Source organism: Equus asinus, chromosome 1 (genome assembly GCF_041296235.1).
Source record: "Equus asinus isolate D_3611 breed Donkey chromosome 1, EquAss-T2T_v2, whole genome shotgun sequence".
NCBI lineage: Eukaryota > Metazoa > Chordata > Mammalia > Perissodactyla > Equidae > Equus > Equus asinus.
The window spans coordinates 151,867,279-152,011,457 of record NC_091790.1 but is presented as its reverse complement, the minus strand read 5'-3'; the positions used below and the strand labels follow the sequence as shown (position 1 = coordinate 152,011,457).

General features: G+C 36.3%; 1 protein-coding gene and 1 pseudogene across 1 annotated transcript; one reads left to right on the top strand and one right to left on the bottom strand.

The window, feature by feature from the left end:
* Positions 1 to 45,215: 45,215 nt before the first annotated feature.
* On the bottom strand, positions 45,216 to 124,142 carry ITGB8 (integrin subunit beta 8). The gene is made up of 14 exons (XM_014830574.3): positions 122,895 to 124,142; positions 92,914 to 92,999; positions 87,163 to 87,334; positions 79,343 to 79,589; positions 77,788 to 77,953; positions 77,046 to 77,204; positions 66,189 to 66,284; positions 62,699 to 62,788; positions 59,035 to 59,169; positions 55,894 to 56,299; positions 53,316 to 53,541; positions 51,608 to 51,714; positions 48,439 to 48,602; positions 45,216 to 48,343 (listed from the first exon to the last, which is right to left on the bottom strand). The coding sequence occupies exons 1-14, from the start codon at positions 123,019 to 123,021 to the stop codon at positions 48,221 to 48,223; spliced, it is 2,304 nt and encodes a 767-aa protein (XP_014686060.1). The 5' UTR covers positions 123,022 to 124,142; the 3' UTR covers positions 45,216 to 48,220.
* LOC139045337 (large ribosomal subunit protein eL31-like) lies at positions 114,232 to 115,539 on the top strand (annotated as a pseudogene).
* Positions 124,143 to 144,179: the final 20,037 nt, after the last annotated feature.

The following is a 144,179-nucleotide window of genomic DNA, read 5'->3' as shown; positions in this document are numbered from 1 at the left end:
TGCTACATCGGTAATGAAGAATGCTAGTGGGGTAAATCTCTGAATTGTGTCCATAATAAATAATTTAGTCTAAGTGAAGTATTTTTCCAATCCAAGGTCCAAGGATAGAATGCATCAGAAACACCTGGGAACTTAACACACACATACACAAAACACACACACCACATACACACATACACCCCCCCATACACACGCATACAAATCATCCCTTTCCCACCCACACATACATGATAGAGCCATGTATGACAGAGCCATGAAACTGTTGAAATTTCAAAGGAAAGTATTAGGCTTGGGGTGAGGGGTAGGTGGTGGGGGATTTGGAGGCAGGAAATCTGTTATATTAAAAAAGTGACTGGAAATCCTAATTATATACCAGATTTGGACACTAATCCAGTAGAAAGTTCAGTTGATTGCGAATCTGGAGAACTTGGTTAGAGAGATGGTGACCATGTTCTCTGTGGTAATCTACAGGGCATGGGGAACTAATGCCCCCTTGAGATCCCATCTCTCCATAATTGTACTGCTGTCCCCACCCTGACCCATAATTCAGATATGATTACCATTGCTTTCCCAAGTACAGAACCTTGCTTGTCTTCCTCAGAGCATATGCACATGGACCATGGTGGTGGAGGTAAGTGCCCTTTCGTTGAAAGCCCAGAAAAATCTTACATGTAATGCAGCATAGGAATTCTAGAAGTTGTGATTGTATGTAAGTTGTATATTCTTGCATTTGCTAGAATGTAAGCTCTTATAGACCTCTTCAAATCTCCAGTTGATATTTCTTCTCCATCTTTGGGTAAGGCCAGTTCTGGCCATAGGAAGAGAAGTTTCCAAGCCTTGATACTTTCTTCTTTGTCAAGCAAATTCCAAGGCCTGGGGATTTGTCTGGATTCTAATGAGGCTCCCCCCTGCCCAGCCCTAGTCCCAAAATCAGAAGAGAGACTTGGATTCAGACCTGTTCTATTTCCAAAAAGAGCCTAAAAAGCAAGCACACATTGCCAAAACTGGGGCCTTATTTTTTGCCCTGGACACAATATATTAAGAAGGTGCAATCCTGTTGTATACATGTCTTGGATCAAATTCTTGGCCTAAAAATAACGCTGGCATGACTGGATTTTGGAGCATCTGAATTCCTTTTTGGGCCTGGCTTGTTTCAGGAATCACCTCATTAGCTGTGCGTGGCTCTGCCTTAGCCATCCTGATGATGGCACCAGCTGCACTTAAGTTACTTTTTATTTTTCTAATTAAAAATATTTTAATTACAAACTATTTCAACATACAGAGGATAATACAACAGATGGTTATATTTCCATCACCCAGATGTAACAATTCTTGGTTTTCCTTCTTTTTTTAATGAAAAAATTATAGATACAGTTAAAGAAACCTCTATCCCCAACACTTTCCACTCCCTCAGTCCCAGCAAGACTCACTATTCCACATATGATGTGAATACACACTTTATTTATTTTCACGTGTTATGTATTCATAAATACTTGTATTTGTGTTGTCTTAAATTTTAGATGAATAATAATAAACAAGGTTAAATTTAACTAGATCTCCATGAATTATGATTAATACATTTTTAAAACATAATGTTTAATTTAAAAAAATATCTCCTTATTTAAGGAAGCAACAGAAGAATGGTTTTAATTTTTTCCATCACATATATTCAGATAAGTAGCACCAGACTATATTAATGATGCCCATTTTAAAAAACTAAAAGAGATCACACACAATATCATATTTGTATATTTAAAAACAATTAAATGCAAGGGGAAAAACATCTATCCTCAAAAAACAGTAAAGAAAAGAAATACACTTTTCTTTACTACCAAAGAACTGATGACATGGTTAAGACAGGATGACAGCTGTAAACAGTTGGGAAAGTGCTTCATCAGAAAGTGCCTCATAAGTTAGCAAACACAGATTTGAGTTTGGGAAACCCAAAAAGCATATTTGGAAAAACCCATCATCATGAAGCAGTTTACAGTTGCTTCATGATCTTATTAGATTGCAAAACATGAAGAAGAATAGATTAGCACATAAAGTCATCACTTTGACACTGGGAAAATTTTTGTTACTGTTAGACATATGAGCATTTAGTAATATAAAACGTAGATAAAATAATTTGATAAAAATAATGTCCAAATAAAGTAATTTAGAAATCTCGCATGAGGATTAAGAAAGACTTGAGCAAAAAAAAAAAAAAAAAAAAAAAAAAAAAGACTTGACCAATGGTTTGAATTCGTTCTATTTCCTCTTCATTTTTTTTTCTGATTTTAAAAACCTGTGTGTATTTCTCATACAAAGTATAGAAGATATAGAAAATCATGATGGGGAAATAAATTGTTCACTATTCTTTTATCCTGACATAATCACCATTAACATTTTTTTCAATTGACATATTGTGAACATTCACTTTAGTATTATTCTACAACCTCGTTTTCTTTCATAGTTTTAAAATTATAAATTATATGATTATTATAAAAAATTCAAGCAACACACACACATACACGCATTAAAAAGTCTATTCTTGACTACCACTTTCCATGAAAATTTCACTCCATCATTTCAAACACTGTTTAGTATTTATTCTTCCAGATATATTCTATGCAAGTTTTTTTCAAACAATGGTTATCCTGTTATACTCTTCTGCTTTTTCATTTGTTAACTTAATAATTGTGATAGACTGTTATATTGGAGACCCCCCAATAAATCACGTTTCCTGGAATTCACACCCTTAAGTAGTCCTCTCCCACATTGTGTCTAGACATTGGCCGTATGTCTTGCTTTGGCCAATGGGACATTAGTAAACTTGATGCAAGCAGAGGCTTGACAAGAACTTGCACAATTGAGTTTGTTCTCTTGAATCACTCTCTTTTGGAACCTACCTACCATGCTGTAAGGAAGCTGGTCTAGACTTCTGGATGGAGAAAAGCTTCATGGAAGGGAACTGAGGTGTTTCAGGTGACAGCTAGCACCAAATGACAGATGTGTGAATGAAGTCTTTTTGAATGTTCCAGGCTCTGTTCACCTGCCAGCTGAATGCAGCATTCTGAGTGGCCACAGACAACAACAGAAGGAGCAGAAGAACACCTCCAGTCAATGCACGGCATCCTGAGAAATAATAAACAATTGCTTTATATTTTAAATGGTTTATTTATATTTGAATGGTTTATTATGTAGCAGTTGATAACTGAAACAATAAATCAGATCATTTTCACCCACCTCATTCTTTTTAATTTCCACTTGGTGTGCAATTATGTGAATATACAACCATTCATTCAGTTCCCACGTGATATTTTGCTTGTTTGCACCAACAGTATTGCCATGGACATCACATTTAACACTAAGACCATATCTCAATATACAAATTTCCATGTGTATATATGAATATGTCCTTAGAGTAAATTTCTAGATACTTCTGTAGCAAAGACTAGTCAGTGTTTAAGGTTGTTGTTAGATTTTTGCCAAATTGCTCTCAACAAAAGGTGAGAGATCTTTATTTTTCAGAATGAGCACACCAAAGATAAGAAAGGCCACAACTAATAACTGACAATCAGCTTGGACTCTGGCCTAATTACCTTAACTAATTACTTGGCTTGAGGAGATGGAACATAATTGTGGATAAAGAACAAACTTCTTTTAATGTCTGCTGGAATGAGGATCCACCCAGAATCAAGCATTGTTGGAGTTGAAATTTATGTTTGGTAACATCTGTTTAAAATATTGAAAGAAGAGACGGGTTGTGAATTTGACCTCTTTCAAAACAATTTTTCAATATCTAGTTTAGTTGAAGTTGCACATACCTTTTGATCAGAAATTTCACTTCTAAGCATAACCTATGGAAACTCTTATGTGTGAACACAGGTTTAAAAACATTTAGAACAGTATTACTTGTAATGGCAAAGCAGTCCTGTTTGTCAATAGGAAAATGGTTATACATTGATATGATGGAATTATGCAGTGGAAATGTTATTACAGATCCTTCTATATCAGCATGGATGAATCTCACAAAGAAAATGATCATTCTAAAAAAGAAAAGAAAAAAGCAAGTTGCAGAAGTGTTCATACTGTATGAAACCATTTACATTTAGTTTTGGAAACATGAAAAGACTGTGATGTATCTTGTTTAGGAATGCATTCAGATGGAGTAAAAATATAAAAAGTATGGGGCTGGCCCCGTGGCGGAGTGGTTGGGTTCGCGCGCTCCGCTGCAGGCGGCCCAGTGTTTCGTTGGTTTGAATCCTGGGTGCGGACATGGCACTGCTCACCAAGCCACGCTGAGGTGGCGTCCCACATGCCACAACTAGAAGGACCCACAACGAAGAATATACAACTATGTACCAGGGGGCTTTGGGGAGAAAAAGGAAAAAAATAAAATCTTTAAAAAAAAAATATAAAAAGTATATGGAAATAAGCATCAAATTCAGAATACTAGTTATGCTGTGAGGGAGTGAGGGGCATGTGATCAGGAATTAGTTATCAGAGGCTTCCAAAGTTTTGGTCATATGCTATTTCTTTTTTTTTCTTGAATATGATAGTAATTAATATTCTGTAATACAGCATGGCAAATCTAGTTTTTGGGTAAATGCAAATCTTTACACATCTCAATATCTTCAATGTGTTTTATGAAAATAGTTAAGAACAAAAATTCTACTTTCAAATGAAGGAAATTCATGACGTGCATCTTGGGTTTCGGTTTAATCACTGTATACCCAGGAAGGTATCGACAGTTGTCCCGTGGAAGCTATTAAAGTTGCTGTCCAAGGTTAAATGAAATTGCAGTTTATCAGAGCAGCATTGAGAAAATAAGGGAGTCTGTTCATGGCTCCTGATTAATGCCAACCGTGATCAACACAAGGGGGTTCATTAAGCTATACATCATGTGGGTAATTTAACATGTCATTGTGCCTGCTGTCTGCTTTGACGGTAAACAGCCCTGGGTGTCAAGTCATATCTCTGACGCCACTGAGTTCTACACAGAAGCATCCCTCTTACTTATTTTCCTGTACATTTTCTTTATTTTCTTTCTTTTTTTTTTTTTTTGAGGAAGATTAGCCCTGAGCTAACATCTGCTACCAATCCTCCTCTTTTTGCTGAGGAAGACTGGCCATGAGCTAACATCCATGCCAATCTTCCTCTACTTTTATATGTGGGACACCTGCCACAGCATGGCTTGACAAGCAGTGTGTAGGTCCACACCCAGGATCGAAACCAGCAAACCCTGGGCTGCCAAAATGGAACACGCGTACTTAACTGCTGCGCCACCGGGTCGGCCCCATGTACATTTCCTATTATGCCTACTTATTTTTTTAGACATGTTAAGCATTTTATATAAATTATTTAATGCATTTTGGGACAAAAAATATACCTTAGCTTTTTAATGGGTTCCCCAACACTATGTGTAATAAAACTTATTAGGAAACTGTTCTCCTCTTGAATTTTTCTTTTACCCTAATTGTATTTATGTCTTAAAATCTCACTAATATGCTATTTCTTAAGTTGTATGTCTTAAATATTCTATATATACATTTTTTAAAGACTGTGCTTGGGGGGCTAGGTAATGGGGGAGGTGGCAGGTGTCTCTTCTCTGGTGTACTATTTCTTTGTGCTGAGATGGGGAAAATAAAGGTGATGGCTGGGAAATCCTCTGTCATATGTACAATCAATTCTTTGGTGTCTGGTCCCTGCTGACTGGTAGAGGAATCCCCAGTATTTTGGAAATGTTTAGAATATCAAGAAAGTTTTCCAGTGGATAGGGCCTTTTCTCACTTCCTTTAAAGTACTTCCTAATGTCTCTGTATCATGACAATGTATTTTTGGCTCAATTGGGAAAATAATCTGTAGTTCATGTCTTTACCCATTGAAGGGTCAATCCTTCACCTTCATGTATAAGGAAATTAAAAGATAGTATGGTGTAATAGACAGAACATGAACTATGAAGACAGATCATCTTAAAATCAGATCCTGGCTTCTGCCCCTACAAGCTATATTAACTTGGGCAAGGAGGAAATTACTCAATTTTTCTGATTTGTTGTGAGAACCAAATGAGATACCCTTTGTAAACTGCCTGACATGCAGGGGCTCGGTCATATTCTATTTTTTTCTTAAGCTGTGTACAATTTTTGCGTCATTTTAATGATATCTATAATCACAGAATTGAGTGTTTGTGTTAAAAAACTATATTGAAAGCCATACATTGAAACCAGACCAGTGATCCTCGAGGTACTTGTTTTTGCCTTCTAAACATTAAAATAGTATGCTGAAAGAGTCAGTTAGGCTACTCTTTCATCTTACTGTTGAGTGAGCTGTTGTTAATCAAAGCTAATGACTTCCCCCTCATATGCAACTGCACAGTAGAAGGTTCCTTTTTATATTAGAACAGATAAGAGTGCATGTCTTGGTACTTGTACTTTCTATTTGCAAATAGGTTTTATGATATTTTCTTTTAACTAAAAAAAATGTAGCATTTAAATCCATCAGAATTTTAGATTTTAAGTGGTCTTCAGAGAATATTCCAAGTCTATCATTGCTACTGTTTCTTGGCCCCTCTCCATGGTTTGTCAGGACCTACGATGGGGAGGGTGATCCCTAGGGCCTGCTCACAAAAAGACTCCATTGATTCATCCTCAACAGCATCTTTTTCCTTCCTTCCCTCTCCTAACTGTGGGGCCCCTAGTGACTTCATTCTCTAATTATCACACTCTGTCCTTTTCCTCATTTTGCTATGGTTTTAAGACTTTAGGGGAAAAAAAGTTACTCTTCTTTGGGAGGAATTTAGATTTTCCTTACCTCCTCTAAGCCCCCTCAGCTTCTGCATCACTGGTCACTGAGTCTCACCCTTCATAGCTGCTGTTCTGCTTTGATTCCCATTACAAACTTGTTCAATTTTAATTAATTGCCTTTTATAGAGAGAAAAGATAAGTAGAAGTTTAATAGAAGCCAAAGAAGGTTAAGCTTTTTTTGTCTTGACAAATTTGAATGGCAATAAAGTTGAATTAATTGGCTTTTTACATTCACAGGAAACTTATGCCAACAGAACTGGTGCAGCACTAAAGCACTAAAACAAACTGAGATAAGGCAGAAGGGAAAGCACCAAAAAACAAGGCACCAATTAGATAAACAAAATTCCATTATTTTGATTTTCTTTCCAAAAATTCTGGAAGGCCAGCTCAATCATATTTGTCTTTTAAACAAAGGAAATATATGTTAATGTCTCATAGCGTACACTTTTTTCTATTTCTGTATTCTCTGGTTGGAATATCGTTTGCGATCTATGTTTTCATTTTTTCTTGTTATTCTTACATTTTATTTGATTAGCTAATGCTATGTCTTCCATTATGGTAAAAATTCCAGAGAAGGAAACTAGTCATCAGATGAATGAAAGCAAAATGGAAAGAAAGTGTGACATAGGTGGCCCATTCAGCAAAGTAATGACTAAAAGTTCCACGTCTGTAACATCAAAAACATTCAGTTTCACATAAATACATCTTTCAAAAAATTGAAGATAACTGTTTTAAGCACATTAATGGAAATATTTGTTAAATATATCTGGAATAAATGCATCTTTTTCATAGTATAAACTTCAGTGAAATTTTTTATTTTTTTTTCCCTTGGTGAGGAAGATTGGCCCTTAGCTAATATCTTTTGCCAATCTTCCTCTATTTTGTATATGGGATGTTGCCACAACATGGCTTGCATAGTAGTGTGTAGGTCTGCAGCTGGAATCCAAAACCTGCAAAGCCCGAGCCACCAAAGCAGAGCACGCAAACCCAACTACACTATGCCACTGGGCCGGCCTTAGTGAAATATTTTCTTGATAGCCTGAAGGAATGTTTATGAATCTAACTTTCTCTTTAGATGTTCCTGTAGAGTATCCACTATACTAATGGGCTAAGATGGTTATGGTTTTAGAAGTCAGGTCTACTTTTCATAGATCTTCTCTTTCTCCTTAGCTTTCTCTCAAATATTAATAAATGTTCCCCAATTTGCAGAGACTAAAATGAGACATTTAACATGTCTAAAAAATGTGCCTGGTACATTAAAGAATTCAATAAATGTTACTTTCTGAGAAATTGTTTACAATTAGGTGTAGAGTAAAAGTTTGTAGGTTGATCTGGAGGGCTTTTGTATAGGTAAAATATGTAAGCTTTATTCATGGATTTTTTTTGATATCTGTTTTGCTTCTATTTTTATTGATTACTTTTTCAGTAAGTAAATAAGCAAAAGATAAGGGATATAGTTCCACAGGAAATCATAACAAAATTTTCAGAGTAAGTTTTCCTAAATTTTGTAAGCCTTTATGACAACACTAGTACTCTGCCCTGGCTAAAACTCACTGCTACAGTGACTTCCTATTAATGCAAAAAGTGTGTAGTTTAGATGAGGGACCTTGGGATAAGTTAGTTGTTCATGTGGTTCAAGGAAAAAGGACAAACTCAGTGCCAATTAAGGAAAGACTTAGAGTTGAGATTCCAAGAATTAGATTTATGTAACTTTATGTTTTGAGTTGCTTTTAATTGGAATTCCACTTAATCTATATTTGTGGTAGAAGTTACGCATATCACAGAAAATGAGAGACAACCAGAATGTCCAACAGTAAGGGAATGAGTAAATAATTTATGATACTTTCATATGAAGGAATATTATTATAATTAATTAGTTTTAGACTAATATTTACTGAATAGAAAATGCTCATGATGAAATAAAAAGTGGAAAAAAGTACGAGAAAAATGGTGTATGCGCTTGGATATCAAGAAAATAAAAATATGTGTATGCATAGAAAAAAACCAAAATAGTGGATAATACTTGACAGTAATAATGCTGGAGATTTGAATGGTTTCTTTATTTTCATTTCCAAAGTTTTCTAATATATATTGTGTATCTGTTATATCTATCTATCTATCCTAATATATATACAGTATATTAGGTATATGCATATATTATTGGGAAACTACCTTAAAGAAATAGGCAGCTAACATCCACATACTACTACCACTACTACTAGTAATAACTAACAATTATACCTAGTTATTATTATCCTTAGCACCTTGCATGTGTTAACTCACTCAACTCTTCCAACAACCTGTTGGAGATAGTCTAACATGGGTCTCTTGCACTGCCACCCATCTTGCTGGGAATGCCAAGAATGCAAGGCCTTGACAGCTCTTTACTCGGGTCACTTTTCAGGATTGTGTTTGCAACGACAACCTTGGGAGATGAGGTAATATCTCACTCTGGGACAAAGAATAAGATTGCTTACAGACTGCTATAAAGCAGCAACTTCCCTAGGCCCAGTATTCCTCTTCTGTAACACAATACACTGTGTATACAGGCATCCATCTAGGTAAACCACAGTGCCACTAGGAACTTGGGTTCAGGGAACTGACACAGCAATGCTGACATTCTAGCTACTGCTTTTGTAGTAAAGTCTTTTGTCTTTGATCTAGGAGTCTTGTTTCTTCTGTCAGTATTCATGAAATTGTGGCAAGTTAATTTGTTAGCTTGCAAGTAAGGTAAAATCTAAGACTGCTCGCAATTCTTGACAAAATCCCCCTATTATTCCCGTTATATAGTTGAGGAAAGAGAGACAGAGAGAGGTTAAGTAACTGGCTTGAGTTTATATAGCTAGCAAGTAGGGGGAGTAATATGTGAACCTGGCAGACAGGGTTCACTGTTCAGGCTCTTAATTACTACTGTATACTGTCACTTTTAAAGCAGCTGAAACTAGGGCACATGTCTACCAACTGCCCCATGCAGTCCACAATCCTGCAAAACAGGGCTGAGGGGTTCCTAACCGTTACCTTATGATAGTGCAAACATATGAACGTGGCAAATTGTCACTGTGCACACCTGGGAAAGCAAGTCATAGGTCCCTCTGTTTCTATAAGATAAATTAAATGTAAAAACAAGGGAGTGGGATAAAAGCGGAAATGTTCTATCATCTTTATATTTGTCATTATTTTATGTTATTTTATGCTTGCTATTTTGTAATATCTCTATTAGTGACTAGAAGAAGCCCTCCTCAAAGAGAAAGGAAAAGTTATATTTGGACATCATCACTGTCAATTATCTTAGTTATCAAAAATGAAGGTGGGTCTCCTTATCACTTCAAAGCAGTCACTAGGTTCAATTTTCAGAGCTTGACTGTGAATGAATCTCTAATTGTACTTGGATCCAGGGCTGCTGCTTTATACAATTCCTGAGAGCACCATTCACACCTACACAACGTAAATGGTCCCGTCTATAATTTTGTGATATAGGGGTATTATTTAACCTTTGATACAGTTCTCAAAGAGGAACATCACTGACACTGGGCTTAAAAAAGACCAAAACAGTGCAGGTAATATCTAATTTTTAGTTAATGTCATCTTGAGTTTGAAATAAAAGGATTTTGTTGGAAAGCACTTCTGAGTGAGCTGTCTCTCTTAGATTTCTTTCTCCTTTGCCTTTGTTTTTCAGATTAAACCTTTACATATCATACAAACTATTCATATTAAAATATTATAGGCAGATCCTGGTTCCCTGGGTTTGGGGAGTGGGTTGAGATGCTGCCTTTTTAACAAGTTTCCAGGTGATGTCGCTGCCCCTGGTCCATGTAATCCTCACTGAATAGCAAGATAGCATTTCACAAACTTCTCTGATGATGAGAATTACTGGGCAGCTAATGTTTAAAGATGCTCTCAGGCTCCACCCTTAGACATTCTAATTAGGTGGCTCTGGGGTATGGCCTAAGCTTTTCTTAACAAGCAACCTAGGGGAGATATCATCAGGCAAGTTTGGATATGCTGTTCTAGATCAATGATTACCAAATCTGGCTGTGCCTTACTATTGCAGTAGGTCTTGTTAAAAAAACAAAGAGATGCCTATAACCAGTAATGAGGCCCAGGTATCTGTTAGGGGTCTAAGAAATTGTTACCTCTATCAGGGCATGGACAAAAGTTATTTTGTTCAGGGCCGTATCTAAAGGGCTTACCGCAGTGTCTGACAAAGTGAATGCTCATAAAATATTTTCTAATTGCCTTGTTCTAGGCTCCCCACAATCTAGCCCTGGATTAGTCAGCAGTCTTGTGATTTCAAGTGACAAAATCTCATCTTAAACCAGCTTATCCCAAATAAGGGAATTTTGGGGTTAACAAAACAGAACAGTCTAGGGTTGTTCTGATTCCAGGCATAGATGAGTTCACATGTTCAAACAATATGATCAAGTATCAAGTTTTCCTCCTTCCCTCCTTTCTTCCTTTCTTTCTTTCTTTCTCCTGCTCTATTTCTTTCTTTTCCTATTTCAACTCTGATTTCCTCTGTATTTCCAGTGGGAATCTACATGGAAGAAGATGTCCAGGGGTATCTCCATGTCTACATCTACATGGTCCTTAAATCTTAAATATCAATGGAAGAGAGAGTCTCTTTCCATGATAGTGCCAACAAAATTCTAGTGAGGAATTTAAATGGTCTTTTCCTATATGTGTATATATGTTTGGGGGAGGGGATACTTTGATTATTGAAACCTGGGGTTAATTCTGACCAAACCATATGGATTGAGAAAGATTAAATGGGAAAGGTGGGCAAGTCATTCAAAGCTGGGAGGTGGTATTATGCAAATAAACATATGCCCACCATAGGCTCACTCAGTCTACATTTCCAGCCTTTTAGCCTATTACTCAATGGCGTATGACTCACCCTGAACTAGTTGCTGATCTGTGACTATTCTGCATCTTCCCAACTCTATCCCTTCCCCCAAGGTATTCTCTTGTTTTAAGATTCCCTAGAATTGTCCCTCACTCCTGCCAACTTATTGTAGTCATTCATATTATTGTTGAACTCAAATGATCTTTCTCTCTGAAGCCTTCTTTTTTTAAAGTTTTGGTAAAAAACACATGACATGAAACTTATCTTAATCATTTCTAAATGTGCAGTTTAGTAGTGATAAATATATTCACATTGCTGTGAAACATCAATCTCCAGAAATTTTTCATCTTGCAAAACTCTATAGCCATTAGACAATAATTCCCCATTTTCCCCTCCCTCCAGGCCTTGGCAACCACCACATTACTTTCTGTTTCTATGAATTTGGCTACTCTAAATACCTTACATAAGTGGAATCATATACTGTTTATGTTTTTGTGACTGGCTTGTTTTGCTAGGCATAATGTCTTCAAGGTTTATCCATGTTGTAGCATGTAGCAGAACTTCTTTCCTTTTTAAGGCTAAATAATATTCCATTGTATGTATAAACCAAATTTTGTTTCTCCATTCATTTGTCAGTGGACACTTGGGTTGCTTCCACCTCTTGGCTGTTGTGAATAATGCCGCTGCAGCATGGATGTACATGACGCCTTCTTTAATCCCTCCTTCTTCTTCTCTCTCTTCCAAGGAATGAATTTCTCCCATTCTTATGAAAATGCTCGTTCTTCTCATGCCATGATCTCATCTTACCCATGCCACTCTGCACTACATGTACATTGAGAACTTTTAAGGTGAGGCATATATGGGATTTGACCACTATCTGTATTTCTCTTGACATATTTATTGACATTCATTCTTATGGATGGTTAACTAGTTGTAAGATTCCAGAAAAGAACACCATCACAACTATGTAAAAGCCAGTCTCTATTTTTTCCAGCTCATTGTAAATTTAGATACTAATTTTCTTTTGAAAACTAGGAATGAGCAGTTGAAAACTATGAGGTGAATGGTTAAGCCAGATGATCTTATAAGGAAGACAAATGTTTAGGACCATCTGTCACAATTACTTCTCCGTTTTGCATGTTAAAGTAGAACATCCAATGTGTGAGACTGTGTGTGTATGTCTATAAAGCATTTGATTAACAGATTTCATGTTTTTGTTCAGATTAATTGCTATAAATGATTTGCTAAAGAAAACTTGTAGTTTATCCATATTATCTATAGTTAACAAACTAATCCCTGGAAATATATTGCCAAACCCCAAACCCCATGCAGGAAAAGGCATAACCAACTGCATGGGAGTTAATGGTTTTGTATAATTTTATATAATAGTTTTGTATAATTTTATATAATGGTTTTGTATAATTTTAGTCCTAACAACTCTATTTGGGAGTTTTGGCAGCCATCTGAAACTACGCATGGGGTAAATCCTTAAGTTGTAGCAGTTGTCTCTCCAGTCTTTCTTGCTTTCAGAAGCTAATTTCAATTTTGATATTTTTCCATAAATATGTTTTTTTTTTAAAAAAAAAGAGGCAAAAATAATACTACTTGAATTAGAGGTTAGATCTTTTTAATTTATAAAACTTGAATAAATGCAAGGTTGCAACCTTCTGTTAAGAGCATGTTAAGTATTTCTTTTTCTTTCTTTCTTTCTTTTTTTTTTGTGAGGAAGATTGGCCCTGAGCTAACATCTGTTGCCAAATCTTCCTCTTTTTGCTTGAGGAAGATTGTCACTGAGCTAACATCTGTGCCAATTTTCTTCTATTTTATGTGGGGTGCCACTACAGCATGGCTTGACGAGTGGTGCTAGATCCGTGCCTAGGATCCAAACCTGTGAACCCCAGGCTGCCAAAGCAGAGCACACGAACTTAATCACCATGCCACCGGGCTGGCCCCAAGTATTTCTTAATTTGTAACAGGATTGTTTAGTTAAAAGGAAAAGGATTAGTGATATGTACAAAACTAATCCCGTATCTTCTTCAATAGCTAGGGACTAAATCATGCAACATAAAATACAAGCGTTAAATAACCTAGAAAACATTCAGTACTGCAGAAGACCTTCTGTTTAGTGCTATTTCACCTTTTCCAACCAGGTAACTATTTTTAGCCATGGATAATTTTCATTTGCTGTTATACTCAAAATCTATGAGGGGAATTTGTGTATTTCTTATGAAAATCAGACTCTGTATGAAAGTAGATAAGGCCTACAAGATGCAGAATATTTCCTCTAAAATAAAAAGTCTGAGAAGTCTGGTCTAATGTGGAGCCCCTTAGTCTGACTATCAAAAGGCACCTCTTTTCTGCCAAAACCTTCATCTGCCATATGATAATCAGAATTAAGAAGCAAGTTTGTGGCAAATTTCCCTATCTCTCAGAAAGTTGAAGAATTCAACTGGGCAAACTGAGGACAATATTTGCTTACACTGCCTAATTTTCTGTTTTAACATAAAGGTATAAGATCATATCAAAACTGTAATTAAAATTCAGGTAGCCTGTGTCAGCAACCAACAGAGAACACAGGATAAGTCTTTAATCATGTCCTCATCAGAAAGGAGTGTCTATCTAGTGCCCATCAATTGTCTGCCTGAGAAGAAGGATATTTATAGATGATCATTTTTGGCATAAGTGGCTCACTTTGAAGGTAAAGTCCATGAGGGCAGGGGCTTTTATGAATTACTCGGTGCTCTATCCCTGGAAACTAGGACAGGATCTGTTCACAAAGTATCTGAACACAAAGAATATTGAATAAATGCATACATTCAGGTGTGCTGTATTGCTCCTTGGATAGATCTCACTCCCAGGACAACCATGATCTAGTCCTTTCAATTTTGTTTCCTAAGTGACTCTCAGATCTGCCCACAGCTCTCCAGATTGACCATACCAACTCCTGTAGCCTTTCTACTTGCTCTGCTTGCCTCCATTGTGGTCCCCGCTGTGGTAGTCAGACTCCAAAGATGACTATGTCCTAATCTCTGGAACCTGTGACTGTGTTAGATTATAAGGCAAAGGGGAATTAAGGCTGCAGATGGGATGAAGGTTGCTGATTAGCTGACCTTGAGATGGGGGAGATTATCTTGGATGATCTGGGTGGGCCCAGTGTAGTCAGAAGGGTCCTTAAATGTGGAAGAGGGATGTACAAGAGTCAGTAGCAGAGGGATGTGATAAGAAAAAGACTTGATTGACCGTTGCTAGCCTAGAAGATGACAGGGGGCCATGAACTAAGGAATGTGGGCAGCCTCTAAAAGCTGGAAAAGGCAAGGAAATAGATTCTATCCTAGAGCCTCCAGAAGGGAATGCACGATTGTTGGCAACTTGATTTTAGCCCGGGGAGACCCACTATAAACTTCGGGACAATAGAACTTTAAGCTAATAAAGTGCCTTTGTGTAAACACTTGAATGATTTTCCTATTCCTCTTAAAGTGAAGACCACATTCCTTAATGTAACCCATAAAGCTCTGCCTGGTCTGCCTTTTTCTAACTCTATGGTTTCACCTTCTTCCGAGTTCACCCTCAGCATCTGTCTGCAGTCCAGGCACACCAGCCTTCTTAGCTTCCTTTAGTTCTTTCTAACACTGGGTCTGTTGCCTCTTGCTGCTTCATTTGGCTGGTTGCTACTCTTCCTTCAACCCTCAGAAAAATAATCACTTCCTCAAGGAAGCATCTCTGACCTCCATAACCAGGTCCATTTCTACTATTAGAAGCTTCAATAACACTGGAGAGTAAGCGTCTCTTGTGTGCAGTTATCAAAGGTGCAATTTCACGTTTGTTCATGTGATTCTTCGATTAAAGTCTTCAATCTCATTGGGGTCTTTCCCCCCATTTCATAATACTTCTTATGCCCAGCGTAATTCCTGGCACACAGTAAGCACTCAATAAATATTTATTGAATAAAGGAATGAATGAATGAATGAATGAAGCTGGACTACCAGAAGACTGGGTCCCAGGGTTGTTTGTGGTTAGCTGTTACAGAATCACTCTCATGGAGAGGTGTGTTAATGTTATCCTCTTATCAAGGATACAGTAAAAAACAGCCTCATGAAATCTGTTAACTGTGTTTCCTGTAGGGCTGTTGGGGAGAATTTTTTCCATCATATTACTCAGTTTTCTATATACCAAATAAAAAATAATTTATTTTTCATCCTGTTTTGGAATAACTTTGCTTTCCCAGAGAGAGTAATCTATTTTCTTTCTTTTGTAAGTGAACAGTAGGAGTGCAGCCCCAATCCATGACCTTCAGGATTGAAGCACATATAACAAATCTCCTGGGAGAACTAACAGCTGATAACTTGCAACTAAGACCCTTCCCACCCACCCCAATTGCCCGCTGCTGAAAAGAGCCACCTGGCCCAACATTACTCTACTTCTCAGGAGCAGCCTGCATAATGACTGCCCAATCTAGGGGGCGAGGGGTGGAGTGAGAGGTATAAAGCCTTGTGTTATCCAACTGGAACAACTGGCAGAGCCACCCCAGCTTCAGTGCTCTCCTTGGGGAGCTTTTGTTGCTTCACTGCCCAGTTCCTCTCTCTGCCCATTGGACTTTCCTCACTCCTACACAGGTGCTAATCCCAAGAGCCCTCCCCAATAAACTTCCTGAATACAAATCTCTGCTTAGAAGTCTACTTACTAGAGAACCTGACTTGTGACCTTCTCTTTCTCCAGAATGAGAACTGAGTGATTATATGCCCCTTTACTTCACCTGGCAACTCAGAAACCCAACTGAAGAAGCTACAGTGACTTATATGATCTGCATATTAATAAATTTGGGCTAGGTTCTCTATTTATATGCCTGTTCATATTCTCTCTTCTTATTCATATTATATAGTTATTTTTATTGGTCATGCTCTGACTTTAAAGTGTTCTAACAACTTTGGTGTACAAGGCAGATTTCAGTGAGCAAACAAACCAAATAAATTTGGGAGACAAAATGAACACTAAGCACAGAGATTTAGGGTTACCTAAGGCATATTGAGATTTCTTGCACTAAAGGGAGACAGATACCTCCAAATATTGAGCATCTTGATTCTTTTCCCTCCAGGATTCTACCTTTAGGGTACAGTTATGACTGTTGGAAGTAAAAGTTAGCTGGGCAGAAAAAGGAGGTGTGAGTGCATTTGTCTTTTCCTTAAAATTTACCTCCTGCCTAAGAAGCGACCTGGGAGAAAAGAAAAGCTAGCCATGAAATGGGAAAGTCAGGAGGCAGATGGTTCAGTCAACCTTCCACATCCTCCCCCTCTTAGACAGATGTCCTTAAATAACCTTCATCAGGATGTCTTGATTCTGCACTATTTTGAGCCATTTATCTCCTGAGAAATGAAGCAATGTGCAATGTTAAATTGCTCCTATAAAGTGGGTATGACTCTGCTTCTCAGTTCCTCATTTTTTAAACCCTTGTTGTGACCAAAGTTACTAGACACAAAAATAGCTTGAGAGTTAAATAACAGAAACATTTCCTGATACAGTCATTAAGTTCATTTACAAGAGTCTCATAGGTTCAACATTTTTAGCAAGTAGAAAGCAAATCTTTTGACACTGTGTTTTGGCTTGGGTGAGTGAGCTGTGGGCTCACTAACATTCCTGATAGATTGCTTTCGTGCCCACATCAAAGACATTTACATTTTGTTATTCTATTTCCTCATGGTAAGGTTTTCTGATCCTATTTCCTCATCTGAAATTTTGTCTCGAAAAATGAGATCAGAAACACAAACTTCCTCATGTTGGGGGAAATGCCAGGAACTCTTTTTTTCTTGCAATTAAGGTCTTCCTTGAGAACACTACATCTCTTGATAAGGGAACGCTTTACATAACCTAAGGAACATTGAATATAGTGCATTTCCTATCAATGGCAAATTACTTCTTGTGGCCAGGAGTACATATAGGATGTTTAAGGTAGACCTCAGAGACCATTATAACTTGAATACTTACCTTGGTAATATCTGAGTGTCCTAGCAGAGAAAAGGTATGGATTGATTCTAGGGATTCATTAGACTATTTGCTAACTTATTTATTACTCTCTATTATGAATTAATACAAATTAAGATCTGTTTATGGAAATAATAGAAAATATAGTTACCAATTTCTTTTAACTGCCAGGCAGTAGAAGGATTTCTCCTTCAAGATAGAATTGATCTAATAATATAAGTTAGCAAAAGAGTGCTAAGTCATAAGAAAAATATGCTTTTTAAATCAGTTTGTTCTGATAGTCATCCTAAGGAATGTTGCTTCTTTTAGAGATAAAGGATTTTTTTTTTTTAACAAACTTTGGGAGATTAAAATAGTTACTTAGCAAAGTTAAGATGGTGTTCAGAAACATGGCTTGGCGAAAAGAATCCTGATGTAAGAACACTACCCCACCCCCTAGGAAGATAACAGGAAAAAAATGTGACAGTAAAAGTTGTGACATCCTTAACCCAATTACACTTTTAAAAAAACACCATCTCAGTCTCACAATTTGGCAATAAAATTACTAAGTGGACTTACTAATAGAGGATGGAAAGGAAAAAAGAAAAGACTTAGAAGAATTTAAAAGAAAGTCATTAGAATGTAAGATGATTTCAATTAAAAAAGAACTGCAAGGGATCCTGACACTAACTAGGCCTGACTTCACAGATTAGGAGCACAGTCCTCTATAAGACTGCCTTCATTTTGGCCACCAGCTGCAAGGAGACCCCAGGCTACCCTTACTTCTGACCAGCTAGCTACAAGTTTAGGCGTTGCCACTACCCCTTCAGGTGTGATAATTTGCTCGAATGACTCACAGAACTCAGAAAAGTGCTACACTTATGGTTGTAGTTTTATTATAGTGAAGAATATAAATCACATCCTGCCAAAGGGAGAGATGCATAGGGTGAGATCTGGGAGGGTTTCAAACACAAAACTTTAGTTGTCCTCTCTCTGTGGAGTCAGGACATGTTACTTTTCTAGCACATCTAGTATATGACAGTATATGTATTGCCAACCAGGGAAGCTGACCCCAACTTTGGTGTCCAGAGTTTTGACTGGTGTTTCATTGTATAGGTGTGATTTAACTCCTTCTCCAGTCCCTCTCTCCTCAGAGGTTGAGCTGATATCACCTGGCTCAAAGCCCAAACCTTCTAATCACATGGTTGGTCTTTCTGGCATGGCTAGCCCCCATTCTGAGTCATCTTATCAGCATAAACTATCCAAGGGCCTACCATGAGTCACCTAATTAGCATAAACACAAGTGTGGTTCCAAAGGTCCACCATGAATAGCAGAGCTACTTCTGTAACTCTGGAAAGTCCACGGGTGTAGAGGATACCTCCCAGTAAGCAGGGACAAAGACCAGCTAAATTCATTATTAAATAAAAGGGAACCAAGATATTATAGGAGAGTGACCTTATAAAGAAAAGAAGATAAAAATGTGACATCACGCTTGAATTTTTAGATTATTTGTGTAATTACAATTATATAAGTTACTCTAGGGCACAGATGGTGTTTGTGCTTAATGAGTCCAACTACAAGGTGAAAGTATTGCTAGGCATTTATTGCACTGACTGGTAGTAAAATGCATTTTTAAGGGCTCTTTTATTTTGGAGAGTTTCAAGTAACCAACATCCATTTTCATTGTACAAAGAGTGACTTAAATTACCAGGACAGCACAAAATACTGAAGGTGTTAGATGACTTTCTGTGATAAAGAGTATGGCAATTTTTTTGTAAAATATAAAAAAAGCTTTCATTTTGATACAAAGTCTGCCTCATTGTGTAAATTAATCTGATTTTTTAAAACCAAGTCAATATTAAAATTCTGACCTATTTTGTGTTAATCAACATTTTGCACAGGAACTATGGTTTATTGAAAATTACTCAAAAACTAATATATTCCAACTTACGATTAAAACAATGATGTTTATCCACTGAGTTTTGTATTTAAATGTTTATAATTAAATAATTTGTGTAATGCTAACTGATTTCATTTTTTCTAATAATCCATTGTATAATATATGAGATTTTAAAGGTTTGACTTTGCTAGATAAGAAAATAACAGATGGTGTTCACTTGGTTCCAATTAAGAAATATGTGCTTCTAGCTTTGCATTTTAGGATTTTTCATTTTCTACCTAATGATTTCCAAAACATTAGACTGTGCTAATCTTATTTTATTTACCAAAAAGATAACAATGAAAGCTATTCCCAATTAATTTTGTAAAACTTAGCTAATTGGGTTTCAAAACAAGTTTTGAACTTCAGTCATTTCACATCCAAAGGCTTTTCTAGTTTTCAGAAAGTTACTTCCATCTGGAGAACCCCCAAAATAATTTTTCCTCAAAGATATTTAGGAAGATGACTTGCAGGAAGGCATATTGATTAAAGAAAAATAAAGCAAAATAGAGAAATGAGAATTAGATCTGATTCTTACATTGGAAAAATCCCTTGAATTACTAGCTATATGAGTTTCTTCCACTTTTTTTCTTCCCTTCTCCTTCGCTCCATTCCTCCCTGTCTCCCTCCTTCCTTTTCTTCCTTATTTTCAACAACATGGTGCTTGGTGAGAGGGAAGTTTCAAATTTGCAGATATTGACAGCTTTCTTCCTTCTAGTCATTTATAGTTATTTAAAATGCTACTAAATATTCTACCTAAAGTTGTCTCCTTGTAATGTTAAATTTCAGCACTTTTGAAAAAATTACTCACTGTCTTAGGATTCTAGAGTAAAAAGTAGTGAAGCTCTTTATTTTTGTGTGTGCTAACATACTTCCAGAAACTAAGCAAAATGCTTCATCATCATAATACAGCTGTATAATAATCAAGTCCAGAATTTTCTACTATTCATATCCCGAGCATGCAGCTCTAGGCAATTCAGAAAATGTGTGTGTATTGAGCCAAGTTCCTTGTGAAAGCATTTCTCACTCTGTTCTTTCTTGTTGTCAAATCAAGTGGAAGCAGTAGCTAGATGGAGAGCTGGAAAAGAGCCAGGTTGATAAGTGGAAAGGCCACTGGAGATCAGAACCTTCCCTAATCAACATTGCAGAAGAGAGGATGGTCTTTGGTATTTCCCCAGCAGAGATTAATAGCTTTGTTCATATCTTACCTCCACAAGCCTAGAAACAACCCTCAGCCTTTTCTCTACCAGTACACTTTGTCCTTTTCCTGTTAATACCTTATCTCAATTAATAACCTCCTAGAAAGGATCTGATTAGTGAATTCACACTAATAAGTTAATAATGACTGATAAGAACCAAATATGTTCCTTCTCTCCAGAAGGATAGTGTACCTTAGACACGATGTTTTGATTCAAAGGAACAAATGTTTAATGATAAAATTTTATGAAAGCAGAAGAAATGATCAGTTTTGCAAATAATTTGGTGATAACCTAGCTAGCACAAGAAAATAATAAAAAATGCTAAGAATTAAAAAAATAGATTAAATATAATAAAAGAAACAAAAAAATCAGTAAGTTTCTTGTATGCAATTAATATCTAGCTAAAAAATATAATGAAGAAAGAGAATGGGATATTCCTTATTGAATAGCAAAAAAGAAAGCCTTGTAATATATCCAGGAATAATCCTCCAAAACATTTGTGTGGCCTATGAATAAAGCTACAACGATGTATTGAAAAGTATAAAAGAAGAGTTGAATTTGCAGATTTATACAGAAAGACTGCTTTTGTTTCTAAAGAGGTCAATTCTTACTAAATTAATTTTTGAAACCCTAATAGAATTACTTACTAATAGAATTTCTTTCTTGGATGGATGTAGGACTTGATGCAGAATTCTGAATTTCTTTTGAAAGAATGAGATTAGCTAAAAATAGTCTGGATAAAAATATAAAAAGGAGGTATTTTCCCTAAAATACATGAGTATCATGATTAAAATATTGCAGTAGTGCAAGAGTAGATTGACAGACTAACAGATCAGAGTACATAATTACCCTAAAATAGATAGAATAGTTGGATAGATCATCCTAGTGAGTATTCACACTTTATTCACAGCAATCACAAGGGACTTATTCCTGAAGATTTCCTGTAATTCAGCAACTCATTCAAGATGAATCCTGACTAATGGCATTTCCGTTTACCAACTGAAGCAGAAGCCTTCAGTCCCCAACCCAGACCCCTGGGCCTCACTATTACAGTACTGAAGCCAGGTCTGCCTCCAGAGGTGGCTGGAAGTGCTGGAGAATTAGCACCGTGGCCAGTAGCTTTCAAATATAGACTGATGCGAGTTGCTGCATAACATCTCCAGCTCCTTCATCCCTAGGGTGGACAACTCCGAGCAAGGAGGTCTACACTGACTCTGACTTACAATTCCAGTTGCCCACAGAGGTAAAGAGTCTGATCTATTCTTGAAAGATTTTTAATTTAGAGTGCAGGTATTAAATTTTCTGCACAAAATGATGCTTTACTAACATTTTCATAGTAGAGTACGTTTTAACATTTTCTTATTTCAAACTTAAAAGCAAGAATACAACTTCAATTTGTGTAGTTACAGTGATTTCACATATTAGTAAAAGAAAGAATTACACAATAAATGGTGCTGGGACAATTAGTTAATTATTTTGGGGGAAAATCAAGTTATCCCTAACCTCATATTTAAAGCAAAAATGAATACCAAGTTGATCAATGAATTAAATGTAAATAGAAGAAAAAATACTCTTAAGTATCTAGAAAATATTGCAGAATATGTTATTTTGGGGTGGGAAATGACTTTGAAAGAAACTACAAGACATTATTAGATATTACTGCATAAAAATGAAACATTTCTGTGTCATAATTAATATAAACAAAGTTAAAAGGCAAATTACAGAGTGGGGAAATATTTTAAGAAGTTTTGACAAAAGGCACTAAAACACAATATTAACATTATGGACTTTAGAGATATAAATGGATAAATTTGTTGGTTTAATATTTGACTGTATTTTCTAGCTGTGTGACCTTGGGAAAACTAATTAATCATGATAAGTCTCCATTTTCTTATCTTTAAAGGGAGATAACATATCTATTCATAAGGTTGTTTTGAGTATTAAATGAGATTATCTAGATAAAGTATTTTGCAGAATGACTGGAACATGGCAAGAGTTCCATGAAGTTTAATTGTAAGTATTATTATCTTTACAACTGGTTTACATCTTTTATAAATAGCAAATGCTTACAATCTTATTATTTTTTTTTAATATGAACATGTCATAGAGAAATCAAAAAAGGACATGAACAGTTTATGAAAGAAGAGATTCAAATGATTAAGTGCTAGGCATTTATTCTAAGTACTTTACAGGCATTTGTTATTTAAATACTTAGAACAATCTTATAAGATAGGCACTATTTTTATTCTCATTTTTATGGATGAGGAAACTGAGGCACAGAGGGGTTAAGGATCTTACCTGTGATCATACATCTAGTAGTATTATAGTTATTTCTTAAGAAGTTTCAGTGATTATCAAAAAATATAATTTGAAAATTCCTTTACATAATGCAAAGCACCAAAAGATTTTAACTATTTTATAATCAATTTATTATTAATAATAAAAATGTTAAAAGTATTTTTTGATGGAAATAGGTAAAATTCTTTCCTTGGGAATAGCCTAAAAATTAAATTTGATTGAGTGACTTGAGTCATTCTACTTTATCCACTTTCTTCTCAAAAAACTGAAAATATTTGGTGTTTGTGGAGAAAGAAGCTGGGTGACTAGGGAGAGGAGGGGGAGGAAGACTCAATAATAATAAAAATTTTTCCAATAATGTCTAAAATAGAAAAAGTATTGATGATCAAACTAATAAAATGGGCAACTGGAAATCTAAAGGTCAGAAAAAAATAAGAGATTATATAAGGAAAACTAATTTACTCATATAAAAATGTCTCAAGTATAGGGAGGTACTTCATTGTTTAGGTGTAGTGACAGCAAGAGGTTCTAAGTCTGGGGAGCTGAACAGCATAATCTAGAGCCATCTGGAATCCTTAAATACCTGTCATTATTCTATACCAACCAGGACAGCAAGTCTAAGAGTCAACACTGGAGGTAGTGGGGATGGGGAGTATATGGGAATTTACCTTGTTGCAATGGAAGCCTGCAAGCATACAACCAGAGAAGCTTTCCCAGAGGTCACGGAATAGAAAGACTCAGAGATTAAACTAAAATCATCAAAGTTGACGGTTTATTGACTCCATATAAAAAAAAGAGTGAGAAGCAAGAGAAAAGAGATGAATAAATTAACACACTTAGGAAGGGGTAGAGGGATGGAATGACCGCACTATGTGAATTCTATGTTACACAATGTTTCTATGACTTATCTCTCTTTCCACTTATCAGCCATCCCCACTGTCAGTGTGATTACAAGGATCAGAATTGGAAGTGAGCAAGGAACTCAGCCGATGGAAGGTACCTAGAGTCAACAAATGCTTGTGCTATAGGAGGGACACAGGGGCAAGTAAGCCTGGCTGTAGCTTGCCCATTAGCTTGCTGAGCAGTTGTAGATTTTATCTGCATGTCTTAGGCAGAGGACATGTGAGCCAGAATGCGTGTCACCAGTAGGTGGGGGGCAATTTAAAGTCTAATGAGTATTGAGTATCTCATGAATATTTGGTATCTCTTTTGTCTCATAAATATTTGGTAGAACATGAAGTTTTGGTGTCTCATGTGCCATATGAATATTTGGTGCCTTTGGTCTTTCCATCTCCATCTTTGTTTATTATTTTTGTTCTTCTTACTTTATCTACGTCTAATGTATCTCACAGGTTACTAACTTAATGTCTATATTTACATATTATGAGTTTCTTGTGGGTCTCACAAGCTACTTTTATACTTACTCTTTATATTTAAGGTGTCTTATGAGTCTCATTGATTACATTTGCTTTTCTTGTTGGGTGAAGAGGGACAAAGATGGATCAGGGGTTACACGGAGGGAAGACTTCTGTGTGTTTATGGATTAGTTCCTCAGTGTGGTATGGCTCTGCAGGAGCTGACAAAGGGTGAATGAGGTACTCCTCTTCCCTCTGGGTACTTCCTACATTCCCTCTTAGCTCAAATATCCTTGACTGTCTATACTAGTTTTCATGGATGATTTATAGACAGGCTATGAAGGAGACTTTTCACATAGCTGTAGACTTTAAAAACATTTCTTTTATATACTGTTTTATTCTGTTTATTCTTCTACCATTACATCTTTACTGGAAATAATAAATTATTTACTTTAGGTTGACAAGGCTTAACTAGAAAACATACCAAAAATCAGAGTATCAGAAGCTAGAAGAAAGGGGAAAACAGAGACTTTCTCAGGCAGATAGCTCCCAAATTATTAAGGTAGAATTAAGACTTGCACACAGAATTTGATTGTGGGAAGCACATAAAACTGGGATTTATGAAGTATTGTAGTCTATAATTCCTATGGCAATTGACTTGTATTTGTAATTCAAGTCATACATTTGATGTTGACCATTGAGTGCTGTAAATTCCAGCTGAACTTTAATTAGCTGAGTTCTAATATAAGAGAGAAAAATCCCCACTATCATTTACAGGATAAGACTTTCTTCTTTGTTTTTCATCTTGGATCGTGGAAATCACCAAAGTTTTACTGTTGTGTCTTAAGATTCTGATCTGAGGGGGGGTAGTGCTAATCCAACATTTGGCAATTTCTGTTTTCCCAGGCAGTTACTATGTACTATGTCTGCCACACTAAGACAAATAAATTTGAAAAAGAATATTTACAGTTTTCAGTTCCTTGCCCTGGTAATTTAATAATCATCTGGACACTGTTATTAAGGCCAAAACTGAAAATATCGAAAAGCATAGGTGGCAAAATACTTCCATGAAAACAGGTGCCAGTTTCATCACAGGAAATTCCAACAGCGCCAAAAGCTGCACTGTTCAGAGCTCCCATACGGTTTTAATTTTAAAAGCTGGCTTTAACCAAGGTGCTTTTCATTTTTAATTTTTAATGAAAACCAGTTTGCTATATTTTAAATGGGTTTTCTATTCAAAGATTATGAGAAAATATTCAACATAATTTTTACAAATTAAGAATTATATTTCACAATTGTTTGATAATGAAACTGGTTCTGTAAAATTATACAAAATAGTGCTAACTTGATGTTAATAATGTGTTTATATGCCATATATTTTAGTATTTGTATATTGCATAACACTTTTTAATGGGTGGAAGGAAGCTGAGTGTGTGTGTCTGGGGTGAGAAACTACAAAGGAATAAAGATTTCAACACAAGAAAAAATAAGTGTATACAGAACATTATGTGTAATTTTAATTCAGGGATATCAAATAGTTTTTATTTTTGTATACCCTACAAAGCTCAACACAGTGTTAATTACAAGGTACTGCTGAGCATTTATTGAATACATAAATATAACATTGTATCTTATATCCATATTTTTACAAAAGATTTTCAGAGAAACAGGAGGCTTTTTTTATCTTTGCAGTTCCATCAAAAAGAATAAGCATAGTCTTCCAGAATTGTTCCAAGAGCAGTCAGGGTGGGAGGAGGATTATCTATGAGCATAACATTACTGGAATCTCCCCAGAACCAGAACAAGAAATTCCCTGTATTATTGTACTAGGAGAAAAACACCAATAGTGATACTCAAATATTATGCTACCCTGCCTCCTCAGTACTATCCTCCACTGATTCTTATCTCAACCCCCTGACGCCAGCAATTTCTCCCTCTTCAGGCCTTGTTATTAAAAAATATATTGAAAGAGTGCTCATGTTCAGATGATTGGCCCATGGAGAGAGAATTTGGATAACTGGAGAAAAGTTAATGGAGGAGTTGGAATTAAACTAGACCTTAAAGGGAAACAGAGATCCAGATGGGTGGAGGGAAAAGAGCGTTGTGGGTCAAAGGATGAGCATCAGTCAAGGAGGATAATGAGGTATCACAGCTTAGAGTTTGTGATTGCACCTTGTGCAAAATATGGCTGAATATGTAGAGCGCTGTTATACTGTGGGAGGTCTTTAAAAACAGCTAGGTTAGTTCAACATTCAAAATAAAATCAATAAATGTAAATCACAATATCAACAAGCTAAAAAATAAAAAAAATATAATCATGACAACAGATACAGTAAGACATTAGAAAAAATTCAACATCCATCATGAAAGAACTCTCAGCAAACGAGGAACGGAAGGGAATTTCCTCAGCTTGATAAAGGGTATAAATATAAAAGCCTATAGCTAACAACTTGCTTAATGGTGAAAAACTGAATGCCTTTGCGCAAGAGTTGGAAACAGTGTAAATTGTCTGCTCTCTTCATTCCTATTCAACATTGTAGTGGAGGTCTTACCCAGTGCAATAGGGTAAGGTAAAGATATAAAAGCCAGAGAATTTATCATCGTGGCAGCATGGAAAAATCTCTTTGTTTCTCTCCTTCAATCTACATCCAGAACCCAACAAAGGCTACATTGCCCAGCAGACCAGGACACTGGAGAGATCTACATACTGGTACATACAACAGTGGGTGGATTGGAGCACATGGAGGAGATTAAATGAAGGAACAGCAGAGGTAGATCCCAGGACCCTAGATCCTGGGCTGCAACAGCTGAGCCAGCTGCCCTCAGCCCCAAAAAACTTAGTGGGTGGCAGCAAAGGCATGTGTACAGCTCTGGCTGGCACCTGTGGCTATGGAAAGCAGAGGCAGCAGTAGAGACAGAGCCTTGTGATCCTGAACCCTCAGCTGTGGCTTGAAGCCTGGTAGCAGTGGAAGTGGTATGCACAGGATTCTGACATCCCAACTATAGTGGTGCCTGTGGCCATAAGGTAACAGGAACAGCTGAGGCAGTACCCTGTGAACCCAGCTCCCTCCTTACCTTCCTCCTCCCCCTCCATGACAGTGGAGCTTCCAAACCAGGTGATCCACTGTGGAAGTTAGCCATACCCGTGCCCCTGGTGGTGAAGCCAGTGACTGCAGTGATACCAGCAACAGCAAGGTGTCAGTGACCTGTAAAGGTGCAGGGGGTGAGGACAAGATACTGGTGACACCCCAAATAGAGGTGGTGGAGCATGGAACATGCAGATCCTCAAATATAATGAGAGGCAGCTCAGGAAAGAGAAATGAAAAGCTAGCGTTATAGCACCACATTCTGAAAAACAAAAGAAAGGCTTTGAATCTCCAAGTGGTCAAAAAGTTTGAATCAAACAAACAAATCTGTACCTAAATAAGAAATGTATTTGCTCCAACAAATGTGCCAGCAGAAGAATAACTCGACAAGCTCCCAAAAAAGCCACAGTAACATGGCATTACAAAAATAAAATGACAGTTCTCTGGAAACAAACATAAAATCATGGAATATAGTGATCTAACTGATAAAGAATCCAAAACAGCTATCATGAAGAAACTCAGTGAGCTCTCAGAAAGGCAATTCAATGAGCTTAGGAATAAAATCAATGAACAGACCGAATACATTATCAGAGATTGAAACTCTAAAAAAGAACCAAGCAGAAATTCTGGAATTCTGGAGCTGAAGAAGTTAATAAATAAGATGAAGAATGTATTAGAAGGCACTGGAAATGGAACAGGTCATACAGAAGAGAGAGAGCTGAAAGATAGAAACCTAGAAATGACACATGTAGAAGAGAAAGAACTAAGACTTTAAAAAATGTAGAAAATCTGTGGGAATTATTTGACTCCATTAAAAAGGGCAACATAATGATAATTGGTATCCTAGAAGGAGGAGAGAGAGAGTGGAGCAGAGAGCTTTTAAAGAAATAATAGCTAAGAACTTCCCAAACCTAGAGAAGGAACTGGATATACAAATCCAAGAAGCTAGTAGAACACCCAATTACCTCAATGCAAAAAGACCTTCTCCAAGACACATGATAATAAAACTGTTAAAAACCAATGACAAAGAGAGAATATTAAAGGCAGCCAGGGGGAACAAAATCAGTCACCCACAATGGAATCCCTATTAGGCTATTAGCAGATTTCTCAGAAGAACTGTACAGGCCAGGTGAAAATAGAATGACATGTTTAAAATATTAACAGGTAAACCCGTAAGCCAAGAATACTCTATCCAGCAAAGGAAGGAGAAATAAAGGCTTTTTCAGACAAGCAAAAGCTGAGGAAGTTCATTGTCACTAGATCTGTCTTAACAAGAAAAGTTGAAAAGCACTCTCCTAAATGAAATAAAAAGACAAAGGTATACAAAGCTTTGAGCAGGGTGGTAAATGGACAAACAGAATCAGAAAATTGCAACTCTGTATCAGAATAGATTAGTAAACACTTAATTATAACAAAAATGTTAAAGGGGAAGGAAGCATTAAAAATAACTATAACCACTTGAATTCGGTAATTAATTCACAACAGAAAAATGGATAATTTGTGATAACAAAAACAAGCAGAGGAAGCGGAAAAGGACAGAACCTGCATAAGAAAATTAAGATAAGACACCATAGGCAGAAAAAGGACTATCTTATTTATGAGACCTTTTATGCAAACCTCATGGTAACCACAAAATAGAAATTTAGAACGGAGTCACAAAACATAAAAAAAGAAGAAACTGAGAATCACATCACAGAAAACCACCCAACTGAAATGGCAGACAGAAACACAAGGAAAAAGAAACAATAGAAATATAGAGCAACCAGAACACAAAAGATAGCATGGTAGAATTAAGTCCTCATATGTTAATAATCACCTTAAATATAAATGGATTGAATTCACCAATCAAAAGACACAGAGTGCCTGGATACATTAAAAAAAAAAAAAAGACTCAACAATATGCTGCCTGCAGGAGATTCATCTCAGCTCTGAATACAAACATAGGCTCAAAGTGAAAGAAGGGAAGATGATACTTCAAGAAAATGGCAACCAAAAGAAAGTGGGTGTAGCCATACTCATATAAGACAAAATAGACTTCAAGCCAAAAAAAGTAACAAGAGACAAAGATGGACATTATATAATAAGGGGGATGATCCATCAAGAAGACATAACATTTATTAATAATGTATGCACCTAACATAGGAGCACCAAAATATATAAAACAATTATTAACAGACCTAAAGGGAGAAATTGACAGCAACACAATAATAGTAGGGGACTTTAACACCCCATGTACATCAATGGATAAATCATCCAGGCAGAAAATCAACTAGGAAACTTCAAACTTAAGTGAAACATTAAACCAGATGGACTTAAGAGATATATACAGAATGTTCCATCCAAAGCAGCAGAATACACATTCTTCTCAAGTGCACCTGGAACATTCTCAAAGAAAGACCATATTTTGGGACACAAAATAAGTCTCAATAAATTTAAGAAGATTTAAATCATATCAAGCATCTTTTCTGACCACAATGCTGTGAAACTGGAAATCAACTACAAGATGAAATCTGGAAAAGTCACAAATACGTGGAAACTAAACAATGTGCTACTGAACAACTATTGGATTGGTGAAGAAATCAAAGGAGAAATAAAAAATACCTGGAGACAAATGAAAAGGAAAACACAATATACCAAAATATATGGGATGCAGCAAAAGCAGTAATAAGAAGGAAGTTTATACCAATACTGCCTACCTCAAGAAACAAGAAAAATTTCAAAAAAACAATCTAATATTACACCTAAAATAATGGGAAACAAAAAAGAACAAATGAAGCCCACAGTCAGTACAAGGAAAGAAATAATAAAAATCAGAGTGGAAGTAAATGAAATAGAGATTATAATAACAATAGAAAAGATCAATGAAACTAAGAGCTGGTTCTTTGAAAAGATAATCAGAATTGACAAACCTTTGGCTAGACTCACTGAGAAAAAAGAGAGAAGGCTCAAATAAATAAAATCAGAAACAAAAGAGGAGAAATTAGAATGGATACCACTGAAATACAAAGGATTATAAGAGAATACTATGAAAAGCTATATGCCAACTAATTGGATAACCTAGAAGAAATGGATACATTATTAGAATCTTGCAACTTTTCAAAATTAAATCAAGAAGGGGCCAGCCTGGTGGCTCAGTGGTTAAGTTTGCACATTCTGCTTTGGTAGCCTGGGGTTCGCCGATTTTGATCCCAGGTGTGGACATATGCACTGCTTATCAAGCCATGCTATGGCAGGCATCCCACATGTAAAACAGAGAAAGACGGGTATGGATGTTAGCTCAGGGCCAATCTTCCTCAGCAGAAAAGAGGAGTATTGGTGGCAGATATTAGCTCAAGGCTAATCTTCTCAAAAAAACCCCACTGAATCAAGAAATTGAATATCTGAATAGACTGATCACTATTCAATCACAAGGAGATTGAAACAGTAATCAAAAACCTCCCAAAAAACAATTCAGGACCAGGTTGGTTCTCTGGTGAATTCTGCCAAATATTCAAAGAAGATTTAATACCTATCCTTCTCGAACTCTTCCAAAATATTGAAGAGGAGTGGATGCTTCCTAATTCATTTTATAAGGCCAGTATTACCCTGCTACCAAAACCAGACAAGCGCAACACAAAAAGGGAAAATTACAGGCCAATTTGTTGATGAAAATACATGCAAAATTCTTCAGCAAATTATTAGTAAATCAAATACAACAATTCATTAAAAAGATCATACATCATGATCTAGTAAGATTTATTCCAGGGATGTAAGGATGTTTCAACATCTGCAAATAGATAATGTGATACACCACATTAACAAAATGAAAACTAAAAATCACATGATCATCTCAATATATGCAGAGAAAACACTCGACAAGATTCAGCATCCCTTTAGGATAAAAACTCTCAAAAAATGAGTGTAGAAGGAAAATTTCTTAACATAATATGGCCATATATGACAAACCCACAGCTAATATACGCAGTGGTGAAAAGCTGAAAGCTGTCCCTTTAGCAACAAGACAAGGATGTCCACTCTCACCACTCTTATTCAACCTAGTATTGAAAGTCCTAGCCAGAGCAATTAGGCAAGAAAAAGAAAGAAAAGGGATCCAAATTGGAAAGGAAGAAGTAAAACTTTCACTATTTGTAGATGACTTGATTTTATATATAGAAAACCCCAAAGAATCTACCAAAATTATTAGAAGTAATAAATGAATATAGTAAAGTTGCAGGGTACAAACTCAACATACAAAAATCAGTTGTGTTTCTACACACTAATAGTGAACTAGCAGAAAAAGAAATCAAGAATACAATCCCATTTACAATCATAACAAATGAATAAAATACCTAGGAATAAACTTAACCAATGAGGTAAAAGACCTATACACTGAAAACTATAAGACATTGTTGAAGGAAACAGAAGATAGAAAAAAATGGAAAGATATTCCATGCTCATAGATTGGAAGAATTAACATAGTTTAAATGTCCATATTACCAAAAGTAATCTATAGATTCAATACAATCTCTACCAAAATCCCAATGATTTCTTTTGTGGAAATAGAACAAAGAATTCTAAAATGTATATGGAACAAGAAAAGACCCCAAATAGCCAAAGCAATTATGAGAAAAAAGAACAAAGCTGGAGGTATTACACTCCCTGATTTCAAAGTATACTACAAAGCTATAGTAATCAAAACAGCATGGTACTGGCATAAAAACAGACATGAAGATCAATGGAACAGAGTTGAAAGCCCAGAAATAAACCAACACATTTATGGACAGCTAATTTTCTACAAAGCAGCTAAGAAGATACAGTGGAGAAAGCAAAGTCTCTTCAATAAATGGTGCTGGGAAAACTGGACAGCCACATGCAAAAGAATGAAAGTAGACCATTGTCTTACACCATACTCAAAATTAACTGAAAATGAATAAAGCACTCGAATGTAAGACTTGAACCCATAAAACTCTTAGAAGAAAATATAGGTAGTAAGCTTTTTGACACTGGTCTTAGCAATATCTTTTTGGATATGTCTCCTCAGGCAAGGGAAACAAAAGCAAAAATAAACAAATGGGACTACATCAAACTAAAAAGCTTCTGCATGGCAAAAGAAACCATCAACAAAACAAAAAGACAACCTACAAATTGGGAAAAGATATTTGCAAATCACATATCTGATAAAGGGTTAATATCTATAATATATGAAGAACTCATACATCTCAACGATAAAAACCTAAACAACCCGATTAAAAAATGGGCAGAGGATATTAACAGACATTTTTCCGAAGAAGATATACAGATGGCCAACAGGCACATGAAAAAGTGTTCAACATCACTAATTATTAGGGAAATGCAAAGCAAAACCACAATGAGATATCACCTCATGTCCCTCAGAATGGCTATTTGTAAAGGACAAGAAGAGAGGATGGAGAAAAGGGGACCTTTGTATACTGCTGATGGGTATGTAAATTGGTGCAGCCACTATGGAAAACAGTATGGAGATTCTTTAATGATTTCATTCATATGTCGACTATAAAAAAACCAATAACAAACAAACACAGAGATACAGTGAACAGATTGGTACTTACCAGAGGGGGAGAGGAGTGAGGAAAGGGCAAAACCTTAAAGGGGGACATTTGTACCGTGACAAATGGAAACTAGACTTTTGGTGGTGAACACAAGGTAGGCTATTCAGAAGTTGAAATATAATGATGTATGCCTGAAATTTATATAATGTTATAAACCAATATTACCTCAATTAAAAAAATCAAGGTAAAAAAAGAAAACTGTACAGATTGGAAAAGAACGAATATTATCTTTATTTACAGGTGACATGATTATCTAAATCAAAAATCCAAAAAAGTCTACAAAAAATCTACTGAAACTAATAGGTGAGTTTAGCAAGGCCACTGGATAAAAGGTCAATACACAAATTCAATTGTATTTCTCTATGCTGACAATGGAAAATTAAAAATTGAAATTAATAAAACAGTACCATTAAAATTGCGTTAAAATATAAAATACCTAGGGATAAATCAAACAAAATATGTGTAAGATTTGTATGTTGAAAGCTATAAATCATTAATGAGAGAAATCAAAGAACATCTAAATAAGTGGAGAGATATGTCTTCTTCATGGACCAGAGGAGTCAAGGTTGTTAAGATGCCAATTCTCCCCAAATTGATCTATATATTCAATAGAATCCTAATCAAAACCTCAGCAGGCTTTTTTATAGAAACAGAAAAAACGTATTTTAAAATGTATGTAGTAAAGCAAAGTACTTAGAATAGCCAAAAAAATTTTGACAAGGAAAGACAAAGTTGGAGAATCCATCTAACCTGATTTCAAGATTTATGTTCTAAAGCTAGACTAATAAAGCCAATGCAACATTGATATGAGGATAGACCAATAAATCAATGAAATAGAATAGAGCCTAGAAATAGAACCATACACATGTAGTCAATTGATTTTTTTTCAAAAGTGCCGAGTTTATTTAATGGAGAAAGAATAGTCTTTCGTAAGATATGATGCTGGAGCAATCAGACTTTCAAAAAATAAACTCACACCATATTTTAAAAAACTCAAAAATGGGTCATATATCTAAAAGTAAAACCTAAATTTATAAAATTTCTAGAAGAAAACATAGGGAAAAAATCTTTCAACTTTTCATTAAGGCAAGAGTTCTTAGATATGACATTAAAAGCATGAACCACAAAAGAAAAAATAGACAAATTGTACTTCATCAAAAGATAAAATTTCTTCTCTTGAAAGATTCTGTTAAGAAAATGAAAAAGCAAGCCAAAAGCTGGGAGAAAATATTTGAAGAACACCTATTTTATAAAGAACTTATACCCAAAGTTTACAAAGAACTCTTTTAACTTGATAATGAGAAGACAAATAACACATTTTTAAAAACAGACTGAAAGTTTGAACAAACATTGTACCAAAGAAAAGATATGAATGGTGTGTTAGTTATCTATTATTGCTTAACAATTTACTAACTAATTTGATGGCTTAAAATAATGACAAACATTTATTTCATAGTTTTTGTAGGTCAGGTAATCAGGAGCAGCTTAACTGGGATTGTTCTGACTTTCTTTGAAGTTGTAGCCAAGACGTTGGCTGGGTCTGCAATCATCTGAAGTCTTAACTGGGGCTTGAGTATCTGCCTTCAAAATGGCTCACTCACAAGACTGGTAAGTTGGTGCTAGCTATTGTCAGGAGGCCTGAGTTCTTCACCACATGGTTCTCTCTCTAGAGTTTTTCCAATGTCCTCATTACATGTCAGCTGGCTTACTTCAAAGTGAGTGAGCCAAGAGAGAGCAAGGCGGAACTAGCAATAGCTTTTATGATTTAGCCTAGGAAGTCACATACCATCATTTCCTCAATATCCTACTTTTTACAAAGCCCTATTAAATTTAGAAGGGAGCTACATAGAGGTGTGAATACCAGTATGTAGGGATCATTCTGGAGACATCTTGGATGCTGGCCACAAATAGCAAAGAAGCACATGAAAAGAAGCTCCACATCTTTAGTCATTAGAGAAGTACAAATTAAAACCACAAAGATAGAGCAATACACACCTACTAAATGGCTTTTAAAAACCTGACACTACAAAGTCTTAACAAGAATGCAGAGCAGCTGGAACACTCATATATTGCAGCTGGGAATATAAAATGGTACAGCCAACTTTGCAAAATAGTTTGGTAGTTTCTAATAAAGTTAGCCATACACTTACCTTTTGAACTAAGAATTCTGCTCCTAGGTATTTAAATAAGAGAAATAAAAAAAAAATTTCTGCATTAAGGCCTTTATGAGAATGCTGGTATCAATTTTACTCATAACCACAAAAACTAGAAATAGTCCAAATGCCCTTTCAACCAGTGAGTGGATCATCAAATTGTGGTACATCCATACAGTAGAATCTTACAATTCAGCAGTAAAAAGGAATTACTTATGCATGCCCACGTGGTTGAATCTCAAAAGTATTATGCTAAGTGAAAGAAGCCATACACAAAAGGCTATATACGGTATAATTCCATTTGTATAACACTCTAGAAAAAGCAGACTATAGGGACAGAAATCAGGTTAGTGGTTGCCAGGGGCTGGAGATAGAGAGAATTGACTATAAAGGGGCACTGGAAACTTCTGTGTGTGAAGGAAACATTCTGTATCTTGATTGTGGTAGTGGTTATACAACGATATGCATGTGTTTATCGAGATCCACCTGAAAAGAGTGAATTTTTCTATGGGGTAAAGTATACTACAATAAACCTGACTTTAAAAAAAGCAAATGTAATTTATTTAAATATTATGCTGGCTTCCATACTTTAGTATTGCTTTGAAAAGATTGGGTTTGGGTAAATGTCAGGTGAGGGGCTACTAATTCTGAGGGGAATTACAAGTAAGAAAGCTGTTTGGCTATGTTAAGAAAAATTGGTGATTGCATGAAAGGGGAGGTGTATTGGGTTCTCCAGAGGAACAGAACCAATAGTATATATATATATATTTTTTTCCTATATATATATATATATTTTTTTTTCCTATATATATATATATATATATATATATATATATATATATATATAGGAAAAGATTTATTTTAAGGAATTGGCTCATGTAATTGTGCAGGCTTGGTAAGTCAAAAATCTGACTGGGGAGACCAGTGTGCTAGAGACTCAGGAAAGAGTTGCAGTTTGAGTCCAAAAGCAATCTGCTGTCTGCTGGAGAACCAGGAAGAGCTGATGTTGCAGATGAAGTCCAAAGAGCCAGCATTGCCCCACAGGCAGTCTGCTGGAGAATTCCCTCTTGCTCAAGGAAGATCAGCCTTTTGTTCTATTAAGTGATAGAATAAACTAGTTTGGCTGTGACTTTAGCTGATTGGATGAGGCCTGCTCACATTATGGAGGGCAATTTGCTATACTCAAAGTCCACGGATTTAAAGGTAAATCTCATACCATAATGCCCTTACTAAATATACAGAATAATGTTTGACCAAATATCTAGGCACTGTGTTCCAGTTAAGTTGACACATAAAATTAACCATCATAGAAGGGGATAGATTGGAAAGGGGGATAATGAACCTTCTGAAGTGACAGAAATGTTCTATACCTTAAATGGTGTGGTGGTTATGTTGGTGTATACGTTTGTCAAAACTCATCAAATTGTGAACTTAAGATCTGTATATTATATTGTGTATAAATTATACAGGAGGAAAAAAGTCCTAAAGGGGTCCTGGGCAGCTGTGTCATGACTAATGTGATATCTCATACAGAGTATATGTATGGGAGTATGTGGTTGTGTGTGTGTCTGTGTGTGTGTGTGTAAGGGCTGATAGATAAGTGGTGATTTTTCCTGCTGTGACATTTTCTTCTTCATTTGTCTCTCCTTTATTCTTGAACCACCCACACACATCATACTCACTGATGCCTTCTTCACTCACCATTATTTTTAAGGATGCATTTATTTTCTCCCCAATTCTTTGGAATTGTGTGGGTTTCTTCTTCTATTCTGCTCTTGTTTTCAAATAATTACTGACTAATTAGGCCATTATCTACCCATTACCAGAATAGAGTTTAAGAAGTATGCTGATTCGTACTAAAGGACTAAGGAGCTAGGAAGAAACTTAAATTGCATATTTATCTGTTATAATAGAAGAAATTTAAAAGATGACATATATAGTTATTCTAGTCATCAATTTTGACTCAAAGAGTTCTACATATTTTTTTACTCAAATAAACTCAATATCATCAGAGGACAAGCTAATGAAATCTTAAAGCTTAATAATTGATCTTTTCACCATTTATCCAAGGACAAAGGAGAGCACTGTGGTCATTTTAAATGTTGAAAAACATTCTGTATTTCTATTTTAAAAAATAAAAGCTCTTAATCAAAAAAAGGAAGCTAGGAAATTGCCAAGTGAAAAGTAACCAATATTTGCAAAATCAATCTGTAGATTGAGGTAAATATTTTTTATGTAATCTCATAAAGTTTAAATACACTAAAACATAAATTCGAATTAATTTTAATAAACATAATAAACAGTATTATTTGAAATGTTTTAATACATGTCTTTTGTTCTTTTAAGATTCTCTGGTCAGAGGAGAGTTGTAAATTATATCCAAAGTCATTCTTGAGAAGAGTCTGATATTGTTTTGGTATTTGAAAGGAAAGAAAATGACACATTTATTCTGTTTGAAATTATACTCTAACCTGTAGAGTGACAATAGACATTTGAGTTAGGATAGACATACCTAGTACTAGTCATTTATCCCCTTTAGTTTTCCTGAGAGGAGATAGAACCTAGGCCATAGTCATATGTGTTATCAGCACTTATCTATGATGAAGCCTCTTTTTCGGGCATGAGCCAGGCATCAGACTTTTCTGTCTCCCAAATGTAGGGAATACATTTCAGAGCTCCTAGTGGTTCCCTTGAAGCCCCACTAGGCTAGAGGTTAGAGAGTATATCCCTCACCCTATCCTGAAAGAGTGGTGGAGTGGAGACTCAACACAGGGAGCTCTCAAAAAATGTTTTTTAACAATCTCCTTTCCCTTCCATCTCTGCCCTCTCTTTATATCCTCCAGGGCAGGGCCCAAGGGATTCAGAGTCACAGATCAGGTTCTCAGTACCATTTCTTATTCTTTGGGTCTGCCTGACCCTTACATACACATATGTATATATTTTCTTTCTCTTGCTATTCATTAGCATTATAAGGGTTATATTCCCTTCTCCAAGCCCACACTAATGCAGACATACTACAAAAATAAGTGCAAAATTTAGTTTTCTAGAGGCAAATTTGGATACGTGCCTGTAGAGCTACTTTTTTTTTTTTTTTCAAGGTAAGATAAAACTGGATCTGGGGCAAGGGAGAAAGGGATGATTTAGACCTGAGAGAAGAAGAATAAACAAAAGAAGAGTAAACAAATGTGATCCTCAGAGTAGGAGAGAGCAGAAAGATTTTCTACTCTAGTGACCAGGGAGTGGAATGGAAGGGATGATGCATCCAGCTGTCCTTGGCATAGCTGTCCCCCTTGTATTCCCTGAAGACAACCAACAGACCTGGGCACTGTGTCTCTGAACAGAGGAGAGGGAGAGAAGTTGTATACCTTGGTGGATATGAGAATGTGAAGAGAAGATTTTGTCCTTTGACCAAGGTGGAACTCCATGGACGATGTTAGGAATTTTCCTATTAATAAGGGCATTGGTCGAGATCCACCAACTGTTTCATACGTGCACACAAACCTGCATGCATTTAGCTTTTGGGAAGGATAGAGAGGGTTTCAGTGATAGGAAAATGAGAACTGGCTGTGGATAATAAAAATATTTATTGTAGGCCTCTACAAACACTGGAGATGATAGGCTTATTATAAAAAGTAATTGAAGTCAACCCTACTTTTTTAAACAACTTACCAATCATTTTATTACTTTGATTTTAACTAAAACAAATGACAAATTTTGAGCACAGTCTTTTCTTAGGGACAGGTCTGAGGGGCTCAGAGAAAACAGAACATTATTGACTCACTCAACACTTATTTATTATGTGCACTGAGTATTGTGTCAGGCACTGGCCTAGGTGCACTGGTAAGCATAATCTATAGCTTAGGGTCTCTTGAGGCTAGTTTTCATTCTTCATGGAAATGGTTCTCAAACTTTGGCAATAATTTCAGAATTACTTACAGAGCTTGTTAAAACACAGATTACTGGACTGCATTCCCAGAGTTTCTGATTCAGAAGATTTGGACTAGGGACCAAAAATCTGCATTTCTAACAAGTTTTCGTGTGACAGGGACACTGCTGGTCTGGGGATGACTCTTTGAGAACCATGGACTTATAGATTATCCTGAATTTAATGGAGGAAAATGTGAAAAAAAATTGTTGTTAATGGCAAATTAAGATTTTCTTAAGTGGATAACTCTCTCTCATGACTTTAATGATGGTTAGAATGTATTTTATAGTCATAACAATGGAAAAATAGCATACAGTATGACAAAGCCCAATAAAGAAAGAGTTTTCATCTTACCACTATAGTCTGAGAATTTTTTTAGACCTTAAACCAATTCACTGGAAGAAGTCTAAACAGCATAGAGCCCTAAGTACTAAATAATGCACTGGTCCAAATCAGTGCCAAAGGATTGCCAAGTTGAAATCCAACATGTCATTGTTTTTCTCATGCAGCCCACCACTGCTTCTAATTATAATCAAAATATTCATATATAAATAACTAGATTAAAAGGAGATGCTGCCTATCTTGCAGTTAGGTTTATTTTGATAATATTGAAAACATGATCATTGACATGGTTTAAAAATTCACAGCTTTAGTTTTGTGTGGCCAAATATTTTGATGAAGTTAGAATTTAGTCTAAAAGTCATGGATTGTCAAGAACAATGTAGTTTGTGAGACCAGATTGGAAATTTTATCCCATGTGGAGAGAAATCTGTAGTGCTTTCAGACTTGGCATTAGAATTCTCTTCAACTAACTTCTTTCCTTATCACCCGGGTCTAGCCAGTCCTAAATTCTCTCAAATCTTCCTTGCAGCAGTAGCTCATATTCCCTTGCCTTGTGCTTTTGTGTAGATCTTTACTTCCTCATGAAAATTCTCTAAGCTCATTTCACTTACTCCTGTTTATCACAGTTTGAAACACTTCCCCTATTATAGCTTAGACCAATCCAAACCTTCCCAACATAAATATTTCTCTCTATTTCCCTCCTTCTCCTCTGCCCTTGTAAATATGCAAATCTCTCCCATTCAGAAACAATGTATTTAACCAATCTCCTCTTGTTGAATACTGAATTTGTTAACCAGTGTTTTTATTTGATAGTATATCCTGCTCATTCTTTTTCTCAATGAATATAAGAGCTATTATTGTGGCACATTCATAGATGGGATAAAATCTACCTATTAAAACAGTGTTTAAATCTTGACATGGAAAGATGTTTGAAGTATTTTTGAGGAAAAAAATATCCTCACAATTAGAAGGACCCACAACTAAAATATACAACTATATACTGGGGGAACTTGGGGAGAAAAAGCAGAAAGAAAAAAAAAGGAAGATTGGCAACAGTTGTTTGCTCAGGTGCCGATCTTTAAAAAAACAAAACAAAAATATCTTTATACCAGACAATTTATAGTATATTTCTTTCTTAGCTACAAATAGGTATATGGCAATAGTCCACTCTGGGTGGTTGGATTGGAGTAAGATTTAATTTTAATGTCTACTTGTTTTTGGATGTTTTCTAATAAATGTGTATTATCTGCACAATAAAAGTTATTAAGTACCTAAAAAAATAAAATGAAAATATGCCTACATGTGAAAGTGATAGCAATTAGGAAGTTGAATTTTTTCTGCTTTTGTATATTAAAAATTTACTTGAAATTCAAATTTAGTATTAAATAGCATTTAATAGTATTAAATAGTATTTACATTTAGTATTAGAGGGTATAAAATTAATGTTTAATTAAAAATTATATTTAGTTTATGTAAATATATGCCAAACCATGTATAATTCCAATAATATCACTTTTCTGTGAAGAAACTTCAGGACTTGCTTTTTCCTGGTAACCAAAGTTCAAACAGCTTAGCCTGTAAATCAAGCTCTCCATAACCTAGGACCTGTAGATTATTGCCTTTCATTATCCAATACTGCATCTCAACAAAATTTCAATGTTCGATGGAACCCCCGCTCTTTTCTGCTTTACCATTTCCCTAACTCTCCCTGACCTCACCTTTCCACATGTGACACTCACCTTTCCTCCAAGGCTTAGGGCCAAATGCTATCCTCCATGGACCTGGTCTAGTCTAACTGCAGTATCTGAGTGCACTTAGTATTTTGTTTTTCATTTTTAAGGTCTGTTCACGTCTTCCTGTGTAGTATGTATGCACATGTATCAGCTCCTCAACTTTATTTGTTATACCTGCTTTTTGGGGTATGGGGATGTAGTTAAACTACTAAAACTAGTTAAACTAGTAAAATCTAACCTCATGAAACATATCACCAGTCAATTATGGAGAGAAAAACAGATTTGGGTATGAATCCTGCCTTGGCCACTTACTAGCTGTATACATTTATACAAGGTTCTTAACCTCTCTGTGCTTTGATTTCCTTATTTGAAAAAAATTGAGGGAAATGGTATTTAGTATTGCTGAGGAGTCAGTGAGACAAATTATATAAAGAATACATCATTAGTTAAAGTACAGATTATCTGCTACAACATCAAATGCTGTGGTTTAGCTAAAAGGATTGTTTCTCTACCAGGTATCAGTCTTGAGGTGAGCAGCCAGTAGCTGAGGGGGAAGCTCTAACCATTTCAGCACAGGGTTTCCTTTTCCAAGACAGATGCTCCAGTTGTCCCAGACAACAAACAGAGGGAAAGAGGAAGTGAGACCTGGGGTTGTACATATCACTTCCTCTCCCATCCCATTGGCTAACATAGTCCTGTAACCACATTTAGCTACAAAGGAGTCTGAGTAGTCTCAGGTGTGTGCTCTGCTGAAACTCAGGGGGTAGGTCCTATTACTAAAGGGGGAAGGGAAGAATGGGGCCAAATGACACTCATAACAAAATCAGGGTTCTGAGCCTGAAAGATATAGCCCAAACCCAACTGGGATGAATTTTCAAAAGTAAAAGCCTTGTGGGCCGGCCTGGTGGTGTAGTGGTTAAATTTTCATGTTCACCTTCGGCAGCCCAGGGTTCTCTGATTTGGATCCTGGGTGCTGTGGCAGCATCCCACATAGAAAATAGAGGAAAATTGGCACAGATGTCAGCTGAGCGACAATCTTCCTCAAGCAAAAAGAGAAAGATTGGCAAAGATGTTAGCCAAGGGCCAATCTTCCTCACCAAAAAAACCACAACAGTGCAACCCTTCTATCTATAGTTGTGCTACACATAACTTTTCCTTCAAACTATTAAAACTCCTTAAAGACAGGGAATCTTTCTACATGTCTTAAACTTTTAATGTGTCCCCTCACCTACTTTACTTTCTCCCTCAGTTAAATAAAGAAAAACTGCAACACAAGAGTATTTCATAAATTTCGGTTGTTTAAATATGACTCTCAAGCATATTGTGCAACTGAAGTTTATGAACATGGTATATTTGTATCAAGGTGATGGTAGAAGTCTCTGGCTGGTAGAAAAAGCCTGATTTATCTTTTAGCTAAGTTTTCAGTTCTTTGTAATTAAGATATTCCTTCTGCTTCCACCATTGGGCAGCTGTTGAAAGGGAAATACAGCAATTAGGATAGCCCCACGTCTTTACCATTGGCCCTACAATTTTCTAGAAGTAGTAGCTTTTTGGAATTATGTAATGTCCTTTACCAGTGACAAAATATGGATGTTATTACAGTTCCTTGTGTGACGTGTGCTGTTGTCTTACAGCTCTGAGGGTCATGCAGCACACAATGGTAAATAAAGAAGCATTCTGTTCATTCTTAGATCTTTACATTTTTATTTTAAAACATAAAATTTCATATCGGTTAACACCTACTTTTAAACACAATGATGCATTAATTAAATGCCTTGTCATAACTGTTATAAGCTCTGTTAGAAAAATAAACATCTCACAACAAACTACAGTGTCAGCTCTTTAATAAATACATAAAACAGAAGTTAGTAGTCAATCAGAATTATATGAACAGGTTCATAGTATATTATGTAAAGTTATCATATTCCCCAATTTTCTGTGTCATTTAAGGTGACTTAACTTTATGTATAATTCAAAGCCAGAAATAATAAGAAACTTGTTTGATGAGAATTTGTTTCCTTTTTAGAGCTACTTTGTATTCAAATATTTTAATTTAAAAATATTCTATATTAATTATTTTTACAAAAACAAGACTTGTTAAATGAAACAAATAAGGTTATATTATTGATAATTTAAAAACATTTCTAAAATTTTTTTATAGAGGTTTAAAAAATTTAAATGAAGTAGCTAGTAAATGCAAAATAGTTTTAAAGTTATGTTAAATATACACAAAATGAATTACTATATTAATATGTGCAAATTTATATTTTCTTATAATTTAGAATTAAAATATTTTATATTCAATATTCTTAATAAAATCTATGTACCATACTTGTCATTGTGTAGAATACTTATCAAAATCACATTTATCCATGGTACAGTGTAAAGTTAGCAAAAGTTCTTTACACGACACACACATTTTCCATCCTTGATGACTGCAGTGTTTTTTTTTTAAACTATTGTTGGATAAGATAATTTTAACTGAAGTAGGTTGTAGAGATTAGAAACCTGATTAATAGAGTTAGTTTACAAAGATAAATTTTATATGGGAAAGTATTCCAGGTAGATAAAGGAGTAGTGTTATTACTCTCAGGTATTTCGTTAACAGCTGCCAAGATAGCTAAACAATTGTTTCATATAATTCAAATAACTTAAATATGCAGTTTTATGACAGTCATTACATGGGCTTGAAGGTAAATTTATCAGAGCCAAGGAAAAAATCAAACAAAAGAACAGAAATGGTAAAGAAGAATTAAAAAAATAGGAGGACTAGAAAGGCAAGTATTTTTCCCACGGCACTGATTGGTTGTATCATATTTTTCTCCTGTCATTGACAGAAGACATACAAGATGCTGCAAAATCTAATTATGATGGTTTCATGTAATATTTTTCCAGTTCATTCTGTGTGAAAATGAGATGATCATATGAAAGTATTCCTTAGAAAGGAATAGAAAGAATAAAAATTTGTTAATGAAACTGGGAGAAACCTAGCATGAAGTATAAACAAGAGGTTGAAAGAGCTTTTACAACCTAAAGGTCTGCAGGATCTGAGCTTAAATCAGACAGTTAGTCTCCATGTTGAGTTGTATGTGATTCAGTTATACTGAAAATTGGCTTCCTATGTTATCATATATGGGTTCTCAAATATTTATAAGAAAAGGAATGTCCCTATACCCTTGAACATTTGGTTAAAGATGAATTAGTGTAATATTTACTCAAGCACAACCTTAAACACTGCATCTAAGATGCCAACGATTGCAAGATACATCACAATTTCAGAGATATTAAATTGAAAAAGTGGATGTCTTAGAATCAATGATATATAAATATGTATAATCAATTACCCATAATAAATTTGCCATAGAGGAATTATAAAAGAAAAGGGAAGTGATCTGAAAGAACGCTAGTTTCTTTGAAAATATATATCAGTTTGAATTGCATGAAATGGAGTTCTTAAGTTCACTATAGATAAGGATAGTTCTAACTTAAATGTTAAGAGTAAATAGAACAATACAATATGCACATGATTGAACTCTCAAGTAGCTATATTTCACTTGATACTTTTATTAAAATATATAGATCTCAAATCCTTTAAAAGTGAAAAGCTCAAACAGTGGTAAAAATTTAAAATTCTTAGTTTTTAATGAGTCTGTCTTTCTTCAGGTGCATAGAATCAAATGAGTTTTAAAATCATTGAGATGTTTGAAAATGAAGAACTTCATTATATCATTACATTTATTTTTCACAATTAGGATTTTTGAGCTTGAAGTTTTAGGGCAATCTCTTAGGAGAAGTGAGTGGAAAAAAGAGTAAAGAAAGGAAGGAAAAGCCACTGAGTCTCATTTACTATGCCAGGTACCAGGAGGAATATAATTCTATGGAGAAAAGTTTTCAGAGTCTATCATAATCATATTTCAGTGTCTCATGGATGCCTGTTGTCATTACATATGAATATCTTCAATGAAGATTAAGTATATATTTTAAAAATACTTGGAATTTATTCTTTAGTGAAGTCTTACATCTGATGTATCCACTAATTTTGAGTTTTAAAAAATTTGTCTCCAGAGAAATCTATTCTGTTTAACTTTAGACTTTTTAAATCTTTATAAACCAAAGCTAAATTGAACATTTAGAACATAGTAAGATTTTTAGTGAATTTTTGAGTCTTGCAGAGAATACCTATGACTTCATAAATATTAATAAATTTCCAAAAAAGATATTAAAATGCTTGTAAATCCATGTACACTGCAGTGTAGAGATGTCCCCAGAGAAATAAAATGCATGGAGTTATATTGTAGTGTATATATGGCACATTTCTAAATCATTACAATACTTTAGGGCACAGAAATACTGTCGTACCAAAAAGTGTTCAAGTTCTTAACTTTGTTAACTATTTAAAATTTCTTTACTTGTGTTTAATATCAGTGAATCTCAAAAGGCTCCTGTGGTCATATTAGTTGAAAATAGGTTCTATTTACATAAATTATTTAATCTAAGAATACCCTGTTCTCCCTTACCTTTTAATTAATTCTAGCTAGTCAAACATTAATTCTTTTCTCACAAGCCATTATACAGGAAAAAATCAATTATTCAAGTAAAATATAAGCTCTAAAATGTTTAAGAATTAGACCTTTAAGTAAAAAAAGAAAGAACAAGACATCACAAACATAACTACAATCATCATCTAGCATTGAACTGCCTATCAGGAAGTTTGTCCCTTGCTAAGATAACAGCCTTGGTCTGTTATCAATTAGTGCAAACTAGTCAGAGTGTAAAAATATAAATCCTTGATTTTTAAGGGTTTCGTTTTATTATGCTCTTTTGGATAATTCATACCACATGGAAATTAGTTTATGAACATTGTAATGTTCACTTTTTAAAATGTCAACATTTTAATGAATGGATATTTTTTACTTTTCCCTTTTGAGGGGCTGTCTACCATTTATTTTCCTTTAAAAAAGGATGCTGTATGTGACAGGCAAGCCGAAAAATATGATTTTTAAATTATCCTTGGTGATTAAAAGTATTTTACACAAGTGAGTCACCATACTGAATTATATTAATGTCCCCAATCTCTCATTTGGGGAAGGAAATACAGTTCAACTTAGCGTCATAATTGCTTCTCTGTAGGGGACGGCTAATGGAGCTGCTGTGTTTGTTGGCTCCAGAACAACTTATTATATGTTTTTAAATCCTCTTTATGGTAGAATATGGAGTGGGGGTTAGTTTTCATTGAAATGCAAATATCTAGTAATTTGATCAACTCAAGTGCTGGAAGACAACAAATCTGAGAAGATAATTATAAAAAGATGTTTTAAATAAATTCCTTTTTTTATCATAGGCAAAGCTCTGTACTGCACACAGGACTGTTGGGCTTCTAGTCAATAAAATCAGACTGAGTATGTCTATAGGGATATGGTAATTGTGAAGAAGTTTCCATTGGGGAAGATAATGTTCATGGCCTCTGTAGTATCAAGCTCTTGGGCTGAACACCACACAACTCCAGGGGGCACTGTTCACACAGGCTATGGTATGACTGGGTTTCCCTGAAGTTAGGCCATGCTGAAGTCTCTTGGAAGCTAATTAGCAGGAAAGACTGGAAGCCAATCATGGACATTTCAGTTTGAATTACTCTTTTCTGCTTTGCTTTGTAATTTTCTCATGCCCATATACTTAAGACTTGAGTAAAACACATTTAAAAATACTTGCCAATTGAACATTTTAAAGATTTAAGAGGTAGCATGATATTGTGCAATGAACACTGACCTGGTAAGAAGATAGAAGTTCTCTTCGAATGTTGCCGCTTAATCACTTGGGTGGTTTTTGAGAAATCATTTAAACTTTCTGAGCCTCGGTTCCCTGACTGACTAAAAGGGTGAATTAGCTTATTTCTAAGATATTGTCTATCTTCCTCCAATTGTATACTTTTAGAATTCTGGTGAGTGGAGTTGAGGTGATTCAGGGAAAGAACGTCCTTAGGCTTTATTGAAGGGCAAAAATAATATAGCTTTTAATGTAAGAAATGCTAATATCAGCTTGGAGTAAATATCTAAGAAAAATCATTAAAAACTGTGGCACTTTGTTTGAGGCAGAGTTTCTAAATATCTTGTGAATTTCAACCTGATGATTAGATAAATGAAGTGGTGAAGAATCTATCCAGTTTACCAGATAAGAAGATATAAAACTCTACATCTGCAAACAACGAAGCTGTTCAGATTTTGATGTTACTTTACAGTGTCCCTTATTAAATATTCAGCTTTTAAAGCCAGTATTCTAATAAAGTGACATTGTATTATCAGGTTTTTATGGCAGTAGTAACTTAGCACTTATTTAATCCAGTCATCTATGACATATATAAACTTATCCTGTAAGAAAGAAAACCAAAATATAAAGGCAAAGAGGAGAGAATGTTGGAATTAGTATCCATCTTGTAAAAAGAAGAAAACATAAACACACATGCATCAAACTACACAGTTTCAAAAGCAATATCCCTCAAGATTAACATTTTATCTGTTCACCTCTTGAATGAGTGAAACACTAGCCATTATTCGTTTAGCTGTTCTTGTCTGTTCACTGCCAATTGTTTAAGTGTTTGGCAACATTAGTATAACTGCATTATTATTTTTTTCATCCAAATGTTCAGTGCAGGGTTTATTATACCCTTGTAGTGACACAATGCCGAAACTATCTCACAGCCTTGTCTCTCTCTGGGAAGCATAGGAATAGCAGGTACCTGTAAAGTGTAATCAGTGCTCTTCAGATGATCTACATTCTATGCTGATCTAAATAAGTTATATATTACAGTAAAGTGCTACAATGACACTAGTCTCAAACAGTAGTAAGACACATTTTTCTCTGAAAAATTCAGCAGCGATATGAGTCACATGGTGATGAGGATGCTTGTCAGTCTTCATTTGAGTGGACAACCAGCAATCAGCATGATCTGGAACAATTTGTCTCCTCCTGTGACTTCTAAAATTATAATTTTTAGGAGCAATACTAAAAGTTCAGTTTCCTATAAAGTACTTTTTATCTTTTAAAAGTTGCACCTGAACGTTTCATGAGCATTTAATTTGCTGATATCCATTTTTATTTCTTCAGGTTTCTCACGTCGGTAAGTTACTGCTCTTGTGCAAACACTTTGCAGAATCAACTTGTCCTTGATGGAGAAGAAATATTACCATCAATAAGGGCCTACATATTGGAAGTAGACAATGACATATTGATAGTAATTCTTTTTTAGAATTCACTGACCTTTTTTGAGGCTGACACTCTGTAATCTGCTGAGGACTTAATTTTATTACTATTCCATTGTAGTATCACCTGTCTAATGATAAGGACTTTAAGCAACCCAATCAAGAATGTAACTATGAAGATGATGAAAAATATTCTCAAGTAGCTTGGGCTAGAGAAACATTCTGCAATGAAGCAAACAAATAAATGGATTTAAAAACTGAAATGAGTAAATCAAAGAATTCTAACAAGTAAACAACGTTCACTATCTCATTGAATAGGACCAGAGATATCTGCAAATCTACGTTTTCAAAACAGAGGACTGCCATTACTGTTGACTCTAAAAATAAACTCTCTAATTTTTATTACACATTTATTACTAAAATATTTTCAACAGAAAACTCTCCTTTGGAGAATAGCCACAATTAAGGTATTCAATAAAATGATTTCTTTGCAGCTCAATTCTTTAATTGTATTAACTGGAATGTGTCCAAATCCCTTAGCCAAGTATAATTTTATCAATGACAGAGAGAGGGACTGTTTGTGATGCATGCTGTTGATCTCTAAGTGGAAGATAGGATTTAAAAAATTATTTAACAGCTCTGTATATTAGCATATGTTTCTCCTGTTATGCTTGCTCTTCGTTTGTTGCACATCAGTAATGGAAAATAAAGTAAACATCTGCAGAAGCTAAAATCACTACTACTTTAATAGACAAATAAATATTTCCTTTGAAATGGCAGTATAAGTTTTCGTTATTGTTACACATAGCTTCTCCAGGGAACAAGAGTGTCCAATTCGGGACAGTATGCAAATCTCTTTCCTCAATTTTTATTAATTTATTTTTCACTTGTCTGTTAACCAAATCTATCCTATTTTGCTTTAAAAAATTCCACTGTGTGTTTTTTCAAGAACAAATAATTACTAGCTAGAAAAGGAAATACTGCGTTAAGAGAGGAGGCATTCTAGATCTCTGTTTTAGCACCAGACCTTTGGCAAATTCTAGCTGGAAAGTCTACAGGCTCTGTGGCTGCCAGAGGTATTACCCTAATCCAAGAGGAACATGGTTGCACAATATGTAAATATTCCACAGAACCCACCAGCTTCCCCAGACTCACAAAATTACCTTCTGGCCTAAAGGTGCATGTTTTCTGCCCATTCTCCAGACTTTGGGGGCTTCACCTAAATGTCTGAAGGTCTCCCTGAGAGGGCCTTTCAGGAGGAGATCTGCCAAGGCTTAGAAGAGCGATCACATAATCATGGGTGATTTATGTCTGAATTCCCAGGGATGACCAAGCATGCTCTTGAATAAGCCAAGAACTCAGTAACAAGGGCAAGGGCTCCTCTCCAAATGGGAAGACTTAGAGCCCAGTTTTCTTTTGGTCAGTCATAAGGTTCCTTGAAAGAAAGACTAAAGGGAGGCTGGAATACTGCTAATTGGAATAGAAGCACCAAACGCTAGTGCAGGTCTCCCTTTGTTACAGGTCTCACACACAGAGAGAATCCAAGATGCTCTAGTCAAAGGTGGTGCCCTTGGGGTCTTCCACGGCAACCTTCAAGTTCATCACATGCACGCCTTTCATTCTGACAGACTGTCATTTCCCTTGGCTGACTTAGAACTACTCAATCAGCTAAGGCAGATCCTCAAAGGGGGAGCATGGCTTGGTCCCACTTACTGGCTTCTTGCCCAGTAGGAGCTTAGCCAGGAAGACCAAAAGAACACCCTTTAAGTGTGATTGAGTGGATAGATAATAGAGGTGGCTAACAAATGCCCTTTCCCTCTCCTTGCACAATAGTTGGGAAGGGCAGGGGACCCCCCTAGCTACTGATACATTTTAGAAATATTTCTAATGGGTTAGGGTAGAGGACATTTTCAGGGCTCAAATCTGTGTGCATTACTTTTAAATGTCATTTTGGATAGCCAAACATTTAGCCCTGGCCATGAATCTTTTCTGAGTTTAGGTCAAGCAAGCGGCGAGCTTTAAGGGGAATACTTTTTGTAACCATGCTTAGGTCAGAGTAGGTTTGTTTACTTAACATAATAAATGACATGCTGACAGTAAGGGCTCTATTTATTAGAAAAGGCACTTGGCTTTCTGGAGTGATTTCTGCAGCCGCAGCTGGCAGCACATGGGCTCTTTTCAGAGCCAAATTCATTATGGGCTAAGAACAGTGTGGATGAGAGGGAAGAAGGAAACAAAACTCTGGAGAAAGTTATTCTGTGCGATCTCTCTAAGAGCTAGAATTATTCTTACAAGTTGGAGGAGAGACTGAAAATAATAGCAGCAGTAGGCATGTCTTCAGTGAAGACATAATTTCAAGCTTCACTTCTAATTCACGTGTCGTTTAACAGCTTTATCTGAGCAAAGAGGGGTGCTGGCTTTTGGGTTCTAACGAACTTTTGTGTAAAAATGATCTTTGGGTACAGCTCTCACATGTTTCTCTCATGTTTATGTCATATTTTAATTTACATGCTTCTTTCATGTTCACTGGCTCATTTAATTTCACACAATTCTTTGAGGTTGGTATTATCTCCATTTTACAGATGAGGAAACAGGCTTAGAGAAATTTTGTAAGAGAGCTGACATTTCTTAGCTACTGGTGTGAAAGGGCATGCCTTAAGCCAAGGTCTTCAGACTAAAAGTGCCATACCTTTATTACAATTCACCCCTAAATTATGTTTATATCAGAATGAAAAGTACCAGGAAAGAATGGCCCTTTTGAAGTTATGTATTTTGCAAAAGCAGATCATTGCTACTCAGAATTTTTTGTCTTTACCTGAAGCTTGAAAGTCAACAATGGTTTGACATGAGGACGGTTATAACTGGAAGAAAGTTTGGGTTATAAAGGATAATTATGGCTCCACAGATCTTGTCTCTAAGGCTGAAAGGGACTCTAAACAGGAAATTCTTACTCTTGGCTCACTGAGGCCTCTCTAGAAAATCTGTGGTGTACTTCTACAGAGGTACACAGCATGGAAATTTAGCTGTGTAGTTAAGATGGGAGATCTAAGAAGTCAGCCAAAGCATGGCGAATATACTCGGCTGGTTTTATAGAGTACCATCTCTGGGAGATTGAAAACACTGAAGCAGTTAGTCCTTTCTTTAGGATGGTTGATTCTGGGCGCTTTGGGGGAACAAGAGTCTCCACAGATACTCTTCAGTGCTTTGATTATTAAGTTTTGGTTTACCTGATGTTTGGTCTACATAATGCTGTTCCATGAGAGCACATGAGGTTTTACACTGATCAAGTATAGCTTGAGACAGATTGTGAGGGTGAAGGCATTGCACACAATTCCTGTAAGGGGAAACAAAAGTGAAGACATTTAATCTTTAAAAAGGCTGGAGACAGGCCTGGTGGCACAGCGGTTAAGTGTGCACGTTCCGCTTCAGCGGCCAGGGGTTCACTGGTTCCGATCCTGGGTGCGGACATGGCATCTCTTGGCAAAGCCGTGGTAGGTGTCCCACATAAAAAGTAGAGGAAGATGGGCACGGATGTTAGCTCAGGGCCAGTCTTCCTCAGAAAAAAAAGGAGGATTGGCAGCAGTTAGCTCAGGGCTAATCTTCCTCAAAAATAAATAAATAAATAAATAAATAGGCTGTAGCCTGCAGTATTTTCTGCAAGAAATAAAATACCGAAATAGAGTACTACTTTAAGACAGCAGCTTTCTAAAACTGGGAAAGAAAGCTATGACATTTATTTGTAATCTTGGCTGAAGTTAGTGCCATGACAAAGTTACATTCGAACCATTTAAAATATTTTAATAATGTATAAAATCAAAATAATGATTTTTCTGTATTGAGAAGAAAATGCCTAGAAAATGAATAAAATACTCTCACTACAAAAAAAAATATGCATAGATGGTTTAAAAGATGAATATTATGATACTACCAGAAAACTTTGGCAATGACTACACAGGTCAAATTTAGTTGGGTTCATTAGAAGTAACTCCATCGTTATGTTTAAGTGCTGTGTTTCCCAGTGAGTTACATAAATTACTATGCATAATTTAAACAATTTTACTTGAGCTACCAATCTGAGAAAATGATGTCTTAAAAAATTTGAATAAAACAAATTGGAAGGCACAGTGATGTTTAGAGTAGTGGTCTTTGAGCAGGACTCAAATTGTTATTAGAAAATTAATTATTGGCACAAAACAATAATGCCACCTTCATTTAACTCATCACTTTTCATTTAGCTATCATTTATTTCTAGAGTGCTTTATAGCCACTATAATTCTTTATCTTTAAAATAATAAAAATAAAACAATAATAACAATTAATGTTTATTCTATGATGACTGTGCCCCAAGAACAAAAGTTTAGGTTTTTTTTTTTTATATGAATCATCTAATTTGATTCTTTCACAGAACTATAGCAAGGTATTATTATTATTATCCTCGCTTTCGATATTAGGAAACTGAGGCACAGAGAACTTCAACCACTTGCCCTAAACTAAACAGCTAATTAACAGTAAGCTGGGAAGCAGGCAGCCCCTAAATCATCACGTCATACACCTTAAACTTACACAAGGTTATATGTCAATTATATCTCAATAAAGCTGGGGAAAAAACCCCACAATGAACCCTTATGCACACTGAATATTATTCTTTAAAAAAACTCAAATCCCATTTCAAAAAAGCTAAGGCTTTAGCTTTTTATCTAGTGAAAGCCTAGACAAATTCTGATGCTTCCACAGCTTTCTAGTGGCCAAAGATTAGAATCTAAGTCTTCTAATTCCCACATTCCCCATTCAGTTCTTTTTTAGTGTGATGATAGCAATTTATCTGGCGGAGAAGATCCAACAACTTCTAAGAATAAGGAAGGCAGAATAAAAAAGGAAGGACATAGCTATAACAAAGGACCGCTTTATGTATTTTTGGAGTCAGAGAACACATACCGGTTTTCATTGCAGGCTGTGTGACATGTGGGGCAGTGTTCACAGAAGCGGCCGATGCTCTTGGGATCGGTGCACTCACACTTGCCACATACACATGTGCCTCTTCCACTACATACTTGGCCCTTTGGGTTGACACAGTGCTGGGCTGATGCTGACGGGCACTGGCACCGATCCCCTTCCCAGCCACTGAAGCACTGGCATCTGCCCGCTTCACACTCTCCGTGCCCTGCAACAAAGACACTCCAGGACCTAAATTATTGGGGCCACCAACTTTGTGAAGCGTTCCCAAACATGAATTCCCCTCCTATCTCCATGGAAACACACTGACAGTCAAAGTGAGTAGAAACAGCATCATTTTCTACTTGTCTGACATACACAATGCCAGGCCTTAGGAGTGTCTCCTATCAAAGTTGTTCTATTGTAGATCATCTCCCAATGCTAATCTATTGTGCTGACAGTTGGGAAGTCTGCCCTGCTGCAGTTGCCGCCCTACTACTTGAAGGTCACTGTACATTCAGTTTTAAATTAAAAGTACACAATTATAAAGAAGCTATAAGGCTGAAGTAATGTTAATTGTCTGACTTGAAATCTGAAAAGCAGGGGTCTTTGATTAACAGCTTCCATAATTTATTCTTAGTCTCTTGTTACTGCTAAGGGCCTGGCATAACTTTGAAGGTCTGTGAGGCAGACCCTTCTAGTGCTTCAGTTCTGTTAGTTCCATGTTTAAAGATAAGATCCCCGGGAAAGTTGAACTAGTCCTTTCATGTCTTCAGCACATTATTTAACAGTAGTGGGGCATGTCCTAAATTATGGTGTGAGCTGTGTGTTGGGATTGGGGGCATTTATGCAGACAAATAAGTTGAGGAAAAACACTGTTTATGTGTAATTAAATGGATTTTAGATTGCAGGAAGTCTCCAAAATTTAATATGCTTATGAGGGGGTACATTTTACAGGGTTATATAGTGTTTCTCAAGCTCATTTGGCCACAGACCTCCCCTTCCCTCCCCACCCCACCCTTCCTTCCTTTCCTCAATTCCTGACTTCTTCCCTCCCTCCCTTTATTGTGGAGTACCTTACAGGGTAACTGTTCCATAGAGTCTACTGTTGGATTAGCTTAGTTTGCTAAGTGAAAAACTAATGAGGTCCAGGCCAAACAAATGCCTGCCAGACGTCATTCCCGGTATGTAGGCTGCACGCCTAATCCTAGCCAGCTGATCTGTGAACATGTGTTTTTATTCTCAAAGGAGACTAGTGAAGAAAATGCTTGTCAGCCTACAGTTTGCACTTATAACTTACACATAAATAATTCAAAGCAGATTCTTAACTGCCTGTGGGTCAGTAGTACCACAGTGACATAGAAGGGTCAGTACATTGATTTTTGATTTTTTACTATAAGCAAAGACTGGGATTCTTAATGTATTTCAGACTTCTTTGAGAGGTTGACAGCTGTGGGAAATGATCTCAGAATTATTTTTCTTCCCTATCCCAAACAGGATTAGGTCTAAAAAATTAGCAGATAATTGCTGGTTTGTTCTAAAGTCATCTATAATTTGTTCTATCCATGATACCTGGTACACCTGAATAAATGTTTAGAATATAAAATATTCTGTATATATAATAAAATAAAAAAGGCAATTTTCCATCACATATTTATATGATATAGGGCAAATTTTTAGTTTATACAAGAATAGAAAATTTATTTTGTATAGGTTTGTTACTTTCTATATGCTTATGACAATGAGATATTTCAGTTCATCAGTAATTTAATATTTGCTTACCAAAGTGTAAACACTAAAAAAGTGTTTTAACAATAAGTGGATTTAGCACACTGTCATATAAAAGTTAATTCATTTAAAAAGAATTATTTTGTGTTTTCAAATGTTGCATAGATTTTCTGGAATCTAACCTCTAGGTGGCAATAAACTAAATTAGCTAAAAAATACTTTTGATATTTTATTTTAAATTATTTCATTTTTAAGTTTGGTCTGCATGTAGCCTCTGGAATTAATCTTTTCAATTACTTATGAAACCAGTATTTTCTTGAAGAATGCTGTCTTTGACAATTCCGTTGCTGGCATTGTTCTAAAAATAAACTGGAGATGTTTAAATTGCTACAGATTTACAATACCCTCTATAATAATGCATTAAGAATTTTCCAAAGAATGAAAAGTATATTTTTATAGCTCACTATCTGAGCAAACTGGAGGGAGTGACCACTGATGAGAATGGATCAGATCATTCTAGAAGAACACCCCAATTATAGAAAACTTGTCAGACATCATCAGTAATTTCCTTTTCTGGTATATATCTTTACAAGGTCAAGGCATACTAGAGAATAACAATTAACTTTTGGTTTTTATTTTTAAGTATTTCCTGTACAAAATAATTTAAAATATAAATATCAGAATCATGTGTTATAAGTCTGTTGCCATGCTCTAATTTCACAGACTTTGAAATTTTAAATATTAAATCTAGATTCAGGGTTGGTAATTATAAAGATGTGATTTAAAGATACTTTAACATATATGGTAGTTTAATAATGACTAGTAAAAACTTCATGTATATATTTATACTCACCCGCACACAGATTTCCCTGGTGGTATGGACAAGAAAAGTCATCCTTTTCACAGTATTTTCCATACACTTTTCCAAGCTTAATTTTGTGACATAAACATTTCCCACAAATACAGACTCCTCGACCGCTGCAAACAGGTTGATCCTTGTGTGACTTGCAACTCTCAGAAGGAAATTGATCTTCATCAAAATGACATTTATTCTCATCACACTGGAAACACTTGGCATCTAGAAAAGTTTCATCTACACACTTCCTTTTAGATCCTCTGGTGTCATCACACTGACAGCTGCAGTTTCTGTGTATATGAATTTTAGTGGTTTCATTGAAACCAATAGGTTTGATTATTGCATAGCTTTTTCCTTCTGTGACATCACATTTTTTCATTGTAACTGTTACATTGAAAAGAACCTTAATTTGAGAGAGAAAGAAAATATATTCATATGTCTTGATTATTTTTATTACCAGTATTATATCTGTTAATTATATTTTGAATCAATAATATACTCTTATAGAAATTAATATTTATAAATTACATATGCACTCTCTTTCATACATAGACATAGCATCCTTTTAAAGTTTCATTTGTTTCCTAATTAATGAGCTAGAGAGTTAAAAGGATGCAATGACTGCTGCTTGCCTACATTGTACCATTAAGTGGACATGGGTTTAAGCCTATTTGAAATGTCTACTCCACTTCTGATGATTAATTTATGTCTTCAATTGATTTCTTCACAAACTTAAGAGAGAATAGACCATTTTCTGGACTCAGCCCTTAAAATATGGGGTTACTGAATATTTTGCATTAGTGATAGACCAAATAAACTAAAGGTTTAAAACCCTGAGATGAGATGTTCAAATGAGCAATTTTTATTTTGTTCTTATTTTCTAGGGGCCCAAGTAAAATTTCAGAATTAAATTTTAGTTTATACATGGTGTTGGAAGAAAACATGAGGCTTTCTCTCATGTTACTCAATGGAAAAAGATTTAGGACTCTGACTCTTGGATCTCAAGATCTCAATACAAGGTCACATGTTTGTCTCCGTGAAGATGTTAGCCCAGAGCTAAGGATCTGGGCTGGCAGGAATTGGTTTCCCTCATGAAACAACAGAATTCCTTTCTCCTGCCAAATTTTTCCTTTTTCTCTATTTTTTTCTTTTTGCACAACACAATTGGTTTGTGTCTTTATATTTGTTAACACACCTTACGATCTTCAGGTACTTTGGAAATAAAAAGGTTATATGCTTTTTCCATGTTAGACTGAGATCCATTACAATTTGAAAATAATTTGTGCCAGGGTTTTTGGTTGGAATGGGGATATCTAAATCTCTATCGATCTATAGAGAGATTCATATAGATATATATATATATATAGATGGAAATATATATATATGGAATATATATATTCTATTCTATTCATGTATTCCATTCATATACTATTAATAGACATATTCTTAGAATGTGTCTATTCATAACATATCCATCCATATATATCTGTTCATATATATATATATATGAATCTCTGTCTATATAGATATATATCTCCATCCCAACCAAAAAGCTTTGCACAAATACATATACATACACACACATACACAAACACACATACACACAATGATATGAAAGATCTAAATTCAGGCTTATATATTATATATATGAATTAGGAATTAAAATCAGTGTCATAATGTTAAAATCAATACAGCTGGTGGTGTACTTGAAATGTTTTTTGTCTTTAAGAATGTTAAGGATTAACAGATGTATAGAATAATGTGGTCACTACCAATATTAATAGTAGAGCAACACTTTGGATTTATGTAATTCAGAGGTCATATGACTCTTCCTGAGAGTCAAACTATTTATACTACTTGGTTGAAAGTGAGGGGAAAGAAGAGATGTGGATAAAGAGAAAGAAAAATATGTAAGAAGTAAGAAAAGCGATTCTGCCAAGACCAATTTTGATAGGAAAAACTTCCAAGAGGGTAAGCCTTTCTCTGAAAGTAACTTAGTGCTATCTTTTGCTAGCACCAAGTTTACTCTATATTTAATGGAAATCAAATAGGTATTTTGTTAACTGCTATATTCTGTCTTTTGAACAAAATCTAAGGAGTGATTATGGAGGAGCCTACAGAATTAGAAACTAGCAATAATTAATTTCAAATAAAAGCTTGTTGGAGCAACTATACTACCTGCAGAAATTCTAAACTTCCCAAGAAGGAAAAACTATTCTAACTAAACAGAAAGAAAGAGTCTCTTTTATTCAGTCTTAGAATCTTAGGACCTTTTATCGCTTTCAATAGCTCTTCTTCTTCTTCCTCCCTATAGCATGACATTGAAATAATAATTACATCATAGAACCTTAGAGATAGAAGGAAGAGGGATTAGAAATATTCGAGTCCAAGTTATTCATTTAAAAATGAGGCAACTGATGCATCAAGAGGTAAGTGACTCACTGAAAATCACTTCATCCAACAAGAATTCCCTTTCAAAGCATATTTCTGTGTGTTTACTTTCTATTGTGCCGATCCTGGGAGAATCCCTATCTTCTCTGGTCCTATTTCCTGACACTGCTATAATCTGGGCCTCTCTTTTCCATATTTCATCCTTTTTAGTTAAATGTTGACCCTTCTTTTTTATTGTTCTTAACACATTTCCTTACCTCCTCCTAGATCATTGTGAGTGTATTGGGACAATCACAAAGTGAAAGATTTTGGAATTGTTAGTTTTATCAACTGCTCCATCACTTCCATTCTATTCTGTGGCTTATTACCTTCAATTTCACATTTACTTTGAGAATTTTCAGATTTGAAACCAAAAAGAAAGTATCATCATCATAAGTATAGACACTACTTGTTTGATGAGATGCGATTTCCTAATATACATTCTGTGACGCCTAAGTTTAAAGTTATTATTAAGTATTTAATGTAATATATATCTATTTATTTTAACTTGAGAGTTTGAGAGAACAGTCAATGGAGATAAAAACAAGTAGGGACTTTGCAAAGAGACAATAAAAATTACATCGAAGTGTAAACAAGATCATTGGAGTCAGTAGCAAGTAAAGTTTTTCAGAATGGTTTAATTTTCTGTGGGAAAGCATGCTGAAGAACTTAGTTTATGTTAAATGGGAAAAACGCACACCCACATACCTCGTCATTGCTTGTCACATTTCCACATCCGTCTGTGCCTGGCTTTCTGGTCCCATCTGGGCAGATGGCAGTAATGTTAAAATAGATGCCTTTTGCCTGGTTTTCCACCTGAACTTTCACTTCTGAAATGAGTTTCTACAGAGACATCATTTTTAAATTGTATACGATAGCAGTTTCAAATGTAAGCAACTAAACAGAGTCAGGCTTATTAAATCATTCTAGATTTAATTTTTAACTAAATCAAAGGGTCTGTTTATAAAAAGTATCAATAAGAACGGTGTTTCCACATAATGACCCAATTATATTTGAAATACATAAGAAATACTGAAGGACTGGACTACCTGCATTTAAATTGCTCTATTTTTTCGCATATTTCTATGACTATGGTTTTGATCACTTCAAAGCTATTTCTCACTTAGCCTGTGTTACAAAAATAATCATTTTTAATCCAATAATATTTATATTTTGTGATGAAATTTAAATAAAACATTGAGAACACATATATCATCACAGAAGGTAAATCTTAGCTAAAAATCTGGAACATCCTTCTGACATTTACAGCTGTTAAAGAAATGTTTCAGTTTCAAACACTTTAGACTATCACGAAAGCTAAAATGCCTTATTGATACAGAATTGAAACGTAAATTTTTGGGAGGCCATGTCTATATTGTAGGCATAAGAATTACTTGCCAGATATGGATCTGTCAATTCTCCAAGAATGGCCTAGGATTTTTGCCAAGTCCCTGGGGTTCACTTGTATCAATCAAATTTGTTCCAATGCTTAATGCTAAAATGGGGCCCTTTGGTAAGCAGAAAACGATGCACTCATTTATTCACTCATTTATACAATCATTCAAAAAGCATCTATGTAATGTCTATCATGTATCATGCATGGACTAATCTTTTCCATCACAATCTCTGAGTTCCAAAAGTTTTGGCTACATTAAAGATATACTGTAGGTCTGTCTGTATTTTATCTCATAAAACTAAGAGTCTACCACAGACAAAACTCCTTAATTTATACTTGTAAACAAAAGGAAAGGGAAAAGATGAAGTATGTACCTAAGGAAAGAGAGTGAATAGCAGGGTATAGAGAAAAAAAATAATTTCTAATGGCTTATAATTCTTTAATTGAGTAATTTCTCTTCTTCAACTGTATTATTGATAAAGAGAGTTGTGCTTACTGATTAATAACTGATCATGGAATTATGGTAGTAAATCTTTAGAACAAGATACTTCCTCAAATTAGTAAATTTTATTTGGATTAGGTAAGACTATGTCAGCCACATGTTTTATCTCCCAGAGAGCTCATACATTGTAATCATGTAATTGAACAATTTTAGCAAACTAATAGAAACTTCTGACAGAATACTAATGGTGTTGATATGATGATGGTTTGACAGATAAGAAGGAAATTCCTAATATAATGACTATTCTCAGTTTTCCCTTCTGAAATTCTGCTTCTCTTAAAATCTTAAGCTAGTTAAACCAATGTTGTTCAAGATGTGACAACAAATAGCTGAAATTTTGCCCAGTTTTGGGATTTAGAAATTAAGCTCCAGATACAATCTTAAGCTTCCTTTTTCATACCTAACAGTTATAGAAGCATAATTTATTTTTTCTGATGTACAATTCTTTTTTATTAAATGTAATTTATTTTTCATTTCTTAATTTCAGCAAAATTACTATTACGTTATTATAGTTATATATTATAACTATATGGTTATTATATATAGTTTTATATAATTTTAATTCTAATGGCAGTGCTGATGTAAAGGATAAAAAATAAAATGCAGTCATTCACTGTGTACTAAATTTGTATATAATTTTATAAAATTCTTAAAAAGGGAATACAAAAAATGAAAAGTTAGAATGGAATATTTTTATTCTTTTTTTTCTTCAATGAATTGTGAATTGTTTCTGTTGTACTGTGAAGACAAAATGAAATTTGAGATGAATTTTGAAAATACAGGCATATATAAAATAATAACAGAATCCAAACTTAAGGAAATTAGTAGCCAGAGTAAGTTTTTGTTAGATTTGCTAGTATTTTCCCATTGTTTAAGGTTAATCAGAACTACAGTTAGCTGAGGCATCACACACCTACCGTAGGCAAATAAAGAACATGAAACCAAATGCTGCCATCTCCTTTTCCCTTGGTACAGTCTGACACACAGGGAAGTATGTCCATTTATATTCCTTGTTTAGGGCAATTAATGGGTTCATACTATAAAAACTAGAGTGACTTCTAACACTGTAAGCTCCTTCCTTATTTTCATTATTCTTGGGAACAAACTACAGATGGGAATGAATTGTACCCGCATTTGATTTTTATTGATAAGAAGTCCCTCCAGTCATAATATTCTTTTTTAACAGTGAGAAAGAAATATAATTAAAGATGCTCTTCCTAACATTCATCCAACATAGTTTTCAGACAGAACAATTCCTTGGCAAAAAAAAAAAAAAAATCTCACAAGATTTATTTTCCTTTTAAAAGAAAGTTTAAACAAATCCTTCATTTTCTAGCCCATGTCTACTTCCTGACTTTCCCTTTTGTATCTGAGTTGAAGTCAAATGCTACATGGAGAAAATAAGAGAAGCTTGAGGTTTGCAATGCTTGGGCTACTATTTCTGCTATTCAACTCTACTGTGTCAGGAAGGGTATCAGAGAATTTTGGGAAGTGAGACTTGATCAATGGTCGATAAACTCAAGGTAGAATAAAGCATATCTTTGGACACTATGTTAAAAAAAAAAGACAAACAGGTGATATCATATAGGAGGAAGACCCTGGAGTTAAGGAATTCCCAGGTTCTGATCCTGCTTCTGCTTGTAAGCTATTTGACATTTGGGTAACTTGCTCAAGTTCTTTAAAGTTCTACAAATACACAATGGGAATACTAACACCTGCCTTATTGGTTAGTTGTGAAGATTAAATGAGCTCATGGATAAAAAGTAACTGGCTCTTAGGGTATTAAAATAAAAGTCATTATTATTACAATATCTTAACAGAGACTATTCCATCCAGGAATGACCTAGGTTGAAAGAGCAGATGTTTCTTTAAATCTTTGCATTTGGCACCCACTCTTCATAGACAGGACGGCATACAACTGCCAACTCAATAAAACAGTCTATCTCTTCAGATGATTCTTTTAATCAAATTAGTTTGATAAAACTGCTAAAATAACTGATTGAACAATGATGTGATTGATCTAGGAGACCTCGACAGAGTCCTCTTGGTAATCTCTATATCCCAAATAGTTCATTTTCCCTGACATGTTGCTGCTTTAAATAACAGTGTGGATTTCTTACTTTATCTTTACGACATAGGAAATTGTGAAATTTCTTGGTAATAAAGTGTATTCTATAACTATGATTTGGTGACTCACTGAACATTTGATTTGGAAGGAAATTTAGATAGCCTCTAGCCCAACTTGAGTTTACTTACTACCAGTGAAACACAGTGAGGCACAGAGAGCTGAACTGACTTTCACAAGGTTCCATGGCTAGTTAGTGGTAGAGCTAGAGCTAAACTCAGCTTCTGAATTTCTAATCTAATGTTCTTTCCACCACTCTTCTCAAGATGATAGGGCACTACTTTGTACCTTGCCACAGAAATTGGGGTTAAAAGTTTATTTGAAAAAATTGTGTATAATATATACATACCTGATAGGCTTCTACTACCAAATTATTGAGGTTTGCAGCCTTTGATTCTATTTCACCAGCAATTGTGCCAGGCAAGAGGGGTAGAAGGTCCTAGAAAATATACCAGTACATTTACTTAATGACGATAGTATACAATGGTTTAGCAATCACCAAATATTAAAAATTCTTGTAGTTATCAGTGGAAGGTGAGCCATTTCATTACTCAAAACCTGTAAGACAAAAGAAAAATGTAAGCAACCAAGTAGGCCAGCCAAAACATAGACATGTGATATGGTGGTGTGTGTATGTGTATGTGCATGAGAGTGTGTTCGTGCACCAATGAACACGCTGACCTAAAAACCTAATCAAAGTACAGACCAGTATTTCCCAAAGTACCTTCCATGGAACATAGTCCTAAGAGATTTTAAACTTGAAAAGGATTGTGAGGGTGAATAAGTTTGGGAAGTTCTGCATATGATTTCTTCCACTTAGAGACTCAAAATGCTCACTTGAAAATGAAAGGTTCAGAGAAGTCCTGCAATTCAGAAATAATTTAGCATTATTTAATGCAGTATTTCTCAACATTTCTTTAGTTACAAAACTCTTTTTTCTGTAACATATATAAATATTTTACAGAACTACTGTTCCATGGCACAACCTTTAGGACATGTTGACCCAAACCAGAGCAAAAAATCATAGTTACAAGTGGACGCTTCATGGAGCAGGTGTTCTTGATGGATGGTACTTAATAATTATGGAGAAGATTCTAGGTATTCCTATTGAGAAAATGAGAATTAGCAAAGGCTTAAAGGTTTACCTGACTTGTAGATGAAGTAAGAAGAGAGAGGAAACCAGTCTTACTGGCGTGAAAGTTGCATATTTATAAGGAATTAGATATGAGAAGTCTTGAAATCCATTTATACGCTCATTTTCCCATTCACAAGTATCATTAAGTTTCTGCTGTATGCAAGCCACTACCTAGACACTAACAATTTGGTATCTTAGATAACAGTGAAAATATATCACTTGTAGATTTTTAAAATCCATTCATCTAAACCATTATTGAGCACCTACTGTGTATCACTTTGGAGATGCTAAATTGCTAGGCCATACAGTTGCCATCTTAAGGATCTCACAGGTATATAAATGAAAATTTCAAAAAACAATGTACACAGGAAGCAATAGAGGTATAATAACTTAATGAGAGGGATACTCAGCAAGCATTTGAGGGCTGGGGAAGGTTGTCAGAGACTATTTCCTGGAGGAGGTGACTCATGAGCTGTGTCTTAAAGGATGAGTAAGAGTTAGCCAAGTAAGGAGGGAGAAGGGCTTCCAGGCATGGGGGATAGGTAGCAAGAGCAAAGGCACAAGGAAGAACAGAGGAAAGAAAGAATCCGGTGAGTGCGTGCACAGGAGAATTAGAAGAATGGCTGGAGGGACAAGTGTAAGGCAGAGAATAGTGAGGGATGAGGCCAGAGAGGCAAGTGGGGACCAGATGGTCTCTTAGGCCACGCTAAAGACTTGATCCCCTAAATTAGAGGGAACCACTGGAATATTTTACTCTAGGGAGTGCTGTGGTCACACTTGTGATTTAAATAGATCCTGCAGCCAGGTGGATGATGGATTCGGGAGATGGGCTAGGAGTTTGTTACAACCCTGACAGAGGTTATTGATAAAACTATCTCTGGGCAGCCAAAGTAGGTGACTGTAAGGGCAAACACAGGACTTACAGCAGAGCTTCTCAGGCTTTCAGAGCCTGTTGATTCTTACTCTGCACACAATTCAATTAATAATAAACCTGGTTTTATGGTTTATCAGTCATTGGACATTTTTTTAAAGGAGTAGGGAGAAACTACTAGAACCAATAAGACTGTCAAGAAATAATAAATAGCAGAGATAGACGAGGCAAAAGCAGTAAAAAGCTGAACAATAATTTGAAATTCAACTATTAAGATTAGAGGTTAAGAACACAGGATTTAGGCTATTAGGGAAGTTTGGGCAAGTATATAACCTCCCTAAATGTATTTCCTCATCTTTACAAATGGGCATATTAGTAATACTGCCCACATTGTTATGAGTTGTTCAGAGTATTAAATGAGTCAATATTAATAAATTCAGTGCCTGACAATAGTAAGTACTCAATAAGTGGAAACTGTTACTGTTGTTAATAAAGTGGTTTGGGGATTTAATTGGGGCCAGAGCCCTACTTCTGTGGATATTAACAGCTGTTAGATTAAAAAGGGGTTCCATGGTATAAAATTTGGGAAAACAGGGAATTAAATAAAGTTTCACTAAAGATTTCTAAGGGAAGAAGTAGGATGATTAAAGTAGTGCTTTTGGATAATAAATATGGCAGTTGGGTATTAGAGAAACTGGTAGAGGGAACACCAGCTTTGTAGCAAATGCAAATGGGTTCAAGTATTTGTTGAAGCTGAAAGAAAACGTAGTCTCTTTGAAGTATTAAAAAATAAGTAAAAGACATTAGGAGTGGAAGGAAGAAGCAAATACAATGAAGAGATGAAGAAGACAACCTGATCAGACATGTGCAGTGAAAATTAGGGTATCAGAGCATCATCTTTTCTTTATAGAAAAGAGAGTGTCCTGGAAGAAAGAATCTAAAAGACTGAAATAAAGCTATAGCAGGGGCCGGCCTCGTGGTGCAACAGTTAAGTTTGCACGTTCCGCTTTGGCGGCCCGGGGTTCGCCGGTTCCGATCCTGGGTGCGGACATGGCACTGCTTGGCAAGCCATGCTGTGGTAGGCATCCCACATATAAAGTAGAGGAAGATGGGCACAGATGTTAGCTCAGTGCCAGTCTTCCTCAGAAAAAAAAGAGGAGGATTGGCAGCACATGTTAGCTCAGGGCTAATCTTCCTCAAAAAAAAAGCTATAACAGCATCACAGAAGAACAGTTCAATGTGGAGTTGGGGGGAGTGGGTTCCATGACACTGCCAGAGTAACAGAGATGCCAAATGTCCATTCTGCTTGTGGATCTCACCTGGCCAGAAGGATTCTGGACAAAACTAAGATGTATTCTTATGGAGGAAGACTTTGACTGGGTCAACTGCTTCCTTGGCTCTTCTGTTCCTTTATTAGATGACCTACACCAAATCTAGCTATGTGCTATTGAAAATTAAGCTGATATTCCTCAACGTAATCTATTACAAGGATGTGCCCATGGACCAGAATATATGTAGGTCTCTGAATATGAAAGGCGTAGTTGGAGTGTGAACAACTTTTCACCTGACTAAAGTCTTCTCCATATTGTTGCAGTCAGTACCACTCTAAGTATCAGTGCTCACCCTTGGTTTTAAGTGTTCCAAACATAGATAGAATTTATACTTAAATGCTAACTTAAGACAACACGTGGTATATATTAGTTAATACAGTATTAAATTTAGATTGTAAAAAGTACAATAACTCAAGAATCTTTACCTGGGGTTCAAAGAAGTATTCTAATTTCAACTACCAATGCAGACATTTTAATTTTTATATTTTGGGAATTAACATACCTTATACCAATGAAACTGTTTTCCTTGAACTGCAAAGATGACGTTAATGTTGTTGTCTATTAACTTTTCTGAAAGTTGGCCTAGTGAGGGATGTTCCTGGAATGGATAATGACATAAAGAAGGGAGTGAAATTTAGTAGCTCAATTCCACACATATCCAAACATCTATTATGAAGAAAACCATATGACTGACAAAAATGTACTGTTGGGAAGGATTATGGTTTTAACTAGAAGCATTTAAATTCTTTTAAAAAATAAGATCAAGAACAATGTATTAAGGATATTTGTAGACAAAATCTCCATTAAAAACCTACAACAGATGAAGCGGGCTGAATTAAACATAGTACAAAGAATGTTCAGCACCTTTTTGGATTAATATTGGACTCAAAGTGATATAATTGAAAGACAATTTAATATTCTGAAACAGACACATTAGTGACAATCACATTCTGAAGTGGAGTTCAGCACAAGTGTTGAAATGCAATATATGCATGTGTGTATACACATGTATACATACATATATATATTTGATATAGAACATGATATAGTATAAACTCTGTTTAAAAGCAGAAAACCCTGTACTCAAAAATCCCAGGTTATCACTTTATGATAAAAATTCTCTTAGGTCCATCCTCTGTATCATGTGAATGACATCTGCCTTATATGATTGTTGGCAAGATTAAAAAGATAACAATAGTACATGAATTATTTAGTGCAGTTTCTTGCATATATTAAGCACTCAAAACTAATGGCAATTATCATGATTTTTACTTTCAACAGCTCATATAAAGTATAGGTAACAGATCTCTCAACTTATTATCATTATACTTTATATATATTATAAATATGTTTTACTTTGATAAATAAAACTTATGTAGAGCCAACTGTGACATTCTTTCTGGTAGTTAGAAAACTGGGGATGAGTAAGACAGGGAGAATAAAATTTAGTTTAGTAAACATGAGAAATCTGACAACTATAGAAATTGCTATCTACAGTTATATAGTTAGACGTAGTACTTGATATTTTTCTTTCTATAAATGCTTTTCCATATATTCAAGTGATGATCTCAAATAACAACTTCATACCTAGACACCTCTAAGAGAAATAATGTCAAACTTCACCTGCAGTGGTCCCACCTGTTTATTGGTGCCTAGTTGCATCAGCCAACAATCGTGTGACTGAGCCTAATTAGTATCATGGGATTCAAGTTCAAATTACTCTGTAGTTTTCACTTGCCCTTTCACCCTCCAATGCTAACTGTGTTTTCTTCAAGGTAAAATTTTGCTAAACCGTCTTGCTTAATATTTCCGTCTTTTGGCAACTATGTGAACTTAGTAAAAGAGTTAATTTTACTAGTTTCACTTATAGCCCAAGTTCTGTAACCCACATATTAAACTTATATACACAGACATAAGAGATAGCCTTATGCTTAAAGATACTATCACTAACATGAGTAACTGCGATGATCTGAATATTCATGTCTCCCTCCTTAAATTCACATGTTGAAATCCTAATCCACAAGGTGATGGTATTAGGAGGTGGGCCTTTGGGAGATGATTAAGTCATGAAGGTGGAGCCCTCATGAATGGGATTAGTGCCCTTCTAAAAGAGGGCCAGTTGAGAAAGCTCCCTTGCCCCTTTCTCCATGTGAGGTTACAGCTAGAAGATGTTGTCTATGAATCAGAAAGTAGGTTCTCATCAGACCCTGAATCTGCCAGCGCCTTTGATCCTGAACTTCCCAACCGTCAGAACAGTGAGGAATAAATTTCTGTTTTAAGCTACCCACTTTATAGGGTTTCGTTATAGTATCCCGAATGGACTAAGATAATAACCATAACAAATATCCTTTTGCCTTTATATAATCTATAATTGCTTTGGTAGAAACAAATCAGGTTTTCATGAACTGCATTTAAATGTGATATGAAACCAATTTATGAAGAGGTTTAAAAAGTATTACCACATGGATTTTCAGAAGAAAAATTCTGCTCAGAGAAATTCTTGAGAATATAATTTTAAAGTAATAGAAAAAGAATCCTCAAAATATAAATTCTGACATATAAATTCTTATTCCTTGTTCCTAATAATATGTATACTCTTAAAATAGATTTATGACAGTTTGCATAATGCTAGTAAATTAAAGAGGACAAGTAAAGGAAGGGTAAATCTAGCTGTATTTGGAAATTTTTTTTAATGGCAACAACTACTTTTCAAATATTTTTGCTTTGACAAAAAATAATCACAGTTTGCCAAGAATTCCCCCTTCTTAATTTTTAAAACCATTCATATTTTAAGGAAAATTTAATCCATATGTTTTTAATCAGCTTACACTTAACTCACATAAAATCAATATTTAAAGAATAGTCCAAAATGTAAGCAGCTTTTGGAGCCTTCTTAATCTCTTTCCTCTTTTCAAAAACAGGAAGTCACATTGACCAAAAGTACACAAAATTTAAATCTAGAAAGTTCTAGTTTGGTCAGAAGCTCATTAAGAAGGTCAGTTGGATTTTTAAGCTTAAAAGAACACATTATTTTGAATGCTAGAAGGAATCCGTTTTAAAAGAAAATTCCAAGTACCTCGAGGCAAATTTGTTAAAATTACAAATGTTTAGCAGATGTTTAAATAAACCACTGTTGACAGGAGAGCTGTGGATTAATGACCATTCTTGAAGCCCCTTCCCCTTTCCTCCAGGAAGCGTATTATCATTTAAGTATTTTATCTTTTATGTCTTGTATTTCACTAGCAGGAACACTCCATCTTAGCCAGCTGTTCTGGTGACATCACTCCTCCTCATCTCTAACTCCCCCTCTGTCTAAGCCATTACATATTGTTTCTCTAAGCTCTGAAAATAATTAGTGGAGATAATAGGCATTTCAAGAGGCAAAAGGGAGAAGGGAAAGCAATGTGCCAAGACAGCTGCTAAGTAATTAAGGGGAAAAGGATTCCTTTCATAGTTTTCTTCTTCACCAACACCTTCGCTGTGACTTGTGGGAAATGACTTATAAATGTCAGAAGGGAAAAGAAGATAAGAAAGATTCATTGGGAGCAATTTTGGTTAAAGAGATAACTGTGTAGAAATATATGGGAGAATTTTAATAATGTGCCTATGAACTGCCGAAAAAAGAAGTGTCTAAGATTCTTTTCATAAAAGTAGAATTCATAATAAAAATTTTCATAAGATAATGTAGAATTTATAGTATTAAACATCATAATAAGATACAAAAACACCCCCAATGTCTTGATTAAATAAAGTACTCAATTATCTGGATTTTTTTTTGCAGTTTACTTTTTAGGGGAAAGAGACAACATGAAAGCAGTCTGATAGCAGAGATTTATTTAGAGATGAAGACTTTGAATTATGTGATCTCAGTCCCCATCTATCGCAACAGCCTGTTTTCTATCTACATGGCTGCACAATAATAATTGCATAGACCAGGGTTTCTCATCAGTGACACTGTTGACATTTTGGGCCAGGTATTCTGTGTTGCAGGTGGGGAGCTGTCCTGTGCATTGTAGGATATTTAGCAACATCCCTGGTCTCTTCCTACTAGATGCTGGTATCTCCCTCCTCCCGACGTTGGAACAACCAAAATGTCTCTGTAGGGTGAAATGTCCTCTGGGGGGCAGAATCACTCCAGTTGAGAACCATACCAAGAGCAGGGGCTCTCGAAACCGACCACATGGGGCTTCAGCTCCTGGCTCTGCAGTTACTAGTTATGTAATACTGCGCAGCTGTCTTAACCTCTCTGCCATCTAGTTTCCATACATTTAAAACAGGTATAAATACTAATGTCTACCTCTCAGAGTTATGGTGGGGATTATTGGTTAATATGTGTAATAATTACAGTGTGTTCACTTACCATTCTGTAATTATTAAGCTCAGACTAATGGTGAGTAGGGGCTCATGTCCTGATGTCACACTGCTTGGCATTTACTATAGGCACTACTACCTAGGGCTGTGTGACCACAGACAAGTTCCTGATCCTTTTAGTACTTCCATTTTCTCGTTTATAAAGTGGACGTAGTAGCAATATCTACACCTCAATGCGATGGTGGGTGGTATTAGGTAAATGTAAAGGGGCAAACACCATAGGACTGCTTAATAAAAGTCAGCTTTCAATGAAAGACTGCTTAATAAAAGACATTTGGAGACAATTACTGAAGTCTAGATGTTGGGCTCCTGCATGTGCTTTGTTTGACTTGCCTAATTTATTTACCCTTTGTACCTGGCCCCTAAAGTGTTTGAGTTTGCGACTCCTGCCAAACACAGTATCAATTATAATCATGATATCCTAGTTACTGAAGGAGGGGCACGGACTTATTTTTGTAAGCTTTTCAATGAGAGTGGTAATAAAAATTTTCTGCTTAAATATAATTTAACCAAAACATAATTTAATTGGAACATTCCATTTCATAAATATTTTCATCAAATTTTGTTTTTATTGTGCCACTTTTGTAAACCATTATTTTTTTCTCATTTTTAGAGCCATTATAAAAACAGTGCCAGGCTACTTTGAGCCTGGCCAAGGTGATTCTGTGTGCAAGTTTTGCTTTCAATTTAAAAAAACAAAATAAACTAAATATTGTTTGCGGAGATCATTTCCTGGCTATTTTTCTGCAAGCATGAGAAGCATTCAAATTAGGTCTATTCTAAAGTTGTTATTGAAGTCATTATTGTTCTCATGGCATTTACAATTTAAAACAGATAGTTCAGAGAGCAGTAAGCTGATATCAGGCATTTTGTTAGTTTTAAAAGTTGTGACAGGGGCTGGCCCCGTGGCCGAGTGGTTAAGTTCGAGCGCTCTGCTGCAGGTGGCCCAGTGTTTCGTTGGTTCGAATCCTGGGCGCGGACATGGCACTGCTCATCAGACCACGCTGAGGCAGCGTCTCACATACCACAACTAGAAGGATCCACAACGAAGAATATACAACTATGTACCGGGGGGCTTTGGGGAGAAAAAGCAAAAAATAAAATCTTTAAAAAAAAAAAAAAAAAAAAAAGTTGTGACAATATTTTAAGAAAACCACCTGCACGTAAACTTAAAATTTTCTAGGTGCATTCTGCCTGGGTGGCATTTCCTTTACTTTCCTGATTGTGCATGTTCATAAAACTCAAAGGTGCTAACACTCTAAACTAATCTTATCTCTTTAATTAATTTAAAAAGTTGCATTTTTAATGTAACATTAAGCAGAGAAAAACAAAATAAGAATCAGGAAAGAAGATAAAAAGTTTTACTATATGCTTTAGTTTAGCCATATTAGAATTACTGTTATTGTTCTCATAATTACAAATCAGTAATTTCCATGAGGCTAAATCAATAGTAATTTGGTTTTCGATGGCCTCTCCTTTTGACCTTAAATCGCTGCGGTGCTGTTAAACCTCAGTCTATAACGAAAGGTAGCAGATTTGGGGTTATTCTAGGCCTTTTTTTTTCATTAGATATAAGATTCAGTATTGTGCAAAATTAGGAATATTGTATAAACTTAGGCTTAGGAAGTACATCTTTTTCAACTATTTAAAATAGTAAGAAGAATAATTACTTTGAGAAGACTCTTCAGAGTTGAATATGCTTAAAAATACTTTTTAAAATGACTCCTAATATAGCTGCCTTCCAGTGTCATCAAAATCACTAGCATACACTGGTTTCTCAAAGGCAGTCAGTACTGAGTCAGTATGAAGATTGTGGCTTAGGAGGCAAGCTTGAGATCTGAGAATCAACATGTTTACCCTCCCTCTCCACTTCATCCATTACGCATGGGTATGATGATGCTTACCTTGCCAAGTTAACATGCAGATTTAATTAGCTAAGATATAGAAGGGTCTGGCAGATCACCTAGCTCAGCGTCAGTGGTAATAAATGGAGGCAGCCAGCACAGCATCAGGTTGAAGCACATCAATGGATTCTGGCATTAGATAGCTTAGGTGTGGAGCTTGACTCGGATATTTGTAGTAGCTCTGTGACATCACATAAATTAATCTGATGTCTCTAAGTTTCGGCTTCCTCATCTATAACATGGGTTGTCATTAAAGACTGAATGAGATAACATAAACAATATGCTCAGCATGGTGCCCTGCACAGAGTAAGTGCTCAATGAATTAGCATGTGTCTGGGACAAAGAAGCAGAGAAGAAGAAAAAGAGAGACATTTAACACTTTCTGAAGTTGAAGAGACTATTTCTTAGTCACAGAGCAGCAAAAATAATTAACAGATCTCTTTACTAAAAGGTTAAAATTGTCTCCTTACATAGAATACTGTCTGATGTCAGCATTAATTAAAATGAGTCTCCCAGACTTTAAAAATTTCAGAAATAGCCCTTTCAGAAAAAAAGGAACACAAATAAATATAATAACTTTTTGAAAGTTTGTTAACTCAGGTAGCAAAATTATGGATTAAACTAGTAAAGCATCTTCTTGAGCTCCCTTTCTTCATCTGCAGTTCTGGAAAAATTGAATATAATTCCAAATAGTTGAAATACATGATAAAAAGAAAGCTTCTTAAATGGCTTATTATAAATCAAGAACATGTTAAACAAAATTGCATGAGAAGTCAGAAGCAGAATAATGACTGTTTTTACCTAAAAAGAAGCAAAACTCTTTAGTAATACCTAATGTGCTTTCTGCAATTCAGCTTCAGTCCTCTAAGATGGTGATCAATTCAGCATCTAGTCTATCCAAATGAGGCTGCGGGAGAGGGGATGAACCATGAAGCCAGCAGAAAGGGAATTCTGAGGAATTGTATAATAGGATGAGTGAAGAATCACTGACCATAATATGATGAGGCACAAAAAAAGGCTGAATAGGGGCCGGCCTGGTGGCACAGCAGTTAAGTGAGCACGTTCCGCTTCTCGCCGGCCCGGGGTTCGCTGGTTTGGATCCCAGGTGCAGACATGGCACTGCTTGGCACGCCATGCTGTAGTAGGCATCCCACATATAATGTGGAGGAAGGTGGGTATGGATGTTAGCTCAGGGTCAGGCTTCCTCAGCAAAAAAAAGAGGAGGACTGGCAGTAGTTAGCTCAGGGCTAATCTTCCTCAAAAAAAAAAAAAAAATTAAAAAAAAAGGCTGAGTAGAGAAAGAAACACCAAAGTTAAGGTACTGAATACAATTAGGAGTATGCTAAGATCTTGCCTGTTTGCATCTCTTCATCCAGGACTGAGTCAGCAACATTTGAAAATCCCATTAATAAAGGTTCATTGCATGACCTGTGTGCCTCTTCTAAAAACTTGCTCCTTCTCCACGTTTTATTGTTACTGCAGACCTTGGTGTTGTTCTTGGCCTCCACTAAGGGTGGGGTGAATGGTTGTGAGGAGGGCTCTGAGTAATATTGGGAATCACCCTGGAGGAGCTGGGTGGGAAGACAAGGTGAAATTCCAGACCCTCTGTATTAATAACTTATCTTCTATACCATTAACAAGTCTTACAGTAACATCTACCATTTTAGAAAGACTGCCATAATTTAAACTGCCATTATTACTGGATAAATGATAAAACTGCATTACTACTCAAGTTTTTCATTCCAACACTTGGAGAAAAAGCAGTGGAAAATGTAATTTATTCAGTAGTTTAACATCATTTGCCAACAGCCACATAGAACTATGTAACAATGTGTAAATATAAATTATTTTAAATTATATCTTAAATATATATTAAATTATATATTGTGTTATAATTTATGTAAGCCAAATTATCTGCTTTATTTCTTCCGTAAGTAAGACTGCAGCCAGAGAGTTAGAGCAGAAATGACACCAAGAACTTCATTGCTCTAGTTCTTCTACTTTTCTCAAGACACTATGGCAAAGGGGTTAAGAATACAGATTTTAATGTAAGATTGGACTGGATTGAGCCCCAACTCTGCTACTTATTAACTTTTTAGCTGTCTGTCCTCAATCAACTTTCTACCCTCAGTTTTTCTGTTGGTAAAATAAGGGTAATGATGACTACTGTACAGAGTTGTTGTAGAGATAAATTTGATACTGTGTGCAGTGTTTGCTACAATGGTTTCAGTTAATAAGTACTCAAAACATGGTACTTATTATTCTGGAGTTCACCTTGACCCTCCTGAAAAAGTTATGTGTACAAGCTGTAGAACTCTAGTCCCTGTAATTTAGACCATATAGAAGGTCTTTTATCAGTTATTTCCTTTTATAAATAAAAGAACCAGAGTCTTGGAGGAAGAAGTTCCAATACCATTCAACCTTACTGGTATTGGCTGCTGGAGATAAAGCCAGGAAGTGAAGTGTTTGATTGCTTGTCTAACTTATACCTTTTTAAATTCTTCTATAATGGCCAAATAGGAGGTGATGAAGGTCATTTTAGAATGAACAGGTACATATGCTTAGAAGCAGCTTCAGAGTAGCTTTGGATATAAGAGGTTTTGGAGCAGTAGCACATCTTGTATATATAAGTGCATAGTCAAGGGATCAATCAAAATCTTCAACTTCTTTTGTTTTAAGGCAGTGTCCCTGGCAATGAAGGGAATGAGAATTCTTAGGAGTAGGATCCCTTAAAATACAGACCTGGGATAAATGAGATAAAAGTGTTCTTCTAAGGTATTAATAAACATACTGCTCCATTGGTGACATGTGGAAGGTTCATTCTTTTAAGTAGATAGAACAATGTTCAAGAAGGCAAATGAAGTTCATGAAAGACTGTCTAAATTCCTGATGTCATAAGAGCCCGAACACTGTGTAAAATTCCACCAGAATTATGATTTATTTCCGTAAGGTTATATGGCATGGCCTGTATCTCAAATTATGAGAGCATTTCTTTGCCTTAAGGAATCCTTCCTAGATGAACAATAGCACCCTCTAAAATACAATTATGGAGAGATGACTTCAGTGACTTGGCAAAACTTCAAAAGAATAATACAAGGCAATTTGAAAATAATGTGATTATTATTTTTCCTTAAAAAATATCTTCTCCTTGTCTCACAATAAACTAGTTCCTCTTGTCTCCTCCCCCACTCCTCAGTAAATAAGTTAGAACTCCATCTCAGATTAAAAGAAGTTAAATAGAAGGAAAGAAAGATAAGAAATGACTAAATGGAAGTGAGTGGGTCTACCAAAGTGAAATGTGGCTGAGTAGAAGAGAACTAGCAAAGGGAAAGACACTATTGGAATAACCTCAAATCGCAAATTTTTAAATTCAAACTCTAGTTACCTTTTTTTTCTTCTTCTTCTTCTCCCCAAAGCCCCCTGGTGCATAGTTATATATTCTAGTTGTGAGTGCCTCTGGTTGTGCTATGTGGGAGGCCGCCTCACCATGTTCGTGCCCAGGATCCAAACCGACAAAACCCTGGGCCGCCCAAGTGGAGTGTGGGAACTTAACCACTTGGCCATGGGGCCAGCCCCTACTTAACTTTTAAAATCTTTAAATTTTGAGGCTGGTTTCAAGAGACTAAACCAACCAAGGGTTGAACTTGTTTTATGTGGTAATACAATTGCTGCTCTAGACTTTCAATAAGTCTGGTAGGGCATTCCAGATTAACTAAATTTAAACTATTTAAATTTTGCTCACAGGAAGCACAAATATTTCAGCATAATTTATACATTTCTAATATTGTAGTTCACAAATTGTGTGTGAGGTGCCTTGGAGCACCACAGTACACTCACCAGGGTGCTTTGAAATATCTTAAATTTTCAAGGGAAACAGTGATACCTGGCATCTGTCAGGTACCACTGAACTACTAGCTGGAGGTAGTTCACAGTTTTAAGATTACACTTGACTCTGTTCCTTTAGATGACATCATATCTTTGCAAAGCTGGGCAGCACGAAAATCAGTGTGGAACAGGAAATGAGGGTGGTGTTGTGCCATCTGATTCCAAGGCTTGGGAAGTTCCCATTAGTAAGTTATTTACTAAGAATGACGCACATACACACACACACACATATTTTGTGTATATATATATATATATGTGTGTGTGTATATATACACAGATATAATACATACTGTATGTATTTTTTATGATTCATATGTATTATTTTTTTAACTGGCTTCTAAGTTTTTAGGACATAAGTAGTTAAGATATTTGGAACTAACGACTTTATAAACAGAACTGTCAGGTTTTGTGTTTGTTTTTTTTTTGTCCTGGGGCACCAGGAAAAGAATTACTGAGACACTAGGGTACCAAGATCTGAAAAAGTTTGGAAGTTTCTGTTCTAACATTTGTATGAATGTATAAATAGATGTCAATATCAGAAATAAATGATGCTTTGTGCAGTTGATTTTCCACATGTAGAATAGGTAATGCTGGGAAAGATATGGTTCTAGGAGATTGTATTTACATATGTGATTCAGAGCTGAAGCTAACCCTCAGGAAGCAATCCAGATATCCACTGATTTAAAAAAAGAGTCCCTAAATATAGATAAGCTTCAGAGGAAAGGAGCTAGGTACAGAATATTTTTTTTTCCTAGTCTCTATTTAGATTCTACCTGTTATACTATAAGGACTCCTCAAGCCGAATATACTTTTCTTACCAATCCTTAATACATTTTTAGATACCAACTCTGTAGAACTAGTCTATTTATATAAAGCAAAAGTATGTATTTTTTATTTTTAAGATCCTTCAGTTGCATAAAAAGTAAGCTCTTGTATCACTTTCATTTTCGTAAGTAATATAGTGCTTTGTAGCACATCAGAGAGTCAGCTACTAGATATTGTCAAAGTATTTTAGCCTTATATTTTATTGATCAGCATTTATAGATTGCATTGTTCCATACTTCTCTTTCATGGCTTATCCTGACTCTGAACCATGCTCCTTTAGGTAATTTCTTGGTACAAGAGCAGCTGAATTGCCCATTTAAACTTAAACTTTAATCAGAAGATCCATAACTACTAAGAGGCTATTGCCGCATTACCATGCTTGTTGATCTGACATAGACGTTGTTTTTCAGATGGCAGTTTCCGTCATTTGGCACCACGATGCCTGCCAATTTGCTATCAAGAGCAAGATGAGATGTCTGATCTGTCATCACCAGCAGCAATCTTTTAGCTTCTTTTCGCCATCCAATATGACTCTTAAAATAAAGATGTAATTAGCCCTTGTACAATAACATAGATCTGTACTGTGGTCTTTATCTCAAGTAAACATTAAGTTCGAGTTAACAAGCATTGTTAGGCTAGAATGATGTGCCCAAATACAATGCTGTCTCATAAATAGCGTTAACTTTTGTTTGTATATCCTCTATTTTAACAAAGTCATTTGACCACACTAGCTCCTGGCTAGAGACTTCTAATGTTCCCCTAGAAGAAGAACAAGCCAGGTTTGTGAAGTTCGTGATGGGAGTAGGTTAACAGGCTATTTCTGGTTCTTCCTTAGAAAGTAGTGAGGAAAACAGCAGCCCTTTTGGAAAAGGTTTTCCAAGTGAATAAGTTATTTTTTCCCTTTTATCTTTTCCTATTTATAATCCTCTCCCAATTTAGTCCCCCTGTCTTGAACACATACCAAAATGAATAACTTTGGTGACGAATAAGAGATAGGAGAAGAGTGTATCCTTCTATGCTATGTTTTCACTCCATAAATCAAAGAGAAAATAAAAATCCTAAATTCTTGGAGGATTTTGCATCTGAACAAACACTCAATAATGTGAAACTTCTTACCTCACAGACAGCTGCCTGAAGCATGGCATCAAAACCTCCTTCAGGCGTATCTATATTTCCAGAGATCTTCTGTCTGTGTACTGCTTTTTCAAACTCAGTGATGTTCTCCGTCAAAGACAGCACATGGATGTATCCATGGGGAGGCATACAGTCTAAATTGTAGTCACTATATGAGAAAAAAAGAAATGTAAATTCTATTTTGCTGTCCTTCCTTCAAAGATCCAAAATACTATTCACAGTAAAATTGTCTGGTTGGTGTGAGAAGGGAATACATTTTTTTTTTTTTGCCAAGGAAATTTTATTAGAGAGAATCTGTACTTTATAAAATCAGAGAAAAGTTCAATATTGGCAACTATTTCTTTGCAAGTAGGAAATAGGAATATAATGGTTTGGTGTTCAAAAAATAAAGAAGATTAAACATATTTCTTTAATATAGAACACCTAAGGGCTTTTATTATGTTAATATGCACTGTTAAATTTTAAGGGGAGATAAGAACTTGCAGTGATTTCCAATCACATTTGACCACAGGACAGCTGAAAAACACTTTTTGGGAAATGGTTTTAGGAATTTAGTTAAAATACTATACTATTGTTAGATATTTTAAAATGTGCTGATTTTTTAAGAGATGTTTGGTGTGGAATTATTGATGAACAATCAAAATTCATTAAAATTGTTTTGAGAATTCCATGATGTCCCAAAAAATCATACTCATTCCTCAGGTCCATCCACATTCAGGGAGAAAGCACATGAAGCTCCATGAGGAGATGTGTCACTCCTGTTCCTCTACAACAGATAGCAGAGTTGTCTTGCTAAATGAGAGTGTGTACTGTAAAATGATCTGAGCAATTTATGGAATTGGGAATGAAGATGTTAAAATGAAATGTTTTATTAAGGAAGAACTGAACATCTATTTCTCTCTGAAAATTCAACAGCCCAATTAGAATATTGTACGAGAAACTTGTATCTTTAAGGTCGTTCTCATTTTATAGTGGGGCATATGCTATTTAGAATCAGACTTCCAAAATGATGAGAAAAAGGGCTCTTTCTAGCGGGCAAATTCTCATCTTCTGACCTACCCTCCATGTGCTAGCTGAGCTTTCTTTGAAGTCACATCATAAGCAACATGATTACAAACATAGTCACAATAGATTAATGGAAGGATAGATGCAGTACTGGCAGCATAAGTACTTTAAACTTGATAAACTTGATTCAGTAAATTTGGAAAGATCAAAAGGAGAAATACAGAATTTTCAAAGAGATATTTATATACATGGTAGCCTGGTTATTGAAGGTTCATTCAAAATTATTAATATTGTTTGTGGGTTTTTTGTGATAAAAACTAATTGAATGCTATTTGAAAAAATAAAAAGTCCAAGCTACAGATAATCTCAGAAGTTTACAGACAGGAATATACCTCCTCTCCCAGCATTTTCATTTCTCATTTAATAAAACAAAAATGTAAAATTTAGTGAGTCCTTTATATAAAAACAAAATGAGACTTTATAAGGAAAAAATTTATTTAGCATTCTGAAATCCACATTGAACACTAGATACCTGCATTGATTATGAATCCTTTCTGGGTGGATGCTAATGTATGGTGAAACTGTTTTATCAACATATGAGCCAAATCCAAGGCGGAAGTCACGGGAGAAAAATGCCATTTTTCTAGATAAATCATTTCCAACGGAATTTAATTTTTCAATATTATTGTGCATTGATGCTGAGACGTCAACTAGATAATAAAGATCCACAGGATATTGCTTCAGAGGATGAATTTTCAGCATAAAATTAGCTTTAGCTCCTAGTTCAAAGAAAGACAAATATATGTAGTATTCATTTTAAACATCTCAGGATAAGCTGTCAAGAAAAATCAGTCACATTTTAGATATAGAACAATTATCAAAAATTTGTGCATAATAAATGCAGTTATGGATATTCTGAAATAATTTTAAGGCAATTTGAAAACCATACCAATTTATTAGTCTGCAACTTCTACAATGCAGTTCTCACAATTCTATAGGGCAGACAGAGATAATAACAAATGGGCCAGCACAATGTAAATGTAATAGGGAATATATTTGTCACCATATGAAACTTTATTTCTAGTATCTAGAAAAACACAGTGTAAAATAGCAAGCAGCATTCTATCTCAAGACAGAGTAGGTGGCTGTGTTTATTTGTAGGTGGCTTTCAGGTTTGAAGAAAACCAGAAAAGTATCTTAAGAAAAATTACCCCTTACTGGATGCCAATATAAATTCACTCTTTTGGGTTAAGGCATATTTGCATATGAGATGTGAAAACTCTGGTACTGAGAAGTACATTAAGCTACTCAAAATATTTAGTACTTCATCATGAATTATTTGGTAAGATTCTTCCCAAGAGTTAGTTGTAGAAGGAATGAGACAGTGGTCTAAAGAATGGTACCTAGCAGTGCCACATTGTGGACCTGGGCAATGTGGGAGACAGCATTTGTCCAATGCATAGTGGGTGCCTGATACACATCACATATGTTGAAGAGGGATCACGGAGGCAAAGGAACTGGATGAGAAGAGAGGGTCATCACAAGGAGAACTGTGGGAGCCTCCCAAGGACAATGGTCTGCAATACAGTTTTATTTAGTTCTCTGTCCATTATGATCTGATACAAGGATCTGTATCCCTGCATACAAAAATATGGCACCCTACAGAGTTGGTAGCTCCCTATTTAATTTTTTAAAGTATATGGTGAAAAGCCAACAATTTAAATACAGGCAATTTGTGAATTTTACTTTTTTAAACAATTTTAAAATTTTACTTTTGTAAGCGTTAACTGTTTGTCCACAGAGAATATTTTGAGTGGAAAAATTTTTTTAATAAACACCAATTTGTAAACATAATTGGTAGTCTGATCTACTTATTAAAGGAATCCTCTAATTTATTCATCTCTGCTTTTTGAGTATCTGGTGAAAAACCTTGCACACATAGAAGTGTCCTGTAAATTGGGGTAGAGAAGTGCAATTCAAGAGAATGATATAATCAGATAGATAAGGCTGGGTTGATGAGAAATAGAAATGGAGCACAACTAGCGAGGATGGTTCATGTGGACGAGCTTGAACTTTAATGTGTGGGTCAGCATTTAAAAATTTTTTTACAAATTGTGTAATTGTCTTTTAACTGTCGACTTGGGCATATGGCTAAAGGCCTTAGGCACTGGCCACATGGTATTTTCATCTTGGTGGATCGTTGTAGTTTATGGTGGTTCTGTCTAAAGATGAATGGCTATCTGCTTTTATAGAGACATTGCAAAATGCACCAGATATTCAGCATATTGTTCAGGTTGTTATATTGTTGGTTGGTTATTTCAGTCAACAAGCAGAGTTTGTGTTGCATCAACAAAAACACAGTCCTTGGAGGCCTGAGCTATTCAGGGAGGTCCAACCAAATGATAGCCACACAGGAGCTTTCAGCATGCACCTGCTGCTCATGACTTAGCAAGCAAATCCTGGTCTCACTGGCCTCAGCAGAGAAAGATGTGTAAGGAAACTTTGCCAAATGGTCATAGTTGGAGGGTATAGGCTGCTGTAACTTGATTTTGGATTATGTAGATGCTGGCATTAGCACATGTATCTGGGTCAGTTGAAGACGGTATGGGCTGACACTTCAGTAAGACAAGTTTTCAATAGAGGAGAAAAGAGAATCTTTCCATACACAGGCCTTTTAGTCATTGCTGGAGAGAACGATAATTGCTACTTTTAAACTGCAAGGCAATTATGTTTCTTGCAAGGTTCTAGCTTTAAGTAGTTAGCTCAAAGTAAGCAGCCCTAAATAGGCTCACCCAAACCCCACTCTGCTTGTTAAGGAGGAAAATGAATGGGCCAAGCTTAGATTACCATGTTTTGCCTATGAGCTTGAGACAATCCCCACAATATGCTCTCAAATTGGCTTTGAATTGGATAATTATATGTGAGGGAGAGACCTTCTCTTGGAGGCAGTAGAAATACCTTTTCATGGAACATGGATACTCTATCCCTAGATAAAATCCCCATTCAGTTCATATTGGGGTGCTACCAACACAGGGCTCAAAGGGCAGATGACATTAAAGGCTTTGAACATATTGAATGAAAAAGAAATATCTAAAAATAAGACAATATCTGTGGCTGTCACCATTGTAAGGTTATCAATGCAAGCAGCAGCATCTTAAATGCTACTCAGAGAGGGGCTATGCAGAGATAGATTCTTTTAGTGGCTAAGAACTACTAAGTCAGGTAATCTATGTAAAATATTTACCATGGTGTTTGGTACACAGTAAATATGCAGATGTTAGTAATTATTACCATTACTATTACTAGATTCTAAGTAACATTAGGGTAAGAACTGTTTGTTCATCTCTGAAGCCTCTGGGTTTGGTACATGCATAGCCACTCATAAATGTTCTTTAACTAAATCATATTTGAAGCATTTTTTGATACAGCATTTCAAAATGCTCACATATTTATCACAATAAGAAGCTAATATCTATGCGTTCTTTCCCACAGTTTAGGGAGAGCTTAAATAGTTTCTCTCTTTAAGAGGAAAAGAGTATCATCTGGCCCCAAAATATTTATGCCACCACTTATGTTATCTCCAGGAAAGCTTCATCCTCATACCTTTTGAGATTCTGAAGGCTGAGATCCTTATTCCTGTCAAGTAACTTTGAAGGGAAGAAGTGAGTCTGTGACATAGAATAAGAAAGAAGACTTGGAGGAAAGTTGAGACCTACTTAGAACTATTGCCAGTATTGGTTTGAATAGCTCAAAGAATAAAAGTTGTTAGAATGAGTTTTAAATCACTCAAATAATGGTGTGAGTATCTCTGAAGAACTGGCTGCAGCAAACATGACTAGACATTAAGAAAAGATAGCTAAAAAATGTTCTGAATAAGATGAGGCTGAAAAACCATAAGAAAATATGGAAAACTGTGGCAGGAAGAAAGAGCAGCCAATTTCTATTCATTAGATTTGGGCAAGGGGAGGAGAAGGCCGAAGAATGAGACTGGTTTGAAACAGCAAGGTACAGACTCCAGCACATTTCTGAATTTCTGTGGGGGCTAAAAAGGGGAATATTTACCAGGGGGTGAAGGGAAAATATGCATGATTTCTATATTTTTATGTTTTTTGAAAAAAAGTTTTAATTTAGGAAGAATACCTGAAAAATCTTACATTTTAAATTAAGCTACACTAAATTAAAGGCTTTTTTTCTTTACAATATTAAAATGAATCAAGTTTGAAACATTTTCTTGAATTAGTGAAGTATAGATTATACTAAGAAATTATCATATGTATTGTATTACTTCTGAAGCAGAATTAAAGAATTCCTTTCTGTCTCCTGCCTTCCTAAAGATTTCATTTCAATGTTCTTAGGGAACACAAACTAGGATCAGTAGCCTATTTCTGTTATTACTTTCTCATAAAATTGATAGGTAAAAATAATAAAAAAAAGTATAGCTTAAAAGTGAAAAGTAAAAGAAAATATCATTTTTAAATCTCATTTTAAAGATCCAGTTATATATACTTTACATAGTCCTACTAATATTCTTTTAAAAATTTAGTTGGCTCACAACTAGAAGGACCTGCAACTAAGATATACAACTATGTACAGGGAGGGTTTGGGGAGATAAAGCAGAAAAAAAAAAAAAGATTGGCAACAGTTGTTAGCCCAGGTGCCAATCTTTAAAAAAACATAAAAATAAAAATAAAAATTTAGTTGGTATATGATATAATAGAAATATCCATGAAAAATTTAAAAAACTTGATAGATGCTACATTGAAGTTCATGAATTTTTATCAGATAAGAATAAAGTGATTATCTCTAAATAAATCAAATACATAAAATTCAATATTAGGGGATAAATGCATTTTACACTTAGGTATGCATTATATTAAACCCTTGACTCTTATGTGTGTCATGATGGAAAGGACTTTTACATCATGAGGAGTGATGTTTCTAAATACCTGGTGTTGGTAAAATTATAGCTTTATATACTATGACTCAAAGCTGGCATAGGAAAGCTTAGGAAGCATGTTCCAGCTTGCTAGTACTAGGAAAGAGGCAAAAGAAAACAGCTAATGGACTGGTTACACTTAAACTGAAGAGATTAAAAAGAATGAGAACAGGCAAGGTTGATTCATGAAAGCCTTAACTGGACATCACTTTTTCTTGTGAGTAATCTGATAATATACATTAAAAACTGAAATAAATTTACATATATTTGACCTAGTAAATCTATTTCTAGGAATGTATCCCAAATAAATATGCTGTTATATACAAAGATACATGCATAATGAGTATCACTGAAGATTTGTTTTAAAAAACTGTATTCAAATTTGATTGGGATTGTCTTACATTTATTGATTCATTTGGATTTTGTTTCATTTATAAAATATGTTTATAGAAAACTCTCATTGTTATAATATTGTCTTCCTATTCAGGAACATAAAATCCTTCTGCATTTATTCATGTCTTCTTTTAGGTAGCACAATGGCTTCTACACATTTTTTAAACAGTTTATCCCTAAACAGTTTAGTTTTTAGGTCGCTGCTGTAAATTGATCCCCATTTTTCATTATACTTAATGCTACATGGGAAATTCATTGATTTTTGAATATTTTTAAAAAACAACCTGCCACATTTTTTATTTTTAATAGTTTTAGTTGATTTGCTTGGATTTTCAAGGTAGACATATAATGATAATTTTGCTTTATCTTTTCAAAATGTTTATAATTGTATTCGGTTTTCTTGTCTAATTGCCTTTATGTAAAACTTCCAGAAGGATTTTAACATCTATTAAGGAAATACTCTTCAATTTTGATTTTGGCAGGAATGAACACTAAATTTTATTGTATGATTTTTCAGCATCTATTGAGATAACAGTACATTTTTTCTCCTTTTGGCAAACTGAGATAATAAAAATATGTTTATTTCAAAATAATCAACTACCCTGGGTTTTTCTAGGTTAAATCTACTTGTATGGTGCTATTGTTCTTATTATCACATACAGTTTAATTTGATTTCCTAAAATGCTATTAAGGGTTTGATACTAGGGTTATGCTAAAAAATTGAATAGTTTCTAGGCCTTCTCTAAAACTATGGAAGAGTTTACTTAGCACTGGGATAATGTGTTCCCTGAATGTTTGGGTGAACATGAAATCATTTCTCATGAAAACATTTAGACCTAATGTCTTTAGGGAGTGTTTCTTTTACAATTTTCTTAACTTATATCTTTATTAGATTCCTTAGGGTTCTACCTCTTCTTGAGTCAATTTGTCATAAGTAGTTTCCTAGAAAATCATCTATATTATCAAGATTTATACATTTACTATAGATTTTTGTGCTTACTATTTTCTTAGTCTTTTTTTCCAGTATATGTTTCTCTGAGTATAGTCTACATAATTAGGTTATTTGCTTTTGTCCTCTTTGCTTAATTAGCTTTGCCAACAATTTATCTGTTTTTTTGGGCTTTACAAAGAACCAGCTCTTGGCTTTCTACATTCATTTTACTTTTTTATTTCTCTTTCGCATTTCATTAATTCTGTTTGTTTCTTAACTTATAAATTCCTTCCTCTTGTTTTTCTTATGGTTATTTTGTTTTTGTTGTTTCTATATCGTTATTTGTATTCTTAGGTAATTTTTGTTCATTCTTCTTTAATAATAAAAGTATTTAAAGTTTTTAATTTTTCTAAGAGCAACTTCAGTCATATATCCCATATACTTTGATGTGAGTTGTTATTGTTGTTATTAAATACTCTATGACTAGAGTTTTGATTTATTCTTGAAGATAGAATTTATTTAAGAGAAGCTTCTCTTAGTTTCTCTGTTATTTAATATTTGTTTATCCTCTTGTACTGACTTCAAATTTTATTGCACAGTGCTCAGAGTTGGTCTATAAAAATAGTTTCACTTTTTGGAAGTCAGTTTTCTTGAGTAAAATATGATTAATTTGTAAAAATATTCCATGGCCTTTAAAAATATTATTTTATATATCAAGTGCTATGAACTGAATTGTGTCCCCCCCAAATTTATATGTTGAAGCTCCAACCTACAAAGTAATGGTGTTTGGAGATGGGGGTCTTCGGGAGATTATTAGGTTTTTAGATGAGGTCATGAGGGTGGGACCCTCATGATGGAATTAGTGCCCTTCTAAGAAGAAACACCAGAGAGCTCTTTCTCTCTCTTACTCTCTTTCTCTGTCACTCTCTCTCCCTCTCTAGTAACTGAATCCAAATCAGCCAGGACCTTGATCTTAGATTTCACAGCATTAAATTTCTGTTGTTTAAGCCACCTAGTGTATGGTATTTTGTTACGGCAGTAATAGAAGGAAGAAAGCACCATAATCTTACCAACCTAATTACTTTCATTTTTATGTATCTCTTTCCAGCTGTTGCTAATATATGTCCATTCTGGGATGTATATTTATTTAAATGGTGAAGAGCACAGTTTTAATTGGAAGGTGGGAGTATGCCTAAGGCCAAGAAAGAAACAGACTTTGTTTTTCTGGTAACCCAAGAGTCTGGAAGAAAGAGCTCAGCTTTGGAATAGGGAGGTCATGTGTCAATAATGGTTATTTAAAAACTTAATGACAGGACAAGACCACCCAGAATGAAATAATGAAGGCTTGAAGGCAGTTGCATACTACTTAAAATGAAATGCTTCTAATTGAGCGATGCATACCTGTGTGCCTGAACTTATCTGGCCATATGTAGTTTGTACACTGGGATTCTCTAGCACTGGAAGAAAATGAATTATTTCCAGTGGCCTACTACATATAGCATGTAGTGCCAAACTGTGGAATACAATGTGATGGAAAAGCAAGTACAAGAGAAGCATAGGAGGAAAAGTGTGTATTGATCTCAGGGGCCATCACAAAGCAGCTCAAGTTAATTATGACAATTATGAATTGTAGTTTTCTGTTTAAAAGTTTGTCACAAAGGCTCTGAGGACTTAGCTTAAGCTAATTCACATCTCTTACTAATTAGTTAATCAACCAATAAATTCAGCAAATTCTTATGAAGTGTTTACTACATGCCAGGACTCTGCTAGGCATTGGAGAAACAGAGTGGAATAAAACATATTCTCTTTCTTCCAGAGCTGGCAGTGGAGTGGGAACACAATTGCACTACAATGTGATCAAGTCTGAAAACACATAATTATAATATAGTGTGGTCAGATTTGCAAAGAGTGCCTGAGGCCACACAGCTAGCTAGCTGTAGGCACAATAAAGACTAGAATTCTGATTTCTTGATTCTGAGCCCACTGTTATTTCCACTACACCAATACTGCCCGCCACAAAATATTAAGCAAATAAAACTAAATGTAATTTCAAATTAAGAATCATCATAGATTTATTTGAAAATAACCAAACCTGGACGCAGCTGGATCGACACTTCTCCTGGTGTCACCTGGGTATTAATTTCAGTTTCACTTGGTATTACATGTACAGATGGGTATTCTATCGAATCAATCAAACAGCCTTTGCTTATTAAATTGGAAACAATATCACAACGTACACTCCTTGATCCACCTGAAATGAAATCCTGTTTAAAAGAAGGAAAATCACTCATGTTTTTAGTGCATATCATCTCAATTATAACCAAAGAAAACCACATAACAAATATTGCAAAGAAGCCATCTTCCAATATTGCACAAATTATGCAACTATTCAGAATAGCTGCATGTTTCCAGAAAGAGTACTGGCAAATTTGTCTTAAATAAAGCTTTAACTTCTAAATCTATTTAAAAAGATTTAAAAAGTACTTTAATTTAAAAAGTACTTTAAATACTGTTAACTGATCACTGTAAAATTATACCACCTTAATTCTTTCTAAACATTTTACTTTGGAAAGACTGCTCCAAAAGAAAATTAGCCAAAATAGACCCTTCAGTGGTTCCAAATGTAAGCCTCAGTTCTCAAAGGAACCAACTGGTATGTTTATTATGTACTATTATGTTTGGAATATGAGAGCAAGTCCTCAGAAATCACATGCCTAATTAGGTACTGAAACTTCATGAAAGAATGAGTTGGAAATCTGCATTTCGTAGACTATGAAATCCCCCAACTTCTTATACACACAAACAGCCTTTAAGTAATTCAGTAAACCAAAGAAGATGCTCATAATGAGGCTGGGAGATGTAAGATTGCAGCTCAAATGCTCCTGATTTTGCAACTAAATCTAGAACTTTCATAACTATTCAGCATTGGTTAGTTGATGGTTATCCAATAGTCATCCAATAAACTTGGAATTAATGGAGCAAGCTTAAAATTTAATTTATCTTGACTGAGAAAAAACTGATATTTTTATTTTTCATGTAACCATTCAGCTTTTTTCCTAAGAACAGGAAATATATTGAAAAGTATAGAAATATATTTTATTATATATAATGTTGGCCTGAAGTATTTGGGATATTTGCTTACACATTTGCTGGATATTTGCTCAGTGATCTTCCTGGCAGTGGCTATTTTGATCTGGTATTCAGTCATTCTTCTAGCAGCTGGTTCTAAGAATTGGGTTTCCAATCAATTAATGATTCAGTCAAAGAATGTTGATTGAATACTTACTCAGGGACAGTTATTTGTTAGGTGCTGAGGATACAGAATGGAACAAGACAGATGGAGTCCTGGTCATCAAAGAGTCAACAGACCATCAGTGAATTCAGCCATTAAGCAAGTAAATGTAATTATCATGGGCCTTAAATTTAGGGGAAGCGCAGAATGTCATAGGGTTATGGAAGAAAGGAGATTATCAAGTTTAATATTAGTTGGAAAAGAGACCACTAATTATGACCAGGGACACCCCTGGCGCTGGTGAGTGAGTAATTAGATGGGATGATGGTGGTAGGCAATATAAAAATATTCATACAGGATTTTAATTTAATTCCTCTCTCTATTTAGAACAAGGGTTGGAAAACTAGGGACAGTGGGACAGATACAACCCATGGCCTGTTTATGTATGGCTTGAATGCTAAAAATTGCTTTTTACATTTTTAAAATGCTGTAAAACAGCAAAAAAGAAGAATGTGCAACAGACAGTATATGGCCCACAAAACCTAAAAAATTTTACTGTGTGACCCATTACAGTATATGATCCAGAATTACAAGTGCAGAGTACATTTGTAACATAAATATAATTAAAAGACAAAAGAGAATATGTCCTTCTCAATCAAGATTTCAAGGAATCATTTGTAAATGATTTCATGGGAATAGAAAAATTCAATTTGCTTTGCTGTTGCCCATACACATAGATTTTAGCCTGAAGGTTAAAATGTTCAAAGCTTTAATTTCTTATATCCAAATTTGTCCTATCTATTGACAAAACTTAGAGGTACTGAATGTGAGATTTAGTTTATAAACAACTTGGAGTTCCTCAGAGAAAGGTGGTGTATACTGCTATTGTACGTGTCACTTTCCTTCAGAAAGCCTCAGGCTAGAGGGGGGTAATCCCACCTATCCTGGAGGAGCCTGGGGAATATGAGGATGCATGAGGCTTGGTATGTGTCTGCTCATTTATGTCTCACGTGACAGGCCACAGACCAAGGGCCACAGGCATTTTACAGATGTAAAAACCCCAAGCCTTCAAATCAGGAAAGGAAATAAAGTACACGTAACTTTGATTTTTCTTTTCAGCCAGGGATTTTGGGATTTTGTTATTTTTGTATACAGAATGGAAAAGAAGGGAGTGTGGTTAATCCACTGCAACTATACATCAAGCAATGCCATTTGACCTTTAAATGTCAGATCATTTTGCTGAAATAGACAAAATAGTCTCAATTATTTTGCAATGTCTGAATCAGCATGGCTGTTTTTACTCCACTATGAAAACTAAGTTAGGAAAACATTGCCAATTTGACAATTAGGTTTGAAAAGGGAAGAAAAGACCATGGCATCAAAATAAAGAATGGAATGCTGCCCCTACCCACTGTGGCCTACTTTACACTTTGTATAAAAGAAAAGAATTTGAAACCACACCCTTTTAATTCTTAGTGTTTTGTGTCATTTAAATTTCTTCTAATTCTTATGTTTTACTTTTTCTTCAAGAAATACTCAAGCAAACTCATACTCCAACTGTCTGCATCTAAAACCTATTTGAGAATGAAAAGCCCAGGTTGAAATTACTCTGGTTGACTTTTCATAAATTGTTACTTTCACCCATTTAATGAAAAATCTGGGTATATAAATAAGAAAAGTTTTTTTTCCTACTCATTTCTGAGTCTTTCTGACTTCCAGACATCGCAATCTTCACAGAAATGAAAGAATCCTATCATCTTCCTTTTGACAGTAAGTGCTCTTCATATCATACTTTAGTATAATTATGCTCCGAGGCTGCCCTCTAAACTTCTGGCTATGTAGTCACAACCTGTATCTGACACATCAGGCAGGAGAGGAAGAGAAGTCTTCAAAACTTGTCAAGTCTTTCGCATATGTTAAAAAAGAACATGAGACATTAAACTAGGTAATATTGATAAGATTCTGACTATTCTAAATATTTTCCAATTACTTTTATGTAGCACAGAGAGAAAGAGAAGGCAAAATATATAGAATGGCAGATTAACATGCTACACAAGAATGTAGGTAAACTGAGTATACCCTGTGTAAATTTTTCAGTGATCCTTTACTGTTGACCAGCTTTGAAAATTATACAAACCAGGCTTAATTTGTTACTGTTTATCTCTCCTAGTCATGAACAGAGAAAAACCACATCTTTCTTCCTTGTCCCTCCACCCTTACTGGTTGAGAAACAAAAGACATCAGTTGCATGTGCCAAAATGGTGGGCGATCTTTCAAAATTAATCATTACATTCTTCCTGTCAATGAAGTCAGGTCAGCCTGTTGGGAGTGGACAGCTCCTTCTGTTAATGATATGACTAGTGGCTGAGTCCTAACACTGGTGGTTCCCCGAAGTTGTGTTTGTAACACAGGCAATACTCTGTTTCCTAAGCCTGGGTGAATTGCTCTAGAGTCTTACTGAATTTCTTATAGTAATGACTCTCATTTCTTAAGCAATGCCTGTGTGCCACATGCTTCCCAAAGCCTGTTTCATTTAATCTTCACAACAGTGTGTCATGGGTACAGTTATTGTTTCCATTTTAAAGCCTGGGAAAATTGAGGTTCAGACTGGGTTGGTTAACATGTCCAAGTTTATACAGTTAGAAACTGATGGGACTAAAATCTGAATCCAAGTTTATCTCATTTCAGAGCCTGCTTTTTCAACACATAAATTAGACCAGCCAGCACTACATAGAATATTTTGGGGACATGAACAACTGAGTCATTTCTGAGTGTTTTCTGAGATCCCCTTTTGAGGATCTGACCAAGAGCAGACATAGGTTTGCCTTCTCTGCTCTGGCAGCCACCCCACCTTTCCCGCTTGGTTTACCTCCTCCATTTAACCACCCATTCCTCTGAATACTCAAAATCCCTCCTTCCTCCAGGAGGACTGACATTGCTACACCCATAACTGTGACTCTCCAGATTTTTCATGCCAGCAGAGTGTGAGATGGAGAAGGGGTCCCTCTGGAACCTAAAATTCTATATGGCCGGCATGTTGCATTTAGCTGACAACTGGTTTTCTGAACCACCTTTTGAAAGTTCCTCCTGACTACACTCACTAACATTCTCAGGCAGCTGATGTTAAGTTGGCACAAACTTTACCACTCTAAGGATCTTTCTTAGTGATGCAGGAAAAAAGTAAAGTATTGAGTTAGGATCAGGAAATATCAAGCCATGAAGCCTTCTTGACAGAGAAAAACCTGGAAGTAAATTCCAAACTCAGTTTATAGAGATGAAGAAAGGGAGACTCAGAGAATAGAGTGAATTCTGTCTAGTCACTTGGCTCATAGGAAGTGATGAAATTGGTCCCAGAAACTATGGAATTGTCCTTTCTGGCTCCGTGGGTTCTGGTGAAGCACTGCTTAATTTTGAGTGACATCTGATTTTCTCACTGGTAAAGCCCAGAGCATATCCAGGAAGCCTTCAGGCTGTCAGTAGGAGGGATGCTTACTTCCAGGCACAGCTACTGTTTCATGAACCCCTCCCCTGCTCCTTTTCTGACTTGCTTCATAGAAGAAAGTAATGTCCACCATCCTTTACTACTTTTCAGCTTTCTTTTTTCTCCTGAGGGATGCATAAGGGCAAGCAGTAACAGGAGAGGTTCGAAAGATGATGGTAAGTGCAGTTTTTGAGCTAAATCAGAGGAAGCAAAAGCTAGAGATTTCTCTTCATGTCAAGCAAAAGACTGTTAAAGATCTATTTATTCCAATTCCCAAGAGCTACATAAATAAATGTAAAATTACCTAGACAATTTCATAAAAGAACCTCCAAATTAGCAGATGGCTTCTTCATTGCAACTTATTATATAAAGTAGTTCTGATTGAAGATTACCAACAAAAGAAAAAACTCACAAAACAACTTTAGAGACAAGAAAGAAGGAATGCATTATACTTGCTTTACTAAAAATTTGTTATTGGGATATGTTTCTCTTAGAATATAAAAACACCGATTTTGAACAAAAAACATTTTCTGAACTATTCTTCATCCCACAGAATTTAAATGTACACAATATTGCATGAAGAGAGTTACATGTCAAAAGAAAACCATCCCATTTTCCTTAAGTATCTAACAAATTGATGTACAATGTTATGAAATGGAGTAAATCACTTATCTGCAAGTATTTCAAATAAAAACAGATGAAATGGACCAGTAAATTAGCTTGCTTTTCATTAATAAGCAAGTATAAGACAATGATCCAACTTGGATATAACCTAATGCCCCAAGCTGCAGCAAGAATTTCACGCGAAGCCTACTGACCTATCAAAAATTACTATCTGTGTTTGCCAATTCTCTCTATAGAACAGATGGAAAACATAAAATGGTTTGCACTTCATTGCAAAATTACCATAATTTTCCTAATAAAAAGGTTATATTTTATTTTATATTCAGCCACATATGCTGTTTCCAAGCATAAAACCAAATAAAATTTTCCTGATGCTCAGCAATATCTTTCTTTTTCCTGATGTACCTTCAAGGCATAGAATATTAAGGCAATGAAATCATTCTAGAGAGAAGGTCAACTGTTAGGAAACGAGAAAAGAGCAAAAAAAGAAAGAAAAAAAGACACACCTCTTGTGCACACCATCCACATTCCGGACCCAGCGCAAGGCACTTGGTGCAGGAGGCTGCATTTGAAGATGCACATCTATTGTCTTCTGTAATGGAAGATAAAATGAGGTGTTATGGTTCACCCTCATATTGGGAAATACATACAATTCTTGATGAAAATGTATCTTTAAAACTGAAATAAGCTGACAATAGTTTTAGTACATGACATCAAAATATGTATATATTTCTTTGGGAAATTAAGTCCACTCACTGCAATTAATAGATACTGCACTTCCTGGATAGTTATTATTTGGTTTTATAAGGTTGGGGAAAAGAAGAGTGATAAAAATGTGATTTTAGTTAGGTTTTGGGGTTTGGCTTGAATTCTGCTGCAATAGTAGAGGATCCTCCAAATTTTTTAGTGTGCTACAGTTTCACTGTATTTCATATTATCTGAATCAATGAGACATTTTTGGATCTAGAATTTTTCCTGTAAAAATAATCATATGCAGACCTCAATCTCAACATGTAAATCCATGTTGAATCATAGTGAATGAACTTTCTGAGAAATAATCTTGATGGACAGAGTAATTAGCTTTGGAATTCGGATTGTGTTAATATTGATTATTTTTGGCTTGAAGGATATCAAAGCCAGATATAATGGCATGATTTAGTATTTTAGAAATAAAGTTGTTAAAATGAATGAGTTGTTTTAGTTAACCCAATTTAATTCCTCTGACTGGATCACTTTAAGATCATGACCAATCTACTCTTCCATATATACCCCCACTTGGCTGTGATATTTTAATAACATAGTTGTGCCAGGAAACTATTTACCTTTATCCCTCCAGCCATTAACTACTTATATCATTAAAAGGAAGCTTGTCATTATAGACCTAAATGCATAAAATATAATAAAGAATGAGTCAGAAATAATTTCATCATGAATTTTTAGTGGAACAATTACATGCTTCCTACATTCCATCCTTTACTATGAAATGTCCCAGGAACGCTGGAAATCACAGCATTCTAACCAGCTTACTCACAGGCACACAATAAATAACATCCTGGCTGTAAGTAGCTCACAGTCCAGGTAAGGAGAGAACTATATAAGCAAATAACAAAATACAGTGTGATAAGCTGAACAAGACAGAGATCACCAAGGCACCACGGGAACATAGTGAGGGGCTTCTCGCTCGGCTTTAGAGGGAAGGGCAGAGGTGAGGGAAGAGAGCATATTTAAGGATGGCTCCCCAGAGGCAGTGATATCTAGTATGTCTCTTTGCCATCTCGTTTTGTTTCTTCTAATCTATGTTTTATCTCCTTAAAAAAATGTCATAGGCATGAAAGAAGACTGTGTGTACACAGTAACACATGGACATGGCCGTTTGAAAGGGGATGGAGACCACAAAACCTCTAGCTGTCCCCATCCAATTGGTTTCTTTTTTTCTTCTCTGTCAACTTCCTCCAACATTCTAGAATACATGGTAAGCAGTTCTGACCCGGAGGTGGCATGACACAGACAGTGGGAACAGAGAGAAGGGAACTACAGGGGCATAAACATAGAAGAGAGGTGCTGACTGGGTGGTAGTGAGCACTCTTCCTTGTATTTCCCCAGACACCCATGAATTAAGCTGAAAGCATCCTTCCCTAACACCTCTGCTGTTCTGTTTTCTTTTCTCCATGTCCCCTTGCACCCTTTGTCCTTGGCTTTATATCAGCTTTTCAAATACATTATTCAAGACTTCTCCATTGATCTAGATGCACTGGGATAGAATTTTCTTCACTGGCCTAGAATTCCAAGGACTAAAAATAACAATATTTTGGGCTCCTTTAACTACCAGTGTAGCCACCTAACTATGAAGACTCCATAGCCTAAAATCCTTTCATTTGGCTTAGCCTGAAAAACTGTAAAATCTGCTTATTCCTAAAGTATTCAGAAGAGGGAGTAACCTTTTTAGTTTTGTTCCAGAAAGAAAAGCAATTTAGGTCAAGAAATCAAGCACATTTGCAGACCTAACTTGACCTTTACCAACTCTTAAACCTGACCCAACTGGAACATGGAATTAAGTCTATTTCAGATCAGACTTGACCAAGCCTTTCACTGAATAGGTAAGAGTTTTGCTCTGGCAGTTAAGACTGTAGTTTCCTGGAAGGGGAGCTGCAGATTCTATGACTCTGGTCTTTGTTTCTAATGGTTGTCTGACTCTGTCCTAAGTTAACCCAGATTCAAGTTCAAATCAGGCTCCTACTTCCATAGTACATGTGGTAAATAGTGAATTTACAAGCAAAAAATCCATTTTCTTTATATTCTGCTTTTTGATTGTTTTCTTTAAAATGTTATCGTGCCAACCTCTATTCTCAAACTTCAGATATCTAAGGATGATGACCGAGAGGGATAGAGACTTTGGTTCTGTCAATACTTCCCAGGTTCCAGGACTGACATTTCCCAGAGTCTAAAACTACAGGAAAAACGATCCCATAAATGGATATGGAGGAGGTGGGTCTTGTGGTTCTGCAGAACTGAGGAAGGCCATAAATTGAACTCCATGGGAATGGTGTCAAACACTGCTGGAGAGTGTCAAGGTTAGACTTTAGAGGAGACAAGCCACATATACTTGGTAAGCAGAATTTTGAGGATTTTCTTTTAAATTTTAAAATATGCAACCAAGTAAATAGCTAACATAAAAATATTACACCAGTAATATTATAGCAGTTCTTTACACTGAAGGGACATGCTACCGTGGGGGCTATTAGTCACTACACATTAGGAATCTGTGTGTGTGTGTGTGTGTCTCTCTCTCTCTTACACACACACACATACCCACACACATAGCCTTCTGTGCGAACAGAAATATTCTTTACTGTGCACACGTCAATAGGTGACTGTTGTTTATAGACACTGGTAGTTTGTCATCAGCCTCCAGGTCTACTCAGTTCATTCCCATCCCTGACACAACATCGCAGGAAGGCTGCTTTCCAGCAGTGGTTCCCTAGCAGCCCTCAATGCTGACACGTCATTGGAGGGTGTGTCTGAGTGGTTCTTGTTCCCACTCTAGGGCAGTGGTAGCTCTTGTCCAGCTCTTTGTCCAGTGATGTGCATGAAGCACCTTGTATTTATGTTCTAGCACTGTGTTTTTATTAAGGATAATTTTTCATGGATCCTAATGGAAATTCTTAGGCCAATGGAAGCAGGATGATAATGAGTCTTACTTTTTCTCATCATGTTATAACTGGAGGTAACAGGTGAGATGAGGTAGCATTGCTAAGTTGTTACTGGGAACAAAGTTAAAAATTTCCATAGTGCTGCTACTTAGCAGCTATGTACCCTTAGGCTAGTTACCTAAGTTCTCTGAAGCTCCATTTCCTCTGCTGTAACACAGGGCTAACTATACCTGTATCAAAATATTGATACGGGATGAAATGAGCAAGTATAAGCATGCCAAGCATAGTGCTTAGGTTATAGTAGGCACTCAGTAAAGGGACTATTGTAATCTTATTATAATTAACATTATAATGTTATATGTGTATATATACATAGATGTATATATGTATACATACATATGTGTGTATATTTAGTTCTAGCTTCAAAAAAAGGGGAAAGCATTATGTGTCTTTTAATTTATTGTAAATGTAATTGGTTGTCTTTAAAATGAAAGTCCCTGGGTCATAAAGACAAAGTTTAAAAAATATAGCTAATATATAGAAGTAATTATTAAGTTAAAAGTTACTGCACTTATTTTAATTATTTAAAAATGATTCTTAAAAGCCAATTATATACACTTCAGTCCAATCTATTACAAATGCAATTTTGGCATGACTATATTGGATTTCTGAAAATCTCTTAGAACACCTTCATTTTGTTTGCATTTTGCATAGTGAACATTGACTTAATCTGAATAATTTTTCAATTATTTCCCAGAATTAAATGTTTATGACGCATGTGAAATGACCTCTATAATTCTGTCATTAAGTATAATAAATATCCATCGTCAACAGGATAGGGAACACAAAAATCAGGAAACTACATATTTGTGACACTCACTTAGGTATTTCTTTGTTGTAGATGATGCATTTATTCATATTATTTTGAGAATGTTTAGTCTATAGAGGTGAAAGGAGGAAGAAAATGGACAAAAGAAAAAAACAACAACAGCTAGAGAAGACAATAGAAGGTTCAATGTTTAGATTGGGATCTTTCTTCATATCAAGTGAGAGTTTTAGGAAACATTTCTAATCTTTTTCTGCCCTAAAGTCTAAACCACAAAATTTGAACCAAATTTAAAGGATGTCCATGGTTATCTGAAGAAGGAACAACTAAAACTGATAAAGATTTTAGTCCTTGATATTCAGGATCAATCATTCTAGATTCTCCTGTTACTCCTAGACAGAATGATTTGTGAAAAATGCAGAAACGCATTTTTTTTCCAGGCAGTATCCTTTTCCTAATTGCATTTACTATACAAATTAAATTAAACTTAGATAATCACATAAAGCTACTTCCTTTTTAAAAAAAACAAAGTAAACACTTATAATGAGTGCATATTCTCCTTTGATAACAGTCAAAACCAGGCAAATTGAGCACATAGAATAAAGTTTGGAGTATAACTTCATATATCATGGTCATGTAAAATATTATAGATATCTTCAAATATATTACCTGATTATTGAAAGCTCTCTTTTAAACAGAAATTTAATATATGCTGTCATTTGATATAAAAATCAAATCAAAGAAATAGATTAGCATTCTAATCACTTGCCATTACCCAGTTATTCCAAGTTCTGATTGAGAAACTGCTTCCTTAAGGTCCCTACAAAAATATAGGGAGGGAAGAGGTGATTAGGGCTATTTCTTTGAAAATCAGGCACAGGAAACAAAACCAAAGTCAGTTAAATTTTAATAGGGATTAAATAAAGGGGCATGGGAGAAAAGGTGGAAGCTTGGGAAGCTCTTTTGAAAAGGTAGAGCTGAATAGGGACTCTCTGAAGAGCTAGAGATGTATCATAAGAAAGTTAATGCTTGAGGCAGTATCTCAAAATTGGAGGGAGCAAGGAAATAGTACAACTACTTGTATTTCTATTTTTTTCCTATTTTTTCCTTGGAATTCATATGAACATAATATAAAACTGCATTTTTTATTATCATTTTTCATTTGCTCTTTTACTTAGTATTCAGAATATATGAAACATAACTTTATTGTTGTAATAGACAAAGAAGTAGATATAATTAAAAGAATTAATACATCTATGGCAGAACTTGAGCTTACTAAAACATTTTTTATGCAACAAGTGCAGGTTTCAACTGTGCTCATATAGAATTAGTTGAAAAATTCACTTTAATATTTGTAGTTTGCTACTAAATTATACATTCAGAAAATACCACTTTCTAGCAGCAACCCCAGTCTAGAGTATTCCTCTCCTCTGCCTTTACCATATTGTTTGTTTCAACCATGTAGCAAATAAGCATTCAGCCCATAAAAATGAAAATTAATATCTTTATGGGGAAAACCATTTTGTATAAATAATTTTGCCTCTACTTGCTCTTGAAAAAACATAGACCCATATTTATTTTTAGTGAAAAGCAGCTTGGATTCCTTTCTTTCTTGTCTTCTCTGTTAGCTGTTCCAGTGGTCAGGTTTGATAGTCTAAAGGTATATTTGGAGGAAAAGGTATGATCACGTTCAAGTCTTATATAGTGGCTCAGGAGATAGGGTGAGGGAATGAGGACATCATAAGAAGAGATAATTGTCTTAGCTCCCCAGAGGAAGAATCTGAGGTAGAGATTCTTGGCAAGTGATTTATTAAGAAAGGAAGTGAAGTAAGAAGGTCAGGACAGGGCAAGGCACTAAGCAAAGATGTGGATGCAGTAGAAGTCTGGTCTCAGCCTGATCTCACCCAGAACTCGGGGCACAAATGATACAAAGTTGTCACACCTTGAGGGAAGGGAGGTCTGGCTTTTATATCCTCCCATTAGTAGGTCATTGGCTGAGGGCAGCCTGGAGGGGTTTTGGGGGTTAGGGTGGGTTAACCTCCAGATGCCTCAGAGCCACGTGGCTCACTTTGGTGGAGGCCAATTCTTCTAAGGTGACAGCTGTAAGCCACTAACAGCCAGAGTTCAGAGTGGTTGGGGATGGTGCACCAGCCCTATGAAGGCATGTCTAGACCAGCAGTAGCCATCTTCAGACCTGAGGGAACCTTTCTCATGGAAGAACAGCAAAGGCAAAGGGAGCCCAGGCCACTCACAGAACCAGGGAGTTGTGGCCTCCATTCTGGGTTGTCTCTCAGAACTGTTTCTGATGTAAAAGAAAAACTCACCTGAGTTTTTAAAGATAAATTAATAAGAGAAAGACTTGAGCAGGATTAATATAAATGCCTTTTTAGAAATGTTAAGCATGACATTATGGTAGACCATCTACTCTGAAGAGATTTTTTTTTTTCATGTTTTGTTTTTCCTTGGAAAAGTAGGACTACTAGACTGTCAGTTTGTGGAGGCCAAGTACTTACACATATTTTCTTTCTTTCCCCAGTATTTGAGCCCAGCACCTGGTACACGCTTAATAAATGTGGGGTGAATAAATGATATTCTAAGTTGCAGTTGATTTGTCAGTTTAATTTCTTAGGTTTTTATAGCTCTTGATTATTTAAATTTTAAAATAATATTCATAGTATACCTGAAATTTATATAATGTTATATACCAATGTTATGTCAATAAAAAAAATACTTCATTTCCAAAACCTATTTTTGCAAAAAGCAATATAATTATGTTTACTTAATGATACACATCTGGATGAACTCATCTTGATGTTTCCAAATGTGAAAAAAGCATACCTATAGTGACAAATTTATTTGCTTTACATTTGGTCTTCTGATATTGTATAGTTGCTGGAAAGAACTAAAAACTCAAGACTGTTTTCTTTCTGAAGAACTCTGAATATATGATGGAAGGATGCTGAATTGAAATTGCACTTTTTAAGGCTACCATTTTCACATGCAAAACCACCAAATTCATTTATTTTTTTCTTATAGCTCAGATCTAAAGCAAATTTCAATTCAGCAAATGTTCTTTGCCCCTATAAGGTTGCGTAATTTCTTACTGAGCAGAACTTCCTTATAATGCCAATGTTAGGAAATAGCAGTAATGTATCTTCTTCTCATTAGCCAGGTTTATTAGGCTTTTATTACACATAATCTTCATGTTTCAGGACAAATTTCAAAGTCCCTTGTTATATAGCAAAAACTCCATGTGAGTTCAAAAGGGTTTTATGCTAGCATAAAGATTTTTGGAGAACAAAATGGGGGGAAGAGGCACTTTCAACACTGGGCAGGTTAAGAAATGTTAAGGCAATGCTACACATTCCATTAGTCTGCCCTGCCCTGTTCAGGGCAATCTCGACATGAGTCAGAACTTAAAGTGTGCTGTGATGGCATTAATCAAAACTCTAGTTCATGAAGGAATTTACAGGAAGAACCATTGCGAAGTCACTGATGACACTTGTTTGTGTTGAAACGGGCCATCACAAGAAGGCAGGTCTGGTGGGGTCACATTACAACCTTTCATTGTGATTCGTTTACACACATTTTAATCAACTTTACTTTGAAAAATTCTGATTGCAGCATACATTGAAATATCATATAATTTATGCTGTACATCAGAAAACTTTTTAACTTGAAAGGGGGCACTGTTAATTACACTCATGTTACAGGTGTAAACTAGAAGGCCTCAGGTAAGCTGAGGTCTAAGATCACCCTAAATGTGCAGTAGTTTGGTGGTGTAAAACAAGAAATAAAAAAAATAAATGGCACTCCATGCTGAAGTGACAGGAAATATGAAAGGAGAAAGAATGCCGTAAGTAGGTGATGAAGGAATCTCTTTACATTAAGGAGGGCCTGACAGGTTTTGAAGGATGGGTACAACGCAGAAATCTGGTTGAAATTTGTTTGATTGTTTTTAGATTATAAGCTACCTACATTTTGAGATATATTCTTGGATGTGGCAAGGAGATGAAAGAGTATTTGTCATTTGCATTTAAAAATGACTGAGGTTCATATTATGTCCTAGACAATAAAGTTTCTCTTGGTGGGCCAAGCAGGTATTCAACATACCAGCAGAGTTTCTGAGGACGATCAAATTCAGTTCTGCAGTTGTTCCTTTACCTAAGTACATCAGTTTGTCTTCTGACACTCAATTACCTGGTAGGAATTGGTGAGAAAGTGAGAGAAACTCAGGAAGAAAAATGGGGGTCAAATCACAACAGCTCTCAGTATAGCTTTCCTACTTCAGACTCGGAACTTCAAAAAGGATCAAAATCTCAAGATTCAGAGAGGGCTCTAGAGGCCCCTCTGAGGCAAATTTTGGTTAAAGCTGCATTTGTCTGACTTGGAAAAGCAATATTAGTCATGTGCTTTGTATCTTGTTTTAACTGGAACTTTTCCATACATTCCAACTGTCCTGTTTATGAGGCACACTCCCTTTTTATAAAAGCCAAAATATTCACCGGTTTCCCACTCCATTCCTCTAAATAATGTTTTTAATCGAACACATTAGAGGTTCCAGGGGCTCTTCCTATTTTCCTCTCCAACTCTTGGCAGGTATGAATTTCCTTTCTCCCACTTAAAAAAAAATCACACTGCTATTCATGTCAAAACCTCAAATGGCATAGTTAAGAAGGTAAAAGAAATGCCCCAGGATAGTAGGAACATGTTTTCTACATTATATTTTTTAAGCCCAAAATGACATTGCAGGTGTGCACTTGATTAGAGCAGCAAAGAAACACCCTATATTGTAAAGAATTTTGTTCTAAGTAAAAAAATGAATTAAAATCCAAAGTGAATTTTAGTTTATTTAGCATTTGGTTTTCCTGTAATTACATTTCAAAGACCAAAAAAGTATTTATATTTGACTCTGACACTTGAAAAATCAAATCTATATATACAATAGGATAAAATTAGGGAAAATAAATAGCAAATATTTATTAAGTGGTTACTCTATTTTATGTCCTTTACCAAGCACTTCATATGTATTATCATTGAAACTTTAGAAAACTCCAATGAGGAAAGCATTACTATGCCCATTTACAGATGGGGAACTAAAGCTTAAGCAAAGTCTCATCCCAAAGTCACACAGCTAGTGAGTACAGAGATCAAGTCTGAACCCACTTCTGACTATAGAGCCTTTCCTCTTAAACACTGTCTATATGGAATAGAGAATAACATAAAGAAAGACAATTATCCCAAAGTTTGGATTTAAGACCCTTGCTAATTGTGGTATTATTAGTCCTTAAGTGATGACTCAATAATAATTCCCATTATTAGCTCAAGATAATTCTTTCATACAAGTAGTACGTCATACTTTTCCTATCATCAATCCCACTAGAGAGATGAGGGTGTTAGATTCTCCCCAGTAGGATTATTTTCTATCCTCAGTGCCAAAGATCTCCCTAAACACTTCAGTGCCCTTTTCAAAATTCATTTTATTTCCATGCACAAGGAAACTTTGAGTTTTAACACCAAAGGCCAAGCCTGAACATCTCACCCAGTGCCTGAATCAGATTGGTTGGCACTTTTTCAGCATGGGGGAAAGCTTCTCCTTTTACGACTGTGTTTCCCCAACCTCTTGCCAGGGGACAGCTCTGGGCTGCATGCTAATGAGGCAGAAGCACTTGAAATGATGTTTGCAGTTGCTGTTTCCATTTGTGAATTTCCAGTTCTGCCCTGGAAGCCAAATCTGGAACAGGGAAGCAGGCAACTTGTTCTTGTCCTAACTCTGCCTATTCTCTGACTTTGGCTTCATAAATTAACTTTGCTGAGGTTTTGCTTCCTTGATGATGAGGTAGGGAAAATGCTCCTCTTTATGTGCTATATGTATCCACTGAGCTGTAAAAACACTTTAAAAAGTAGAGTATGAGTTAAAATGACAGGATTGGTAGAGAACATTTGCTTTATAGCATGTACAATTCTGTTAAATTATGGGAATATTTTAAGATACAATTTATAATATGAAAGATTTATTTTAAATGGCCACTCAAAACCCTGTCTGTTAGGTATATTTGTTAGTTGCCCAACGGCTGCCCAGTAATGCAGAATCATTCACCATTTTATATTTTAACATTGTCAGCAAAGAGGCACAAGGAAACTTTTTTGGGGATGGAAGTTTTCTGTATGTTGATTGTAGAGGTAGTTTCACAGGTCTACACATCTGTCAAAATCGATTGTCACTTTAAATAGATGTAGTTTATTGATGTAAATTATATCAATAAATTTAAAACTAGCGTTGTACATTAACTTAGAGTAGTATTTGTTAGCTAAAGGACAATTAGTGTACAGTGAGGAAATATATACCTTTCCTGATAGTATATACAAAAATATTAAAGTACTTTATATGGTTTTTAAAAAGTAAGCCAATGACACATTATATAAATCTTTTGACTTACAGATCATTTTGTGTTTAACTAAAGTCATTTATCCCTACACTGTATTTACCTGATTTACATAATTTCTATTCAGATCAAAAGGTAAATTATTTTAATGCTCCTTCGGATTGACTCAGTTATGGGATGGTAAAACTTTCTTCAAATTTAAAAATTATTATTTATATTCTACTTGGAATTTCTTGAAAGCCCTCAGCAGTAAGAAAAATTGAAAAAAGTAGGTAGTAATACCAAATGTAAGATTAAAAATCTTAGTAATTAGTACTATTATTGTCACTAATAATACTAACATAGTTTGAAGTACACATTAATAATATTTTATTAATATATTAATTTATTAATTTTATTAATATATTTTATATTCTATTCTCTCCAGTAAAACCTCTTCTATCTTCAATGTCAAAGATGATCCTAAATACTTTAGTGTCTTATAAAATTAATTTTACTTTTGGGCTCAGGCAAAGGAAATTCTGATTATAATCAAGATTTTCACTTATCTTATGGGAAATGAATTTAATACTCTATAATACTTCAATTGCCTTAAACTATTACAATTAATAATTGCCCAGTTTAATTTCATTGGCTGTAATTTGACAAGGTACTTCTTTAGATATATATCTCAATTATCAATACTTTACCTCATAGTCTTCAGTGTGTACCTCCTAAGAACAAGGATATTCTCTTACAAAACCACCATGGAGTTGATGAATTCAGGGCATTTAATATTGATACTATATCATGAGTTAATCTATAGTCCATATTGTCCTATGAAATTCTTGCTCCATGTTCTCCATATTTCCCGAAGTCATCCAACTATTACTTCTCCTTCAAAACTCAGCTTTATCAGAGTTCATCATTGTTTGGGTAAATATTCAACCAATGCTTTAATCTTCTCCTCACTCTCATTGGCTACTTATAGGGTTATCCCTCATTCCCCATTTCCAATAGTATCAACCTCTATTCTTTCAAAATTTACAGCTCCTCATCTTTGTTACTATCAGCAGATGCTTTTCTAAATTATACAATGTATTCATCACCTTGCTCATGGTATTCAGCCTCACCTGATTCCATATAATCACCTCCACATCTCACTACATCCACATTAGGAAGAGTTGTTTGGAATCCTTGGGGCCAGGGACTGTGGCAGGGAATTCTCATGAGCTACAGGAGCCACTGGATCATGGAACCATGAAAGAGTTCTTTGACCCAAAGACCAAACAGAAGCAGGATGAGTGACAAATTCAGGAGCCAGAGGATGGGACAGAGGGCAGGCTCCTGAGCCAAGAATTCTAAACATGAAGTTGAAAATAAACAGAAGTAGGTCAGACACAAATAGAGTGATGCATCTGAAGCAACAGTTTAAATCTTAGCATCTGAAGCTCCTTTTATGGGGGCACTGTCACCGGCCTACTAAGGATTGGGTCTCTTCCAAATTCCTATCTCACCTCACCTAGCCCCTAGGCCTTGCTTTTATTCACCTCTTGTTGACTTTCCATCATCATTTCTCACATACGCTATTCTGATTCTCTCTCCTCAAATCCCCAAACACTTCTCCTAAGTAGTCATATTTAAGATATGACCCTAACTTACCTTTATATTGCCTAAAATATCTAAATTACTGTCTTTGTTCTCTTTTTGGAGGAAGGAGAATTTTCCTCCTTGCTAAGATCATTTCCTCTATCTGTCTAGTGAATTGCTCACTCCAAGTCAAACAATAATTTCCTAATTATATTTAGTAACTAGCATTTAGCAATGTTTAAATATCCTCTGTCTTTTAACAGTGAGTATGCTTTCTATCACTTCTTCCATTCTCACAATTAATTAATTTTTTATATCTTTGGATATTTTTACACCTCTCTAAACTCTATACCTTGATAGCTTCATGAACTAACAAGACTGTAAGTCTCACCTCCTTGCACAAGACCACCAAATTAGTATCTGCAGTTTCAAACTGTCACCCAAGTTTCTCTCTTGAATTGTCAACAATCTGCTAGATATCCTAGTTAGATTCCTGCTGGAACTTCAAAATCTGCAAGTCTCAAATAAAAATCATCTTCCCATCCACCAGTAGCTCTTCCTGACTTAACTGACCTATTTTCTGTTAGTTACTTTATTCTCCTAGTTATTCTGCTTTAAATCTTTGTGGTCAATCTTGACTCCTTCCTCGACCATAACAACCTGTAAGTCACTAAGACTTCTTGCTTTTACCTCAGTCTCTTTAGCATTCATCTCTCTGTTAGTGGACTTCACCCTAGTTTAGACCCTCACTATTTATCATTTGCTTTACTGTAACAACTTTCTCACAGTCTTTTAACTCGGGCATCTACCACTAAAATTCATTGTATAAATTATTGCCAGATTTGCTTCCTGATACAGCATCCTTAATGTATCACATTACTACCCTACTAAAGAATCAAATTAAAAGCCTTCAATGACTTCCTGCCAGCTGAGTAGTAAAGTTCTAACAAATCTGCCTAGATCTAACTCTACTGCTCCCTCTTTCACCTCTCCTCTGATGCCCTGTGTTATGGACAATATGTATGCCTCCTCTCTCTGCCTGCAGAGTCATCCTGGGCATTTCCCTCCATTACAATCCTTCTAGTCCTTCAGCATCCAGTTTAGACACTTATCTCACACATCTCTGCCATCAATTCCTTCCTGTTCCCTTCAGGTATAGCTGATCTCTCCACTTTCTAATCCTCATAAGAATTTGCATTGTGATCCTTACATTCTGATTGAATAATAGTTATTTGTATGTATGATATTTAGTTATTTGTGTTTTGTTTATTTAGTTATGTGGTATGCAAGTGTGTGTATAATTTACATATTTCACATATGTAAATATAATTAGCAAGAAGCAAATCATCTCCTCCCTTGTAATTACCAGGGAGGAGATGATGTTAGACAGTTTGAAAGTCTTTGCTAAACCTTTTCACTTCCAAAGCATTGTTGGTTTGTACCACCTTCAGGTATAATCCTCAGGTATTGTACACTCCCTTAGGCAATGAGCTCCATCATCTGGGGTCATTGGTAGCTCAAGGCATCCAGAAAAATCCATCTCTCACTCGACAGGAAATAGGATAGACTGAGCCCCTCACAGAAGAACAAAGTCAGGCTTCCTCAGACCTCTTCCCATCCTTCCATAGGTATCAAGAGCAAGCCCCAGAACCTCCCCTCCCTGTCACCACTCAATCTCATCATTGCTGTCTACCTTGAGTTCACGAAGACTAATCTCACTTCTCCCTGTTTACATCAGTCCCTTTAAGGAGTCTAAGATTTGCAGATGTCCCTCATTTCCCCCACATGCTCTAATCCCTATAAGGCTCTACACAATCTCTCCTCTCCCCATCTGCACTCCTTTAGAACTCCAGAAACCCTCTTCTTGTGCTCTCCAAAATTCATAGTCCATTTCCGGAAGAATTCCCTGTATCTCAGTCTCTTCTCTGAATGTTCCCATCCCTTCTTGCTCTAACATAACCTGGCTCTCCCCTGAGGACATGGCTTCCCTTACTGACCTCATGAGTGATGACTGATATTTCTCCCAAAACCCTCATGGCACTGAGCCTGGAAGCAGATAAGTGTCTTCCTTAGTTCTCATTGCCATTTCCAGGGCATTCTCCTTCCCTCATCCCTAACGCTCACCCAGCTTTGACACTCTTAACTCAGATTACATCACCCACTACTCGGAATTGCTGCAAGCATTTACTGACCATGAGAAAGGTGATGCCGTCTCATTTCTAGAGAATTTTGACTCCTTGATCATTATCATGCTCTTCAACACTACTATTTCAGTTCTTGGCAATTTCAGTATATATGCAGATCATCTTTGCAATACCCAGATGCCTCAGTTCTTGTTCTCTTTTCCTCCAATTATTTTGTCCTCCACTCTGATTTAGCTACTTTCTTCCATGGTCATAGCTTTAGACCTTGTAATTACCAGTAACTGCAACACATCTACAATCTCAATTTAACATGTCACCCTCTCTGACCACCACCTCCTGTCTTTCAATCTAACCCACTCCTTCTAGGATCCAGACACCAACAATCTGCCACCCCCAGTCCTTCTATCCTCCTACCTATTTTACATCTCTTGCTATCTAATCTCTTCTTGATCCCTCCTCCAATTATTCACAAGGCTAACTCTCTCACTGCCTTCAAGACTTCAAGGAATGCTCACACCAGTACTCCTTACTCCCAATCTAAGTTTGTTTGATTCTACAGAAGGTGCTAGACTTATAGCACATTCCAGCATGGTACACATTCTATTTATTTTGTCTATGGTCTGCCTTCTACCATTAGAATGTAAACTCCATGAGGGCAGATATTTCTCTCTGTTTTGCTCATTGCTCTATACCCAGGGCTTGGAGCAATATCTGGCACATGGTAGAGACTCAGTACATAATTGTTGAATGAGAAGATGAATGCATGTCTCTTCTATCAACCAAAATGTCCTGTTTGCTCTTGCTCTTTCTTTAACTTGATATGTTTACTTCTGTGTCACTCAGATAACTTTCTCTTAATTGTGTCCCTTCTCTCAGTCAACTGTGGCACTCTCCTTTTGGGGAAGCTTTGTCCTGTTTCTGCACTTACTCTCTTTGGCCATCTGCACTGCTCCCCAACACTCATACGTAATTTTTTTTTTGACAAGTTGGCCCTGAATTTTACCACTTTGATATCCCTACTCTACTCATTTTATAAATTAATCCTTGTACTTTTGTTCTTCCCATCTTTACACACTGATTTAACAGTTTCTGCCAATAGCTAAAAACAATGTAAGTAATCATGTATACTATTAGGGTACAGGATGCACAACCTGGATTTTGCTTCATGCTGATGCATTTTATGACAGTCCCTAGGAATACACTGTGCCTAAAAAGGTGAACCATATGTATAGAAAGTCTAAGTAGTTGAAAATTTCAGTTAATCAAGGCTCTATAATTTAATTCTCTGCTAAAGTATAGGAAAAATGAAAACTAAGTTTTAATATTTAGAAGAGACTTTGAGGTTTTGTCTTGGCATCAGGACACATTTGACCTATATCCTGTCTGGTTCAGAAGTCTAAAGTGCTACAGCACTAATGACCCAGACTGCCCACCTCAGCCCCACATCACCACCTTGCTTTGTGTGCTCACACAGTGCCCCAGGCGCAGCTATCCCATCTGCATGGTATTTTCCTTCTCCTCTGTCCCCATAGCAACTAGTACAATGGCAAATGCACTGAGTAGGTGCTCAAGCAATACTTTTTGATTTATTGGTTGAATAACTGTGAGGCTTTCCTCAAATCTCAAAGAAAGTTCGAATAATGTACTTATCAAGGCAGGAAATTTTATAAACACGTCTTGAAAAGATTTTCAAAAGAAAGAGTCAAAATATGAATGATCATGGATTGAATTAATTAATTCTGCTGGATCAGTAAAAGCTGGTGAAACAGCAGCAACCCACTCAGAAATTAAATCGTCACCCAACGTCCAACACTCCAGGTCTAATCTTTCATATCTGAACCCACTTGTTTTCTACTCAGCTTCCCCTTGGACCTCAGGTCTCTTGTTTCCCAACGCTTAACTACCCCATTCAGGTTCAACCCCTACACTTCTGCTAAAGGCCCCCAAGCTGCCTTTTTTAATATACAACCAAGTATGATTATGTTTGCGTGGATAAATGGGAGCTACTCCCTCACCTTGACTGAGGCTATAGAGTGTATCTATACCCTATCAGACTCATGTTGCAGATCCATTGAGTATGCAGAGATAACTCAGTTTACCTACCCCTTCTGGCCTGGAAGGCTCTGCTCTATTCTGAAACAAATGACAACCAGACTCTGTTCCTCAGCTTCTGTGCTCTCACATGCAGCATGCATACCTGTGGTCATTGATTCCTTGCCTCCTAGTCAACCCTGAAACACCCAGATTTCCACTGCACTTCACTTTTGCATGCTAACAATTTAGAAAGGAGATGAATGAAAGACCCTTTTCCAAATATGCCATGGGTATGAACATTACTGGTAATACCCTCTTAGATTCTGGAATTCCCTGCCAGTCTCCCAGTGTTCATGTGCTATCTTCTGTGAACTTTTGGATGGAGGGAGTCACTATATATCTGGGCAACATTCAACAGCCTGCCTTGTATAACCAACTCATTTGGACCATCCTGAGCCACTCACTGTGCAACATCCTCAAAGCCCTAGAAAAGTGAGTTTGTGCTATTAGGGGTAATGTTCTTAGGAACTCATGTTCCTTGTAGGAAATCGTATCTAAGAATGCTGCTTTACCGGAGAGTGGGCTTCCAAAGTTTAGATAATTCTACATTTCTTGGGATTTCCTGTGTGTTCGGTTCCCTGCCTGCCAATAAGGAACTGTAACAAATATCCTAAAGTGGACTGATCAGTTAGTAGGTCCTCTGCCACAAGGCAGCTCTGTAGAACTTGAAGACCCAATTCTGCTGTTCTCTGGAGCTTGAAGTTTTAACACAGGGTTAGAAACATCTAATTTGGCGAAAGGGCCAAGAAAATCGTGATTCCATACATGGGCTTTTTTGTTTAGAGAAATTATACCCAAAGGAATTGATAAGTACCCCATCTAGGAGGAAAAAAACCCAAGTCATCTGGGTAGTGTTTGAGAAGTCTATCCTGTCGGGAAGAGGGATGTAACATCCAGTGACAGTTATAACCAACCAAACATTTCTGCACTGCCAAATAATTCAGTCAGAAGGAGCACTTGTCTTTTGTTAACTTCAAAATCAAACACGTCTCTGAGAGGCAGAAATTGTTAAAAAGGCCCTGATATCTGACTCTTCATAATGCCTGTAAGTCAATTTCTGGCCCAGTAAGTCTATCACCAGATAATCTAGCCTGCAACCCTGTTCTCAGAGAGCAGTGACCTCTGGCATCAATGCTATGCTGAGCTCCAAATAGCCAAGGGTCAGTCCTGGACATGTGTATCAACACCATGTGCACCCTAACAGGAGCACTGGGCCTCATTCTACAGCTGTGTTATATTGCCTTCAGCAGGGCACAGGTACATGCTCAGGAAACCCCCTCCCCTTCTTCTACCCCATCATAGTCCCATCATATGTCACTGAGTATCATGTGACCTTGGTTTCTTCAAGAGGCATCAAACATGCTACCTCCTCTGAAGTAGGGACTGGTACTAATAACTGGTTCTCACATTTCCATTACCAACCTCAGAGGGCAGGTACTGTGATTACATACATTGGCCCTCACCTTAGGGCTCTGGTTCTACACAGCTGTGGTTGAATCACTCATCAAAAGGGACCTTTTAAACCAAAATTTAGAATGTCTGAAACTGACTCCTTTCTTGAGTGCCTCTTTCAGTGTTACTATCTTCCAGATGCATTTTCTTGAAACTTAAGCCCTATGTATCATTTCGAGAAGGTTTTCTTTTCAAATTATGATCTATTTGTCTTCAATTCACCATAAAAATCCAAACCAAATGTACAAAAAGACAATACAGTGATATCTTGGAAGGTATGCCTTGTACTAAGAAAAAGACTAGCTAGGTCATTTTTCTGCCAATAATACAGTTCTGTTACAATGAGTTCCTTTGTTTCCAACTAGAACAGCCAGTTTTACAGCAATTCCTGCACACTCCAAAACTTTCTTGCGTTCTTAGTTCTACCACAATCAATGAATACATCACTAGGCATAGCCAGCCTGGCCTCCTAGCCCAACTCGAGCTGGCAATTAGGAAAGATATTCCCTAGTTTGGCACTCCTTAAGATACCTCCTGTCAATCTAATCTTGTAGAATTTTGAATTTTTCTTTTAATTGTTTTCTTTGGTCAACTTTATTATATTCTAAAGCTTCTTTGGAGCCTTGCGGTAATCCCTCATTCCTTAAGGATAAAGCTTTCTACCCAGCTCCTTTCTCTACACAGTATCTGTAACAGACTAGGGAATTATACTAAATATGGTCCCCACTGAAATCAGGAAAAATGCTTGTACCTGGGAAAATGTTTGCAGTTCAATTCTAAGGATAGGATCTTGGCACCATATGTATATGTGGAACAAACTGTACCTTAACTGTGGGTGCATTTTACCACTGGCATATGTTGCAATATCAACTTTCTATTCCAAAAGGAAGTTGCCTCCAAAACCATGGAAAACATTAAAACATCTCTGGCCTACAGCCACTGCACACCTCACATACCTAATAAGACACAGTTGGCACGTTTCTTCAGACCTGACATATTTCTTGTCTTCTATCCTCCTGTCTTCATTGCCAGCCTTTCCCTCCACTTCCAAACTTGATCTATCCCATGGACTTTGGCTTGAATTAGCCCTTGGAAGCTATTCTGGTTCCTTACTTTATACTACCTGGGGAAACTCTCTAGAATATTCAAACTGCACCAGTACTGATCTGGAGTGGCAACAGACTCTGTCTTTGACAAATGTGACAGTATTTGTTGATTAAAACAACAAAAACACCTGGGAAAGAGAGATAAAATGTCTCTAGAACCAGTATAGTAATGATGGTTGGCTCATTGATAAGGTTACTGTGAAAGGCCACTTTTTAAGGCCTTATGTGCTGTTTTAAAATATGAACTTTTAGTACTTTGAATAACAGCACTCAAAAGCATCTTTTAAAGTCGTCTTAGGAGTATATATTCAATAAGACCACTATAATTTAACACTGCCATTTCGATTTAATGATCTTATTCTTATTAATTAAACTAATTTTAGTTGGGAACTGATTTAAATAACTCATGGAGGATAACTTTAATATACCTGTTTAATATTAGTAATTTCCTAGCAAGAATCGATTCTGGTACTTTTGTTGAAAGGTTGGACTGTTTTAATTAAATTATAAAATCCTAATGGAAAGGATTTTGACTTTCATCATATTTTTCTTTGATCTGTAAATTATACTAATTTACTTACTGTGAAAACAGAAAGTCACATTAAGAGTGATTTTTAAGTTGAAAAATAATCCTTTTAGTCCATGAAGGCAGTATGAAAATGTTTTTTCTACATATTCATTCACTTGTACATATTAAATATATGCTAGTTGAATAATTCAATCAAAGTTGGCTTATTCATATAAGTAAAATGTTTTCTGTGACATGTTTTAAATTAATGGGGGAAATAAAAAGTAAAACTAAATTAAAAATATGCATTCACTAGACTCTCACTACAACACTATTTGCAAGAATAGAAGTCAGTGTAATCTGTACACATCTTAGAGTTTACCAAAGGCATTCAGTTCCCTACATATAAAAGCACCTTGACATGAGGTGGTTCTCCTTATGCAGTCATCTCTGGTGCTTCCATTGTTTGCCACCCTTCCTCCTAATAATATGTAAAATACTAGACAAGTCTGCCCCTAAATTTCTTAGGGCCACAAGCAAGGATACAAATGGTGGCGGGCATAACAAGACTAAATATTTAACAGTTACAACCCAAGATAAGAAACCATTAAGTAAAATGATTTCTATATTCCCATCTTGAAAAATATGCATTGGTAATGCGCTAGAAGGCTAGGTCTGAATTTAGAATTTCAGACTCTTTAAATTTCTGGTTGGGAACTTGGCACTGTGTGAAGTGTTGCCCCTATAGCCCTTGATCTGCCCCTCTTCTCTCTCAAATCTAGCTTTATTCTGCATTGAAAGTAGCCTATCATTTACTGCATGGACACTCCTGCCCTGCATGTCCAACCTCTGTGTACTTCTCTTTCTCCTAGGTTTTGGCATACGAGTGGCACAGTCTACCCACAGGATGGCCCTGAATGTATTTTGGGGATGTTTGGGCAGAGAATTCTGGAGATGATCTAAAAGGGGATTTAAGACTATGGATAGGCTTGCCCTATGGATCCCCTGGCTGTGGGGAGGGCCAGAGCAGGGTAGGAACTCTTCTCACCCCTGGAAGATAGTCTTTAATGGTGATTGAGAGAGTGCAGAGTCAAACTCACACAGGCCTGAATTCTGGTTCCATTACTTATTAGCGAAGAGATCTTGAAATAGTTATTCAATGTTGTTTAATTAGTTGGCTTACCTATAAAATGGAAATTATCAGAGTACATACTTCAGAGGGTTGTGGGCATTAACTGATATATTTTCATACCACATGTACAGAAGGACATACAGAAAAATACTTCACAAATGTTTACCATTGTTATTCTTTTAACTCCAGAAGCCAAAACAGTGCCTGACACAAAGCTGTAGGTGCTCTAAGAAAATATGAATGAATAATGATTAAATGGATTAGAATAGTTTCTCTTTTCATTGCTTTTCTTAGTATTTTGTTAAAATGACTACAAATTTCAGTTTGTATAATCTAAATATAAATCCATTTTAAAATACACAGTGGTAAAGGATCATGATTACTTTTTATACTTAATTATCAACGATGAAAATAATAATTATCAGAGAAATCTGAAGGCAAAACAAATTTGTAAAAAGTAGATTAAAAAACACTAAGCCTCCATTTTGATCTTCGCTAAAGATTTGCCTATAAGGTCAAGAGACTGCTTTTTGGAGTGGACTGGAAAGCAGAGACAAGTGTCTTTTATGGCGTTAAACTTTGTATGGTAGAACACACTTTTTAAAGAAAACTGCATTTCTTAAAGTTCAAATTCTAGTGAGGGTTAGAGCTGAATAGGGCTTATTTGCTTAGCTGCCCAGTTTTAAACTGATGTCCTCACCTCATTTATTGAGTCATTTACTTCAAATAATTTATTAGGACCTATTGTGTTCTAGGCATTGGAGACACAGAACCAACAGGCAGTTTCTCCTCTCAAGGAGGTCACGGGTGGGTATGGAGACAGGACATGAACAAGGAGTCAGAGTGTTAGGCATGGGATGCTCTCGAAGGATTTGTATACCGTGTAGAGGAGCCTGCAGACAATGGGAGCCATGGAAGATACTGAGTAGGGAGGTAAAATGTGGACAAAGGTTAGACATGATGGAAACTGGTTAGGAAGCTCATAGAATGAAAGATATTTGAAGCTTTCTCTGTCCTAATGGCATTGTATTAAAAGGAGGGGACAGATTTGAGAAACCATTATAGACAAAGAGTTGATGTTAAGAAACAAAAATCTCCATTTTCGTTTAATCTTCTTACCTAGTATCACCCACTTATTTATCATCGTCATCCTCCCTTCACTACCTTACAGCTCTTTTCTTCCTAGCCATAAGTGAGAATTTGATCACCTTTAATAGCAAAGAAGAAAAATATTCCTATTACTGTTATCAGCTTGGAAATCCTAACATATCTTTTCCCCTTGTTTTTCTAGGAAAACGTAAACTATAAGAAAGATTGTGAAATGCCTTAAGTGGACCACAGAAATAAAAAACTTAAGAAGTTTAATGTCATATTATTAGAATGGCCTGCTCTGACTATCTTATATATATAATAGCAGCCTGTCCCAGTCCCTCTCAGGTCAGTTCTCTCACTCTGCTTTATTTCTTCTTCTTTTCATCATATATATAGATACATATATACATATATATTTGATGTATATCATATATGTTATAAAATATACGTGATGTTATATATCATATTTTATCATACATATAATATACACCATACATATATATATACATATATACACATGCATACATACATATATTTGTCCTCTTTAATTAGATTGTAAGTGTCATGTGAGTGGGGACTTTGATTTGCTCTCTGCCATATGACCAGTGCTTAGACAGAGCATCAAACTTCTGCCTGAAGTGACACAATCCCTTGTGCTCTCTGGATAGATCCCACAAATAAAAGTGGCAAGAAGAAGGGCCATTTTGCCAACAATGAGGTGGTGACCAGAGAATACACCATTGGCATTCATAAGTGCATCCATAGAGTGGGCTTTAGAAATGTGCTCCTCAGGCACTCAAAAAATTTGCCATGAAGGAGAAGGGAACTCCAGATGTGCACATTGACACCAGACTCAACTGATCTGTCTGGGCCAAAGGAATAAGCAATGTCCTATACTGTACCCATGTGTAGTTGTTCAGAAAACATGAGGGTGGACATTCACTAAACATGTTCTATACGTTGGTTACCTACATAATTGTCACACTTTCAAAAATCTACAGACAGTCAATATGGATGAGAACTAACTACTGATTGTCAAATAAAGTTATAAAACTGCAAAACACACACACACACAAACAGCAAAAAGTTCTGCCTGAAGGAAGCATAGCAGTATACACCTTTAGCCTAGCATATACTGGAAATGCCATGCTCTAAATGACCAATATTGCTAGACATGGCTATTCACTGCAAATATTTAACAGCCAGGGCAACACTTACTTTATTAAAAATGTATGGAGAAGAAATACTCTGAATATATTAAACAATATAGAATATCAAGCTATAATAGAGTGGCTCCAAGCAGCTAGGAATGCGGTGAGCCCTATGTTGATCAGTAGTCTGACTTGTGTACTATAACTTTGTCCCTTTGAACACTTTTGACTGAACTGGTTACCAGCTACTTAGCAGGTCAGTTGCTTTCTTTTTCTTTCTTGCTCATAACCACAAGTCATACACATTTATATAACACACTGGAAATCCTGTGGGAGGCAGAGTTACATTCCGGGTTATTTCCATAAAGCCACGTGTGTTCTCTCTCTTTCTCATTCCCATATGAAAACAACCATCGTGAGGTATAATTAAGATGAGTTAAGAGTATGTGGGGGCTTCAACAGGAGGTATGCTTTGACCATGCCTTCAACTCACAAATCTTTATCCTGCCCTCTGCAGTTACTCTGTGAGGGCAACAATGTTACAGGGCAGGGCCCCGGAATCTCCAGGGAAGGACTGTGTGAAGGTCGTCTTCTCTCTCACAGTCACACTGAATGTTTGTTAGAACAACTTCCAGAAAATTTTTGAAGAAAATATGAGGCAACATAATAGTGTTCAAATCCCATCTTTCCTCCTTACTAGCTAGGTGACTTTGAGCAAGTTACTAATCTCTTCTGTGCTTCAGTTTCCTCATTTCTAAAACAGGGATAATAATTCTACCTATCTCATAGTGTTAGTATGAAGATGAAATCGCTATGGTAAAGCATTCAGATCAGTGCATGGCACAGAGTGACAGCTACCCAACTGTTTGTTAAAATACATGAGCATTACACTTTCTTTCCACTACGTATAGAAGCCATGCTTATATGACATCTTTAGGATATAATTAGAATAGTTACATTTTTAGAGATTAATAATTAGGCCATCTACTTAAAAAGCTCAGTATTTAATTGTTCAACTTAATAAAATGCAATATGAATCAACATAAAATGTTATTTTTTTCTATGGCTTATTTTATTTTATAATCAATATATAGCTTACAAAATATATTTCATATATAATTGGAGAAGATACATAAGGCCTCACAGTCCTCATGCTGGCAAAACTCCTCTAAATGTGTAGACGTGGGCTGCAACGGGGACTAGAGTTTTGAGGACCAAGAAGGGCTGAGCACCTACAATACAGGATTGGTTATGAACATTGCTAGGTTATTCAATAAACATATTAAAAAACTATTTCCTGATGTCAATTTGGTTAAATAATATTACAAGTAATACAATTTTTATATCAGTTATTCACTGAGACTTATCAAACCAGCAAAAAGACATCATTTAAATAACTGAGAATGCTATACAACAGGCTCTTTTGAGGAGGATGATTTGAGCATCTTTGCTTATAATGTCCAAACAAGAGAAAGACTGTATCACAAGGTAAATAGTTTATTACTTTTAAAGAAAACTGAATGGTCTCTGCATAGGATCAGAATTTGTTAAAGTTTGAAGAACCTTAGGTCAAAACACTACCCTCTGACAGCCCATCTAGTGATCAATAAAATGGCACTGGCAGGGTGAACAAAGTGAGGAATTTAACACCAAACTATTTATACCTGGGTAAATCAAATTTAACAGGTGGGGCAGAAAACGCTCTAAACTATTAAACAAAGACCAGATTATCTTAAATATTTTATTTGCTTTGAGGAAGGTTCATTCAAAATGGAGTACGGGAAAATTGCAAAGGTAATATAGTGTTTCTATATCATGATATTACTCATGTCTGATAAAAAATAAAATTGGAATGCTAACTGATTATTATATTTATCTTATTAATTGTCTGTATTTAATCCTATTAAAAATGTCCCTTTCTCTTCTAAACTGTATCCCTTGACTTCCTCTGGTTTATTAAAATTATTAACTAATTTTGTTTTCAGTCTAATCAAGGCTTAATTAGCTTAGCAGGTGTATATATTCATGAATAAATAATATATCCTTAAAACTTATACATTTAAAAAATTATCAGCTGGTAAAATTATTCTGAGAACCTTTCTATCTGGTCAGTCCTCATATTTTTTATAGTCCTATATATGGTTCTACCACATGAGGATATACTATACTTTTCCAAAAAAAGAGGTTACAGGATTAAGTCAATTTTTATCAAATATGAATGGAAAAAAAAAAGAGGAAAATTGGCTTATTAGGCAAACCTTTTTTTTTTTTTTTGCATGCTTATATACTACATGTAGGAATACCTTTATTATTTTTTCTTCTGGAAGAAGATTCTGTTATTTTCTAATAAATATAATAGAACTTGATTCTTCAGTTCATCCATTTGTTGCAAAGAGAAGAGAGACTGATAGAAAATAAACGAAGCCCTGTCTTGGAATGAACTGGGAATCAATCTGATGACAAAATCAACAAGAAATTTACTTATTCTTTCTTTCATTCATTCAACAAATGTGTACTGAGCACCTTTTACAGAGCTGGCATTCGATAGTTAGAAAGAGAACAAAGTACCTTCTGTCATGAGCTGTCATCTAGTTGCTAGGTTGGGAGAAGAGAGAAGAGCAGTAAACAAACAAATACATAATAGATCAGGGATGCTAAGGTACATAAGAGAAAAAGGTAACTGGGGTAAGTAGGCTACACAGTGTTGATAAGGAGGACAGAAACAACCTCTCTGATAAGATGATATTTGAATAGACATCTGGAAGAAGTGAAGGAGAGGGAATCAACAAAATATCTCAGGGAAGCACATTCCAGGCAGAGAAACAGTGAGTTTAAGATTGGAGGTAGGATCATGCTTGGTGCATCCAAGGTATAGCAAGGACCAGTGTTGCTGGAGCAAAGTGAGAGAGGGAAAGAGGGTAAGGAGATAAGGTCAGGAAGTCAGCTGGATCTTGGAAGCCATGTAAAGACTTGACCTTTGATCTCAGACAGATGAAAAGCCATGTAGAGTTCTGAGTGGAGGGGTGACAGAACCTGAGGAACATAGTCTGGCTGCACCATGGAGCAGAGAAGCCAGTCCAGTAGGCATTCAAGAGTTCAAGCAAAAATGGCGTAGACCAGAGTGGTGGCAGTGGAGGTGGTAAACTGATTGTGGAATGTGAGATAACAGAGAAATCAAGGATGCTGCCAAAATGTTACTCTGAACTACTAAAAGACTGAGTTATCACTTACTGAGATGAGGATGAGTGTGAAAGGAACAAGCTTAAGGGAGAAAATTTGAAGTTTGGTTTTGAATATGTTAGGGTTGATTTTGCCTTTAGTCATACAATGGAGATGTTGAAGAGGCAGTTTGCTATACATTATAGAGATTAGATAAGAGGTCAGGACTGGGGTTGTCAGCATAGAATGGTATTTAAGACCTAAGACTGGATCAGTCCACCTGATGACTCAGTATATATCCAGAAGAGAAAGTCTGAGGACTGAGCCACTCCTACATTTGAAGGTTGGGACATGAGGAAGAACCAACATCACAGATGGAAAAGGGGCTTACACCAGAGAATGTGGGTCCAGGAAGCCAAGGAAAAAAGTGTTTCGAACAGTGTTAACTCACTGACAGATGATACGTCAAGCAGGATGAAGACTATGAACTATAGGCTATTGGATTTGGCAATAGGGAGGTCACTGTGATCTTAACAGAGTGGTACAAGTGCAGAGGTGGTAAAGAAAGCCTGACTTCAGTGAAATCAAAGAGAAGGTGAGGAAGGTTGGAGACAGCACAGATGGACAACTCTTTCAAGGTTTTTGCTATAAAGGAGAGTGAGAAATAGAAGAAGAAAGATATTACAGCATGCATGGATGTGCATATGCTGTAAATGACCCATTAGAGAGGAGAAAAACCGATGACTCAATAGACAAGGGGAGCACTCCTTAAAACGAAACTCAAACAAGGTATATACCTGCTGTGATTCCATCGGGATAAAGTAATTAAAGTTTGTCTGGGGAAGTAGATTTATTCCTGTTATTATTTCTTTCTATTCATGTTATTTCTTCTTCTTCATATACATGCGTACCAAAAAGCTGTTACATATGCATACTTTCAAGAAAAATATTTTTAATGGAGCCATAGTAGAACTGTTGAAAAGTAAATGGTTGAACATGTCTGTCTTTGCTTGCCTCCTTCACTTCTGCATTCCTCCCTTTAAAGATAGTGAACATTCTTGTGGCCCTAACTTTCAGCTAAAATAATTCATGTTGTGGGATTAACACGCATGACAGTGTGTTTCTCCTCCAGTAGTGTTTTGATACCAAAACATTTTAGGATAAAATGATATGAGAGATTTGCTTCAAAATAATCTAGTTGGAAGGAGATGAACTGGGTAGGGGAAGAGATGCAAGTTGGCCTTGAGCTGATAGTTGACGAAGCTGGGTGATAGGTATATGGTGATTCCTTATACCATTGTCTCTGATTCTGTATGTGTTTGAAAATTTCCATAATATAGAGTTAAAAGTTAAAAGAAACATAGTGTCAATATCATGCTTAATCCAAAGAAATCCATTAAAAGGTGAAATTTCAGATAATTTGGTAACAGGTGAAGGAACTATTTGGGGGCACAAAAATTTCTCTGAAATTTTTCAATTCTTATTAGCTATTGTGCTTTCATCTACAACACAAACATAGACTTTTCATATACGGCACCAACTTTTTTATCAAAGTGTCTCAGTTGCTTTAAGATAGAATTATTTTGTATGCTTATCGTGCAAATAATTTGGAAGACTGGATTCTTAAAAATGAAGCCTTGGTTCTCTCTTTAGGTAAGCATAAAGAAACCTGAGAACACATGCTATGAAATACTTCTGAGGTAAAGTAATACCACAGTTACAAAATGATGCTAATTTAGTTGATTGTTATTTAAAAGAATAAATAGTTGATTATGCACAAAAGGTGAAATTTCATTGCAATAATATTTACCACTTTTTTAAAAGAAATTTGTCACTCATATTGCTATATAAAAATGCAGGTAAAAGAAATTTTAATCTTTCAAAACTAGTAAACATAGAAAGAACAGTGTTGCTACATTAACTCTTCAAATATTAACCACTAGGTATTCTTTAGTGTTTTCCAGTTACTCATTAACCATTTTATAGTGTTATTGTTCCTCTCATTGTCGGTAATTTCCACCAGGGAAAGTTGAAAAACAAACTCCAATAATGTTTTTCTAGATCAGAAAAATGTTCAGGTTTTATTAATAACATCTCCCTTGCTCACTATATATTCATGATTAAGAATCCACTAAGAATTGGGGACCTATAAATTCTACTCAAAAATTAAACCCAAAGTTATATTGTTGTGCAGTTTATGGTTTCTTTTGTATAGCTTTATTGCCCTCAACATTTCCTTGGTGTAAACTACTGAGCAAGGGAACAAGATTTCTTTTGTAACTGATACCTAAATTTCTCTTCTGCTTTAAGCATCTAATTTGCACTGTGAAGACATATAATTTGAGACTTGTAGCTATATCATGAAAGTACAACAGTTTATGCTGATCTCTAATTTTCTGAGTTGCACTGGCTATAATTTAAATTTTTTGCATGTTTTTAACTGCAACGCAAACCAGTGTACATCAGAAACCTTTGTATATTGACAGAGACTGGGAAAAGGATGCCTTGTTCTAATTTTGGATAAGCATTCCCTTTTCACAACTGCAGGTGCAAGGGAGCCCATTCATAATATTTGCTTCAAATCAGTTATAGTCACTGGATAGAAATACAATGCTATTACATGAGAACTTGACTAATCTTTACAAGCACAATGAATACTAAAAAATTATTACTATTATTAGCAAATTCTAGAGGCAAGTAGGATTTTTTCCTTTGCCTATGTATTGGGGACAAAATGTATTCTGTTGGCACAAGTTTCGGTCATTTTACTATTGTATATGTGTTTACTAAATCTAGAAAAATACTTTGTTCACTTATTAACACAGGATGGAATTATGCTCAGTGGAAAATCTGCTGCAACAAATGGGTGTTCCACTTAAGAGAATCAATAATGAATGTTACTTTTTCCTTTGCCTTGTTTCACTTATTTTGAAATCAACATACAAGTCAAAAAATAACCACAAGATAAAAATTTACTCTAATTGCTCTCATTTCACATAACTGGGTGAAGCTACTTTTGAAACAAATATTAGACAACTATATATACAAAAAATACGTGAAACTAACTGGATGTTTCCATTATAAAGCCTTATTTATAAAGTTATGACTTGACCATTTTAATCAGCTTCAGGCAGAAACTTGACACATCAATTCAAAGCTAGGAGAAAATTTTAGCCTACAAACAGTTACAACAGTTCTTCAACAGGAGGTCAGAGAAAGGCTCTAATAGTATGGCAATAGTCATTGCGTTGGCAAAAACAAATGTATGACTTATATTTAAAACCGTTAAGAACTCATCCTAAATTGATGATTATTGCTATTACTTACTGTATGCTTTACTGTTTGCTAACAATCCCATACTGCCACCTTATATTTGCATATAATTCAGAAGAGCCAAAACACCTTTTCATACGCTATTTGACCTGAGTTTTTCTTTGTGATTTAGGCAGGTATTATTATCCTCATTTGTAATATGAGGACAATATACTTTAAAATAAGTATGCTCTCCAAATCAAGGTAATTCTGACAGAAGTGGCTTGTCTGGACTGAAAGCCGTCAATCTTGGTACAGGGTTCTGTTTCAGGGTCTCAGTCTCAGGGATTGATCTCACTGGGGGATCAATTAGCTAGGAATTTTTTTTTAAGCTGAAAAAATGGTGATTTAAAGTAAGGATATTCCTTAAATGTTTTTAATTCATTCAGGCCGAGCACTGTGATAGAAGAAACTTGTATACTGCCATCCTTTTCTTTCATAGTTTTCTTCAAAAAACAGAAGACTCACTCCCATTATAGCGATTTATCTTCAGCCTTGAATCAAATGCAAGCTAGTGATTAATGGACCCACATGCTAGAAAGATGGGAAGCATCTTCAAGGATATCTTCAAGGAGGATGCCTTCAAGGATGGAGCAGAACCCCTAAATTGGCTTCTGGAAATACTCTTCCAAATTTCCATTCTCGTATTGCTTCCCCAACAACCGGGAGCAACACGCAGCGTCTCCTTGTATAAGTAGTTATTGCTGTCACTCCGGAGCGGAAATGCTTGACACCTGGCCTCCCTCAGGCCGCCTGCAATGGAGGACGCTGTCACACACCCGCCCTCACGAAGTTCTCAAGGCGATGGAGGCTGACACCGGGCCACTTACCTGGCCGGGATGCTCTTTGTGACAGCCCAAAACCTTTGGGGAAGAGAAGAAAACAAAAGAAAACAAAACAACTTACCACTTTGGCCCAGTCCAAGAACAACTGAAAACACCCAGGCCGCCCGAAGGAATGGGGCAGGACCTGGCCGGCAGTTTTGCAGGCAGACAAATGCGGCAGTAAAAAAAGCCAGGGTCGAGCGGCACATAATGCAAAGCAGCCCGCACCGCGCCCGCTGCCTGGCTGCTATCCGGATGCGCGCTCGCGCCTCCCGGGCGCACCTCGGTCCCCGCGGGCCAAGTGTCGCTAGGACCTTTCCCGCAGGCCCGGCAGGCGGACCCCGCGGCTCGGAGCAAGCGGTACAGGTACGCTGGCTCGGGCACCGCTCGGCATCTCAGGGCCCCCGCGGCCCTCCCAGCTCGGCACGGCGGGTCCCGCGACCGCCGCGAGAAGCACCTCCTCCGACGGCCAATGGCCCGGGGCGGCGACTCGAGCGAAGTCTCCGCAGTCCGCTCTGGGACAAAGAAAAGAGCTTTTGTTTCTCTCCAGCCGATGGGGCTTCTGCTGCATAAATCAGCTTAGCGAAGAGCCAAACACAATCAAACCCAAACAAAGCCTGAAGCTGGGGGGAAAAACCAGCCTAATGTACATTCACTGGGTGATGCTGCATCTGTGGGAGGGGACGCCAGCGAGGCCGAAAGGGAAAAAAGTCGATGGCGCATCAATCAGCGGGAGCTTCTTCCACAGGTGGTCAGGGAGGCCAACTCCATTTAGTTGCAGCTTTGCAACCTCGTCAGCTGAGCAGCAGGCAAAATCGAAGCGGCAGCGTCCTGGCTGGCGAGGGAGGAAGCTCGGGGTGCCAGCAGCCGGGGTAGGAGGCTCCTGGAGCGCCCTAGAAGCCCCCGCCGGCGCCCGCGGACACACAGCGAGGCATCGCAGCTCCCTGCTTGGCCGGGAGTGGAGCGCACGGCCGCGAGCGCAGGAGAGGAGGTTCCGCGGGGGTGCAGGAGGCCGGCCTCGCGGGCGGGAGCTTCGTGCTCTCGCCTTTTGGCCCCAGTGTGAGGCTCAGGCGTCCCGCCGTCCAGAACCCGGGCAGCTGGCGCGCACTGGGGTGCACCCAGCGAGGATGCGAGGGAGACGAGGCTTGTGAGGGGCGGGGGAGGAGTGGTCCTGCCCCGGCCCACGGGGTTGGCTCCCAATGTGCAGATAGCTGTTCGCTCTTGGGGCCGCGAGTTGCTAGGAAACCGCCCCACGCTACCGAGCGCCTCGCCCCGGCCTCCAGCAGGCGCGGCGGCTCCGGCGGCAGCAGCAGCAACAGCTCGAAGCAGCGTGGGCGGGACATTGGTGAGGCATGAAGTCACTGCGGCCCACACTCGCTCTTTGTTTTGCTCACTCCGGCTCTTTTTCTCCCCCTTAGCTCTGATAGTTGCCATTCCCATCGTTCACAAGAACTCCTGATGCATAGCCGCGCACTAGGAATCGCACGCCCTGTTCCCTTTCCCCGTCCTCCCCGAATCCCTGCACCCCAACGCTCGCCTAGCGGGTACGGAGTCCTGCTCAGCACGAGTGGCAGCTGCGCGCAGACCCCAGCCTCTCATCCGGGCCGCTGCGCGCTCCTTTGTTTGGAGATACTCACTGCTCGGCAGCTGCCGAACACAAAGTGGAGTCCAGGGGCCTCTCCCCGCCCCCAACACCCTCTGCTCGCTGGTGCGCACTGCCTATTTTGCTTGCAGAGTTAGGAGCTTACCCTTTGCCCCACCCCAAGGCCGTCCGGCGTCTCCCCAACCCCTGGAGAGTTGGGCCGGTCCGTGGGGGCTGTACCCGGAGGTGCTGGCCGAAATTTCTCGCTGCTCTTTCTCGACTCGTAGCCTCAGCCCTGGGTTGGATAGCCTCCTCTTCCCAGAGTCTGTTGGTGGTGGCTCAGGGCTTTTGCTAGTTACGGTGGGTCTTTTGACCTTAAGCGTCACCTTCCCAATAAACGGAACAAAGAAGTTAGAAAGGGCAGTGAAGTAGGAGAGAGAAGCTAAGGAGAGGAGGTGGGAGGGCATTTCTGCCTGCTTGCAGCTCAGAAGTTTAGGTGCCATTGGGGAGCTGGTGTTTTTCTGGGCAACCGTCAGGGAAGCCGCACGGCTCCTTGGGTCCTGTCATTACCACGCTAGGCGGAAGGAGGGAACCCAGTCCCCCGGATTGAAAACAAGGCAGTTTCCAATGTGAGACGCAGGGTGATGGTTCTCTTTTTTCCTCTAGGGGCAGGAGTGGCTCTTCTTGGTAAAGTCTGACCTCTCATTTTTCGCTAGCAGCCTGCTCGACCTCTTCCATAGAGCACCCGCCTCTCACAGGCATCAAAGGAGTCCAGCCAGGTCAAGGTGAAATATGCGGGAGTTTCCCTCCTTCTTATTTGTTTAATAGTTTCCATCTCCATATTTGGGGTAACAAAACAAGTAGGAGGCTTTGTCTCTTTTTTCTTTCTGTTTTCTAATTGTTCACTGAGTGAATGGAAAGTACCTGGTTAATAAACCACAACATTGAAAACTCCCCCTTTTCAGGTATGGACTGCACATTGAGGCCCACAGAATTAACCAAGCCAACCGGGAACTCAGTTGGAAAATTACAAGTGCCCTGGATCTGTAAAGCAGGTCCTTTTGAGAGAACAAATGAATGATCCAAACTTGAAAAACTGATATTTGTAAACACCATTCCACTATAGGCAATGTACTCTAAATAGGTAGAATTAAATCTAGCTCAGCTTCATTATTTATTTTCTTTCCTTAGTTCCAAATTTGAACAGCTGTAGTTTTGCTTTCGGTGGTCGTAAAGGAAGGGCCTGCAAAGTGCCTCGGATGGGGATGAGGACTTGACATTTGAACACAAAAGGGACATATTCAAGCTCTAATTAGTGACTCTTCAGTGGGGCAACAGGGGTATTTTCCAGAGATTATTTCACAGTCCTGAGGAATGCAGCCCCCCTTGAGACAATGCAGTGCCACAATAAAGAAAAAAGTCAATCCATAATTCCTGTAAGGATGTGTAAGTGCACTCTGCATTGTAAAGTGACTATCGCATCAGAGTTTCATGACATTTTTTAATCTAACACTTGATGTTGGAAATGTAAATGGCAATTACAGTATTAAATAAAAGTTTATGCAAATAGGTGTAATTTTATGAAATTGATGAGGTATGCACTAATTTTTTAACTCTATGTTGTTAGATGTCAATTCATTCTATATATTAAGTCAAAACAACTGTGTAGCAAGAAGAAGAAAAGAAAGCTTGTGAATCTGTTACAGGAAATTTTGAAGCCCTTTAGAAAGAAAGACTTCCACGTTTTATTATGTGAAGCTCATGCAAATGTAGGTCAGATGCCAGTTTTATGGAGTTGTTGAAGAATAAGCACAGTGCCATTTATCACCACTTCCCAGTTGTAAAGAGGTTATAATTCTGGTTATCAAAATAAAATAAGACAGAATATTCCAGCTGTGACACCATGATCCTTGCAAGTTATTTTCAAGCAAGTTATCTGTGCGTTTTGGGCTATAAAAATAAAAATGAATTCTCCTGAGCCTGCAAATAATCGGTAGGGTTTTCTTACAATAAATATAACTAGTGGGGCCTGACCTGGTTGTGCTGTGGTTAAGTTCGCACTTTCTGCTTCTCAATTGACCGGGGTTCGCTGGTTCAGATCCGGGGTGCAGACATGGCAACGCTTGGCAAACGCCATGCTGTGGTAGGCATTCCACGTATAAAGTAGAGGAAGATGGGCATGGATGTTAGCTCAGGACCAGTCTTCCTCAGCAAAAAGAGGAGGATTGGCAGTAGTTAGTTCAGGGCTAATCTTCCTCAAAAAAAAAAAAAAAATCTATCTATCTATCTATCTGTAACTAGTGGCCCAGAAACAAAAAGTTTGCTTGTTTCCAATTAATGTTATTGGTCACCACAACTCATCCTTTTTCTTGTAGGAAAATGTATGGGATATTGTGAAGAAATGCAGTGTTGTTATCTTCATCATATTGCCTAAAGAGTTCTAACAGAGAAAAAGGTACTCCAGAAGATGGTGAATTGATTAATTCCTGTTTCTATCATCTTCTGCTGTCTTCCTTTGAAATTTATGACAGCTAATTTTTCATCATTTATGGTAATGAGAGCAAATGAAATTTACAGATAGTGTAAAAATATTTTAGCTATTAATTCCAGCCATTCTATCATCAGATTCTTTTAGTTGCTAAGTCATAAAATTAGATGAATTGAGTTTCTTCCCTACTCCTTTAACCTTGATTTCTCACTAACTCAGTTTAGTTAGCAGGCAGTTAGCAGGAGTGAGAGAGACATCTGAGAGACTGCTCCTTTTAGTGTGTATTAAGCCTTTAACTAGATTTTGTCCAAATTATAGACTTTATTGACTTTAGTTACAGGTAAAACCATATTCACATTTTAATGTTATATCTTTTTTAAGTTGGAATCAGAGATATTAAATAGGTTTTAAGCAGATGTTCACAAGTTGTCTATGAGCTTGCTTTATCTACAGCTCTTAGGAGATGATGAATGGTCCATACAGTGGGATGTATTATTGTGACCATGGCTTCTAGCATCTTCCAATGATAAAGAACATAACCTACTAGAAGATACTTTTTGCTGAAATATCAGTTTATTCATCTATGCAATGATGAAATTAAAATAACTACTAAAATTGCAAATTAAAACAAGATACTGCTGCACTTCTGTTAGAATGACCAAAATCCCAAATACGGACAACACCAAATGCTGGTGAGGCTGTGGAGTAACGTGAACCTTCATTTGTTGCTATTGGGAATGCAAAATGGTACAGCCATTTTGGAAGAGTTTGGTGGTTTCTTACAAAACTAAACACACTCTTACCATGTAATCCAGCAATTGCATTCCTTGGTATTTACCCAAAGGAGTTGAAAACTTGTGTCCACACAAAAACCTGCACTTGGATGTTTATAGCAGATTTATTCACGTTTGCCAAAACTTGGGAACAACCAAGATGTCATTTCATAGGTGAACGGATAAACTGTGGGACCTCCAGACAATGGAATATTATTCAGTGCTGAAAAGACTTGTGCTATCAAGCCATAAAAAGACATGGAGAAACCTTAAATGCATATTGCTAAGTAAAAGAAGCCAAAGTAAGGACAGCTAATCTTCGACAAAGGAGCAGAGGGCCTACAATGGAGAAAAGAAAGTCTCTTCAACAAATGGTGCTGGGAAAACTGGACAGCCACATGCAAAAGATTGAAAATTGACCATTCTTTTTCACCACACACCAAAATAAACTCAAAATGGATCAAAGACCTAAAGATTAGGCCTGAAACAATAAGTCTTCTGGAAGAGAATATAGGCAGTACACTCTTTGACATCAGTTTCAAAAGAATCTTTTCGGACACTATAACTCCTCAGTTGAGGGAAACAATAGAAAGAATAAACAAATGGGACTTCATCAGACTAAAGAGCTTCTTTAAGGCAAGGGAAAACAGGATTGAAACAAAAAAACAGCTCACTAATTGGGAAAAAATATTTACAAGCCACTTATCTGACAAAGGGTTAATCTCCATAATATACAAAGAACTCACACGGCTTAACAACAAAAAAACAAACCACCCGATCAAAAAATGGGCAGAGGACATGAACAGACATTTCTCAAAAAAGGTATGAATATGGCCAATAGACACATGAAAAGATGTTCATCATCGCTAATCATCAGGGAAATGCAAATCAAAACTACACTAAGATATCACCTTACACCCGTTAGATTGGCAAAAACATCCAAAACCAAGAGCGACAAATGTTGGAGAGGTTGTGGAGAAAAAGGAACCCTCATACACTGTTGGTGGGAATGCAAACTGGTACAGCCACTATGGAAAACAGTATGGAGATTTCTCATAAAGTTAAAAATAGAAATACCCTATGACCCAGCCATCCCATTACTGGGTATCTATCTTAAGAACCTGAAATCAGAAATCCCAAGAGTCCCTTGCACCCCTATGTTCATCGCAGCATTATTTACAATAGCCAAGACGTGGAACCAACCTACATGCCCAGAAACTGATGATTGGATAAAGAAGATATGGTATATATACACAATGGAATACTACTCATCCATAAAAAAAGACAAAATTGGCCCATTCGTAGCAACGTGGATGGACCTCGAGGATATTATGTTAAGCGAAATAAGCCAGTCAGAGAAAGACGAACTCTATATGACTCCACTCATAGGTGGAAGGTAATATATTGACAAGGAGATCTGATCGGTGGTTACCAGGGAAAAGAGGGGGTGGGGGGAGGGCACAAAGGGGGACGTGGTGTACCCACAACATGACTAACAAAAATGTACAACTGAAATCTCACAAGGTTGTAATCTATCATAACATTAATTAAAAAAAAAAGTTTATGTGCAAAAAAAAAAAAAAAAGCCAAAGTAAAAAGGCCACATACTGTATGATCCTAACTATATGACATTCTGGAAAAGGTAAAAGTATGGAGATAGTAAAAAGATGATTGCTAGGCTAAGGGGGGAGGGAAGGATAAATTGATAGAGCACAGGGGATTTTTAGGGCAGTGAAACTGCTCTGTATAATACTGCAATGGTGGATTTGTCCAAACTCATAGAATGTACAACACCAAGAGTGAACTCTAATGTAAACTATGGATTTTGAGTGATAATGATGTGTCAGTATAGGTTCATCCATTATTACAAGTGTACCACTGTGGTATGGGATGTTGACAGTGAGGGAGGCTATATATGGGGGGATTTAAGGGGCATATGGGAACTTTCTGTACTTCCCATTCAATTGTGCTGTGAACCTAAAACTACTCTACAAAATAAAGTCTATGTAACACACACACACACCACTACCAGATAAGGTTATTGTGAGAATCAAAGGAGAGATCAGAAATGACACATGTTAGAATTTACCTTATGTTATCGCAAGGGTTTTTTCAGTGGTCATTTAGATTATTTTAATTTCACAATATAAACAACATTGAAAATACATAAATGCGTATTTCAAGACCTGCATATTGTCATAAATGTAACATCACATATCTTTGGTTTTAGTGAATACGTAGCTTTCCTTTTCTGGTAACTATACAATTCTTTACCCACATTAATAAACGTAGTGAGCCTGTCTTTATATAGTAATCCTAGCATGCTTTGTGACAGTCTAGTTTTATGTTTCCTTAATCAAACAAACTTGTCTGTAATCTTTTCCGCCTGAAGTCATCCTTGTACAGTTTGACATAAAACTGTATGAAAGCTTCACTTAGTTGCTCATGACAGGGACAACATACTTAATATTGCTTTTTATGTAAAATTTAACATGTTTAAACTTATATGTAATCAGGAGGGTAAATGAATGTGTAATAAGTTTTAAATGTTATTGCTTTATTGCTTAGTACTCTAAATGTATAGCAATGTTAAGGGCCCACAGCTGGTTCTCCCAAATAAAGGTATCAGCAGACACTATAAAGACAACATTTCACCATTGACATAGTTCATCTGTTGAGCCATGGTGGTATGTGAACTGATTTGCACATCATTACACAACTAAAGGGTTTTCTAAACTTCAATAACTCAGAGTAAGCCCACGACTGAAATTCCCCCCTCAGCATTTTCTCATGATCACATCGCCTCTGGAGAATGAAGTCACTACAAAATTTAAATTATTCTAATCAAATTCACATGACATTTTTCTACTTGGAATGCTTCCATTCTCAGCCCCTTCTCCAATTTCAAAATTACTTCATGTTTCACCTTGAAGAATGTGACCTTTTAACATAGTGAGGAAATTCTTTGTAAGTTAGGCGCAGGATATTCAATTTAAACATTCATTTAATAAATATGTAAATATTTATTGAACATTTACTATGGGTAAAGTGATAGGTCCTATGGAAAATACAAGCATCAGTAAAACCGAATTCTTTTCTCAAAGATATTATAATCTGATCTGGAAACAATATGTAATAATAAAAAAAAAAGATGACTGAGTTTATAAATAGAAAAGCTCAAAAGTAGATTCTAATGTCAATAATTTAACATAAAATATGCTTCAAAATCAGTGGAGAGGGAATAAAGAATAAATGGTGTTGGGACAATTGTTAGCTATTTGGAAAAAAACATTAATTTAGAAACTTTATAGAAAATAGATTCATGATTGATTAAGGGCTTAATCTAAAACTACAGGACTACATATATCTTTTTTTCTGGTATTGGCAATAAAAATTCTAAATGTAAAAATAATTTATCCAATTTCAAAAGAACAAATCAACAAATTTAATGTTTTTTTAAAACAGATGTTTATAAATATTTCAGAAAAGCGTAGAAGTGCATACCATAGAATATATTCATATAAATGGATAAGAAGGCATTTAGTCTAAAATAGATAAATGTGCAAAGAGTATCAGCATATGATTCAAGAATGGGAAATACAAGTGCTTAAAAATATGTTGGCAAAGTTTAGCTTCAACTAATTAAAAAACTTAGACGCCATTTTTAGCCATTAAATGGTCAAAGACATTTCAAAATGACAATACTTAATGTTAACAATAGAGGGTTGAAATAGGAACTCATTTATGGTGGAACGGTAAATTGGTTCAATCTTTCTTGCAACCAGTTGACAACATGTAATAAAATCTTTAAAATACTTAACACACTAATCTCGTGTCTTGGAAGTTAGTTCTTTAAAAATTCAGAAATATAAGAAAATTATTTATAAAGATGCACATTTCAGTGTGATATACAATCACAACAAAAAAATGCAAATGATGTTTTCGTTCATTCAAATCCTTTTCAAGCTAAAGTAGCAGAGAAGTGTATCAAGTTTTTAAGGGTGCCCTAGTTATTATTGTTCTCTCTTGGAGATGTATGCTGCATAACCTCTGTCTTTCATTAGTTAACAAATTAATCCCATGTTAGCGAAGTTTCTGCAATCTTTTCCTTTCTGTTTAATGCCTTTACTGCTGCCTTAGTTCAGACTTTTCTCATCCTTTTCTTGAACTCCCCAGCCATCTCAGACCCTCAGGGCTATGAGAGTTTTCCTTCTGAAACACAAATCTAAACTCATTATCCTTTTCTTAAACCTTTCTATGGTTCATCTTGTGCCATTCCCAACCTCTCTCTGGGCCATGAAAGAGACACTTAGCATCAACTATGAAACCCTGATTATTCTGACCCCAGATCACATTCTCAGAGCCATTTTCTATGACATCTTCCTTCCCTCTTTCCAACTCCATTTACCCTATGCCCTAGAGAATAGAATCCTGATTTTCAACAAGCACTTTCACTTGCCTTTTCAGAGGCTTTATCCTCAGCTTAACATGTGTTTTCCCCTTTTCCTTCTCATTTGTCCTACTTGATTGTCAAGAATCATTTCTAATATGACTTCTACAAAGTCTTTCTGGATTCCTCTAGGCCTAGTCTACAATGTCTTTCACTTTTAACTAATCTTTAAACAAAAATTTTTCATTAAAAAAAATAATGTGTTGGAGCCAGCCTGGTGGCATAGTGGTTATGTTTGCACACTCCGTTTTGGCAGCCTGGGGTTCTAGGGTTTGGATCCTGGGTCTGGGCCTATGCACCACTCGAGTCATGCTGTGGCAGTGTCCCACATATGAAATAGAGGAAGATTGGCACAGATGTTAGCTCAGGGCCAATCTTCCTTACCAAACAAACAAAAATGTCTTTTTATTATAGAAAATTTAAAGAATATATTGCATTTTCATGGTGAGTTTTATTTCCTTTATTTTTTCAGAGCTTTTTCATCCTGGGTTTACCATTTTTGTTGTTAGTATATATTCTTCATGAATATCTTTATATGTTATATAACATTACCTAGTGAGTTTGTTGTTCAGTTTACTTAAATATGCTCTTTGATGCCACCAGATTCTTGGCAGTGAAACAGATATCATACTCAAACTGGATAATTTGAGGACAATTTGTTAATAAAGGGACTATTTATAAACTTGGGGATAAGGTGTCAGTAATATGACTGTATCATTGAGTTAGATACAATGGGGAGGTGCATCACTATTCTTAGGCTTCAAGGGGCAAAATATGAGTGAATTACTGAACCCCAGAGATATTGAGTGTATGGATATCACCTGACAAGCTCTGTTACCTTTATCCAAGAGTCACAGCCAGCCTGAGGTCATCTGCAGGGAAGGGACAGGAAGAATAACTACCCCTACTTCATTCTTTTTCCATTCTCTGATTTCCCATCAAAACACACCATTGACAAAGCCTATCCCTAAGCCAGAAGGTAGTGGAGCCATAGCTGGAGTCCAGAAAGGCTGGCCCCTCAGGGCAGAGAGCACAGTGAAGTGGGACAAGCAAAAGATACCTGGTATACCCCTAGGATGGGATATGGGCTGTTTATAGTTTTTGACCATTTTAATAATAAACATAGTTGCACAAATCTTCATTCAAATTCTCAAATATTTAAGATTCTTTCCTCAGGAAAAGTTTCCAAGGTGAAGTTACAGTTCAAATATTAGATACATTCTCAAGGCTCTGAGACTTCCTGCCAAATAGCTTACTTTTCCAAAAGACCTTGAAAAATAAGAGTTAAAGGACTTGATGAGAAGCTTTGCCCAGTTAAGATCCTACCCCCGGGAATGACTGTGTTCTTGGAAATGGCATCTTCAGGCAGGCTCTCAGCAGGAAATGGAAAGCAGAGTTAAGCTGGGTAATTGAAGCCTGTAAGGAAAGTTTTATGGAGGGAAACAAGTGACGGTGTGGTCATCTGGGGATCATAACAGTGGGGAGCCTTTAGCACCCTTCGCTTGAAGGGTCAAGAAGAGGCAGTATTTCAAGGAACACAAACACACCAAGGGCATGGGGAAGCTGTATAAAGAGGGCCTCCAGATAGGAAGAAGGAAGCCAATCAGTGAACCAGCAGAGAAACAGCAGGGCAAATAAATGCCCTGATATCAGTTTCTTCCTCCCCTCAAAACTCCTGCCCAAGCCCCACATGAACCAAACCCAATGGAAGCTAGAGATAAAGTAGCCCTTTAATACAATCTATATTGGCCAGCTTCCTGGGATATAAAGAGTATAGAGAAGGGAACTGGATGAATAAATGGAAAATATCCAAAACATTTAGCTTTAAAGGAGATCAAATCACCAAGGGAAAGCCATAATCTATCTTGGCAAAATTAGCAAAAGAAACATGCTCCTTAGTCCAAATTTCACATCTTTGCCTAATTATTAAGTATTTGTATCACTGCTAGCTAAGGTGCGTTTCCTCTCAAATATACCCCTAATCATTTGCTTGGATTTCCTGGGTCTTCTTGATTGACTGTGAAGGACTTTCAGAATCAAATAGGAGGAAATGTTTTGTTTGGCTCTTATACTGTCTGTCCATAGAGTAGTACAAAAAATTGTTGAATTTTTTGCCAAATGTTTTAAAATCATTAGATTTCATAAAATCTTATTTTCAGCTTCTCTTGAGCAATTAGAATATTGGGCACAACAGGGCCTACATTTCTGCAAGGCAGTAAGCTGGAGCTGCATATCTGCTGCCACTTAAGAAGGAGTCCAGGCTCTCCAGTTTGCCATAGTTCTCACCACTCCCTGTTGTATTCTGGAAAGTCAGTTACCATTTTTCACTGTGATCACGTTACTGCTTTTCATACACTTAGGCTGGGTTTGCTCATATATGTTACATGCCCGAGTCCTGTAGACATTTAAGTTTGTGATTCCTGCACTAGTAGGTCATGGACAAAGAGGGTAGTGCCAACCTTTGATTCTTTATTTCCTTACGATGAACTGAACATTTAATATCAATTTAGCAGAAATTACATTATAGCCAATAGGATGTGGCATAAGTAAAATTAATGACGATCTTTTCACAGTTCCTTTTACCAAACAGTGATTACTTGTTACCTGATCTGTATCCTGACCCACACAACTTTCCATTGTGCCTGTTCTTTCTGTGATTTATGTGACCTGCAGGAAGTGGTTCAGAATTATAACAGCTTGTCTCCTGTTGAAAGAGATTTATTCTTATGAAACTAGACCCAACCTAGTTTGTTTTAGGTCCTGAACGTAAATAATTATGCAGCTCTCCATCATGGACACTGAAGACAGTATTAGAGAGATGCTCCAAGGAAGATGTACATACAACTGGGCAACATCAGGCTTTGTTATTTACATAGATGTTCAGTAAGACATTAGACCTAGTGCCTTTAACAAACTGTTTATAAATACCCTTTAGAGTATTAGAAAGTTTAAAAGATGATAAAAGTTTGAAGGACTTAAAGGGTTCACTTTAAGTATTTTATTCAGATAGCAATGTCTCTAGAGAAGGGAGAGAAATAACAACTGGAGGCATAAGTGCCCTGCAGATTCCCTTTAGAGGGATACCAGAGCTTGAAAAATCATTCCAAAAACATTTGGAAGGTTTGGTTTCTTCTTATCTACTTTAATCCCTAGGACAGAAGATTCAAGGACATGTTAGAATGCACATACATTTATGTTTTGAGGAAGTTGAAAAATAACTTTTGCTAACTGGCAACCAGATTATTAAGGCCAAGCAGGATTCAAAGAGATAAAGTTCTTGGTAGGATGTAGTGGATTAAGTAAGTGATTAAAGCCTTTTAATCATAACACAAGAAGTTCTCTGAAGGCTTGGTCATGTTGAGACCTAAAAGAACTTGGAGCAGCTGAGGGAACAGGGTCAGGAAGATTAGGCATGGTACCAGAGTAGGGATGAGGTAGATGTGAGGGCAAAGTCCAGTATGAGTGAAACTTTAAGGACTCAAATTAAAAGTAAGAGTCTTAATAAGATGAATAAGATCTGAGGATCTAATGGAAAACATGGTAACGATAGTTGATAACACTGTATTGTGCAATTGAAATTTGGGAAGAGGGTAGAACTTAAATGTTCTCACCAAAAAAAGAGATAAATATGTGAGATGATGGATGTGTTAATTAAGTAGATGAGGGACTCCTTTCACAATGTATTGCTATGGCAAATCACCATGATGTACACTTTAAATATCTTATGATCTTATATGTTAATTATACCTCAATAAAGCTGAAATTAGAAAAGAGTTTTAACTTTATGCAATGTTTATCTTAGACCTTTATCCTTATACATTTTATACTGAATTAGGTCATTAGTAAACAAATTTATCTCCTTATTCTATTAATAATTTAAGAAACTTATATAGAGCTCTGGTGAGTATCCATCTTTCTCCTAGGTTCTAGGATACAATAATGAATAAGATATAGTCTCTATGTCCTAGGACTTCATGATATACTGAGAGAGACAGTCATTTAAAAAATATGTACAATAGGGGGCTGGCCCTGTGGTATAGTTGTTAAGTTCTCATGCTCCACTTCGGCAGCCCCAGGTTTGCGGGTTTGGGTACAGACCCATACACTGCTCATAAAGCCATACTGTAGTGGCATCCCACATATAAAGTAGAGAAATATTGGCACAGATGTTAGCTCAGGGACAATCTTCCTCAAGGAAAAATAGGAAGATTAGCAACAGATGTTAGCTCAGGGACAATCTTCCTCACTAAAAAAAAAAAGTACAATATAGGAGTATATAAGCAATAATAGCAATATGTTTGGAATATGTAGAGTACTATACGGAAGTGAGAAATTTACTCCATCTGGGAATCAGGAAAGACTTTACATGAGAGATGCCTGGGCCAGATTTTGAAGAATGAATAAGGAATAGACACTAGGATAGTGAAGAGAAGGGGACAGACTGTGCAGGGGCCCAAAGGCATTAAGTTTTGTAGTGGGTTCCAGTTTGACTGTGGAAGAAAGTAGCCAATGATGAGGCTAGAGAGATTTGTAGAAATAGACTGGGAGGACCTGGTCTGTTGGCCAAGGAGCTTATTCTTTCTCCTGCAAATGATGAGGAGCCATTGAGAAGTTCCAAGCAGGCGGATAATTTGATTAGACTGGTGTTTGGATACATCACTCTGGTGTTAGTGTGGAGAATGAATTTGGGAGTATGAGCTTGGAGCAGGCTTACGTGACAGGTGAAAATGACCTTGCCCGAGAAAGTGATATTTGGTGATGAAGAGGAAGTAAAAGATTCAAGAGATATTTAGGGGGTAAAAAGACATATTTAGGGTATATTTAGTGATTAATTAAGGAATATAAGGGGGAAACTAATGTATACAGGGGAAGATAATTTAGAAATGGCCTGTAGGAATTTCAGATGGAGTTATCTAGAAGGCAATTGGAAATAGAGGTTTGAAGCTTGAAAGAGAAGTATGAACTGTTATTGTAGAGTAAAAATTCGTATTGGGAGTATTGGGAGTAAAAATATGCTAGATGGTACAGAAAGGCATGGGCATTCTGTGGGGGAATATATAGAAGGATTACAGAATAAGGCCAAGAAGAGGAATCATAGCAGTTGAAGGTTGAGACAGGATGGTCAATAAGGCAAGAGAACAAGGATGGTAGAGACTCACTGATAGAAACTCAGAAAGCTGAAACATTTCTAAGACGAAGGAATGGTTAGAAGATCAAATGCTACAGAAAAACCAATTATCACAAGGGCTCCAAATTCCCTACTGGATCAGAACCCAGGGGGTCACTGTTGTTGTTAGGGAGAGCATCCTCTATGAAGGGTACATTAGAAGCCAGATTGCAGTACGTGAACAAGTTGGAGACATCTTCTGAGATGCTGAGATGAAAAGAGGAGGAAAGAGGTCAGAGAGTAACCTGAGAGAGTGACTTCTACATTTGTCAAGGAATCTTTGTATATGCTGCTATATTTAATTTTTTTTTTTAAAGATTGGCACCTGAGCTAACAACTGTTACCAATCTTCTTTTTTTTTCCTGCTTTTTCTCCTCAAATCCCCCCAGTATATAGTTGTATACTTTTTAGTGATGGGTCCTTCTAGTTGTGGCATGTGGGACGCCACCTCAACATGGCCTGATGAGCGGTGCCATGTCTGTGTCCTGGGTCCGAACCAGCAAAACCCTGGGCCACTGAACCGGAGTGCGTGAGCTTAACCACTTGGCCACAGGACTGGCCCCATAGTTAATATTTTTTATAAGATCAGTATGGAAACTTTTGTTTAGTATCACAATATAAGCCATGTCTATAGGACAGTTTACCTGTCATTACCTGAGGGTAGGAATTGACATTTCGCATTTCAGTCTAAGAGGAAAGAAGTAATATGTATAACACTTGCAGAAATTCAAACACTTTAGTGTTTCAAAACGTACTTAACTTGATGCCATAAGAAATGAAATTCATAGAAACTTGACTTTGTACTACGTTAGTTAAAATAACAGACAAAATAAAACATATGTTGTATTCACATAGATTGTACACTTTGGGCACCTGAGGTAACATCTGTTGCCAATCTTCCTCTTTTTTTTTTTCTCCCCAAACCCCCGCGGTACATAGTTTAATATTCTAGTTGTAGGTCCTTCTGGCTCTGCTATGTGGGACGCAGCCTCAGCCTGGCCTGACGAACAGTGTTAGGTCTGTGCTTAGGTTCCGAACCAGCGAAACCCTAGGCCTCCAAAGCAGAGCACGCAAACTTAACCACTTGGCCATGGGGCCAGCCCTGATTGGACACTCTTGATATGGGAAATAGGTCCAGACCTATGTTAGAGGCCAGATTCTTGGAAATTCAGAGCTAGAAGGAACCTGGTACAATGGATAATTGTTTAATTGAATTTTAAGAATTAAGCCTTTTGTAATATAAGTGAAAAATTGAATACTAGAGAGGTAAAGTGACTTAATCAAAGTCACTCAACTAATTAGTGACAGAGCCAGCATTAATTAGATTTGACAGTTAGATTTGGTTCTCTAAGTACATCTTGGGTACCAAGGACTACGCTAAGCACTTTCTGTTCATTTTATCTGTTAATCTTCAAAGGCAATTATGACCCCACTACTATTAATATTACCATTTTTCAGAAGAGGAAACTGAGTCACAAGAGAAAATAACATGCCCAAGATCCCTTAGTAAACGATAGAGTTAGGATTTAAACGTAGGCAATCTGACTTAGGAGCTAATGTTCTTAATCATGACCACCTTCTATGGGCACACACACTGCACAGTTAGCACTCAAAACCCTTAGAGACATCCAGGCTTCTCTTTTATAGATAGGGAGCATAAATATGACCTTAAAGATTCTCTCTGGTTTTGGCTCTAATGGGAAAGAGTTAAAAGCAGAAAAGTTACAACTTGATAATTACTGAGAAATTTAATTTATTAAATTGGTGTTTTCCTTCAACAAATACATTTTGAAAAGAAAAACATAGTTTTGATTCTTTTCTTTTTACCACAAATGTAATATAAAAATGTGTTCAGAAAAGCTTATTGTTGTGATGAAATAACACATTTTTGCCAAGGTAATTATTACAATAATATGCTATATCACATTTTTCCCTTCTCTACCCAAATCATTTTTTTTTTTAATGAGCAGACTTTCATCTGCTTAACATCTAAGGCAGATGGCAATGTATTTGCCTAACTGGTGGAGTTTTTTGGGGGAGAGAGACAAGGCAAGTCCAATTTCCAAGGAGATGAACTTCAGCAGGATAACATCCTATCAACAACTTTTCTCATCATCTTGAACTATGTAAATAGTATAAATTATTTGCTTTAGCTTGACATTCCAGTGGTAAAATTCTTAGAATATTGACTGATATTTTTATATCCACCTTAGGAAATTAATGGAAAATCTAGTGAGTAAAGCTGATTTTATTTGTAGAGAGTACATACCAGGCTGAGTCTATTGTACCTGAATTGGCTATTTAGCATTTACTAAATGGTACTGCTTACTGGTTTAACAAGAACTAGCCAAGCATTAGGGTTTGCTTCCATCCCAAACAAGTGCAGAAGAATGAAGTGAGAATCTGGAGCAGGTCCTTTTCTTGCCAGAACACAGCAGGCTAAGCGCACCTGGGCATGTAGGCCAAAGACTCTCAACGGGAGAAGCAGGGAGGGAGAAGCACACGTCAAGATTATCTGATTTTACTCTCCAGACTCCACCAATGCTTCTCCCCAAGTTAGGAGTCACAATCTCCAGGTGAAGGAGCTAATATGCTTGGTTCTCATGCTTAGCTACACAGTAGAATCACCTAAGGTGCTTTTAAAAACTACTGGCATCCAGTATTCTTTGAATCAAAATCTCTAGAGTTGGGGATTGAGCTGGTATTTAAATAGAGTTGGTATTTCAAAAGAAAAATTAAAAATTTGACAAATTATTCTAATTTGTAGCAGAGTTGAGCACCACAGTCTCACTTGTGTAGATTGAAAATCCTCACAGATAATCCTGATATTCTAACTCTCCCTCACTCCTCCCACCCCACTCCCCAATGTACACCATTTCCTCAACTCCTGTTGAGAATTCCAGACCCATATAATGGTAAAGAGAATCATGGTAAGACTGGAGTACCTCACTGCTGGACTAGATCTAGGTTCAAGCTTCTCAACCTCTGCACTATTTAGGCTTGATAATTCTTTGTTGTTGTGGGGAGGGGCTATGCTGTGCATTGTAGGATGTTTACAAGCATCCCCAGCTTCTACCCACTGGATGCCAATTGCATTTCCTCCCCAGTTGTGACAACCGTTAAACGTCTCCGGATGTTGCCAAATGTCCCCTGGGAGGCAAAATCACTCCTGGTTGAGAACCGCAGATCTAGGCAATAAGCTAAAGCAGGACTTAGCAAGTAGATCTAGGGGTAGATTTGGCTAGATAGAATTAGAAATCCTTAAATGCAAACTGGAATGTATAAAGGTTTATTTGGGACTTAACGTTTCATCTGAAGAAGCCATGGAAGTATTCGAAATTTGTTTTGGTTATCTTTGCTGTGTGAAAAACTGTTGTAAAACTTAGTGGCTTAGAAGAGGGAGAACATTAATTTTACTCATAAATCTGAAATTTAGCCATGGCTAGGCGAGAGAACTTGTTTTTGCTTAACTGGGGTGCCCCAAAAGCTGGGGGCTAGAATTGTCTAAATACTTAGTCACATATCTGGTGGTTGATGGCTGGCTGTTGACAGGGCCTTCAGCAGGAGCTATGGCTGAAAGACCTACACGTGGCCTTTCCATGTGGCTTGCTTGGCCTTCTCACAGCATAGTGGCTGAATTCCAAGAGCAAGCATCCCAAGAAACCATGACTTAAATATTTTTATATTTCCAAGATGGGCCTAGGAGAGAGGGTAGTAGTAAAAAGGACACACTATTTCTTGAATGAATGGATAACATTATAGTCCGAGTCAAGAAATTTGGATTTTTTTAGTTTAATTTTATGGTCAAATTTTATATGGTTTTATGTTACATTTGAAAACTATACTTTAGGCTTCATACAGAAAAACAACATCTATAGTGATGTAGTTGAAGTTGTGTCATAAGGAAGGAGTATAAACCTACAATGATAATGTATATGGTGATGTGAATTCCATTTTCAAGGAGCATCTTAAAAAATGTAGGGAATAAAATGTTAGTATAGAGACATTTCCCTGACTTGAATTTTCCTGATCAAGCAACTTCAATGACCTAAAATATACTTGAGAAAACAACATGTAAAAAAGCCTCTGTGCAATCAAAATATAACGCAAAAGTTTATACTTGGAGGCTACATAGTATTAACTTGCATAAAAGTCTGATAGCAGAGCTCCCAGCTTACAGCAAAGGAGAAATATCATATTAGAATGGGTCAGAAGTGGAGGGCTACAGTCTGGCACAATGAGAACCAGGTACAACTGAGCAACAAAAAATTTATTTCAAAGCAGAGTAGTTTTCAGTTTTTCAAAGTAGGGGAAACCCACTTTTATTTCTCACTATTTTTAGGGGTACTGCTATATTATAGAGGTACAGCAACTATTTTTCGTTATGGGGAGGTTGAGTTTTTGAAAAGCTTAACTTACTTTAAATATATTCTGTTTAAGAGATCGGGGAATATTTAATAATTTTAGAAAAAATTTCTTCTAAGTGGTTAAAATTAAATAAGCTTTGGTGCTTTTAAATTTCCATTGTCCATAAAATTATTTTTTATAGATTGCCTCATTTGCAGAAGATGTTAGATAATGTTTCTTTATTGACATACAAATAGGTCATCCTATTAAGATATTTTCTTAAATTATATTTTACTAAGTTAAAAGCTTAAAGGTGGCATAAAATCTAATATATTAATCTAAATCTAATATGGAAAACTATATCAGCATTTCAAAGTTGTATTCGTATCAGCAAATGCTAACAAGCTGAGAAGGAATGGTAGAACCAAGGGTACCACCAAGTCCTATTGAATCTAGCTCCGAAATTCATTTCGAATGTGTTCACTTCACTTTGTTTCTACTGCCACCACCCTTGTCTGTGTCATAATCATCTCTTCCATCTGAGTTTCTGTAATAGACTTCTGTCTTGCTCTTCTCTTGGCTGCCTCCAATCCCTTCTCCATGTAGCCATCAGATCAAGTTACTTTCTTCTCTAATCTGCTACTGTGGCTTTGCATTCTGCTTCAAATAAAACCCTAAGTTCTAACTCTAGCTTTCAAAGTCCTGCATGATTGGATTCTTTCTTACTTTTCCAATCCCATCTCAGGAAACTCTCTTTTGCTCACTCTACTCTAGATCACTTGTCCTTCTCTTAGCATTTTGGTCTTTGCATAGACAACTCTCTCTGCCTCTTCTCTGTATTCTTGGCAGAGCTAGCTCATTATTATCAGGTCTCAGTTTGAATATTGCCTCCTCCAAGAGGCCTTTCTTGATTAACCGACGTAATGTAGGACTATCTCTCCTCAATATTATTCTCCATCACAGTACAGTGAGTTGTTTTCAGATCACTGAGAGAGCCTAGTTTAAATTGCTTTTGTGTACCAAACAGGTTGAGAAGTGGATATACTTATACAGGCTGCTTGTGCAAATATACAAAAGAGAAAAAGCGTACAGAGATAAATCTTTTTACCCTATACTTATGCAGAAACATGTAATGATACAGGCAATAATTTTATTATAAAAGGAATGCACAGTAGGTCTTATGTAAAATAAAACAAGAAAGATACCTTTAGGTGGCGGCCAAGAGCTGTGATTATGAATTCCTTAGTCTGCTTTTATGAGAATTTATGATCTTGTTTAAAAGTAGTCACGTTAAACAGGCTATTTAAACCACAATAATTCAGTACAAAGCAAATACAAGAAACAAAATTAGGCCTGGAAAGAAATGTATTTGAATGTTAATGTCATCAAACAACCAATCAGATCTTAATTTTGATTAAACAATGGGTATTCTGATTATGAATATTAGTTAGGAAACCAGATCTGAGAAGATAATTGTATTGGTCTTGAGTCATGGGATTAATTACTCTTGGCAGTTAAATAATTGTTTTAATTTTGAAAGAAATCATCTTTAAACAAAATGGTAGCATTTTAAGAACTCAGAGAGTGTAATAAAGATGTCAAAACTGTCCAGATGCTCATTGTGCAATTGGAAACTCCACTCAAAGTTGACCCAAGGGCCCAGGAAAAAATGCCAATGATCCAGCTCATCCTTGCAACATCTGCCAGAAGCTGTGGCTTCTCAGAGTACCAATGGTTCTTTTCTTTTCTTCATTGCTTTCTCAAATGAAAGTTTATGATCAAATCTGTCATAGACCTCTTTCAGTCCTAGAACAAAAGGGAAGAGATGAAATTTTTTTTTTTAAAGCATCATGATTTTTTGATGGTGTGTACTAGTTTTTCCTCCCTGGTTGTTCTTTTCAACAATATTAATTAATATAGTAGAAGAAGAAACAGTTTTAAACATCACTACTAGATACTACTTTATAGTAATTTTTATTTAAAAGTTTTTCCATTAATGAATAATTCTGTTGGCATTTGGATTCTTGAGGTACACTTTTGACAATGTTTTTGGCAACATAGACTAAATTTGGATATTTGCTTCCAGTTAATCAGGACTTCTGTGATGAAATGTCTCTAGTTCAGCTCTTGTCCACTTAAATAGCACAGATTTAACATCAACTGTATGCACACCAAGCATCATGGAGGAGAGAAAACATGTAAAAGACAAACTTGGTGCACGTGGAGTTGACAAGCTTTCTAGACGCAACAAGAGCCAGAAACAAATTAAAACACTATAGCAAAAACCACACATTTTAGTTGAGTAATAAAAAAAGAAGAGAAGGAAAAGTGTGGGATGATATTAATAAAGAAAACTCCATAGAGAAGATAAATAAACCAATGGTTTCCCAGTACATTATGGGGAAAGTAAACATTTTAATTTCTAAGAAACTCTATTTCAATTACATAATGTTAATATTCCAAAATTATACTGCAGCAATATAGATGTAACAGTAGCATTGAACAATTCCTTTTCTAAATATTTTCCACTGCATTAGTCAATGGAGATGGTGATGACCCT

Excerpts from the sequence above, each read along its gene's own strand:
- ITGB8 (XM_014830574.3), bottom strand. The coding sequence starts at position 123,021 with ATGTGCCGCTCGACCCTGGCTTTTTTTACTGCCGCATTTGTCTGCCTG. Across the intron at positions 59,170-62,698 it reads TGGTAGTAGAAGCCTATCAG|AAACTCATTTCAGAAGTGAA; the intron begins GTATGTATATAT and ends ATGTCTCTGTAG. Across the intron at positions 48,344-48,438 it reads GAGTGTCAGCCTCAAAAAAG|GACAAGTTGATTCTGCAAAG; the intron begins GTCAGTGAATTC and ends TTCTCCATCAAG.